This window comes from Polyodon spathula, chromosome 1 (assembly GCF_017654505.1).
Source record: "Polyodon spathula isolate WHYD16114869_AA chromosome 1, ASM1765450v1, whole genome shotgun sequence".
NCBI classification, from domain to species: Eukaryota; Metazoa; Chordata; class Actinopteri; order Acipenseriformes; family Polyodontidae; genus Polyodon; species Polyodon spathula.
In genome coordinates this window covers 92,115,599-92,238,086 of record NC_054534.1, presented here as the reverse complement: position 1 = coordinate 92,238,086, position 122,488 = coordinate 92,115,599, and the positions used below count along the sequence as shown (strand labels likewise).

The 122,488-nt window shown below is 37.7% G+C and overlaps 4 protein-coding genes and 1 pseudogene across 5 annotated transcripts; 2 read left to right on the top strand and 3 right to left on the bottom strand.

Annotated features, from left to right (window-relative positions):
• Window positions 1-15,278: 15,278 nt before the first annotated feature.
• On the bottom strand, window positions 15,279-22,980 carry LOC121301051 (leucine-rich repeat LGI family member 2-like). Its single transcript, XM_041230189.1, has 8 exons — window positions 22,752-22,980; window positions 21,943-22,014; window positions 20,328-20,399; window positions 19,878-19,949; window positions 19,700-19,771; window positions 19,275-19,444; window positions 17,417-17,581; window positions 15,279-16,355 (listed from the first exon to the last, which is right to left on the bottom strand). The coding sequence occupies exons 1-8, from the start codon at window positions 22,928-22,930 to the stop codon at window positions 15,532-15,534; spliced, it is 1,626 nt and encodes a 541-aa protein (XP_041086123.1). The 5' UTR covers window positions 22,931-22,980; the 3' UTR covers window positions 15,279-15,531.
• Window positions 22,981-27,334: 4,354 nt separating this feature from the next.
• On the bottom strand, window positions 27,335-53,501 carry LOC121327290 (annotated as a pseudogene).
• A 3,553-nt stretch (window positions 53,502-57,054) lies between these two features.
• LOC121324273 (phosphatidylinositol 4-kinase type 2-beta-like) lies at window positions 57,055-78,573 on the top strand. The gene is made up of 10 exons (XM_041265988.1): window positions 57,055-57,503; window positions 64,776-64,933; window positions 65,699-65,899; window positions 67,447-67,578; window positions 69,253-69,406; window positions 71,188-71,255; window positions 73,670-73,769; window positions 73,910-74,043; window positions 76,252-76,311; window positions 77,882-78,573. The coding sequence occupies exons 1-10, from the start codon at window positions 57,206-57,208 to the stop codon at window positions 78,053-78,055; spliced, it is 1,479 nt and encodes a 492-aa protein (XP_041121922.1). The 5' UTR covers window positions 57,055-57,205; the 3' UTR covers window positions 78,056-78,573.
• Window positions 78,574-81,550: 2,977 nt separating this feature from the next.
• zcchc4 (zinc finger, CCHC domain containing 4) lies at window positions 81,551-106,664 on the top strand. The gene is made up of 13 exons (XM_041271154.1): window positions 81,551-81,740; window positions 82,401-82,519; window positions 82,976-83,058; window positions 83,633-83,908; window positions 84,864-84,946; window positions 92,542-92,682; window positions 98,674-98,862; window positions 99,304-99,404; window positions 101,282-101,403; window positions 101,613-101,688; window positions 105,026-105,077; window positions 105,369-105,513; window positions 105,940-106,664. Exons 1-13 carry the CDS (start codon window positions 81,662-81,664, stop codon window positions 106,052-106,054), a joined length of 1,581 nt encoding a protein of 526 aa, XP_041127088.1. The 5' UTR covers window positions 81,551-81,661; the 3' UTR covers window positions 106,055-106,664.
• On the bottom strand, window positions 93,282-97,505 carry LOC121324265. Of its 2 annotated transcripts, XR_005951230.1 has the most exons (4): window positions 94,746-94,886; window positions 94,048-94,281; window positions 93,748-93,767; window positions 93,282-93,404 (listed from the first exon to the last, which is right to left on the bottom strand). XR_005951230.1 is itself a non-coding variant. In XM_041265970.1 (3 exons), the coding sequence occupies exons 1-3, from the start codon at window positions 96,897-96,899 to the stop codon at window positions 93,937-93,939; spliced, it is 645 nt and encodes a 214-aa protein (XP_041121904.1). In that variant the 5' UTR covers window positions 96,900-97,505; the 3' UTR covers window positions 93,777-93,936. The 2 variants fall into 2 exon arrangements, 1 of the variants encoding a protein (XP_041121904.1); XM_041265970.1 differs by lacking the exons at window positions 93,282-93,404; window positions 93,748-93,767 and adding an exon at window positions 96,696-97,505 and having other exon boundaries at window positions 93,777-94,281; window positions 94,746-94,841.
• Window positions 106,665-122,488: the final 15,824 nt, after the last annotated feature.

The following is a 122,488-nucleotide window of genomic DNA, read 5'->3' as shown; positions in this document are numbered from 1 at the left end:
GCTTATACTTAATTCTATGTCATCCTTATTGCTTATAATAATAATCAGAAGATTTGCTGAGTTAATTTTATTTCTTTCTAAAAGTTTGATGTGAAAGATGAATTTTAGAAGCGCATATGCATATATGTGCAATACAAAATGAAAAGAATTGTGAGGCCTGAGTCACTGAATATTACTTAAATTTCTATGTAGATTGCAATTAGATGAAAAAACCATTTAATGTAATATATACCTTATATATATATATATATAATATATATATATATATATATATATAATATATATATATATATATATATATAACAAACCTTGTATTTTAAGTTTGCTTGTTGTAATAATTTTAATTGTGTAGGTCATTAATGTTAATGCCCCAAATGGTTTTACTGATATGAGAATGATCAGTAAATACAGGACCACATTTGTTAACATATTTCCATATTCATTTTTTGTTTTGTAGGCATCTAAAGCGAAAACAACCTTCTATTCAAGCTGAGTATGGGACGTTCTCGAAGCTAAGTGCAGCTTCCGCTTCTAGCTCACAGCCATCTGTTGCAGTAAATGTTTTTATACACCTTTTCAGGGTGTGTATTCCTAAGTGAACTGACTGGAAATTTAAAAAGTCAATAGAACACATTTTTCAGTGGTTACATTTGTTGTGTTTATTTTGTTTATTAAAAAAACTTTTTGTCGAAAGTTTTTTCTTTATTATATATATAATATATATATATTTTGGCTACAAATGTATTGTAGCGTGCACGGGAGGGAGACAGCAGTGGGGTGGTAAGTGACGTAATCAAAGACATAAGCCTGATATACCCTTCTTGCAAAGGAGCCGGCTCTTTTGTACGGCAGTATCGGCACTGTTCTTGGTGCGAGAGGTCCCGGGGTTGCGCCCGCCCTCCGCCTATGTGTGGATTGCCTCGCCCTGCTTGATGCGCCGCCCTGCGGGAGCCGGGATCACTACAGTCTGTTCAATAGTTTAAACAACATTGAATCGACCTTTGTTTGACTGTGTTACAATAATCTATTAGTGAGATTTCTTTCATACTTATTAAATATTATGTTTTTCATTATTTTTGAAAATGTATGAACATTTGTCGCTCCTTTTATTCCAGTGGTTCTAAATCTCTCTGAGTGAAGAATGTCACTGCTTGAAACAGGGAAACTACTTAAGAACATAACATAAGAACATAAGAAAGTTTACATTCGGCCCATCTTGCTCGTTTGGTTGTTAGTAGCTTATTGATCACAGAATCTCATCTTATACAAGTTAAACGTCTGACTGCAAGATAAGTGTCTGATAGCTTGACCAGCATGTCAAAACTGGCTGATGGCTTTCGAAACTGGCTGATAGCTGGACCGCAGTGGAATAAGTGAATAAAATGTAACAATGTCGCGAAAATAGATGCTTAGATTTGATCCTAACTTTTGAGTCTGGAGGTTGTGAATTCACATCACAGGTTAATCACCGATAATAATAATAATAATAATAATAATAATAATAATAATAAATTAATAATAATAAATAATAATAATAATACCACGCCTACCTCTAAAAAAAAAAAAAAAAAAAAAAAAAATCACATTTCATTTTACTGTAGAACTTAATATGGTGTAAATGTCCACTTTCACTTCAATTTATTTAACATATTTTGATTTTGTGACATGATTTGTCCGACTTCAATTTTTTTTTTTTATTTATTTTTTAAAAAATTTTTATGAGACCAATCAGGATGCACACATTTCGAGACTGCGTTTTTAAATTTGCACAAGTTCATACCCTAGTCTCATTAAAAAACCAGTACAAGCACAATGCAGCAGGACACCTGAATACACACAAGTGACAAATTACATTTTCAATCTTATTCCTGTCGAGATGGTACAATGCGTTTTACACAGCTCTACTCTTGTCCTAACCCACGCGCACACACAGAGCCTCCAGGAGAGGTGATCGATCTGTTGCTGCGTACTCACTTCACCCACCAGCCCTTACCATTCGCTCTCGCTCCTTTTGAAATTTACAATATAAAATATTCTTAAGAAAATGTATTTCAAAACCTTGCTTCCTATATCATCCAAGGCACTCCACCTTACTTAGCAGGTCTGCCCTGCAAGTTTTGTCCACCTCCAAACTTGCTAAGCATCTGAAAGTAAGATAAGGCTATGAGGTGGCATGGCTTCACACAGCCAACTTGACCTTCATTTAATTTGTAAACAAACATGCTAACAAAGCATTGCTGTTGTTGCCTCCAGATAAAAGTTAAGTATTGTAACCACAGTATACTGTAAATCAAGCACATTGCACAGTTCCTGTCCAACTGGGTAGGGCACTACCATGGATTCACTACTGTCTTGTTAAGACCTATTTTTTAACAAACATCTTTTACATAAGAAAAAAAAAAAGAAAAGCTTTTTGTTTGGTATACAGAGTGGTTGTCACATCCTGTCCTGGTAGCATATAAAGTAGTTCTCATCATTCAGCTGTAACTGTGATATACCAGGTTGTATTTATGTATCATATTGTTTACTTTTCCAATGTTTTTTTTTTTTTTTGTCTTCCCACAGTGGGGCAGATATTACAGTTGCACACCCAAATGTTAACACCTCTCTTCAAAAATAGCACCTTTTATATAAATAGCAGTCTTTTTGGAGGCAAAGTGCATCATATTAAAAATGATTGATAAATAAATGATTTTGTGTCCTGATTGAACTGGTACAATTATGTCAATCAATGGCAACTATAGTAGACAATTACAGATACTGTATGTGCAGAACTGTATTTATTTTTCATAAACATAAGATGACGCTACTTATCTCACCACTGTCACTGTGTGAGGTAATATGCGTCAGTTTGAAGCTCTACTTTGAAGAACTCAACCTACATAAAAGCCAAGATGATGGATTACAGTCCTGTGCATGCAATGAGTCTAACTTTATACCCAAGAGCACCATCTAGTGCTCAAGCATCACAAATACAAATGATTGAAGACACCTTCTGAAATAGTTCCACAGTTAAGCTAAAAGTGATATATATATATATATATATATATATATATATATATATATATATATATATATATATATATATATATAGCCTTTTAATATACAAACACTGCTGTATTATCTACATTTTACAATATCCAAATATTGCATGTATTTGGGAATCTATCGGATTGAAGTAGTTGTATCTTTTCTTGACTAATCTTGCCATTTTTTTACACTTTTGTCTGGTTTCACAGACTGATAAACACTAATATTGGACTTTACCTTACCTAAAAAGCATTAGATATTCCAAGATTAGTGCTACTCAAGGTGTGCTAAACCAGCCGTCAATCAAGGGGTGGGCCTCACTTCAAGTACACATGTAATGTATGACCTGATAGGGGGAAATAGGGTTCATTAATTAGAACCAATTTAAAGTTTAATAATATCATTTATAATGTAATAATGATTTGGACAGATTTCAGCAATAATTACACATATATTTCTTAATTTGTGGCATTTATATTACAGAAATTACACATTATACCATGTACTATTTGTTTATTTAATCTGTGTAAGAAATAGGACCAGGACTAATCAGATTGTGGAATTGTAGTGTGTAATCAATAAAGCAATCGAAGCTGCCTTTACAAACAAGTATTCCATCTGAAGCTAAACTGTCTAAACTGGTTCCACCAGTTTAAAAAGCCAAACTAAATTAAAGGATTTCGGCAAAACTGTTTTTGTCATGTCATATTCCAAACTATATATATGGAAATGATTAACCTTAGTTGTAACGTAGTTCAATTCAACTAATTTAATAAAATATCCCAGTTACTTTCTCCGTATGGAAGAAAATGGACAATAAAATATTCTTCATTGTTTTTAGCTATAGCATGGACTCCAAAATGATTAGTACATTTTGCAATTGTATTGAAATGTTATGTCTGTAAGGAACAGTAGAAAGTTATTTTACTCTTGGAAACAATGGAATGGATTTTAAAGCCTTTAAATAGACAATTCACACAGTAGTTGAATCCTTTGATTCTAGTTAGACCCGCTTTCCTCCCCAGCAAGGAAGTGGAGTAGTGAGCACTGCACCTGCACAGAGCAATATACAATGCAGCCAACAAGGGACCGTCTGCAAATTTCAAGTATGCTTGTAAAACTGTGACAGGGTGCAAACCCTGTTACATTGCTTTTCTTCCAATTGAGTAATTAACAGTCAATTAAGCCCAGCCACAGGTGTATATAAGAAGCAGCCTATCCAGTTGTGGGGAGATGGGCCCAGGGCAAGGAGCAGAGCATGGCAGTCAAATGAAGGACTAGTGCGCTTGTTTATTTCCTGGACTGAAAGCAGGTAACTATCTCCAGAACACCCAGAGAAGATTATCTGCCAGCCCAGCATCTACAACTGTATCTGAAAACAAGGACACCACTAGTGTGCCTGGGCTCCATTGTGCAAATATGTAAAGATGCAGCACCCTTTATTTTGATGAACATTTATTTTGTTTTTTTGTTTGTAACTAAATATGCACAAGAGTGCTTAAACTGCCTCCTTTCGCCTCTGCCTGCTATTTTTAGAGCCGTTAAAGGCTGCACCACAATTCTGGTCTAGAGCTTGCACGTCCAGAGGGTCCTGAGCCTGCATGTCCAGAGCCTGCATTTCCAGAGTTTGCCTGTTTATTGTTTTTACAACCATTTTCAATAGAACTACATGGCACTCACTATTTTAATGCTCTTCCAAAAGCTACCCAAATGTTGCCACCATACTGGATCAGCAGTGAGATATTCTTAAGATATGATGAATAATAGAGCAGAAGCTGTCTTTACAGTTACACAGATTACAGAATTAGCTAGTAACCTGGGACACACTGAAAATAAGCACCTGTTTTGAGCAACCTCAGATGTTCAAAAATTCAAAAGGCATAATAATAGGAGCATGCTATAGACCGCCAGATTCAGACGGTGAGCACAATAATCTGTTATACAATGACATTAGAAATGTGTGTAGCAAAGGAGAAGCCATACTAATGGGGGATTTCAACTTCCCCCAAATAAAATGGGAAAACCCGGTGGGTAGCGCGAAGGATGAAATAGAAATGGTGGAAATGACAAATGACTGCTTCCTAACACAATTTGTGAAGGCACCCACTAGAGGGGAGGCATACCTTGATTTAGTCTTTTCAAATAACGAAGATAGAGTAACTAAAACAGAGGTCAGAGAACCACTGGCAAACTCAGACCACAACATGGTCTCATTTGAAGTGTTTTTTAAATCCCCAAAAGAAATGACTAAAGCTAAGGTTTACAATTTTAGAAAAGCAAACTATGAAGGTATGAAACAGAGACTAACAGAAGTAGATTGGAGTAAAATAGAGAAAACACCCACAGAAGAAGGATGGTTGTTCTTCAAAAATGTAGTACTAGAGGCACAAAACAATTATATCCCTAAAGTAGACAAATCTAAATGTAAAACTAAATTGCCAAAATGGTTTAATAGATCAATTAAAAAAATATTCAGTGAAAAAAGGCACTTTACAGAGCATTAAAAAAGGACCAAAAAGAAAGTACGCAGAAAGAGTACACAGAACTGCAAACGCAAGTCAAAAAGGAAGTTAGAAAGGCCAAGAGAGAAATAGAAATGAACATTGCTAAGGGAGCTAAAACCAATTCCAAAATGTTTTTCCAATATTACAACAGCAAGAGAACATTCAAAGAGAAGATTAAATGTTTAAGAGATACAAATGGCAAAATAGTAGATGAAGAAAAAAAAATAGCAAATATGTTAAATGATTACTTTTCACAAGTTTTTACAAAGGAAGATACTGGCAACATGCTCCACATGTCATCCAGTTCCTGTCCAGTTTTAAATAACTTTAGCATAACTGAGGCAGAAGTGTTAAAGGGACTAGGAGCTCTTAAAATAAACAAATCCCCTGGGCTGGATGAGATCCTCCCAGTAGTACTCAAAGAAATGAAAGAAGTAATTTACAAACCGCTAACCAAGATCATGCAGCAGTCTCTTGACACAGGGGTGGTACCGACAGACTGGAAAATTGCAAACGTAATACCGATCCACAAAAAGGGAAACAAAACTGAACCAGGTAACTACAGACCAGTAAGCCTGACTTCTATTATATGCAAACTTATGGAAACTATAATAAGATCCAAAATGGAAAATTACCTATATGGTAACAGGGTACTGGGAGACAGTCAACATGGTTTTAGGAAAGGGAGATCGTGCCTAACTAACTTGCTTGATTTTTTTGAGGATGCAACATCGATAATGGATAATTGCAAAGCATATGACATGGTTTATTTAGATTTCCAGAAAGCTTTTGACAAAGTCCCGCACAAAAGATTAATTCTCAAACTGAACGCAGTTGGGATTCAAGGAAACACATGTACATGGATTAGGGAGTGGTTAACATGTAGAAAACAGAAAGTACTGATTAGAGGAAAAACCTCAGAATGGAGTGTGGTAACCAGCGGTGTACCACAGGGATCAGTATTAGGTCCTCTGCTATTCCTAATCTACATTAATGATTTAGATTCTGGTATAGTAAGCAAACTTGTTAAATTTGCAGACGACACAAAAATAGGAGGAGTGGCAAACACTGTTGCAGCAGCAAAGGTCATTCAAAATGATCTAGACAAGATTCAGAACTGGGCAGACACATGGCAAATGACATTTAATAGAGAAAAGTGTAAGGTACTGCACGCAGGAAATAAAAATGTACATTATAAATATCATATGGGAGATATTGAAATTGGAGAAGGAATCTATGAAAAAGACCTAGGAGTTTTTGTTGACTCAGAAATGTCTTCATCTAGGCAATGTGGGGAAGCTATAAAAAAGGCTAACAAGATGCTCGGATACATTGTGAAAAGTGTTGAATTTAAATCAAGGGAAGTAATGTTAAAACTGTACAATGCACTAGTAAGACCTCATCTTGAATATTGTGTTCAGTTCTGGTCACCTCGCTATAAAAAAGATATTGCTGCTCTAGAAAGAGTGCAAAGAAGAGCGACCAGAATTATTCCGGGCTTAAAAGGCATGTCATATGCAGACAGGCTAAAAGAATTGAATCTGTCCGGTCTTGAACAAAGAAGACTACGTGGCGACCTAATTCAAGCATTGAAAATTCTAAAAGGTATTGACAGTGTCGACCCAAGGGACTTTTTCAGCCTGAAAAAAGAAACAAGGACCAGAGGTCAAAAATGGAGTTTAGAAAAAGGGGCATTCAGAACAGAAAATAGGAGACACTTTTTTACACAGAGAATTGTGAGGGTCTGGAATCAACTCCCCAGTAATGTTGTTGAAGCTGAGCCCCTGGGATCCTTCAAGAAGCTGCTTGATGAGATTTTGGGTTCAATAAGCTACTAACAACCAAACGAGCAAGATGGGCCGAATGGCCTCCTCTCGTTTGTAAACTTTCTTATGTTCTTATGTTCTTATGTTCCATCTTCCTTTGGTAACTGGTCATTAGTGCCTAGCAGAAAAAAAAAAAATCAATTGGTTATGAATTGCCACATAGAAGTTATTAAGCAATATGCTGCAAGCACCTAGTTATTCTCTGTAATCATTGTGTAAATACCCATGGCTACCTTTGTAGAACTTAATTAAGACAAATTCAGATATGGTCATCACCCTTCTGGTCACACCAGTAGTCACCCTTTTTTCCGCCTTCAGGCCCTGTTTCATGTTCATATGCAAAAACCGAGAAGAGAGCCCATAAATCAAGATTCTCTCTGTATCCCTGCAAAATAATCAGCTGCCGATACTGCTTTGCAGGTTTTCAGCTGAAAAATTACTGATTTGGCATACTGCAGGTGTAAATCTTTTTCTTAAATTTCCTGCCTAGTAGTGGTAACAGGACACTTGTGACTCAATTGATCATACCTCACATTGATTTGGTTTCTGATTCCAATTTCACCCACAGAACAAATTTAATTCTACTGCATGTTTTCAAACACACACTCCCTTGAGGAATGTATGCTAAGACTACAAGCAGTAAAATGATCTGAAGCATTTTACTTTGGTTTTGAGTTTTTTTTTATTTTATTTCATATTAATAGATTATTTTACAAATAAACATCTTGGATAAATCAGTTAGCAACGATTTTCTGATTTCATTATTGCAGCAAAATGTATATAGTGTATTGTATTAGATTGCAATATATTATTTGGCTAAACAAGTTAGCAGTGATTTTGTGATACCTTAAACAAAATGCAGCTTAGTAAAGACTGTTCTGTTATATATATATAGGTTCTATATATATATATATATATATATATATATATATATATATATATATATATATATATATATATATATATATATATATATATATATATAGTAGCATATGTCTTTTTTAAGAGCATTATTATAATTTTTTTTATCATTTTATCATTTCTTCCAAAATTGTATATCCACACCAAATTATTTTCCACCGATTACTTTTCACGGGAGGGTGGGGAATTGGAATTGGTAAGTTCCGAATGTTCCTCATATGTAATGAGTCAAAGGGATTTCGGTCTGCAAATCAGCCTCCCGACAGCAGAAGGTATCAAATCAACTCATGTCTTTCCTCATCCAGATCTCATGACTTGACGCAAGTCACCTTCACGGGGGGCGTCATCTTGGTAAGGGACGGAAGCACAAATATGTAAATCCCCGCCTCTTGGGTCATGTGAAGGTTAAGGTCATGTTAAGGTTCCACTGGCTACTGGGGCGGGGCTTGGCATACAAAGGATGTGCTGCTGTGCTCAGGGTTGATCCTTGAAACACAAGGGGACTTTCTGAATCCTGAGTGATGAAGGATTATTTTTTGTGTGTAAGTCCTAACTGTTTTGTCTGTTTTTGCTTCCTGTTTCTTGTTTTACTTTGGCCTTTCCTGACACAACTGAAGAGTAAAGAGTGACAGTGAGTGTGCCGTCAGCCCGACTGAAATGGCACATGAAGAAAAAAAAACAACCATGCTATTTTTTTAAATATTTTTAATCTCTCTCAGCAATCCCTTCATTGTTTCCATGTTTTTGTTTTGTAAATAAACTTTTTTTTTCACTTTGTTATTTACACCCTCCTTCATACCACACTTGGTTACAAAAACATTATGCTATTAAGAGTAAATCCCTTGTATATAATTTTTTTATTATTATTTTGACATTAAATACATTTTCCTTGGAAAAAAAATGTACATAGCCTGGTTAAGTGAAGATTATTAACTTCTTCTCAAGGTTCCACTGCAACCCCATTGGTTTAATTATTTATAGCTTAACGTCAAGCAATGCATTGTTCATGAACATCAATGTCCTCCACAATTTCTGTAGCAATTTCACTTCCTAAAAATAACTTTTCTATCCCACCTACCTCTCATTTTTAGAGCATTGACAAATGACAGAAAGGACACAGCAAGCTCCCAGCCCCCCCTTCATCGTCTCCTCTCTGCTTCCTTTAAAAACTTGTCCTTTTCAGAAAAAAGAGCCTTTGCAAGCTTTGTTGTCACAGCCAAGGACTGCGTCTCTGCAATGCAGCGTGCTCTTACTTTAACACAAATTCTAATGAATAACGTACTGAAAAACAGAGGGATGAGTATTTTCTTTTCTTTTCATGTCCTCTGTTAACCTGACACAAGGTCCTGATTTGAAAAACACGCTAATTTCATTTTGAGTGAATGTACTCACTTTTACCTATTTTAAAAGTATAGATCTGTTTTGCTTTTGTTTTTCAAGTTTATTTGTTCCATTTGCTGAGTGAGGTTTTGTTGTTAATAAGCAAAAATTGATTTGCTTTTTTTTGGTCCTGATATTATTAGCTTTAATCAGCAAAAGTTACCAGGCTTTGGAAATTAGACTTTAGGTGACATAAAAACCCCTAACAAAGTAATTTAAATCATGTTAATCTCTAAATATACATGTAATGGAAACTACACACATTGACAGGCGTAATTCACACTTGGCTAATATAATATTTTGGAAAGCTGCCAGATACTTTGCATAATGATCTAGCTAAAATGTGAATTTGTTCTTTAATTTCTGAAATTAGATAGCTATTGTGCAAAGCAACTAACAGAAGTCATTCCTAAAAATGCTTTAGTTTAGGAGCGCAAGGTCCCGGACTGGTAACACATTAGTAAACGTTTTGCTGATCTTCAGGCAATCGGTAGTGACCATGTTTGCCTCTTTGTTCACAAGATAGAGCTAAAAAACAATGTGTGTGTGTGTGTGTGTGTGTGTGTGTGTGTGTGTATATATATATATATATATATATATATATATATATATATATATATATATATATATATATATATATTATATATGGGGGTAATTAAGGGGTGTTGGAAAATGTGTATATTAGCTATAGAGTATCTCTGACTTTAGAAAAAGGACTTAGATAGATTGCAAATATAGAAATTAAATTTTTATCTAAACTTTATTGCTAGTATCATTTAGTTCTAATGGTTCCAGAACATATTCCTGCATTTGTGTCCCATTTGTTTTAGTTGAGATACAGCAGTTTGTCTGTTTTCAAACTGAGGAGCAAATTTCCATTTCTCACATGCACCAGATTGCTTATTGCTACTGTTTTGAATAAGGAGGTTCATATTTCTCCATGAAACAGAAATAATTTATCCCTGTGATATTCATCATGTTTGAAAAAGCCAACGGGGGGACTGGGTGATGAATGGGCTTGGAACCTTCTTATGCACTCTGTACAATGCTGTCAGCAGAATCCAGCTCTGCTTTCATCGTTTGGTGGACAAACTGCAATCATGCAAGATCATTTCATGGTCATGGACCTTGTTTGTCAAAGTTTTTTTTTTTTTTTTTTTTTTTTTTTTTTTTTTTTTTTACAGTTGATCAGATATTATTTATAACTGTAATCATAAAGATATTCTCTCATGCCTTTGTGCATAATTTAATGACAATAAGCAGTTGCCCAAACTAAGGGTGTTGTATAAAAACTTGACAACCAACATTTTAATTTTCTTTATAAAACATATTATGCAAACATGGACTGGAGTTGTGGTGTATAGTGGGAAAGTTATTGTCTGACAAGGGATTGTTTTGTCCCCTGGAGGACACATTAGCAACACAAGGGGGACAATCGTTTTCCAAACATCTCGTTCATATATATTTTATTAAACATTGAAAGACAGCTTTACCTACTCAAGAAGCCACAATGTTTGAAATTCGAGAGAATTCGAGAAAAAACACATATTAGTTTGATGTGCATAGATTCTGACTAATGTGCATTATTAAGCGATAGTGCCCGTCGATTATGACTCTGCGGTGTGATAGTTGACCGCAACGGTCGATAACAAAAGTCATTGTCAACTATGACACGGTAAGTCTTCATCGAGAGGGTACTATCGCTATTATAAAACTATTTTTACCATTGTTTTCTTTTCAAAAATCACTTTAAAACCTAGATTTACATTGTACTTGTACTGCTTCGTCATGTACCTTTCCGCTGAATAAAGATGCTCGAAGAAAATACTACCAAACATTTTTTTTTTAATAAAACACAAGGATGACATACATATAAGAGAAAAGCAATTAGTTATTATTAGTAAATCAAGGGTTTAAAACCTCTATTTATAATCTGGACATTGCCTGAGGAATAAACAGAGCAATTACTGAACAGTCCGTGTACGATGGAATCTGAACTACCAATACAATCTCTCATTAAATACTACTCTAAAATAACTCCTAACCCACTATGATTTACCTTCAGCTAAAGCCTTTCTCTCCTGAATCTATAGATGAATGGAGCATTTATTGAACTGTCCGTGTCTCTCTTTATTGTTGTTGAAAGATGCTGCGTCTGTGCTGTTCAGCTGACCATTCTGTGATTGGCTCTCGGCAGTTGCATTAAATTGAATACAATTTTAAATCAATCCGCGCATAGATAACTGATTTTTCCCTTAACACTCTAATCTACAACTAATCTGATCATTTATGCCCCGTTCACACTAGCATTTTTATACCGGTATCGTTGCGGAATCGTACCGAAACAGTACCGAAACCTCTGTCTACACTGGAGTTCTTATCGGTGTCGTACCGATACAACTGTATCTGTACAAATCTCAAAAAATAGCAGGTTTTGCATCAGTTGTGTTTCGAAACGACTCAGAACAGTTTAAGTGTGGACAGGTAAACCGACACGGTATTGTTAAATCAATATTCTGAAGCATGCGCAAAAATGACAAAATAAATGACAAAATAATCTCCACAAAATTAGTGATGATGTCTATGAGGTAAAGCATACTGAAGAGCAGTGCCGCTCTAAATGTCACAAAGCAAAAAATAAATAAATAAATAAAACATGCATTCCCAAAGCCGTGATGCAAGCCCGCTGTCTTTGCAACCTGTTTTTAAAGACGGCTAATTGTTTTCGCCTTTTTGTTCGTCACATTCTTTCACGTTCTGCCCATCTCTTAATAATGAATGAACACCAAAATAAAATACTGTACATGGTCAGGATGGCAAAATATGCTGTATTATATAACAGTGGATCCAATTCTAACAGATGTGACAGCGGTCGTCATGGAAACGAGTTCAGAACCAAACACTGTCGATTTAAACATACATGAACATGGATAGGTATATCGCAACTGTATCGGTACTGTACCAGTATTGAAAAGTCAGTTAGGACAGAAAGTGGTTTCGTACGGGTATATTCTTTACAGAAATAAACTGTACTAGTATCGTACCGATACAAGTGTAAACATGGCTATAAAAAGCTACTTAAACATACTTTCTGACGCTGGTCTAGAGATAAGGGAAATCAAGTCTGTGACAGGACACTGTAATAAAGGCTCAATTCACAACTACTGGACAGCAAATCAACAGGAAAGACACGATTGGTCCACAATTCTGTCATCAGCTGGATTTATTTATTGATTTATCTATTTATTTATTTACATTTTTATAGCGCCTTTAACCAAGACTTTACAAATTTAGACAAAATGGTACAATCAAGAATACCGGATGATAAGAGAATGCAGGTTATTGGGCTAGGATGGAGAGATACAGTTGCTAGTATGAATGCAGAGGGCCAGAGGCTAGGTCAGGGTCAGGCAAGCAGGGTCATAGCAGCAGGTCAGGGGCCAGGAGTATTAGTAGGATGGGCTAGGGATGAGTTTTGAGGGAGGATTGGAAACTACGCAGTGTGAGTGACTGTTTTATGTTCAGTGGAAGTCTAGGCGTTCCATAGGCATGGGGCTATTATTTGCAAAAAATCTTTGACATATGAGACTCTACAATGGGTCTGAAACTATCAACAAGAAACTTTTCAGCTTCAACATTGTTAAACAAGGTATTTACCAAATAAACATTCTTCTCCTTTTATTTTCTTAGTTTTAATTTATGATTGCATGCTCTTTTCTATTTCTATGCTATGAGCAATGAGTAAAACAGCAATCAGTAAAACAGCAATCTTTCTGAAATAATTGACTGGACTGACAAACTTGCAGTTCTGCTACTGTATATAATGTCTGCTGTATGAAGCCAGAGAAGTATAGATTTACTTTCTGTCTCCAACTAATTTTTTTTTGCCTTGCCCAGGGGTGGCTGTCACTGAGAGAACACTAAGGTGAAACTCAGGTAGTCAAACATTTCAGCCGAAGCTGTCATCAAAGATCAATTGATTGTTTTACCTCAAGATTGACAAACAACATAATCTACCTACCTTCCCGAAGAAAAGAAATTTGAAAAAAAAAAAAACTTATTTATTGTGTATGTATGATAATTTCAACAGGTTAGAGTAGACACTTCAGACAGCAAGAACAAAACTGTTGTTTGTCATCAGCATTTTATTCTCTATTTCAATTGTATCTACAAGACTAACATTCAATACGATTATTATATATACAAAAAATCTACATCTCATACAACTTGCATATTTGATTTAGCGGTACTGTTAGTTATAGTACGGTAGTATAATTAAATATTGGTAGTAGTAGGGTTATTGCAGATTATTCAAAGGTTTACAACTGTACCAAACAGCAGTGTACTATACAAACAATGCTGAAATGAAACACAGCACATTCATCTGGACTGTGTGAAACATTTCACTGGCATCAGAACTGACACGGAAAGCAACACAGATCAATAGTCTGTGTGCCTGAACATTATATTAAAGTTTAAAATATGCTGAGAAAATTCTCATAACCTACAAGCCAAAGTCTGCTGAATATATGGTACAGATCCATGCGAGAATAATGTACATAGAGGAGAATCAGTTTACTTTACTGTACAAATATTACTGAAGTGTGGGATGACTATCTTTTAGGAGATACCAATACATGCATTAAGCAAGGGAACAGATTTTCTTTAAATGGCCAATAAATGTTATACTACTATCAGTTCTAGAAAATTACACTACACCTCAGCACCAAACTAATACATGCGTTCCATGTTTTGGTAGGCCAGTGTATACACTGCTTAATTAGTATTGGGTTGGCTTTCCATCACTGTTGTTTACTTCGAGAAGGGCAAGGAATCAAAAGAGCTTGTGTCAATACAGTAAAAATATGTCATCAAACTGGGGTGTTGGAATTATTCTCATAATAAGACATGTACTTCCTATACACTGCTGTTATTTGTTTTGCATAGTTTCTGTTTTTTCCCTCTTTGAGGCCTGTTGTATGTGTGGTCTCTTCTAATGAAGTGCTTGTCAGGCACCTGCTCTTCTGAAGCAATACCAACAGCAGTGCAGCAAAGAAGGACTTGGCATGATATCTTCATGGGCAATTAGTCTAAACTGATGCCACAGAGAATTAAACACACAACCCTTTTAGACATAAGGCAATAAAATATCAGAATTTCTCCCCCAGTTAGTTGGAATGGAGATCACTAGCTTCACATGCTTCATGCGGTCATTGAGAAGCCGCTAAGAAACCTTGTAGCAACATCGTAACTCAATTTAAACAATCCAGCAACTTTGTTAAAATGTTGTGTGTCTGTGGGACCTAACTGACAGTGACCTTATAACAAAATTACATTGTATTGTACACCCTCAAGTATAAAACAAAAGTATTATTACAGTCTTTTTACTGCATTGGTTAACACGGTATGCAAAACATTGGAAAATGAACAAGCAGAAGTATGACTTTGTATTTAAAAACTGAATTAGATCTACCATTGTTAATAATAATAATAATAATAATAATAATAATAATAATAATAATAATAATAATAATAATAATAATAATAACAAACTTCTAAAATGTTTTTAAAAAGTAAAAGCAATATTTACAATATTTGCCAGCAGACCTGGCACGTATTGACGCGGGATTATTTGAGACCCGGCAATTATTTGAAGTTTTACAATAAATATTTTTTCATTCCAAATAAAAATGTAACTCCTCCCAGCCTATGTTCCTCTTTAGGCAGGTGTTTGTTCTCCTTGAAAACCATTAAAAGTCAGAAAAATTGTAAGATGGAATGGAGTTAACCTTTTTATTCAGACGTGTCGGCTTCATACTCCACGCTACAGAAGACATTTGCTTTCTTAGCTATTACAGTACATCTTGTATTCACAAGCTTAAATCAACAATGGTGTGCTCAAATATCTGAGTGTTTCCCTTGAAGCTAGAGGTGAATATGAAATCCCTTCTGTCTGTGGACACTGCTGTGAAGGAACGGGGAGCCTGAATATAGATCTCTTTAAATTTGACGAAAAGCTTTTTCTCCTCGTCCCAGATGTAGATATGCGAGAAGGTGTAATCGCTTCCCAGAGCGAGGTAGTGGCGTTCTTTGAAGGAGAAGGGCTGCATGATCATAGAGCCCCGAGAGGGCACAGACTGGATATCCACAAACTCCTTGTTACTTGAGGACCACTTGAGGACCTTGGAGTCACCAATGAACCTGGTTAAGGCCAAGTAGAGTTCGTTCTTGATCTGGAAACTCTTCACCGCAATAACATCCTCCATGTTGGGGATTTCGCTTTGCTGAGTGAACTTCTTAGAGCTCTTGATCCACTGGAAGATCACTGGGACCTGGGACCTGCTGGCCAGTATTAAGTGTGGTTTTCCATCCAAGTCAACATACTCTGAGTCTGTATCCCTAAACCACTCATGCAATGACTGGTAGGAATAGAATCCTTTAGTGTTCCACTTGTAAAGTGTAGACAGCCCAACTTTGGAGCTGTCTGCTATGACAAAGAACCATTCTTTGTCAATCTGGAAGGCCTCAATATCGTTAGGTTTGGAGATTTTGGAATCTTCAATGTCCTGAAACTTTATGAACTTGGTCTGACTTTCATCATACTTATAGATGTGGGAGCCCCCAAAAAGCTGTGCTACTATAATAAAGATCTGGTCTTCGATCAGTATGGCTTTGCATCCAACTATTGACTGTCCTTAATAAAAAAGAAGGAACATCCAGTAAGCCCCACTGCTTTTATAATTGATCTCCTACTTGCCAATTAGAATATTAAATTGCACAAATGCAATATCAGTGGAGGAGATAGCTCAGTATAAAGCACATAAGTAAAAGGCTTTTCTTGTATTGATTGGCATAAAACAGGTATGAATTAAAACCTTAAGCAGTAGTAATATTAAATTATCAATGTTAAGCTTAGGAAATGTTTTGTATCAATCACAGTTACAGTAGGTAATGAGGACAGAGGAAGCATGCATAAACCTAGCATACACAATTAGAGAGAATTGCTTGTGATGTTATATACTTAATACTTTAAATACAATTTGTCCAACACTGCTTTTTAAGATGCTAGTTGTCCCAATTCTCCCATCTTCACTATACAAATGTTTGGCCTTGCTAATATATAAAATGATAGCTGACTCATCATAAACCACACTGTAGTATCACAGACCCTTTGCAATTGCATTATCTTACTTTTCATATGAAGAATAAAGTTATGGGTAAGATAAACTGTAAGTTTCATACTGTAGGTACCGTAGTTCATTCATAACTCAATCATAAGACATACAGTAGTGATAAGTGATAAAATCAGAAATATGTTTCACATTGATTGTAAGGGCAGCACAAGATATAAGATATATTGCAGTAAAATTGTGATTCATATGATGACTCCAATCTGGCCTACTTTAATATCTGCATTGCAAAAGTCAGAAAAAGACAGCTGAATAGTAATTTCCCTACTGAGATACTGACTATGAGAACAGAAACTAATTACAGTGAAGCAGGGCTGAGCATGGTGTGCAACACAATCCTCATAGGTAGCTAGGCTATACATGCTGATACGGTGCAAAATTCTGTGTAAAATCATTATCAAAGTGTTAGGTTTGCAGTTTACCATGTACTTTCCAGATTTATGCAATGCATTATTTAATGTGCTTTTGGATGTCACTTTACCTTCATTCTCTGTGCTTGATCTTGCTTTCACTATAAAGCTTTACCGCAGTATGTATACAGATTTGTTTAAAAAATTCTGATTACCTGTAATGTTATCATAACTTCTGAAGTTCATCTCAATGTGATCCCACTCCAGCACCATGCAGTTTTCCATGTTCGGCTGTGCAATGGCTACATATACATCATTTTTATAATCAAAGGTGTCTACTGACAAGGACTGGAAAGGCAGAGTCTGGTGAAGGATAAAGTCTGCAAAATTAATAAATTAGTAAATAACATGAAGAATAGTGCCGACCCAAATAAACGTTATAAGCAGAATCTCGGAATAAAGTCCAGTACACCCAACATATACTGTAAGGCATCTTTGCTTTTATCATTGACTGGTGTTAAAGAGAAAGTAGTGGGGTTTTGAAAAATATAGCATTACATGTCCCCACATGTTGCTACAACTGATTCAATAACTCACCTGTAACTTTTCTTTTCATTGCTAACACCCTGACAACTTTTTAAACTTACAATCAAAGTTTTTTTTTTTAAGCTGTTGTTAAAATGTCCACTTTAGTGCATTAATAGTTTAAGGATTATTGCCCACATTGTCAAAGAGGTAACACACCAATAATGATCCATGATGTGGTACAGAACAGAAAAATCAGAGCACTTGTTATTTTTATTTATTTATTTTTTTAATCTCTCTTTTTACAGATCTCAAACTCCAGTGCACTAGAGTGGACATTTTGAAAAGAGCTTTGAAACAGACTTTAAAGTTATCAGTGTAAAAGGTTTTCAGGATGTTAATGAAAAGAAAAATGACAGGCACGTTATTTAAACAGTTGCAGCAGCATGTGGGGACATGCAACGCTAGATTTTTCAGAACTCTGCTACTTGCTCTTTAAACTGAGTTACAAGATTTCAAGACAACGTATAGAAAATAATGTAAAGGAAAAACACATTTAAAAGTAAAAAACATGTATTTTTCATGAAAGCAACAGTACAATAGCACGGTTCACTGCGAGATTTGTTGGTTGGTCTGTCTCGTCCTTTTTATTTTGAACTCTTACCATTTTACATTTCAGTATCCTGCATACCGCTAAAATGCTGAGTTGGTGTTTTGCAGTCAGCTACTAGGTTTAACATTCATTTTGGAAGTCACTGAGAATGGCCTCCAGTTGAAACATTTGCCATTTGTTTCTTCTAGTATTACCACATATACCATCACTATGTTTATAGTGTTCTGGATGAATCACTACCGCGCTTCTCAAGATTAGACTCTGTCTAGAATATAATCCATACCTTTTAACACTAAATGCTAAATGTAGAAAGTGAAATCTGAGACAAACATTATAACGAGAAGTCTTTATCAATGGATTCATGTTTCTTTTTGGTCCTAGAAGCTTTGAAATATACAATCATATGTGTCTAAAATATAAATCAAACATTTCACATTCAAAGAGCACATAAATAGATATACATTGGACTTGAATAAACATCAGAACTGCATAGACCTCCTTCACATCATCAAGAATCATTTCCATTCAATGTGGTTATCAGTATATATTGTTCTAACTGCAATTCACAAAACTTTAATGGAAAAATGTTATACTTTTTAGAAATACAATGAAGTTTGATCTTCATGAAACTGTTCCAGATGGTTCTTAAAGAAACTGAAAACAATTTTGAACAGATTAGAACTGTATTTAATTCATGAAAAAAGTATGACAAAAACCATATTATTTAAATAGCATACAAGTTCAATAGTTTCCAGTTTTGTATCTATATTTATTATAAGAATATAAGAACACTGGAATTGTATGCTAACACCTATTTTTACCCTCACTTCTAATGGAATTTCTGCATAGCAAACAGTGCAACCGGGAGATAAAATGTTGCAAAAACATTAAAGAACAGTGAAATCTGAAATTGCAAGGCATTCTGTCTGAGTTACCTGTAGATGTGCACTTGTGATTTAAAGATTGAAGGTCATTGAGCTTCTTGTCCTTCAGTTCTGCTGGACCAGCACAGGACACATCAGATACTGTAGCGTTGGTAGTCTTCAGCCAGGTTAAAAGCCACTTGGATTTGCAGTCACATTCTATAGAGTTGCCTCTCAAGTCTCTAAATTTGATTTCAGAGTGAAAAAAAATAACATTCAAGAGCTGAGTATTTTAATGAAAAAAAGTTTGCTTAGGGCATTCATTCCTCACCACAAATTATTGCTAGCAATAACATGAAAACATGCACTCCTGTAAATGGACAGATACCTCCTTATAGCTCCCAGATTCCAATACACTCTCAACAACATGTGCTATAGAGTTAATGTAAAAATACACGTAGAGCACATGATCTAAACAAATATATCTAAAAACTCACAATTCAATTAATGAGTCCAAATCATTGAAGACTTCCCTTGGCAAACATTTGATATTGTTGTTAGCCAAGGACCTAAAAAGAAAGCCAACAAAACAGATGAACACATAAACTGTTGCCGAAATATTACTGTTCACTTTAAAAAAAACAAATACCTTTGTAAAAAAAAAGATGCACTTACAGATGTGTTAAATCCCAAAGTCCTCTGAACGAATGTTTAGATATAGTCTCTATTTTGTTGTTTTCAATGAATCTGTCCAAATAAAACAACACATTTAAAAACAGATCATGGCATTTGTGTATTCTAATAATAATAAAGTATGATGTTATCTCTAAATATAATTATACTATAATTCCACATGTGGTTACAAGTAATCTATATTTATCATGACGTGCTTTGCTGCTAACTGAAACATACAACAACTAACATGAGCCCTGACATAGAAAATATTCCAACACTAGATGGTGAACAGTGCCATCTAGTGATAAAATTGAGTTTATCTTAGAATATCCATATAAATGCTTACTGTATATACTTCCAAAATGTGACAATCCTCTCATTAACTGAAAACAGCTATCCTCCCTCTACTTTACAACTTTATAGTGTTGAAATATTTAATTGATGACTTACAGATACTCCAGGTGCAGAAGCCCAGAAAAGGCATCATCTTTTATGGTAGAAAATGCATTTGAATTCAGAAGCCTGCAAAATAAAATACAGAACAAAAGTATTTCAGGTACACCCCCTGATAATTCATTAAAAGATTGTTCAGTTCATTTTTTTAAACTATACAACTTCACGTTTGACTTGTAATAATAAAAAAAAGTATTCAAGGAGGCCCTGGTGTCTACATAGTTGGTAGCAAGCTGTTTCTAGAGCTACACGTTTAACAAAACTGAACCCAATGTGACATTTAGCATGCATATCTTACTGAACTGTTGAATCCAACTAACACCATCAATATAAAGGGGTAATTTATGTTTAAACTGAGAACAATCACTGCGCTAAATGGCTATCCAGAGACACTGCCCCTGCTACCACATTTCAAGGGTAAGTAGCGGGATTCTGAAAAATACAACGTCACACGTCCCCACATGTGGCTACAACTGTTTAAATAACATACTTGGAATTTTTCTTTTCATTGTTAACATCCTGACCATTTTTTACACTTACAACTTCAAAGTCTGTTTCAAAGCTCTTTTCAAAAGGTCAGCTCTAGTGCACCTATAGTGTAAGGATTATTGCTCACATTGTCAAACGTAACACAACAGTAACGATCCCTGATGTGGTACAGAACAGAAACGCCAGAGCACTTAGGGGTAGGTGTACTAAGATGGGCCAGTCGCAGTGCAAACACACGGCAATTTGCGTTTCCGTTCCGACACTTAGCAAAGTAAATATTTTGTCATATGCACTACATGTTAATGAAGAGAGCCGCAATATACTCATTTAAATATTTGTTGATGATTTCTACCATTATACATTGCGACAGTAGTGCGGCATTGTTCAAATAAATAGCGGGAATTGAGTTGTGGTTTGCTGCAGCACAGGTTGTCTGAAGGATAACGTCATATATATATATATATATATATATATATATATATATATATATATATATATATATATATATATATATATATATATATATATAATCCCATCAGATTCCATAGTGGGGCCCCCACCTTCACCCCCAAAAAGCTTTTCATAATCATACAGTAGCCCCTTGCTAAACCGAACATTTTTGTCTGACATAAGCCAAGGAGGCGTCAGGTTACAGGTTAATAATGAAAATAAAATTTGCAGGTACATTATTTAAACAATTGTAGCATCACGCGGGAACACACACACACACACACACACACACACACACACACACACATTACAATCCAGCTTCTTACTCTTTAAAGTAACCACGGCCTGTTTATTTATTTTCACTGGAATGACTCCTATTAAAATATTCCCTCTCATATTCTTTCTACAACACACAAGGACTGAAACCTTGAATGAAAAATAATAATAATAATAAAAACGCATGCATGTTAATTACGCATTACTGAAATACCAATTGAAATAAAGTACATTAAGCCTATTGGTGATTTCAGTCCAGGCTTCATATTTTAAATAATATCCATTCCAGGAGGTACCGATACATGATCTACTTCATAAACAAAGACTGCTATGCATACTTGTTTTTGTTTTTCTGTTGACAACATACATTTGGGTTTGCACTGAAGCTGGCACTTACAACAACTGCAGAGAAGGCATGTGGGAAAACATCCCCTCCTTGATTTCGATGAAGGTTCCATTTACAACGCTCCTGAAAAATATTATAACAAGCGCTGATTCTGCTTAAAATGTGTGTGTGTGTGTGTGTGTGTGTGTGTGTGTGTGTGTGTGTGTGTGTGTGTGTGTGTGAGTCTATATATAATATATATATATAATATATATGATATATCATATATATATAGTATATATATATATCATATTATATATATATAATAACTATATATATATATATGCATTACCCCCAATACATGATAAACACAGAAGAATATATTGATTTCTTAAATATCACATTCCAGGTGATAATCATTTTTGAACAATTAATACAAAATAAAAACAAGGGCTGAGTAATATGTGGTTTGATAATACGCCATTCATTATACATATGTTAAAAATGTATAATAAAATAGCACTAGAACTAGAAGAATAAAAAAAAAAAAAAAAAAACATAACGCTAAATCAGTACACTATATCAACTCAGGAAAAGCTGTAGGTCAACTTGTTATCCTAAATCAACTTTTTATTTTTGAGAGGTAATCATTTCTATATATCTATATGACACTCTCGTGTTATATCTTTTATTTAGATGAAATATTCATAAACAGAAAGAATGTGCTTCTCAAGCAAGGACATTTACAGAATCCCAATTATCTTTGACTGTTTTTCTAAATAAAGAAATCTGTGAGCAAACAAAGACGTCCACGGACTATTAAAACAAAAATAACCTCAGAGCAAACCTGTATCAATTGATAAGGATTGTAAAGTACTTACAGAGAATTGATATCGTTTGGAATAATCCGCGGGACGCTGGAAGATCCGACGCAAATAATAGACTCCTTTGTGCAAGTGCATGCAGAAGGACATCTAAAAATCTTTTTAGGGTGAACTCTGGAGACTAGGACGAGAAACAACACAGAGAACAGCAAAAAACCCTTAATGAGAGACAGCATCTTGCCTCCCGACACAGCCGTGTATGTGGTCACAAAAATGCAGCTATAACAGTCCCATACTCTCTGCACCATGTAATGCTACACAGAACTCCTGGCATCAGCATTTTAACCACAGCCCTTGTGTCGAATGAATTATTTATCGAATACTCTATTTGGGAGGGTTTAAAAGAATTCTCAAACAGCCCGTGTTGCACTCTTCTTTACTATCCCATTACTTAATATTGTAGAGACCACCTTGAACCTTGTAAAGGGGTGTATAAGGTTGACCCTGGTCGGTTTTGGAATAGAATAGACTATGGTAAGCCAGAGTTGTATATTTAAAAGTAAATTGTTAAGATAAAATTATGTGTAGTTTTAAAATATTTTTACAACAAATTGCATATATTTAGAATTATTAATATTCTGCTTTCATGTCATCTGCATTATAACTGTACATACAGTACTATGTAAATACACAGAAGCGGTTGAGTGATAGTACAGGCATTTGAAAAGGGACTATTAAGTGTCCATTCCATCGTAAAACGCTGTTTTTGGCAGATATTTAGAATCAGCACCTTGGACAAGGGCAGTACGTTCAACTTTAAGACAGCCATGTGCAAGCAAATGGTTCTAAGAGTATTAAAGATAAATCAAAATTCTGAATTCTGTTTTTAGGCACAATTAATGCATTCTGTAAAAAATAAAATAAATAACTGTTTTGAAATGTAAAATTTTGAAAGTTTCAGGTGCACATATATGGGCATGTGAACCTTTATTGACAACAATTTACACAAAATAAAATTACATTGTTTAATGGATCTGTCTTTATTGCAGTATTTTTTATGAAAATTAGAGATGTATATAAGATGGCACTTTATTAAGGGTTCATTTGGATTTGAAAACTCACACTCTGGACAATGCTTAGACAAATCTTGCAATTATGCAATAGTTTGGATTTTGCCAGCAACATATCTAGGTTAAATTTATATATGAATTGCTTCACCTTTAAAAGAAAGACAAGCATAACAGGACATGTGCAGATCTTTGATGCCACCCAGCTAAGAAAAGCAACCGTAACATTCATTCTTGGTTTCAGTCTTTCTACATAGTAAAGAGAGAACAGTATTGTTTTGAATATGTGTAGGTCTTCTAGGCAATTTCTATTGGTTTTATGATTTTCTTATAGCAAAATACATTAATACACAAATAAATAAATACAATTCTGCATTTTAAGTAAACTATGAACTTGCTGACTTCTCCAATGTAGAAAAAAATATATATAATCTTAATGGTTCAAATTATCTTAAATTGTCCCAATGCACTATTCTCTTGCTGTGAGACTCACAATTAAAACAGTCCAATAAGTTGACAACTACGGTTAAAAGAAATGCTTGTGCTGTAAAGGCACATAACAGTCTGCACAAGCTGTGCTGGCCACTGGGCACAGACATGAGCCCTGTAGAACATGATAACATCATCTTTTTTAGTGACTTTATCAAAGGAGTCCATCTGCATGTAATGAAAGGGTGTGCTATTGGAGATCAGGACAAACCTGAATCATTGTGTGAGACAGACCAGTGGAGGTGGAGGGCTAAACCTTTACAGACCCTCACTGACTCTCTGCCAGGCGCCTTCAGGGTTTGCAAGGACAGTGATTGAGGGCTAGGCCGATATAGTACTGAACAGTGCCTAATGATGTCCATTTTATAATTCTGCTCCAGCAACAGAGGCTTTGATAAAAATATATTCTCTGAGGGAGGGGGGGGGGGGTACTTTACTCTGGCAGAGACCTGTAAAAGCATTCTTATGTTACTGACTTCGCAATTTACCAGTGGCTGGAATATTAGCTAATGCCATCCGTTCAAGAAATCAATTTAAGTGGCTGAACTGGGTTTTCTTAGCTTACAACATTCTCCAGATGCAGCCAGCTAATAAGTTTTCATATAGATTGATAAAATGTCATTTGAAAAATTAACATGCAGTAATTAAATTATAATTTAAAAAAGGGTTAAGACTTTCAAACAAAAGATAATGGAACGTAGACAGCTCTTTCTCTTTCTTATCATACCCATAAACCAAACTGGTGCAAACCATTTATAGGCTGAAAATTCTGCCCACCTAGTACATGTACTTACGATCAATAACACACTTTTAGAAAAGCAAACCTTCAGCATTCCACTATGATGCACTGTTAGCAATAAGCTGCACATGGATAAAGTAAAAATGAAAAAAATATGCTTTATCAGCATATTTCAAGAACAACAATATACAACGTACACTGGTGCAGAACTGTGGGGGCTCCTAAATGGCGCATCCGGTAAAGGCACAGCACATGGAGTGCAGGATGCACACTATAGCCTGGAGATTGCCAGTTCAAGTCCAGGCTAATCCACTGCGGGTGATGAACAAGAGTTCCCAGGGGCTGGAGCACAACTGGCCAAGCACTGCCCAGGTAGGGAGGGCTTAGGTCGGTCAATGTGTACCAGCGACCCCCTGTAGACTGGCCAGGCACCGACAGGCCTGCCGATAATTTGCCCAGAGCTGCGTGGTCCTCCGAAGCTGTAGCTCTGAAATGGATGCATGTCGGGCCTGCAAAGTGAAAAGAAGCAGACAGCTGATGGCACACGTTTCAGAGGACGCGTGTCCGTCTTTGTCTCTCCCAAGTCAGCACGGGTGCAGCAGTGGTGATGGTTACATTTTGTACTTGAAAATGTTAAACAGTGTTTAATATATGCCTAGATTATAATCTATTTACCTTAGCTAAAATTGCATATGAACTTGCCCTTTATCATAATGTAATGTTTTTTGTTTCTTCATTTATGGATATTTCCCATTCACCAATATAGTATATTTTATTGTTGGTGCACTCAAATTTCTGTAATTTGGCTACTGTGAAAGTGACCTCTGGGGGTGCACCAGTAATTCTACCTTGCTCAGGCAGGGAGAAATTAGGGAGACCTAAAAAACTACTGAACAATTTTCTGCACAAAGGGGTATTCAAGTCTCACAGCATATTCTGTAATTCAATCTCACAAGAAAATGATAACAAAGACCTCGGACAAATGAAAGATATTAATTTTCCCCTCAATGTGATATTCACAGCTTCCATGTCATAAACTGCTTAGCTAGCATGCTGCTTTTGCTGGGTAGTCTGTTATTGCCTTTCTGTGCTATGCACAAGAGATTTCCACCATCTGTACAGAATTAGTGTACTGAGAGTTATGTGTTTTCCAACCCCTATAGTTCAAAATGAGATCCAGCAAGTCTGTTAAAACAAAATGGGAAATAATTTTAAAGTTTTTTTTATTTTTTATACATTTTTATACATGGAATACATTTGTCAGGTTAATTTAATTAACTACCAGGTTACCAGGCTACCAGGTCCACCAGGTCCAGGTTACCATGGCTACCAGGTCCAGTAGAGATAACAACAGGATTGTGTGTGTGTGTGTGTCTATCTATCTATCTATCTATATATATATATATATATATATATATATATATATATATATATATATTGGTGGGCGGGCTTATAACTTCCTTATTTTCATGATCCTGCCTTTCAAATGCCGTCTGGGTATCTAATTAGGAAAAGTCAAAAAAAGATGACCACGTAACTTTCAGACACGCAGAGTAATTTAAATTTGAAAACCTCAACCTGTCAAAATGACTGCCGTGGCTAGTGTTAAGGTGGTATACGTGAATAAAATATTGTAATGACCCCTGGTCTTGAGGCTCAAAGCAGGAGATGGGATTCAGGCACTAACAAAACTAACAAACTAACAACTAACTAACAAAATGTCTCGTTTTCAATCTCTCGACAACACCCACCATGCAGAAATGTTCTTTAATGGTCAAAAAAATGAGAATACTTAAAAAAAAAAAAAGATGTAAATTTGGTACCTTCGTATCTCAGAGAAACGGATAACGACATAGAACGTCTGTACAGCACTGAAATACTAAAAAAAAAAAAAAATTCTTTGATATTAGCCTCACAAGGGTATAAATGTATTATACAAATAATAAATGGGCCTCTTCAGTGAGTTATAGGAAAACAATTCCATCTCAGGTTTCTGTGACAGTTTATAAATTACTTGACCTTCTGTCTCATAATTTATGACGCCACAGAAACCCTAGATGGAATTATTTTCCTGTAACTCACGGAAGTCCATCAATTACTCTCATAGATAGATAGATAGATAGATAGATAGATAGATAGATAGATAGATAGATAGATAGATAGATAGATAGATAGATAGATAGATAGATAGATAGATAGATAGATAGATAGATAGATAGATAGATAGATAGATAGATACAGATCATAACTTCTTCAGTCCAAGGTATGCTCCCTCTCTGCTAACACACTGATGACTTCCTCACTGGCTGCAGCTGCATTCCCAGACTCAGGTTCCAGTTCATCGCTCAGGCCACCCTTATTTCTCTCTTGAAGGTCATAAGGCACTTGTCCAGTCTTTTGATGCACAGGTCCACATCCTATTTGGTGATTCCGATGTTGATTCCAGCATTGAGGTAAGGATATGGGTACTCATTAATGTAAGACATAAAGCCTTTGAAAGTGTAACCACTCACAGTTTGTTCAGTTCCAAGTGGAACCACCCTGAAACACAAAGCCAGCTTGTAATATTTATAGAGCAGTACCTACTCAAATCACAAAGGAACTTGTTTAGGACATTCTATGCGATATTAAGAAAGAATGTCAGGTTAAATGGAGGCATCTGTTCTGTAAACCATTTCTGTTAGTTTGAAACCCTCTATTACCCCCAACATACCAAATCCAATGTTTATATTTTTGTCAAATCAAGCATTTATTACCCATAACTACAGCAAGACTATAAAAAGCAGAGTGTAAGGGATATTGTATATGTCTTGGCAACTGTGTAGGCCTTTGGAAATTGCTGTCTGATTATGTTATCCACTGGCACATCACACAGTCATGCAGAAATCAAGCGAGGACAAGCTATCATCTGCTTTCTATTTGTATTAAGCCTATTAGGCAATAAACAGCAAATGTATTAAAGCTGTTGATACGACCCCCATTTATCCCCAGTGATGACTGTTGCTTAAGTATATCTATCTATCTATCTATCTATATCTATATCTATATCTACTATATATATATATATATATATATATATATATATATATATATATATATATATATATCTATATTATATATATATATATATATATATATATATATATATATATATATATATATATATATATATATATGCATGTTGGGAATCTACTAAGTGTATTGCAACAGACTAAATCAGAAATTCAAATATGTGTTAATATTGGTAACAAACATACATGAAAGCTTCATTAAACCTGATTTTGGGGGAACCTCATTCACAATATGTACTTTTCCATCCATCTGTCTGTCACACTCCACATTGTGATAACAGTAAAAGTACCTGTTTATAAGATGAACCTTTATACTGCAGAACCAGCTACCACATAAGACAACATAGTCGTGACACCCATTTCCCTCAGAATGCCATTAGACTAGTATAGTACTTTTATCCTTGTTTTAAGTCAGAACACAAATAGTACAGTCTTGTAACTGTGGTATAAAGGGGAGCACTGTAACTAGGAACAAAGGGATTGACCTACCGCTGGTATTGATTCTAATACAGTAATTGACCCAAATGACATCATTATTGATAACAGGCCATTGCTCTTCTCACTGCCTGTGCTCTTGTCAGCACTGAAGCTTACCTCGCTGCTGACACTTGTCTGGTAAACAGCATGGATCCCAGCTGTATCACAGCTTTGTTGTTGTGCTTCTCAAGGTTACCTAGAGACATGGCTGAAAACAATGAACAATATATTCTATGTCATGCAAAAGAATCTTGTACATTGTTTCATGTTTGCATTGTAAGCTCTGTGAAAGTGCAATAGTCATTTGGATGGCCGTGTCGTTAGGGGTGTGGGCTGGTGGTAATATGAACAGGCTATAGTACATGTGAGGCTACATTTGTACTTACTATATTGTAGTACTGTATAGAAATATGTTTTAAAGGGTGAACAAAGTTAAACAGACAGGTATAAATTGATGGGCAAATAAAAGGTCAAAGAAAATGTGGGGAGAAGTGGATTTTGTCATCCTTGGAGCAGAGGGTGGCTAAACAGTGTTCAGATGAACAGGCATTTATAAGATGACAGATTAAAGGTGAGACAATGAAATGAGTACAGTAGTAGTGTAATAAAGCTCATAAAAGGCTGGGAAAACCCTACAGGTTACTACTCATTTTCAGCACTTTTTAAAAGTGTCAGGCATAGATAGTCACTTCCTGGCCTTTTGTTTGCAACTAAATAGTGGTGTTTTTAATACTGTATAGTCAATATAAAACATTTCTTGATTAATCTGAAGCTTACTGCTTACGCCAGAACAGCCGGTGGATAAAAAGAAATTCAATTTCTCTCTACATTTTGACACTGTTTAGTCTTAGCTCAACAGTGTAACAACTTGCCCAAAGATATTGGATTGTGAGATGTTTCCAACAGCCTTTCTCCGAGAGCTTCTGCTAGTTTCTTCACTTTTTCAGCCAGGTTGGTATACATTTCCTAGAAACAAAACATTGATTTTCTAAAATATACAGTAGCACTACAGTAATTTTCTTTCCAAAATGCAGTGCTATGAAGACATTTCAAATTACACAGCTCTACCCTTCTGGGTTATTTCCATTTCAGGCACAAAGTTAAAGTTGCAAATAATTCAGTTCATCAAATGGTATGAATTTGTCCTATTCATTTAAACATGATACGATGATGTGAAAATTAGAACTGGCTAAGAATTTTCTACCAGAAACATACATATAAACATACAGATGAAAAAATGAATTTAACTGCTCTATCTGACAACTAAATTGTTTTTCAACAGTGTTATTCTGTTATAACGGTTTAATCCTCCCAGAAAGTTTGCCCTGTCATTTCACATGTTTTGCTCTTGGGCTATAACCCTACTACTGGAGGCAAAAGGCAAAACAGATGATTAGATAAAGTGTAAATAAGTGCATGCGCTATTCAGAGACAATTTTAAAGATGTTGATGCAGTAAAAAAAAACAAAAAACAAAAAAAAAACAGAAGGGGTGGTCAGCAGACCATTTTCTATTTTAAATGTAATTTAAATAGAAAATGCTTCAAACATAGTGTAGATGCTGTATGGTTTTAAAACGAAATAATGCTTGTACACCTAAGAATGCAGTGCCACAAGCAGGTTGGTAGTCAAAGTTTAAAATCCGAAACACTTTCTACTGCCCATCTCTCAACTTACACAGAGAGATTATTAATATACCAGTGAAATATATCTAGATTTTGACATAATATTTTAAGCATACAGTAAGTACTAGATTTGAGTTCTTTATTAAAAAAAAAAATAATAATAATAAGTACATCTCCTTTAAAGAGTAAGTAGCAGGGTTCTGAGAAATATAATGTTGTTTAAATAATGTACCTTTATTTTTTATTTGCATTGTTAACATCCTGACAACTTTTTACACTTTTACACAGCTCTTTTCAAAATGTTTGCTCTAGTGCACTGACAGTGTAAGGATCATTGCCCACATTGTGCGGTACGCAACAGAAAAGCCAGAGCACTAGCTATGTTTCTTTCTTTCTTTAAATTGCTTCTCCTGCAGTGATCTAGAGCAGTGGTTTTCAGCCTTTTCATCTCCAGTACCAGTGTTTCCAGCAAGGACCACCAGGTGTACCAGTAACTATGTTCAATCTTAAACTACTGTTGTAAAATTGAGACCTACCCCATTACAATCAGATTTGTTGTCTATAAGCATTTGTTTCTTGCCTCATTCTGCTGAATGGTTAATTTATGCAGCTGATGACTGCAATGAACTCAGCATGTTTATATTTTAAATATTTTGCATATTTAAAGTGTTGTGTAGGGATTAGGTGATGGCACCTTTAATTGTGTACAACTGTAATATGGGAAACAATATGTTGCAGCTTGCATGCTCAGTGTTAGTGAAGTACTGATCTGACACCATGTAATCCAGACATCTCTTATGATTACATGTTACCATTTATTTTTTAGTAAAAAACAAGTTTAAATTGCAGTGAGTTCGTTCTGCTATATTTACGACATTAAATACGCCACAGCATTGTCATGTATTTTAGATATTTTCATTAGCACAATCTGAAATCTAAATTTAGTGATTTTAAATACAGTATAATTGTAAATCTCGAAAAACTACTCACTTCTAAATCTTTTGTAGTCATTTTTGTATTACTTTAGTATAAATACATGTTAATTTGGATTCATATGTTGTTTTTTTCTGACTTTATGTGAACGAAAAGACACACATTTGCCCGTTTTCCCATTGGAAATAGTGATATTTTGAAACATCACTGTCCTGGTCACAAAAGCAAAGTTTGTGGGGAATAATAGCCATTTTCTATACTTTTGAGGCATAAGCAATTAGGAAATAACACTTACTACCCAAAAAAAAAAAAAAAAAAATTGATACACGGTGTTATTTGTTAAACCGGCAAGTTTGGAACAGGCAAAAAAATTGTTTGTTTTTTTATGAAACATGTTACAGTTTTACAATGTCGAAAATTCCTGACAAAAATTTTGTTTTGTACAAAGGTATTCCTACATGTACATCCACCAAACCGTCATTTGACCGAAAGAGTCCTGGCTTTTATCAGGACCACAAATAATGCAAAAAAAATACAAGCATTTTCGTAAAAATAAAGCCATTGTTACCAATGGCAACGTGACGTCAGTAATCTTGAACATGTGATATGTACATAATATATATATATATATATATATATATATTATATATATATATATATATATATATATAGACCAACGTCCTGCCGCATTCACAAATTCTGACACATGCTTTTAAAGGGAGAGGCAGCATTTTTGTGCCTAACCCCCAAAAAACAGTTGTCACAACTTTTTTGTTGTCACATTTGCAACCACTTTAGTCGCAGTCTGGAGCCCTGCATCATCATTTCTTTGTGATTCAATGGTACAAACTAGTAATGGGGGAACGATATGAAAATGTCATATTGATGTTATGCATGTACTTTGATATCGGTATCGATAATATTGAAGTCTTCCAAAACAAGAAAAATGTAATCACACAGTGTAAAAAGTACATCTCGTTTATCATACCGAAAGTTTACATTTAAACCAGTGATGAATAAATTAATAATAATGTAAGTATTCACATGGACAAAATTCAATGAAACGCCGGCGCATGCGCATATCATGAAATAATGTAAACTTCAGCTCAACACTTTCTGGACGGCCAATTGTGCCAAACTTAATGCAGCATTCAAATGGCATTTGGTACCTAAATGACAATCAATGGAATAAAATGATTCAGTAATACTGGTGCATGGTGTTTCTTTGCCTGCGAGACTTACAATGATTGGTATGTATAGGGTTTATTGTATCTCAATATAAAATAAACTTGATTATACAGTGTTTGTATTTTTGGCAGTATCCGCGAGCATACAAGAATTATGTTTTTTTAAATCCCACAATATCGCTATATGGAAAATATTAGCGATATCGAACAATATCATATAAAAATATCGATATTGGTGCCCATCACTAGTACAAACAGATTGATATATTACTATGGTGCGACAGATTTCAAACCCCAGTGCACTAGAGTGGACATATTGAAAGAGCTTTGAAACAGACTATAAAGTTAAAAGTGTACAAAGTTGTAAGGATGTTAACAATGAAAAGAAAAAAATACAGGTACGTTAATTAAACAGTTGTAGCAGCATGTGGGGGTGTGAAATGTTAAATTTTTTGGATCCCTGCTCCTTACTCTTTAAGTACAGGAAGGACTGAAAATGAATAGTGCACCATTAAGATCACTAAAAGTACTTACTGATACACTTGGGTATAAGGCTGCACACAGAATACTGTAGAAAAATATTAGATTAATATTTTTCATTATAAATGTCTAATTTTTTTCAACATTTTAAGGTTATATTGTATGTACAATTAGTGGAAGCATGTGTATAGCTATGTCACACTACATTTTTTCAACTAGGTTATCTACAAAATCCATTGACCACTTGTGATGAAACTTGCTAATGACATTTATTTGCAGTTTATTGATTGTATTTGAATATGGGGGGTAATAGACAGTGTCTGTTGATCGGACATACTGTGTTCGCCACTCTTACCTTTTTTACATAGATCTCTGGAGAACCACTTGTTGAAATGCTCAAGTTATACATACAGGAAGAAGTTAACATACTCTGGGGTGCATGGAGGCTGTCTTTTCAGTCCAGTTACATGTCTGTTTGTCCATATGTCACACTCATTGTATTCAAATCTAGAAAAGCATTTATTTAATTGTGATGAAACTTGGTTTGGACATGGTTTTTGAGAATATTAGACAGTATGTCAATGTGACAGGGTAGCCAAAGTGAGGAAACTCAGAGACGGAAAGTGCAGCAAATAAAATACTTTTAATTAAATAATGATTACCAAACAAAACAAAAGGGCACGGTGGCCAAATAAAGACACAAAACAGTCTAAGCAAGAGCTAATAAACAACTGGCAAAAACACGCCTAGCCTAGCCTAGCCTAGCCTAGCCTAGCCTAGCCTAGCCTAGCCTAGCCTAGCCTAGCCTAGCCTCTCATTCTCACAAACACTCACCAACTATCACTCCCAACCACTCCCTTTTATACAGGTGCTGCAGCTAATTGGACAATTCGCACCTCATCAGCTGCAGCACCTTTCACACATTCCTCACACAAACTCATTCACTCAGATCCACACAGCAGACTCACATCCACTCTAAACACCACAAAAACACAAAGATAGGCTGCACCCTGTCACAGTCAACTTTATATTTTAACATGTGCACAGTGTATGTAGGTCATGGTGATCAATTTATTATGTTACTGATATCTCGAATGTTGATTTTACGGTGGTGGCAGGATGAATTTCACTGCCTGTTTTTTTGTAAAAAATACTTAAAGACTAACAGAATGTTGTTTAGATGCAATCTGACAGTGGGGCACCAGGGGCATTAATTTCCCATAGCAGCAAACAGGTTACAAAGTACCATAATCAAATGTCTTCACTACTGTATAGCGTGCGCCTCCAAACTCTGCTAAAATATACATTACTATTTCTCTGTTTCATTATAAAGCACAAATGATTCACTGATGGCTAGTTCTAATCTCATAACACACAGATTTCTACCCGATCGGACTCCAGCTTCCTGCAACAATCGCCTCAACTATTACCACTAGGACACCACTCTCTATGCAGCCCATTAACTCCACTGGAGCTCATTAAATTACACTGCTGTACAGGTTAAAGGGACAGGCATCAACTTTCAAACTTTCCTACCTCTGAATTACTACAGGCCCACTTTGAGGGATAACAATGTCTCTAGCTTCACAAATCGATAATAACTGACTCAGAGTCCCTGGAGATGATTCCAATTTCACTACCTGCTTATTGAGTTTCAAAGACAGAAATGCACAACATTTCCTAGAAATACAAGTTTTATATAACTAAAATTGAATCTGTCTATGCTTTTAATGCAAAGTGATCCAAGTACTGTACTGTGCAGATTTGTCAAAGTGGGATAATATTGTATTTTACTAGTGTACGTTTGCAGGGTAATTTTGCAGATGACTGTGTTTTTAACATGTACAGTATTGTCATGCTGTTTTAAAATGCTTTACCAGAAGTTATTACCATGCCCACTTGCTCTTTGTCATGGTTCCTCTGTGCTTTTACAATGCTTCACTACACTTGGCTATGCTTTTACCATGGCGTACTGCAATATACCCGAAAAACGTGTACACCTGTAACACCCTGAGGAACATATATCTTTGTATCCAGTCATTTCAAGGCAGTATATTTTTAAGTGTGAGATTAGGAAGTTGGTATGGGCTTGACTATCACATGCCTTATCCATTTCTGCATCAGGAACTCAATTGACTCAACTGATTTGATATCAGTTCTGTCAATTTCCATCAAAATAAAATGTAAATATGTTTTTTTAAAACTGAAGGGATGCAGAAACCAATTTGTCTACACCTCTTCCCACCTATTAGCATCTAATGACATTAATGTTCCATGGCTTTCTTCTCTCCAGTACAAGGCTTAACTGTGCCAGTGCTGTAAAGCATTTCCATGTCATTGTGTTGTCCCCGTGACAGCAAATGCTGCATACCAGTAGCCTTTTTCACAAATTCATAAGGTACACTTTTGCATCTTTACAATACAATGCCATTGCAGAGGGAGAATGGCTTAATTTTTACACCCACATTTGAGTGCCATCCCTTTTTTTCCCTCTTTACAATATTGTGCCAGGATGCCCTCACACCAGGACACAGCTGCTGCTGAAACCCAGACATGTGTTTTTGTGACCTTATGGTTAGGTTACTATAATGCCTTGCTTGCCAGGCTAACAAAGACCATGCTATCCTTGTGCAAGTGTTCCAAAGCAAATACATTTTCCTCGTAAGAAAAACTTTACACCACAAACTTCTAGCCAGCACAGCAAACTGAATCAACACATTACAGAGTGACACTTAGTGTCATTGATACCAGAGCTGGAGTATTAAGGGTGTGCTTTCAAACTACTGTTATGTTAGGTCAATTTGCATTACATATAGACATTGGATTGACCTCCAGACTACAAATGGAACCAGGGAGTCCTTATCTTCCCGTACGTAAATGTAATCTGTCTCTTGCTGATGCTGCTATTTCTTTCAAGAGCTCTTTAGAATGAGACAATGCTGTCAATGCAATTCAGGGACAGAGCTGCATTTTTAATTGCCAGTATTGATTTAAATACAACAAATTTTAATTACGATAAATGTTCCACCCATGTTCAGCTCATCCTGGCAAGTACTGAAAGGCAACAGAGGTGAAAGGTCACTGCCCCTTGACCTACAAATGGTAGTTACTTAATCCTCTTGTCAGCCCAATTATTTTCATGCCATTACCATTTGTTCCTTTAGAAGCTGCTTGTAGCCATTTCTCCCACGGAGAGAAGTGTGATGAGAACATCCAGCGAGGGGAAAGCTGATGCTCGACCTAAAGATAACAAAATCAATGTAAATCTCTGCTTTACAGGCTTGTTTTGTTTTACTGCAAGAAGTACCTGACGGCTTAGATTTTGCATTTGCATTACATTTATTTACATTACCGTGCAAGTATAGAGTGGCAATATATTCATTATAATAACATGCTCCACTTTTAGTATGCTTAAATATGGGTAGTGTTACTCATAGAAGTAAAGTAAGAGGACATTAAATGCATGTACACCTTTACAACGCTTGACTTTCTTAGAATGTAGCAATGTTGTTATAGAACTTATTGTTTCTGTATTCTAGTTTCTCCAAGTTAGTGAAAATAAGACTAAATTGTCATAGTGAGACTAAATTGCCATATTCTGGTGAATTTTATTATTATTATTATTATTATTATTATTATTATTATTATTATTATTATTATTATTATTATTATTATTATTCTGTGAAAAATAATTATTGAAAACACCATGCTATACCCCATACTCAGGAACCTATAGTTCCGTTTGCAGCAAGAGATTAATTTAACTTAATTAGCCTACTAACAAGTTAACAATTTATTATGGTTGGTTAATGATTCTGAGTCGATCATTTCAGTTTCAATTTGTTTAAGAGCATTTTAAAGATAACAATACCTTTGTACTTCTAAGCTTGTTGTTAAGTCAAAAAAAAAAAAAAAAAAAAGGAACCAGTAAAATAAATTTGTGAAATGTCTTGCCTAATATAAGACTATGCCCTTACCTGGGTACATCCTGCTGATTTCCTGTATGAAGGATTAATTAAAACCAGCAATAATGGCGCCACCTACTGGAACCATGAAGCTTTTGTCGAGGCTTTGGATGAATGCATCTATTCCTCCAACCCGAACACCCTAAAGGAACAGAGAATTGTTTCCTAGTTATTTTCCTAGAATAAAAACCTCTACTGGAATTGACCAAACATAACTTCAAGCAGCAGCTATCAAAATGGGTTAAAAAGTTATTGTTTTTCAAAGATTCACAAAATCGTAAGTTATAGGCTACAATAAGGTTTAATTTAAATACACAAAACAAACCCATTTGCTTTTACTGTTCTTTATATAGAAAATGAAGATAAAGAGGTGAATCAGTTGATTTAAATCAGTTTCTCATAAACCCTAACACTTACAGTATCTCAAACCACTAACTTTCTGAATTTTGGTCCACTTCATATAAAATGTTTCTAATACCACAGGCATGCATTTGCAATATAAATACAGATCTGTTTAGAAAAAGGTAACAATAATAACCTAGACTGTAACAGCAGATTATGGGTTTTGATGGGGTGTACATACTGCTCGATTTACAGAGTAAAACTCACAGCACAAACAACTACACTCTTGTGATTTGTACAAAGTTACCCATTAGCACTTAACATTTTGGCCTGAGGTCATAATAAGTATGGTTACTTTCAGTGACAGGGGTAAGATGAGGCTCAGTAATTTGTGTTGAAGTCTGTGATGGGCCTCATAATGTTGAATTGTCCTTTATGCTGTCACAGAATCTTCTTTTTAAAAGACTGTCAAGGTACTGCATGTACATTACTTAATCTACCAACAGATGATTCTACCTGCGGGTTTATCCAACCTGCACTGTTCAATGCTATGTGTGGAATGCATGCATACATCCTATCAGAAGGTTTGGTAGTCCTCACATTGTAAAGAGACTTTGTGAGTATTAGAAACTGACATCTCTGCACACTTCAGTTGTTAAGCTGATAGCTTTAGGTTTTTTGGATGAGAAGCTTAAGATAGACAATTAAAGTACTGTACAGCTGTGGACTTTCTGTAAAAGACATTTACCTTTTTCTTTTTTTCAACTAATTTATCTTTTATTATTTTTGCTCCTAATAAAATCACATAAAAGACTATTCTTAGTCTGTTATATTCGCGTTTTATATATCAGAACATATATTGTGTCCGAGCTTGTACATTTGTGATTGAAATAGTAGACAATCACACCTTAATTGGGACTTAGATACTTGCCCTTTTGTTCCTACAAAACATATTATGTAATACAGTACAATAGTATAAACTACAATACCCAGAATTCAAAATGTTCAAAAACAATTCTAAGGTAAAATTATGAAAAAGTCAAATAACCAAACATTTCAGCTAGCACCCTCTTTGTTTAACTGAGCATTTTCATTTAAGATCCCTAGTATAACAAGCACCCCTGTACTGTACAATACACACACCCTCATACAACACACACACTGTACTGTAAAATACACATACCCTCATATAACATTGTGGCAAAGTGGTTGGTAAGGGGAACAGATGTCGCAGTGATGCAGTGCAGGAGTGATGAACAGACAACAGTGATTCAGTGAATAAGTGCTTTATTGCTCTTTTCCAGGTCTGGCGACCGTCAAAAATAATAAATCCCCGGCAATACACAACAATGTGTAAAGCACGGGGATAATGAAAACAAGGGCACAGTCCTGAACAAAAACAACGGTACGGTCACCAGTCCTGGGTGATCGAAAACGTGCAGGTGCTCAGTGCAGTGGTGCTCCGGATAGTGCTCTCCTTTCGACAGCTCCGGAGATGTGCGTTAACTGTCTAGTGCTGAATACAAAAACAGACAGTTACACGGACAGACACAACAATACAAAACACGAACACAATCCACTCTGAGAGCTCCTCTCTCAGTCCTTCTCTCTCTCCACTCGTTTAACCCAAACGAAGGAGAAGATCAGTGTTACCCTGGCCCCTATATGTAATCCCGCATGATATCGAGATAAACGGTTGCAGCTGCCTTATTACTTGCAGCTGCCTCTCGTTTACCTTTCAAATCAATACGGTCTTACAACAGAGTCGCGCTTCCCTCCAGGCTGACCCACTTCCCTGACCCGGAAACGAACTGTCAGGCCAGCCCTTCCAGATACTTCTCCTCCCGTTCTTTAGCGCCCTCACAGGTCGGGAGGAAGATTCATCACCAGAACTCGTCTTTCCGTCACATATCCCACCGCTCAGAGTGGAGCCGAAGGAACACTCGGCTAAATCTACCTTCCCCTTTACTCCCCCGCTCCCGGGAAAAATAATCCGTATTTTGGTGGTTTTTCCCCGCACGGTGTACCATGTGGTACATGAAGGGCTGCAATGCCAGATACCACCGAGTTATCCGGGCATTGCTGTCCTTCATTGTGCTTAACCACTTGAGTGGGGCGTGGTCTGTGACCAGATCAAATGAGTGTCCCAGCAGGTAGTATCGTAAAGAGTGAGTAGCCCATTTAATGGCCAAACACTCTTTTTCGACTACGGAGTAGTTGCGTTCCCGAGGTAACATTTTTTTACTGAGGTATAATATCGGGTGTTCTACTCCAGCTACTTTTTGGGACAAGACTGCACCCAAACCTACATCCGATGCGTCGGTGTGGAGGATGAATCTCTTGGTGAAATCCGGTGTGATAAGAGTGGGGGCCTGGCAAAGTGTACGCTTAATAGTATCAAACGCTCCCTGACACTCAGCTGACCATTTAATTAAATTTGGAGCACTCTTTTTGGTGAGGTCGACTAACGGGTTAACCACTGTGGCGTACTCGGGGATGAAGCGGCGGTAATAACCGGCTAAGCCCAGTAGTGACCTCACCTGAGTCTTGGTTTTGGGGATCGCTGCATCAACCAAAGCCTGGATTTTGGTGACTACAGGTCTCACCCTTCCATTCCCCATTAAAAATCCCAAATATTGAGTCTCTGTTTTGGCAAACGCACATTTCCTCAAGTTAGCTGTCAGCCGGGCTGCCCTTAGAGACTGAAGAACGGCTGCAACCCTAGCCAAATGCTCTCGCCAGGTGGAGCTGTATATCACCACGTCATCAATATACGCTGCTGCATATTCATGATGTGGGCGTAAAACCTGGTCCATCAGTCTCTGAAAGGCAGCGGGCGCACCATGTAGCCCAAACGGCATGGTTTTAAAGTGGAACAGCCCTTCTGGTGTTGAAAATGCGGTTTTCTCTCTGGAGCTGCGGGTTAAAGGGATTTGCCAGTATCCCTTCGTCAGGTCCAGAGTGGAAATAAACCTCGCTTTTCCCAGTCTGTCTAAAAGTTTGTCGACCCGAGGCATGGGGTATGCATCGAACTTAGCAATAGCGTTCACCTTTCTGAAATCCACACAGAAGCGGTTGGTGCCGTCTTTCTTAGCCACTATGACGATCGGACTGCACCACTCGCTCCTGGAAGGCTCAATCACCCCAAGCTCGAGCATATCCCATACCTCTTTGCGAACGCCACTTCGTCGACTTTCCGGGATCCGGTACGGTCTCTCTCGCACTGTGACACCTGGTGGAGAGATAATGTCATATTCAACTAAGTTTGTCCTGCCGGGCACGTCAGAAAAAACATCGCTGAACTCCTCAATAAGCTTACGCAGCTCTCTTTGCTGATCCGGAACCAATTGTTCCCCCATAGAAATCGCTCTTGTGCTCGGGGTCTCTGGACAGGGACCTAAATCATCCTCCATATTGCCTGGGGCTATAAATAAGACCTCCCTTGCCTGCCAGGGCTTTAACAAATTGACATGATAAATTTCACGTTCATTTCGGCGATCGGGCTGTCTAATTTCATAATTCACTTTCCCTATAGCCCGAATCACCTCATACGGCCCCTGCCATTTAGCACACAGTTTCGATTCAGATGAGGGAAGTAGCAGCATTACCTTGTCCCCTGGTCGAAAGGTTCGAATCCGTGCATTTTTGTTGTAATGCTGCTGTTGTCGGTGCTGAGCCGATCTGAGGTTGTCTTGGGCCAAACGACCGACCAAATCCAGGCGATCTCTTAGTAGGAGCACATACTTCACTACATTTTTAGACGAGCCTTTGTGCTCCTCCCACCCCTCCCTCAGCAGGTCGAGAATGCCGCGAGGCTGCCGGCCGTACAGGAGCTCAAAGGGGGAGAACCCCGTTGAACTCTGCGGCACTTCTCTCACCGCAAAAAGGAGGTAGGGAAGAAGCGATGCCCAATGTTTCTGCTCCTGTGTTACAAATCGCCTCAGCATCGACTTTAAGGTCTGATTAAAACGTTCAACCAAACCGTCCGATTGTGGATGATAAACGGACGTCCTGATGGGACGTATTTTTAATATTTTGTACACCTGCTGTAACGTATTGGACAAAAAATTGGTTCCGTGATCAGTCAAAATCTCCTTGGGGATCCCTACTCTAGCCATAATCTGCGCTAACTCGGTGGCTATTGCAGCTGCACTAGTGGACCTCAATGGAACTGCCTCTGGGTATCGCGTTGCATAATCCACCACTACTAATATATGCGTATACCCAGAGTCAGAAGGTAGCAAAGGGCCCATTATGTCCATTGCAATGCGCTCGAAAGGAGTGGAAATAATCGGCAGTGGGACCAAAGGAGCGGGGCGCACTCGACCTGGCGCTACTCGCTGGCAGTCTGGGCATGTGGCTACATATTTCGACACATCAGTATGAAGACCGAGCCAATAGAATCGAGCCAATATTCGCTCCCTCGTCTTCTCGGCTCCGAGGTGCCCCGCAAAAGGGATATCATGCGCCAGCCTCATGACCTCGGTCCGACAAGACGGGGGAACCAATAATTGTGTTACAGGCTGTCCTGTGCCCGCGGCTAGGTTTACCCTATATAGTAATTGCCCCTTTATACTGAAATGTGGATATACTAGCGGCCCAGCGCCATCAACATCCTTACCTTCAATGGACCGGACCTGCCCCCAAGCGTGCACCAGTGACGGGTCGTTCTTTTGGCCCCACACTAGGTCCGCGCTTGAGTACCACGGGTCCGGTATATTGAGAGGGGCTGGAATAACCTCTGCCCTAGTCGGCCCAGTAACCTCGCTCTCTCGGTCACACTGCGTTCCCACTCCCTTCGACTGGCGTTTGTTACCATTACAGCACTCTCCCACCAGACCCCAGCCTTGTCTCAAAGACGCTACCTCCCATTTCGCGGTCCGTCTCTCCTTATTTGTTTTTCTAGGATGGAACAGAGGGGAAAACATTTCAGTATGAAAAGGAAACACATCACCAATCCATTCCTTTTTCCCTTTTTCTGCCACGTTTACATGTGTGGCTGAGACTGCCATTATTTGCACCAATTCTTTGAATTTTGGCCAGTCTCGGCCCAGAATAACTGGGTGCGGCAACCTTTCCGCCACCCCGACTACAAGGTGACGTTTTATCGGTCCTACCGATAAATATACTTTTAGGGTGGGGTATGCCGCCGTGTCTCCATGGATACAGGAGATGGCCACCTGACCTTGTGGCCGCCACGACATACCGCCCAAGAGAGCTGTCCTGATCAAGGTTTGCTCACACCCTGTGTCCACTAACGCGTGGGTTTTCACATTCCCTAAAACCACGTCAATCAGACAGGGCCCCTCCCAACCGTTGCATGCAGCCAGTTGCATGCAGCCAGTTGCATGCAGCCACGTCACACTCCATAGCAGCGGGGCATGACCTGGCCCTATGTCCTGGCTGGTTACACCTAAAACAGAGTGGAGGGACAGAGGGGGCATAGGTTAAATATCTGTCCCGCTGCTGGTAGGGCAACGGGGCAGAGGCAACACCTCTACCCCAGCTGGGGGCCATCCTCGGTCTCCATGGGGGGGAGGCAAGGGGGCCCAACGGGGTCGGCGGTCTGGGAGGTCTGGGTGCCGGGACCGAGGGTGATGGTGGTGGTGTTGGAGGAGAGGGAGGGAGAGGTTGGTTCCTGAGCAGGGCAGGGGCTGACAGGATCCCGACCCGGGCTGACATCAGAGTCTTCAAAATCTTCGGCCAATTTGACCGCCTCCTCCAGGGTGTCAGGGTTGTGGCGCCGTACCCACGCCTGAGTTTCGGCGCCGACCACATGGCAGAATTGTTCCACCACAATGGCTTCCCCCATTTGTTGAGCGGTCTTCTTCTCTGGGGTCAGCCAATGGACCATGTGGTCGCACAACCGCTGTGCCACCACCCTGGGGCGTGTCTCCGGGGCTCTCCGGTATTCGTGGAACCGCGTCCGGTGGGTCTCCGCGGTGATGTTGAGACGACGGAGGATAGCCTGCTTGACTAGGTCATAGTCAGTGGCGTACTGGTCGCTCAGGGCTTGGTATGCTGCCTGCGCTTCCCCGACCAGGCAAGGTCCCAGCTGGCTTGCCCAGAACTCCCGAGGCCATCCCGCCGCGGTTGCCAGCCGCTCGAACGCCACCAAAAATGCCTCCGGATCATCCTCCACCGTCATTTTCATGGCCCGTGCCTTCGGGGCCGACATCAATGATGTTCCGGTAGGGGTCGCTCCTGCAGCAACGATCAGCCCTACCCGTTCAATGAGCGCCGTATAGCGCGCCTCCCTCCGTCTCTCCTCTGCATCCCGTCTGATCTCCAGTGCCTGCAGCAGCTCCGCCAGTGCGTTGCGGTCCATCCCGGATCTGACACCACGTGTGGCAAAGTGGTTGGTAAGGGGAACAGATGTCGCGGTGATGCGGTGCAGGAGTGATGAACAGACAACAGTGATTCAGTGAATAAGTGCTTTATTGCTCTTTTCCAGGTCTGGCGACCGTCAAAAATAATAAATCCCCGGCAATACACAACAATGTGTAAAGCACGGGGATAATGAAAACAAGGGCACAGTCCTGAATAAAAACAACGGTACGGTCACCAGTCCTGGGTGATCGAAAACGTGCAGGTGCTCAGTGCAGTGGTGCTCCGGATAGTGCTCTCCTTTCGACAGCTCCGGAGATGTGCGTTAACTGTCTAGTGCTGAATACAAAAACAGACAGTTACACGGACAGACACAACAATACAAAACACTAACACAATCCACTCTGAGAGCTCCTCTCTCAGTCCTTCTCTCTCTCCACTCGTTTAACCCAAACGAAGGAGAAGATCAGCGTTACCCTGGCCCCTATATGTAATCCCGCATGATATCGAGATAAACGGTTGCAGCTGCCTTATTACTTGCAGCTGCCTCTCGTTTACCTTTCAAATCAATACGGTCTTACAACAGAGTCGCGCTTCCCTCCAGGCTGACCTACTTCCCTGACCTGGAAACGAACTGTCAGGCCAGCCCTTCCAGATACTTCTCCTCCCGTTCTTTAGCGCCCTCACAGGTCGGGAGGAAGATTCATCACCAGAACTCATCTTTCCGTCACAAACATACACACAGCCTGTACTGTATAATACACGCACCCCATATAAAATGTGCACTTCTAGCAAAACGCCCCCCCCCCTTGTAAAACACACTCATTTGTTATGCTTAAATAAGAGGGGTACTGCAAAGAACAATACTTATTAGGAGCAATCACACTTTAAAATGTGTTTATACTGTATATACTACATTCATGTTTTAGTATAAAATGCACGCTTGTTATAGTCAGGCAATCCTAATATAAAATTGCATAAAATGCACATCCTGTTTATAGCGTGCCTCAATGCTTTGTAAAAGGGTGTGTGTAGTATTCTGAAAATACATTTAAACACAATTTTCTAACTTCAAAATGGTATATTCTATATGCCATATTTTCAAAAGCATTGACTCCAGTCTCCTATTTTTACTAAATAAAAAACACAATACCTTCAGAGTGCTTAACAGAACTTGGAATATACTGTAGTTAGTTGCTTGATTTTAGTTTTTGTTAAATATGTTAATTAAATAGTGGAGCAAACCCTTTGAAAATATGGCCCATTGTATCATAACAGTACATGCTGAACAGGTTAGGACTTGATCAGTCTGGCTTCACACTTGGAATTGGTCTTGATAGAACCAGACAAGTTTTTCTCTGAAATATTTACATAAATTACGGGGGAAAAAATACAGATTTTTGCTGAATTAAGTGCATGCATTTAGAGGACTGAACTCCACAGGAATTGTTGACGATGTAAAACTGCTGAACAAGACAAGGGCTATGATATAACTGTGTTGATCTATTGTACTACTACTATATATCTACCACCGTGTCATGACCATAAATATAAAATGAAAGCTGTCATTAGCATGAAGAAGTAGACCAATGCACTGCAAATAAAATGAAAAGCAGAACTGGAAGTGTGACAATATTATAGCCAGCTTTACACCACAGACCAAATGCTTACTCAATAGTTTGGCATTCCTGGATCATTTTAATAAGCAAGACCCCAAAAGCTTTCCATTGTCTGCCAATGGAAAAAGACTGGGTGGGATATGATTTGTATTTTTTATTTTAACCAAAAAAAATGGCACTGGTGACTGCTAAGACAGGTACAGTGAGTCTGGTAAAATAGGCTACAGATCAATGGATAACATGGATAGCACTGCTCCTGTGAGAAGGCCTGCTTAATAAAATAATTTCACATATACTGTATAGCTGAAGAAATTAGTGGTTCTCTATAGCTTACTGTGACAAAGCGCCCGCCCCTGTGTGTATTTTCTGTTATGTTTTGTGTTTAATGTTGGTGTATAGTCATTGGTACACGGGATATAAACGGGTCTGTAACACAAGTGTTTAAAATGTATATTTGTACTTAGGCACGGGATTGTACATCACTTCACGTACATTTAAAGTAGTTAATATGTGAGCACGAGGTTGCACATAATTAATTCACGTGCTGGGATTCAAGTGAATAATTAATTAGTAATTGAATCCCAGCAAAACAGTATATATAGATGCACATTTTCACATACTGGGGGTTGGGTGTTTGGTGAGTGGAGAACGGGAGAGAGAGTAGGAGAGTTAAAATATCAATTGCTGGTGGGACCAGCACAATAATTGTATTTATCTGCTCACCGTGTTTGTTAGTGTGTCTGTCCGTGCACCGTGTTTTGTTAAGTATAGTCCGTTTTTGTTTGTCTATTTATTTTGGCGTAAAGTGCCGTGCCCTGTTTCTGTTTGTTTGTTTAAACCTTTTATTTACAATAAAACGGCGCAAGCAGGCGCCATCATCATTTCATTTCATCCTGTCTGTTGTGTATTCCATTCCTTCCTCGTTCTGACGCCGCCCACTTCGGCCGTCTCTGTGACACTTACACACAAGTAAAGACAGACAGATATGCACCTCCTGATATCCTGAATTGTGAATTGTCACAACATTTCACAGTACCTAGTATATATTATATATATATATATAATATATATAGATATATATAGATATCTAATATATATATATATATATATATATATAGATGACCTATAGATCTAGAGATATATATGATGACCTATAGATAGGTCACACCCTGTGTCAAATTCTATTTTCTGATTATTAATCTTAATACCTAACAGCAGTATTGATATGGTACAAAATCTTCACCAGGAAATGGACCTCTTGCTCTCACTAAAGACACAGCTAAGTTAAGGGAATTGTGGCAGAGCACAGCTCTGCTCTTTAGAAATTGGCAGGGATGGGGTTAAATTCCCCTACCTGCCTGGGTTCATTGTGTTCAGGTGGCTGGGGTTGATTAGATGATTAGTTTAATTAACAATCAATCAGCACCCAGCCACCTGACATAAAAGGAGGCCTCTGCTTCCCATTAAGAAGGAGGGAGCTGAGGAAGCAGGTTGGTTTTTTTGGTTGTTTGGTTTTTTTGAATAGTTTGAATCCAGTGAAGGCATTGCCCAGCCATTTTTGTGTTTATTTTTATTTTTTTTTTTTGTTTTTTTTGTAAGTTTTGCTTTTTGTCTTTCTTTTTGTGTTTAACATTGCTTTGTTTTGGCCCTTGTGCCGGCCAGCCTCTTTTGTGTTTATTTATAGCGCCATTTTTTTTAGTTTTGCCCAGATGTGCTACAGACTTGGGCCTCTATTGCCACATTTGGTGTCAGGGTGGGATAGCGCCACCTAGACCACCTCAGAGCAGTATTTTTTTTTTACCCTGAGGCATTTTTTGAATTTTTGGGATCAACACGCTGTTTTTTTTTTTTTTTTTAACATGGGAAAGAAGAGCAGACAGCGGCAAAGGCAGGACAAGCAGCAGCTGAAGAAATGTAAGCTGCTGCAGCCACTGCTGGAGGACCCGGCCAGCCTCTTCCCCTGGTGTTCCTGCCAGGGAAGGAGAGACCATCGTTGGCGGTCCTGCCCAGATGTGCCACCGGCAAACTGGTGTGGCCGGTGTGAGGAGGACGGCCACAGAGCCGTCCTTCCCAGTCAGTCCGCCCTCTCCTCCAGAGGCGAGGCGGCCGCCTCTTCCCAGAGCCAGAGAGGGAGTAGGAGCCCTGTAGCCAGCGAGCGAGGGTGAGCTGGCTCGGTCCCGCAGAGCCCTCTGCCGACTCCGTCCCGATAGGGAGGAGAGCTTCCCTCGTCCGAAGAACTAGGGAGGAGGAGGGAGCCGCCGTCAGAGCCGAGAGGGAGGAGGAGGCTGCCGTCGTCCCGTCGAGCCCGAGAGGGAGGAGCTGCCGAGAATCCTGGAGAGTTAGAGCTGAGGAGCCCGCTCGAGCCCTCTCCCTCCGTCCTCCTCGCTGTCGCTCCCAGAGCCCGAGAGGGAGGAGGAGGAGCCGCCGCTCCCAGAGCCCGAGAGGGAGGAGGAGGAGGAGCGCCGTCCCAGAGCCAGAGGAGGAGGGGAGGAGGAGCTGCCGCCGCTCCCAGAGCAAGAGAGGGAGGAGGAGGCTCTCCCCTCCTCCCAGAGCCCGACGAGGGCTGCTGAGGAGAAGGAGGAGGAGGAGGAGGAGGAGGAGCCGCCGCTCCCAAGCCCGATAGGGAGGAGGAGTAGGAGCCGCCCGCTCCCAGAGCCCCGAGGGAGGAGGAGTGCGGATGAGGAAGCCGCCGCTCCAAGAGACCCGAGAGCGGACGGAGGAGGATGAGCCTTCCTCCTCCTTCGAGATGGGGAGGAGTCTCGGGCCTCCTCCCAGAGCCCGAGAGGAGGTGCCGCCGCTCAGAGCCCGATAGGTAGGTCTCGGCTCCTCCCTTCCTCCCTCCTTCCGATGGGAGGAGGAGCCTCCGGTCCTGAGCCGGGAGTGAGGAGCCTCCTCTCCTCAGGCGTGGCGAGGGAGGAGGAGGAGGGCCGCGCTCCCAGCAGTGAGGAGGAGGAGGAGGAGGAGGCGCCGTCCCCCAGAGAGAGAGGAGGAGGAGGAGCCGCCGCTCCCAGAGCCCGAGAGGGAGGAGGAGGAGCCGGAGAGAGGAGGGGAGGAGGAGGAGGCTCCGAGGATCCTCACATCCGTCCTCTACTCCTCCCGGCGCGAGAAGAAAGCTCCCAGAGCCCGAGAGGGAGGAGGAGGAGGCGCCGCTCCCAGAGCCCGAGAGGGAGGAGGAGGGCGGAGGGTCTAGGAAGAGCCCCTCGCTAAGCTGTTGAGAGGTAGGGAGGAGGAGGAGGAGGAGGAGGAGGAGGAGGAGCCGCCGCTCCCAGAGCCCGAGAGGGAGGAGGAGGAGCCGCCGCTCCCAGAGCCCAGAGAGGAGGAGGAGGAGGAGGAGGAGAGGCAGCCGCTCCCAGAGCCAGAGAGGGAGGAGGAGGAGCCGCCGCTCCCAGAGCTCGAGAGGGAGGAGGAGGAGGAGCCGCCGCTCCCAGAGCCCAGAGAGGGAGGAGGAGGAGGAGCCGCCGCTCCCAGAGCCCGAGAGGGGGAGGGGAGGAGCCGCCGCTCCCAGAGCCAGAGAGGGAGGAGCCACAGAGAGGGGGGGAGCCGCCGCTCCCAGAGCCCGAGAGGGAGGAGGAGGAGCCTTGCTCCCAGAGGGGAGGAGCTATGGCCCAAGGATGCCTGATTGGGCTCAGGGATGACGCATCCGCATTGCCTGGGGTCGCCTGCTGCTCCGCATCGCCTGGGGCTGCCTGCTGCTCCGCATCGCGGTGCTGGTAGATCACCCCGAGGATCCAGAGGAAAATCAAAATCCGGAGGGCTCCCAGGCGACGGCGGCAGCTCGGCCACGAGAGGGAGCCGCGGCCCGGAGGTACACAGCGGGGACCTGTCTGGGGGGGGGGGGGGGGGGGGGGGGGGGGAGGGTTGGCTGATTGCGGCCGGTGTACATTGTACATGGGGGGAGGTTTGTGGCAGAGCACAGCTCTGCTCTTTATAAATTGGCAGGGATGGGGTTAAATTCCCCTACCTGCCTGGGTTCATTGTGTTCAGGTGGCTGGGGTTGAATGATTAGTTTAACGATCAATCAGCACCCAGCCAACTGACATAAAAGGAGGCCTCTGCTTCCCATTAAGGAAGCAGGTTGGTTTTTTGGTTGTTTGGAAAGTTTGAATCCAGTGAAGGCATTGCCCAGCCTGGAAACTGTTATTTTTGTAAGTTTTGCTTTTTGTCTTTTTGTGTTTAAATTGCTTTGTTCTGGCCCTTGTGCCCTTTCATTTTTGTGTTTTATTTATAATAAATTAGTTTTTTTTTAACTGCAGACTGTTTCTGGGCCTCTATCCACTCGCCAGCCTGCCATAGGAATCTTATCTCATAGTACCTGTCAGGGACCCTGAGAGAGAAGCAGGAGGTGGTGGAGTGAACACACAGAATGTTCTCCGGGCCTAGCTCCTTTGTCTTGCTCTCCACAGTCTGCAGATCTGTCCGCAGCTCATCTCCTTCCAGCAGGTTCTCCACAATCACTGGTACAAACCCTGAAAAAATATAGACACCCCGTTCTTATGCCCTACTACATGAGCTACACTCCCATTTATATATTTGACATTTATATGTTTTGCTAGACTGAGTAGGATTTCTCCCATTATTTCTAAGATAATAAAACATGCACTTCAGCACAACACAAAAAAACCCAGCAGGGGGCTGAGTATGAAAAATGTCCACTTCCCAAGTTTGTGCAGATAGAAACTGATTTTTAAGATCTGTTTCTGCTTGGATCAGGGCATTTAACTGCACGCAAACTTGCAACTATTCTAGCTAACTGTAATCAACTATGTTTGACAGTAAGGTTTATCAACATTTTACTTACTATTTTATGGAAATTATGTGCGCAAGGTCCGTGCACAGTGTAACATACTGTTTGTTTCATTTCTTTGTGAAAGCTTGTGAGGCTTATAATTTGTAAATGGCTTGCTGATTTGATCTGAAATTAATCTGTTTGTATACGGTTTCATAATGGTGGGAGAATGAAGCAAGCACAGTCACAGCAAATATCAAACCACCAAAACAATAATGCGGTAGATCTATGAACATGAGCACGTGTTGCTGTGGTTTGCTGTGTTAGGTAAACACCTCAAATTCATGGGTGTTTTTACTTGTTAAAACTCATGGCAAAAAGCTTATGGTACCAGTTAAACACAATATTTAAAGAATTATATGTCAAGTTGAGCGTTTGATTCATAGAATCAACAAAATAAAATATAAATATTTTAATACTTTGCCCTTACATTACAAAGGAGGGTGTAAAGATTTTATTAAGATGCTTTGTAAGACTACCTAGCACTACCTTACCTGCAGTTATCATAGATTTAAAACATGACTTCTGGTTAATCCTGGGCCAGAGTAAGTACTTTGCTTTTGGTCTTCTATGTCTTACTGTTAGGAAGCAAAGTGTTAGACTCATTCCAGTGGCCATTGGAACCACAAAGCAGCTGGAAACAGAACGGACACCGTGAAAACAACTTCACCAACCTCCTGTTTTAGTCTTAGTAATTTCAGTTTATATGTGGAGAAAAATACATAAACCAGCCCTTTTTTTAATTTGTCATTTATATATTTTTTATTTAAAAATAAAATAAAATAAACCAAGCCTTTCTGGTCACTAATTCGGTTGCTTTCATCGGATATATATATATATATATATATATATATATATATAGCTCTGGAAAAAATTAAGAGACCACTGCAAAATTATCAGTTTCTCTGGTTTTACTATTTATAGGTATGTGTTTGGGTAAAATGAACATTTTTGTTTTATTCTATAAACTACTGACAACATTTCTCCCAAATTCCAAATAAAAATATTGTCATTTAGAGCATTTATTTGCAGAAAATGACAACCGATCAAAATAACAAAAAAGATGCAGTGTTGTCAGACCTCGAATAATGGAAAGAAAATAAGTTCAAATTCATTTTTAAACAACACAATACTAATGTTTTAACTTAGGAAGAGTTCAGAAATCAATATTTGGTGGAATAACCCTGATTTTCAAGCACAGCTTTCATGCGTCTTGGCATGCTCTCCACCAGTCTTTCACATTGATGTTGGGTGACTTTATGCCACTCCTGGCGCAAAAATTCAAGCAGCTCGGCTTTGTTTGATGGCTTGTGACCATCCATCTTCCTCTTGATCACATTCCAGAGGTATTCAATGGGGTTCAGGTCTGGAGATTGGGCTGGCCATGACAGGGGCTTGATCTGGTGGTCCTCCATCCACACCTTGATTGACCTGGCTGTGTGGCATGGAGCATTGTCCTTCTGGATAAACCAATCCTCAGAGTTGGGGAACATTGTCAGAGCAGAAGGAAGCAAGTTTTCTTCCAGGACAACCTTGTACTTGGCTTGATTCATGCCAAAGCTGCCCGATTCCAGCCTTGCTGAAGCACCCCCAGATCATCACCGATCCTCCACCACATTTCACAGTGGGTGCGAGACACTGTGGCTTGTATGCCTCTCCAGGTCTCTGTCTAACCGTTAGACGACCAGGTGTTGGGCAAAGCTGAAAATTGGACTCATCTGGGGGTGCTTCAGCAAGGCTGGAATCGGGCAGATTTGTCTTTGTGAAGGGCGCATGAATCAAGCCAAGTACAAGGTTGTCCTGGAAGAAAACTTGCTTCCTTCTGCTCTGACAATGTTCCCCAACTTGTTTTTTCCAGCAGGACAATGCTCCACGCCACACAGCCAGGTCAATCAAGGTGTGGATGGAGGACCACCAAATCAAGACCCTGTCATGGCCAGCCCAATCTCCAGACGTGAACCCCGTTGAAAACCTCTGGAATGTGATCAAGAGGAAGATGGATGGTCACAAGCCATCAAACAAAGCCGAGCTGCTTGAATTTTTGCGCCAGGAGTGGCATAAAGTCACCCAACATCAATGTGAAAGACTGGTGGAGAGCATGCCAAGATGCATGAAAGCTGTACTTGAAAATCAGGGTTATTCCACCAAATATTGATTTCTGAACTCTTCCTAAGTTAAAACATTAGTATTGTGTTGTTTAAAAATGAATCTGAACTTATTTTCTTTGCATTATTCGAGGTCTGACAACACTGCATCTTTTTTTATTATTTTGACCAGTTGTCATTTTCTGCAAATAAATGCTCTAAATGACAATATTTTTATTTGGAATTTGGGAGAAATATTGTCAGTAGTTTATAGAATAAAACAAAAATGTTCATTTTACCCAAACACATACCTATAAATAGTAAAACCAGAGAAACTGATAATTTTGCAGTGGTCTCTTAATTTTTTTCAGAGCTATATATATATATATATATATATATATATATAAAGGAAAGTCTGGGTAATGATATATATATATATTTATATACTCTGAAAAAAATTAAGATAATATATAGGAATATATAAAGATATATAACATATATATATATATATATATATATATATATATATTAATATATATATATATATTTATATCATATATATCAGTAGAAAATATAGTATATATATATATATATTATATATATATATATATATATGTATATATATTATATATATAGTATATAATATATATATATATAATATATGCTATCTATATAGATTAGATATAATACCTAATCATATTTATATATATATATATATATATATATATTATACCTTTACAACACTTCTTAAAAACTGCACCAACAAATGAGCTCCTATGAAATGCATAGCTAACAGCACACAGACTACAGAATCCTGCAGAGCCACCATAAGCTGGAAGTGAAGAGTAATGATTGTTAGGTTGTCAAAAGTACCATTATGGTTTGTAAAATGGGAGCATCACAAATCACAAACCAAGGGAGCAGGTTTTAATTTGCCTTCTGGACAGTATACTAAAGATCTGGTTTTATTATTGTGTGCGTTCAATTAAAAACCACACTTTCATGTCAGCCACTTAGCTTCTACCTGCTGCCTTTAAAATGTCGAGCACTACTGCATTGGTGAGATTGCTGAGCCGGCTGCACCCAGCAGCTTTAGGCTGATCCACAGCGATATTGCCTGACCGTCCAATTCCATGAATAAGTCTGAAATTAAAAATAAAGAAATATAAATAAAAGGCACTAGTTCAATCTCTGCCGAAATCAATACAAAAAACAATACAGAACTAGAAATATACCGCATGAACTACAATGTCAATTGATAACAAAATATATATATATATACAGACGCGTAAGTGTTTTTGTTTTTCACCGTTCACTTATTCCATTCATTGTTTCAGCTATTTTAATGAATGGACAAAAAGCAGTAATTATCTGGGCTTTTATTTCTTTTTTGACACAGCATCATCTGTAAAGTGAATTTATTGTGAAAAACATTGCCAATTACACCACACTTTATCCTTCTATGATACTACATAAGTGGTAAAACAAATGCAATGCTTTCCAATCTCAGAACACTCAAAATCAAAGTTGCTATTTAAGAATGGTGGCTGGATAATAATAATTTGATACTCTTGTATACAAAAATGCCCCGTACTTTTACCTGCTGTCTCTTAACATCATAGCGAATTTGACTTCACAGTCATGACAGTATGTCTGCCTTACAGCCTTTTGGCTGATGATCTCCAATGGGCCAGTGCAATATACTGACCAGTGCACTGTACTGAAAAAAGGATATAGAGACAATCTGGAACTTTTCCTCAAAACCTGCTTGTGTCCTTTAACATCTCCATATAACTTCCAAGAAAGCAGCAATACACCATCATCCATCCACGCCCACAGACTATACACCATCTTCTAGCATGTCCTCTCCAAAACCATGTTTATCACTTTTGTAATGCACTGATGCTTGCTGAGAGAGATCATGGGCCACTGTCTAAAAGTAGATATACATGGGACGCACTGAATACTGGGCTCTCTACTGTATATGTGCTGTGTGCTTTCGGACACTGTACTTTCAGAGCCATTTCTACCTGAAGAAAGTAATTTGATAGCTCGACTGCAATCCTACCCCCGCCCTCAGAAACAGACTTAAAGAGGATGTTTACAATGAAAAGAAAAAATGACAGGTACGTTATTTAAACAGTTGTAACAGCACTTGGGGACGTGAAACGCTATATTTAAACAACTGCAGCAGTACGTGGAGGCGTGAATTAAAATATAAAGTGCACACGCAAATTGCGTATTATCAGTATTAAGCTGCATGTAATAAAAATATTCGCTCTTTAGAATAAACTCAATCAACTGGTCGAATAAAATACATTTGAGGATTGTGATGTTGTCGTTAAATCGTATTAGAAAGAACAAACTCCACCTTACTGTTCCAATAACACTCCGATTCAAGTTCTGGTAGTAGTTCTTCGTAGTTCCTATATTTTATTTACAACTCCTCAAACACTGAACTTTGCAATCAGTGTTGTAAATTGACACTGGAAAATGTAACGGTCCCCCTGGTGGCTAAATTGTAGCAATTCAGATCTGACTCCGCAGTTTATTGTGTGGCTCGAGAAATACTGCTTGCGCAGCGTATCCCACCCATTCTGGAACAAGGGTTGTGTGTATTTAAGTGTAAATTTGTTGTGAGTGAGAGAGATGGAAAGTGTTTTTTTGTCCCGTGGAAATCTGTTTATTCAGCCTGTTTCTTTGTTGGTGCTGTGGAAAAATACACACAGTTTACTTAAAATGAGTTCATTGAAGGTTACTGGTTTGACATTAGTTACGTGTCAGTTGGTTATTTAGAAGTCTGTATAACATTTTCTGAACAGCATGCCTGGATACAAATATTTCAAGACTGAAGAATCCACATTAGCTGTGTTTTCCACGCGTGTTTTCTTTCATGTGTAATTTGCATGTCATTACCAATTCAAATGTGCAGGAATTGAAAGGGTTGCTGGAAAGACTTGACAGAGGGCTGGACCAACTTATGCGCTTTATTCATTCATGTATTTATTTATTTTAAATAAGGACCAGGGCACCAGGCATTAAACAATTGTTCCCACTTCCGACTATTACAACAGCAAACAAACAAACAAACAAAACAAAGCCATTAAAATGCATTTTATTTTGTATTGCTGTTTTTTTTTTATGTTTTTTTTTTGTCCTATTTGAATGATTTGTTTATTTTTTGCTATTTGCCTTGTCTTGACAGGACACTGAATATCTCAAGGGTTGTGTCCCGTTTAAGTGAAAAAAAATTGAATAGTTTCTGAAGGTACATGAATGACAAAAATCATTCAACTATTTTGTTATCACATTTGTTACAATAATTGTGTTCACACAGGGAAGGGACTTCACAAATAATGTCTCAAAAATGGTTTAATTTGTTTTGCTGCTTGGCATGAGACACTTTATACTGACTCATCCTCCATAGAGTTGGAATGGGAAAAAGGAAACATATTCCATACGGTAGCCAGTGCTGTGAGTACTGGACGTGAGAGTGTCTGGTAATGGCCAGCCATTTTAATTGCTGGTAAATCAAACAAAAAAAAAAAATCTCATGGTAGTAATCCATATATTGTTAAGAACTGTAATAATTCACTTTCACAGAACCGTCTTCCCAGTTCAGGTCAATACACCTTATTATCGTCTGTCATATGACAGTTCCTACTAGCTAAGCTGGGGAGACAGCTACAACTTAAGCGATGGTGCCCATCGATGAAGGATCTACCGTGTGGTAGTTGACCACAACTGGTTTTATGTGTCCCGAGCCTTGGTCGACAGGTACTATCGCTATTAGAAAACGATTTTCTCATAAATAAATAAATAAATAAATAAAAACACTTTAAAACCTTGAGCTTGCAATGATTTGTTCAGTACCCTTCCGCTATGAAGTTTTAGGAAAATAGTCCCTTTCACAAAGGAACACATACATGATTAGATCACATGTCAGATATTGAATGGAACAATATTACAGTTTTTGCAAGTCTCGGTTTGTTGTTGTTGAAAAGATGCTGTCTAAAATCCAGTCAAGTTGACAAACTGGGATTAGATAGCTCGACAATTGCGGCTTCACGTTTAATTGCATTCGTCAGTGCAAAGCATTGATTGGCTGGTTTTGCTAGATCATAAAATTAATTTGGATCAATTGTGTATTTGTTTAGTATTTGCTGTTCAATAGATGAACTGAGCTTTCAGTACAACAAGTCAACATGAAAAAGCTCGATACTCTCCATACTCTGCCCCAAACCGCTGTATTGTATTTTAGCAAACTCCAGCACAGTCCTTTATACATTGATATCTTTGTCAACAGTATCCATGAGGACAATGAAACTGAAGCAAGAGTTTTGGAAATGAACATTGTTTATGCTTCATACAGTAGGCCCTGATAACTTGGGGGCACATCAGCTTGTCTGCTTATCTTAAACAGCGCACATTCTATACAGGTCAAAGCTGATAGACTGGCGCGACTACAAACAATCTGAGACAATCATGTAAGTGGCAATAATACAAATCTGTATTTCATAAAAACAGCTTTTTAGGGGACATTTAAAAAAAAAAAAAAACTTTTCACCCCCCCCCCCCCCCCCCCCCTCTCTCTCTCTCTCTCTCTCTCTCTCTCTCTCTCTCTCTCTCCCTCTCTCTCATTAAGCGTTTCAAGTCATACTGACCGCACGTGGTGACTCAACGCCCTATTAAGTGACTTTACATTGGTGTTTCCGTTTTTTTGTCATTGCCTGTACATGTGCAATGGTAAGATTTGGATTTTACATGGAACATTTTATAATTACTAGCTATATGACTCACACAGGATCACAAAACAGAAAAAATGCATAGTTTTTTTAGGTTTTGTATATACATGTGTCTCCTTTGTTGTGCTTTCAAATCCCCATCCAACTCAAATAATCGCTTAATGAGTTGATTAAATGGTCAAGGTGTGGTATCCGAAGCATAATCAACAAGTACAGAGAAACATCACCTGTAATTGACAAACCCAGGACTGGATGGATGGATAGATAGATAGATAGATAGATAGATAGATAGATAGATAGATAGATAGATAGATAGATAGATAGATAGATAAGGTGTTGCAATAATCATGTACTGTCTCTTTAAATTTCTGTCAGGTACGACGGTATATCTAGAGCACGCAGGCTCAGTTTGAAGAGGGAGCGGTTACTGGGTGATGTGGATGTGTGTGCGCTCCAGAATTCAAGTTGCCAGAAGCGGGGGGGATAGATAAGAAGACGCAGAGAAACAATGGAAACGTGAGCTTCAGAGAATAAATAAGCTTATAAATTCATCAGCAATTCAGACAAAGAGTCGCAATGGCGGAGTATGATCCCAGCGAGCGCACCCCTCTGAACAGTCCTGTATCCCAAGAGAGGGACAATCCGGAGGCGTCGGTGAACTATGATCGGACTAGGCATACGATTAAAGTGAATCCGGGAGGGGCGGTGAGGGTCCCGGTGACAGGAGAGAACGCTCTCACCGAGCTGGATTTACAGGGGTCCGGGGAGAAGGAGCTGTTGCTGGCGGGACCTGTGGGGTCCTCCACGAAGAGGGCGAGAAGGACCAGGCTCAGTTCATTGTCAATGACAGATAAAGAAAACTTCTTTACCGCAGGTGAGAGGGCTGGAAAAGCAGATCAAGTTTCACAGCAATAGAACAGTATATCGTAACCTAGTTGTGTTGCGCAAAACCTGATTATTTGTGTATTTGTGTTTGCTGTATTCTGCCTGAAGAATCCTGTGCAGAATATCTTGAAATAGAATCATTCTTTGTTAGAATTGCATTACACTGAACACCTAGCGTCAGTGTTTATACAACGATCCAGTTTTACTTACAATGTGTTTATTTTATATTTACTTTTAAGCAGGGCTTGAAATACGGCGCTTCAGGCAAGCACATATACGTACGGCACTACAATATTGACAGTGTCCAGAAAAAAAAAAAAACTTGTCTTACTTGTTTAAATATATAACCTATGCATAGGCGCCTGGTTTGTAACCTTTTTGGTGGCGATTAGGGGACAGATTTCCCAATAGTTGTGGTTAGGAAAAAAAGCTAACTGTAATTTCAGTAAAGCCACTATCTATTGAATCTATAGTGGGTCTATTGGATAAAACGACTACCTCATGTAAAATTGTCGTCACTGTGTAGTTACAAATACAATATCTCATTTTTGTGTCTATAGCAGTGGTCCTCAATTATTTTCCATAGAGGGCCACTTTAGTGCACATAAAGCCAAGGGCCAGGACTGAGGTGGTTGGGGAATCCATCATTACCCAAACACAAATTTGATTACTCTGGGGATTGTTATGATTAAAATGTTACTATAAAATATTACATACTAGTGTTTTGTACTATTACAACAACCTTGACTTGCATAAAGAAGGAAAAACATTGAGTGAAAAAGCTTGCATTACTTGATTTAAGGTGTGGTATCTGAAGCATAATCAACAAGTACAGAGAAACATCACCTGTAATTGACAAACCCAGGACTGGAAGACCCAGAAAGGTGTCTAACAAGGATGAGCAGTACTTGAAGATAATATCCTTAAGGAATAAAAAGACAACAAGCATTATATTGACAATAGAACTGGCTCCTGATTTCAAGTGTGACCATCGTACTGTTGATTGATGGACAACGACACCAGTGCCTTCTTCCATCAATCAATAGTACGATGGTCACACTTGAAATCAGGACTTAAAGGACGTGTTGCAGTAAGAATACCTCCATTAAGAAAGGGGAACAAGACTAATGGCTAAAATATGCACAAGAACACAGAAATTGAACTACGGAGCAATGATCATAAGTGCTTTGTACTGTTGATGGATGGACAACGACACCTGTGCCTTCTGCCAACTCTTGTCAATATAACGCTTGTTGTCTTTTTACTCCTTAAGGATATTATCTTCAAGTACTGCTCATCCTTGTTAGACACCTTTCTGGGACTGTTTCTGATTAAACTGGCTGCTCGCACCCCAGGTTGAAATTTGCAGTCAATTGATCTGCACTTGCTCTCCTGTTTTTGCCTTGCACTTTGAATTAATGCACAGATATCACGATCCTAGATTATGCGCTTCCACCCACTGTTGCCCCCTTTGCTGATGATGTCTTTCCCTCGGAGTTCCATGCCGACATCACCTTAGACATTGTTGTTTGTAAAACATTGAAAGTTACTTTGAATTTGTTCAAGACAGATTGGAGATTGCAAAGGAAAGGTACCATTAAAATTACCATGTTTTGTCTCGAAGTACCTCCGTATGTTCGCAACTCTGTAGACTGCAACTGTTTACATGCATGTTAAACAGATTGGTTTTGCATTCTCATGGTCTGCATAATAAACAGTCTTTTGTCCACTCAGTATTAAACTGCTGATTTGTCAACTTTACGCCGTTTGAAAGCCATTTCTATAAAGGTACGTTTTTATTTTGCATAACTGCTGTTTAAATTAACTGCTCTGCAACCATATTATTATCTCGCTTTCCTCAACAAGCTGCCCAATTACCATAAATAAAACCGAAGAATAAAATTGATAAATAACAAAAACATGCATACATTCCATGATTGACTGCACAGTTGAAGTAAGACTTTCAGTCATGTTTTGTAGCTTGGATTATACACTGAATCACTTCCCTAACTAAGGCTATTGGGTGGGGGGAGAGTCATAACCTATTGCTATTGTGTATGTCATGTGGACAGGACATAGTGCGTACAGCTGAACTTCTACACCTAAAACTAGCAAACCAGGAGAAAATGAAAACTAAGTAATTGGTGCATAATCAAGCATTTATACTAGTCAACTTAATGATACATTCACATTTATACAAAGATTGAAATCATTGCTGATTAGTGCATAGACTACTTGCCTCTAGAGCAAAAACATTTCTATGCTGTTCAGTTTTACAAAATGAAGTTGTTAAGGAGATTTTGTGTATTTCATAAATAAATGTACTTTGGAACGTGTAGAACTGCCAATTGATTCAGTCGTTCTTGCCTTGCGTAGTGATTCGCAAGTATTGTTCTTGTTTTGGTAGGCAGACTAACACTACCATAATATTGAATACAAAAATAAAATACCCCAACATAATATTGAATGTAGAAGTGGATCCATGCATCTGATCCTTACCGGTTTTGTGAGAGAGGGTGTTCTGTGAGATGTGAAAAGCTTGTGCGAATGACTAGGGCTCAGAAGAAACTGATTTCTCTGTTAAACTAATCTTATGTGAAGTGTTATTTGATAGGTATCACATATTTTACAATTAAGGTGCATAAAACTATTGTTTCCATCAAAAGATATGTAAAATTATTATATGTAAGCTCAAACATTGGTGGTGCTGGCTTCCATAATACTGGTGAAGTACTTGCCCATATGACCAGACCTGGAAAGCAGCTATAGTGATGCCTTTTGTCACTTATAACTATGTGAGGAAATGTTTTGGAATGATTTCCCATAACTGCTTCACTTTCAGAAGCAGAACATTTGTGCATTTCTTTGTTACATTCTTATTGACTTTATTTAAAAAAAAAAAAAAAAAAAAAATACCCCTGACCATTCTTACTGCTGTGATTTAAAATAATTTGTTTTTATATATTGAATAAATATAATTTTAACTTGTACTCTGTTCCCTAGGGGTAGTTTTACAGAAACCAATTTGCATAACAAAGATTGCAGCACTGTGAAAATGTGTAGTGTCAATTTTTTTTTGCCTGCTTTCATCCTTGAAGGCACAATGTTCTAAATTGTTATCGTCTGTGCCTTTTCTTGTACTCTGACTGTGCACACAATAGATTTTTCCAAAATGTAAATCTGCTTTTATTTTACATTATATTTGAGGTACGGTAATTTGTACCTCAAATATACCAGAACACTTCTGTGGCAGCAGAACATTATATCATTTTTTGTAAGTTCTAGATGGCATGGCACTAGCTATCTACTTGTTGCAGTTTCCCTGCAAAGTATGGATTCATTCATCACAAAAATCTGGAGATGTTTTCAGTAGTTGGTGGATTGAAGGCAATGGAGTATTGTGAGTTTCTGTCTGCATGTTCTTCTGATCTTGAGAGTTTTTAAAACTTATTTCTTCCAGTTTCCACAAATTCCATGTTGTGGCATTTCAACATTGCTGGTCCCTCTTGATTGCATTCTGGAACTGCGTACTGTTTGGAGACATGCACAGATGTATGGCCTGCATGACTTTAAACGGTTGCCTTTTGCAGGTTCAACAAAACTGCCACTAAATCGCAGCCACAGATGTAAAACCATGGGGTGTAGGTTTGGATCATGTCTGACATTCAGATTGCTGTATCTTGGGATCATTTGAGCAAGATTAGATTTTTGTGTAATTTCTTGGAAAAGAAATGTACATGTGACTTGCTGCCTATGCAAACACCACATGCAGTGCATTCACTAACTGGTTTTGAAAATAAATACTAGTACTTGTGTAGTGTTAGTTAAGGGCAATTCCACGGTGTCGGACGTACATTTCGGACACTGTAAATACCTGTAGCCTCTTGCTTGTTGCAACTTGCTGGGTTTCTTTTATGGTATGATGGATGCCCCTGTTAGTATCAGCATTGTTAAACACTAAATATCCAATCTAGGGTGTGCTTAAAACCATACATACTCTGAGCACAAGAACAGAAAAACTCGGATCTCTCTGAATTAGGAGGACACTGATACTTAACTCTATGTTGATTTTTCGGGTAAGAATTCAGGTAATGAATTGCAGATTAAGTATTTCAAATTCTATGTATTGGGTCTGAAATGGGCATGCTTTGGTCAAATGCTGTGAATTTTTTGTGTATTTGAAATTGCCATGGTGCCTTCCCAGTGAAATCAAAGAAGTCCCAATCTTTTCAGATGGGGCTAGCTCCCAATTCAAACAGCGGTTCCTCTTCTCAGACCTGTATTTGTGGGAGGAGAAGTTCAGCTTCAAAGTTAGAGCGGTTTCTCTCCTCTTCATTTGCTCTATATTGAGATATACCGGAAATGTATTCCTGGATTTCCCTCCTTAGCTGCTCTGTAGAAGGCAAATGGTGGTGGTGTTGGACCTTTTCCACTATGAATGTACCACCATACTGATCTCTTCACTATTCTGCCATCCTGTCAACAACCTATTTGTCATGATGTTGCGAAAGTGTTAACTTTGAAGCTGAACTTCTCCCACAAATACAGGTTTAAGAGGAACCGCTGTTTGAATTGGGAGCTAGTGCCATCGGAAAAGATCTTGACTACTTTGATTGCAGGGTATTTGCTCTTCAATGATATGGGTCATGAAGGTGTACATGCTAAGAGATCAGTTACAGAAAGCCTCAGATACTGGAGTGTGTAACTCAATTTTGCAATGCTATTTTGGGGCTACTAGTATGAGTCATGTCTTTGCTCCATCTGTTTTTGTTTACATGCTGCTTTTATGATCAATATGATTGGTATAATGTAGGCTGTACTAAGCCTTTCTGAATGATATCAAAAACATTTTCCTATCAATGATTGTCTAGCCTTACTGTGTCATGTATTCTTGGACAAATAAGGATTATCACACCACCTGTTCAACCATGTGTTCATTTGTGAACACAAGATGGCATCCCAGGAAGTTACAAGTGCACTCTCATTGCACTTGAACAGTAGGTGGCTGTATTTAACACTTAGAATGTGGTGTTGGATGTATAAGAACATGGATGTCCAACACTAGCATTTCTCCAAAATTAGAGATTGAGGTGAGCAATCAATATTGTAAGTATGTTGAGGGTACCATTTGTGCTTTTGAACCTATAGCATGAAATCAATTTCAAAACCTAAAGCAGGAGCAAACTAAACGGATATGAAATTTCAGTGTTGGATGTACTGGGAGTCAGTGCTGTTGTAAACACTGTCAATTTCACAAAATGATGAAATTAGCTGCTTGCCCTTATTAACCTCACACAGAATCCTTTAGAATGAATTATCAGGATTCATGTATTACTCTTTAACAAGTATAAACTCAAATTACTCTGTCCATTTCCCACCAGGTTTTGTAACCAGCGAATAGACTCCTACAAAATAGTTTTCACCTGTAATCTAGAATTATTTGGCAATGCCTTACAAATCCTGTAAGTAGACAACATTTCCTGCAAAATGGTTGCATGATTCTGAAAAAATTACCCCTTGGGTTGACCTTCCCGTGGAATTGCCCATAAACTTATCTTTTATAGAGATGTTCACCAGTCTCTTCAGTGTTGACATGCCAAATGTTACTTCAGAACAGCAAAATAAAGTACGGGCAGCAAAATAACCTGGCACTGTAGATGCTTTACTGCACATAGTGCTGGGTTGACATGCCATCTGTGCCTATCATGTTGGGTCATTTTGCAGCCTGGAGGTTCAATGATTATTTCATTTTAAATCTTGTTTGTGTGTCGAGATGGAGTCCAGAAATGTATTGACCAGTCTAAACTTTGTTTTTCTTAAAAAAAAGAAAAAAAAAAGTGATAAGTAGTTTGAAGTTGAGTGGTACAATAATATGATTTCCATTGCATGAGAGTAGGTGTTAAAACTTCATGCTGATTTGAACTCTGCTCTCACCAAGATAAGCACCAACTAAGATGTAACTTTACAGTAAACTAATGTGATCCATCTGCACCTCCATCCATTTGAGTTTCTTTCCAACTGTTGATGTAGATATCCTTCTGCCTGGTGTTGATGGCTGAAGTGTAATGCTGGCTCCAGGGATCAGCTTATTTTGCCTCCCCAGCGCATCAGCACACAAAACGGCTGCATACATGCAATACATTAACATCCTGCACTTTCAAGAGAGCTAGAATATTAGGATTGGTTATGCAAGTGTCTAATTTCTCCTGTTTTAATGATTTTTGTAGAAATACTGTTGGAAAAACAGTGGTACCCGGAAGTTTAGGATTTCATTTCTTTCAAAAGTGAAAGATTTAGTTTCAACTAAAGTCGGTGCAAAAAACTAAGAAGCTAATTTGCGATGCAGTATACCGTAAGGCAGCGTCTAACAGATTTGATTTATGATGGCTTCAAAGTATTGCAAACTACTGCAAGACGATTGTGCATTCACAAGTAGCAGACACTACAAGTATACTTTCTTTACACATTTGTAAGTTAATAATTGTTGTTGCCTAGCTACTGTATAGGTTGGAACCAGCCTATTTCCTCCCTGTATTGTTTGTTGTACTGAAAGTGAAAACACTAGCTGTCTGGGCAGTTATGCAGATTTTAGGAGACCCTGAAGGTAATGGGTAGGTCACAGTTAGTGGATTCAATTTGGATATATTTGGATTTAAAAATATATATATATCTATATATATATATCTTATATATCTATATATCTATAATCTAGATATAAATATATAGATATATATAAATTATATCCATATGGGCATTATAAAAATACTTAATTTATCATAGATGTAACCAGTAATATCCCAAGTATGCTCCTGGGTTTTTTTTACTGTAATGAAACACTTGAGTCCAAGAGAAGTATTTATCAATCTTAATCGGCCTACTGTCCCTGCGTGGCTTTGTGCTGGTGACGAGAACTGTGAGCTATGCTTTTCATCCTTCATTTAAATAACTGGCAAAAAAACAAAGGATATTAACTTGTTTTGGAATTGTTTCTTCTGTGGAAAGTTGGAGGGTTAATACCTGTACATTCTGTTTTTATCATTTTGCAGCAACCTCCTAATACATATGAACACAAGAGGAAAAACATGCTGGGGGGGAAAAAAAAAAAAAAACATCCTCACAAATGCACCATGTGTCCTGAAAGCTGTTTGTTAGCTTTTGGGCTGCATTACTTTCATTCATCTGGACTCACTTTTAGGAGCAATAGCTGCTCCACTCTTTCTCTTAATGTGATTCTGTGTCATATTCTGTTTACTCCATGCAGGTAGCATTGGTGGCACTGGAGAGCTCAACTCCTTTCCAGAGGACCCTGAGTTTTCTGAGATCATCCAGAAAGCCGAGCAGGCTATTGAGAGTGGGCTTTTCCCTGAGAGGATTTCCCACGGTTCGAGCGGCAGCTACTTTGTTAAGGATTCCAAAGGGGTGAGTGTGGTGCATAATCAGGTACTGCACCGTGTGGATAGCATGTCTTATTACATTGAGTTATATGATTGCGCTTTATTTTCTTTGCTGGCAGCACCTGGCCTTTTTAACATGGCAAAAAGCCGTACAAAAACATTGAGTTATTTTAAGAAAAATAACAGGCATACATTACACAATATTTGGAAAACCCATGAAAAGGATGAAAAGTGCCATGTTTGATCACATCTGTTGCCAGCGCAAATGATATTTAGGTTAAGTGGAAGCATTGCACAACAATCCAGGCTGTAGGAGAGTTACAGTAAAGCTCTGTTTTTTTTTTTTTCCCCATGTGGAATGACCTTGATAGTTGCTGTGTTTTGTTCTGTGGGCACTTTTGTAGTGGTATGTATATTTATTCAAATGTGATATGACCAGGTGATTGACCTGTGATTTTATAATCTGCGGTAATGCTTTTACAAAGTATATAATGTACATATATGTGTGTGTAAACATGGAGAACTCCGGCTAACAACCTTCATGTAAAAGCACATGTCCTTCTCCAGTTTTTTTTCTGTTTGTTGTGCTGGCAGGAGTTTTTTTTTTTTTTTGGCTGCTCAGTTTGTTTGTCCAGTTAAATGATGTTTGGGAATTGGTGTACAAGTGCTTTGTCTGCATCTTTTGTACAGTGCAGCAGCAGGTGTTAGGATGTGAATCCTGTTCATCTCTTGTATGTATGGGCGTGTGTTATTGCTGGTTGCTAATTTTGCTTTTGTTTGTTTTCATAAGAATATTATTGGAGTATTCAAACCAAAATCTGAAGAGCCTTATGGACATCTGAACCCAAAATGGACCAAATACTTCCACAAGACCTGCTGCCCCTGTTGCTTTGGAAGGGGATGTCTGGTTCCTAACCAAGGCTACCTGTCGGAAGCGGCTGCCTCCCTTGTAGACCAAAAGCTGGGTCTGGGAATTGTACCCAAAACTAAGGTGAGGAAATAAATACATACTAAAGACAGGGAAAGAAATCTGAATAGGAAAATTGAATTTGGTATCCATTTAAAAAAAAAAAAAAAATAATCTACCACTAGTCTGCTGTGCTTGCTTCATATTAATCAAGAACAATACTTAAAGGTTTTATACTGTTGTTGCTCTTGAAATGTTCAAACTGTGTTCAAATATTTGATTTTAAATCCATGACTCTAATATAGTAACTGTTATCCAACACATTTTTGTGTTGCTGCCCACTCGGAACTAAATTCTTGTGTATTCTTTTTCAATTACAAACAATTTTATCTTACAAACGTTTCCATGCTGTGTTTTGACATTCTCTCCAAAATGGGGAAAATGAGAGATGTCCTGTTTGTAATAAACATTTGCTAATTAAAGAGGGGTGTTTTAAGATCATTATCGAAATAGGGATAATAGAAAAGGGATAAATATAGGCAAAATAAAATATGAATGATAATGTACGCACATATGCTAATCCAAGCAACAGTTATTCTACTGTTGTAGCCCTAATAATATTAACGATACACATTTATATAATATTAATAACTGAAATGCAAATGCTCCTGCAAAGTGAGACCCACAGTATTCCGGGAAGGTAGTATTAATGATGCCCTGTGGTATAGTGCATTTAGCAAATACTTGCCCATTAAACGAGTGGCTTTTATCCCAACATCAAGTACAGCTAAATATCTGTTGACAATGGGAAGCAGGAAAGCAAAACTCACAAGAGGGAAATATTGAAATGGAATGCATCTGCACTGGTATGCAATGACGAGAAGTACATCTGATCTATTAAAAGGAATGTACTATTTTTTTCAAATGCACCGTTATTGGAAAAAGAAAAGTGAAATGCTATCCTGTTATTTTTTGCTGCCACAATTTACAAAGATACATTTTAGGGACATTATCAGAGTTGGATATTTCAGACGTGTTTGTAAGTCTTTATTTTTTATTTTTACAATAGTGTTACTTAAATTAATAAGTTGCCTATGCAAAATTCCGGAAATGTCAGTTTGCAATGACAAGGCTTCTGGTTAGGAAGAGATGACAACCGAACACCAGAGTGGTCTTGGTACAGTATTTCGTTTAATGTATACAGTCGCCATTGCAGTAGGCAGGCAGACGATATTGTAGCAACCCGAGCAGCTACTGTCTATAAAAGTTAGCTTGGGGGAGGAAACCTTCAGTGAGAAATAAGTACATTTACTGATGGAGTGCACCTGACTGGAAACTCCTGGACCGCAGGCAGAAATAAAAACAATACTGCAAAGTTTTGGGATAAGAGTTGCCCGAAGCAGTTCATAATACCTAAAGAGTACTGATCGTTATGTCAAGTGATCTGGGAAGATGGGGAAATAGCTTAGCAAGGTCTAATACATCTTGCAGCTTTTGCCCTTTTGAAAATGGCAAATGGATGTGTATGCAACAATTATTGTGCACCATTATTTATGTATGTATTTTTTTGACAATTTTGCATTGCCTTTTAAAATATTAGACACAATCGTTTCTTTTATTTGAGTTTTTAGGAGGTATTCCTGGTTAGTGAAACATTTCACTACAGTGCAATAGATCGTGCAAAATCAAGAGGGAAAAAGTATGCTTTGGAAAAAGTGCCCCAGGTTGGTCGAAGATTTCATCGGGTTGGATTGCCTCCTAAGGTATAGTGCTATGCAAACTATAAGAATGTTTCATATTAAAATACATATTTGGTTTTTATTAAAATAATCAAGTCAATTAATAGATTATATTTATCAATTAACAAAATGCAAAGTGAGTGAACAGAAGAAAAATCTACATCAAATCAATATTTGGTGTGACCACCCTTTGCCTTCGAAACAGCATCAATTCTTTTAGGTACACTTGCACACAGTTTTTGAAGGAACTCTGCAGGTAGGCTGGCCCAAACATCTCGGAGAATTAACCACAGTTCTTGTGTGGATTTAGGCAGCCTCAGTTGCTTCTCTCTCCATGTAATCCCAGATAGACTCTATGATGTTGAGATCAGGGCTGTGTGGGGGCCATACCATCACTTCCAGGACTCCTTGTTCTTTACGCTGAAGATAGTTCTTAATGACTTTCACTCTATGTTTGGGGTTGTTATAATGCTGCAGAATAAATTTGGGGCCAATCAGATGCCTCCGTGATGGTATTGCATGATGGATAAGTATCTGCCTGTACTTCTCAGCACTGAGGAGATCGTTAATTCTGACCAAATGCCCAACTCCATTTGCAGAAATGCAGCCCCAAACTTGCAAGGAACTTCCACCATGCTTCACTGTTGCCTGCAGACACTCATTCGTGTACCGCTCTCCAGCCCTTCGGTGAACAAACTGCCTTCCGCTACAGCCAAATATTTCTAATTTTGACTCGTCAATCCAGAGCACCTGCTGCCATTTTTCTGCACCCCAGTTCCTGTGTTTTCGTGCATAGTTGAGTCGCTTGGCTTTGTTTCCACGTCGGAGGTATGGCTCTTTGGCCACAAGTCTTCCATGAAGGCCACTTCTGACCAGACTTCTCTGGACAGTAGATGGGTGTACCAGGGTCCCACTATTTTCTGCCAATTCTGAGCTGATGGCATTGCTGGACATCTTCCGATTGCGAAGGGAAGTAAGCATGATGTGTCTTTCATCTGCTGCAGTAAGCTTCCTTGGCCGACCACTGCGTCTACGGTCCTCAACGTTGTCCGTTTCTTTGTGCTTCTTCAAAAGAGCTTGGACAGCACATCTGGAAACCCCTGTCTGCCTTGAAATTTCTGCCTGGGAGAGACCTTGCTGATGCAGTATAACTACCTTGTGTCTTGTTGCTGTGCTCAGTCTTGCCATGATGTATGACTTTTGACAGTAAACTGTCTTCAGCAACCTCACCTTGTTAGCTGAGTTTGGCTGTTCCTCACCCAGTTTTCTTCCTCCTACACAGCTGTTTCAGTTAATGATTGTGTTTCAACCTACTTATTGAATTGATGATCATTAGCACCTGTTTGGTATAATTGTTTAATCATACACCTGACTATATGCCTACAAAATCCCTGACTTTGTGCAAGTGTACCTAGAAGAACTGATGCTGTTTTGAAGGCAAAGGGTGGTCACACCAAATATGAATTTGATTTAGATTTTTCTTCTGTTAACTCACTTTGCAATTTGTTACTTGATAAATATAATCTATTAATAGGTCTATTTTTGAAAGCATTCTTACTTTACAGCATTTTTTTACACCTGCCTAAAAACTTTGCACAGTACTGTAGGTCGTGATGGGAGTTCTGAGCAAAATAACTAAAATGTTTTAGTGTCCTGCATGCGTTTTAATAATTGTTTACTGTGCCCATATGGCTGTAGGTTGGCTCTTTCCAGCTGTTTGTTGAAGGCTACAAGGAAGCAGATTTCTGGTTAAGGAAGTTTGAGACTGAACCCCTACCAGAGAACACCAGGAAACAACTACAGTCTCAGTTTGAGAGACTGGTGGTCTTGGATTATGTCATTCGGAACACTGGTAAGCTTAATTTTCTAAATAAGCATATCCTTTATTTGTTAGGCTGGCACTGACAAGCTATAGGGATTTTTTTTTTTTTGCTTAAAACTGCTGTTTTTGTATTGGTAAGTATATTGATTTTTAAAATTTTCTCCCTGGCTGACAGTATTTGCAATTGTAAGTAAAGTATTTTTCTTAGCAAGGTACCGTAAAACAGTTGTATAAGTCACCCCCCTTTTTGAGGTGTTATAGAAATAAAATAATGACTTGGATCGCATTATTGAGGAGTTTGGTAAGTGATCAGAAGAATGCACGACTATGAAGAGGTATGTGAAAAATACAGCAAACAAGGGGTGGGGCTTGGCTGGAGATGCAGTACTGAGTGTTATTTGTTGTGCAGTGCCCTTTAAACCTGTTTTACACTTAAATCTTTTAAACGGTGCGTGTAAAATAAACCGTGCGTGTGAAAATAAATTGGACCTGACAAGCGCTGAATAAGTGGAACGTTAAACACCTTGTAAAATATCACCTGTGTAAAAGTCGCTCCCCCCATTTTAGGACCCCCCCTAAATACCCAGAAATTCTACAATGTTTTTTTACAGTAATTTAAGAAAAAACAGGACGGAGTACAGGGTAGTATTTACAAGGGTGTCTTGGAATGACAAACAAAGTGTTTTTAAATATTTCTCTATTTCTTCAATCTACTTTCACCTGATTTAGAGACCTATGTGGTGTTGAAAGCTTGTATATTTTTCTAAGGCTGTCAAGCAATTAAATTAATTGATTTAATCTTGAAATTTAAAACACAAAATGAATCTTGGTTTTAATAACAAATTAAATTGGTACAACTGCATCCATCATTTAAGTTTGGTTGTCGTCATTATCAATTTGTTAAATTATTTTGAACAAACTGCTAAATCACAATCACAACTGGATCAGTACAACTGACTTTTTTTTTTTATTATTTAAGTTCTTCTCATATATAAGACTTTTCATATCTGCCATACGAAGACTCCAATTGCATAGCAGTTTGCCCCATTCCTGGTTTTACTAGGAGTTTAATAAGACACATCTGTGCTTGTTACCTTTTAGATTGTGGCTAATCAAGCTCGTAGTAAAACCTGGAAAGGGTGAAACTGCTACAGTATGCAGTAGGAGTCTTATTTCCATCCGTGCTGTTGCTGATAATGACAACTATGGCTGCTGAAGGAAAGAGCCTGTTGCTATGGTTACCGTTATGAAGTCAAAAATAGACTTGTTAATGTAGTCAGTGTTATAATTTTGCAGTTACTTAAAACATTTAAAGGAATACTATACCCCCTGAATTTTGCATGTTTTTTAGTTCATTATCCAATGGTCCCTGTTCTTAATTCAAGTTTATTACTGTTTCTGTTCTAAATATTTGGCAGTTATTTTACAGACTGTATAGATTGGCAACAGTCCAAAAGGGGAAAAAAGAGTTTGGGATACAGTACATGTAGCCTATATTTTGAAACTCCCATTTGATCTGGCAAGTATGCAAACTACACAAAGAATTCAAGAATAACATTTGAAGTTTTTACTAAGGTTTTAGATTTTTAAATGTAAACTCTTATTTCTAGTTTTATTTTGTATTAATCTGGGCCCATCAACTTCATGCATTTTGCTCTACTTGTCATGGAATGAGCCATGTTGCTCTATATTCATAAAATAACTACCTTACAGTTTTTATGTTTCTTTCATGTTGCTGGCGTTATTTGTCTTTATGGCGTGATTATTTTTGTTTTCAAATGTAAAATAACTTCCTGTTTGTATTTTTCTAGACAGAGGCAGTGACAACTGGTTAGTGAAGTACGAGAAACCAGAGGACACACCCAAAGCCTCTGAAAAGGTAAATGGTAAAAACAGGTTAATTTTGTAACAAGATATCTTTAACGCAATTATTAAAGATTTTATTCAGAATTAGTTTTTTTTTACACATTAAACCTACTGTGTGCCATGCAATATCGTTCCAATTGCATAACACCAAAACGGAAAACTATTACTGTATCACAAATTCCTTCACAGTATGAGGGGTTAAATTGGTTCTGTAGATGTCTGTAAAACTCTAAATTGACTTGCCTATGACCGTTTCCACTAGGTACTATACAGCTTGGATATACAGTTTTTGTGCTGTATAATATAGGCTGCTGAGGATCTTTCAGCCTATCAGGGGCACACTTTTTGCCTGCTGTTTGCCACTGCACATTACAAAGAACCAATTCATGATATGAATAATGAACTGTACACCATAGTTTTTACCATGCATCTACCTATTCCCTGTAGCTGTAGTTATTTAGTTTAGCAGGTATATTAACCAAAAAAACAGTATACTGTGCCTATAGAAAGTCTACACCCCCTTTCAAAATGTCCACCTTTTTGTTGCCTTATGGCCTGGAATTAAAATGCATTAAAATAGTGTTTTTTTGTTTGTTTTTCATTTATCTACACATCCTACCCGACAAATTCCAAGTGAAATATTTTTGAAATTTTGTAGAAAACAAATTAAATAAAAACTAAAATAGCTTGGTTGGATAAGTGTCCATCCCCCTTGTAATAGCAATCCTAAATTAGCTCAGGTGTAACCAATCGTCTTCAAAGTCACACACCAAGTTAAGTGGCCTCCAACTGTGTTCAACTGTAGTGATTCACAATTTCAGGATAAATTCAGCAATTTCTGTAGGTTCCTTCTGCTGGGTAGTGCATTTCAAAGCAAAGACTCAACCATGAGCACCAAGGCGCTTTCAGAAGAACTCCTGGACAAAGTTGTTGAAAGGCACAGATCAGGGGATGGGTATAAAAAAAAAAAAAAAAAAAAAAAAATATCAAAGCCCTTGAATATCAATTTTATGAGGATTTCAAATATTTAATCAGAATTGAAGTTGCTTGTACAGTTGCTGTGCTACATAGGTTTTGTAATGTAAAATGCATGAAAGAGCCAAAATGGCAGATGTAGAACTGAAAGTGAAACTGAAGAAACCTAGAAATATAATACAAACCCCTTTTGTGGTTAAAGTTCCTTATTGAACTGTAGAGGTCTCAATATGTATGCTACACAAGTTGTTGAGTTTGTTGTTTTTATTTTTTTATTTAAGAAGAAACTTGTGAATCCTGTATAGGTTAAAAAAAAAAAATCCAATAATAAACAGATAAATAATAAAAGTAACGACTACAGCAAAATTCTTATCCATGGTTTAGACACACAAAGTACTCTAATAGTAAACAAAATAATGATAAAACAACACTGACACGGTAAATATACTAAGTTAGCTAGTTAGAGATCAGACAGATGTCATATTTACTTTTGCCTCCATCCAGAAAAACATTTTCAAAACAGGACACAAAATAAAATAAAAACTTATATAATTAAAACTAACAGTAAAATATTTGTAAAATGGCTATCTTAGATGTCTTTTCAGTAATTACTTGTTTGTCTCAGTTGGCATCTGATGTGCCCTGGCTGCAGCTGCAAGCATACGCACACAGCGGGGCGAAACTTCCGGAATGTTTAATTTTTTTTTTTGTGTGTGTGTTTAATGTGTATATATATATATATATATATATATATTTATAATTAATATATATATATATATATATATATATATATATATATATATATAATGTGAATTTTTAATAACATGAAAAAATAAAAAAGCGACTAGTTAGTCCCAGTTCTTAGCCTTCGGTGAGTTTTATAGATCAGCGCTTTTGGGATTGTAGAACGGGAGATATACAGGTTTTCAAACAGGTGAGTATCAATAAAATTCTCAATTGACGCCAGAAAATGGCGGAGTCAAATGAAACACAAATAAAGCCACACCTACCGCAACCCTAAACCAATTACTTGGGGATATTCACATGGCTATGGTCCCCCCCCCCCCCCCCCCCTCCCCCCCCCCCCAAAAAAAAAAAAAGCAAGATAGTTGATTCGACGGCTGACATATCATGTTTCATCATCGTAACAAAAGTTATGAAATTAGAGCACTTCGGCAGCAAAGGGTTAAAATGTTTATGATCAGTGTAAGAAGTTCCTGATATTTTACAACAATTTTACAATCAAGATACACTTTATTGGATGCATGACTTGTGTGTTTACCATGTGCTCAGAATTAGTGTAATTAATTATTTTAATTGTTGGTAAATATAGTAACTATTTAACCATTTGAATGCTGTGCGGAGGGTATTACCAAGCTGAAGGTGAGGCGTCGCCATTTGATCAAATGCCAGGGTAATGCCCGGTTTTAATCAGGATTTTTTTTTTTTTAGGACACAGAGTGGGCAGTGAACAAAGACCCTGCCATCAAAATAGCTGCTATAGACAATGGACTGGCATTTCCCTTTAAGCATCCAGATGAGTGGAGGGCCTGTAAGTAGTATTGCACTACACACAAGTGACATGATTTACATTGGATAATAATGTAAATATTATAGTAATCCAGAGTTCAGTAGAGTACATGGCAATTTTTGGGGATGGAAGTAAAAAATGAATTGTATTTGTTCCTCCAGATCCGTTTCACTGGGCATCGCTTCCACAGGCTAAAGCTCCTTTTTCTCAGGAAACCAGAGATTTGGTTCTGTCCCGAATCTCGGACTTGAATTTTGTGCAGGACCTTAGCGAGGACCTATATGAGATGTTTAAGGTTAGTTGCTGGAGTTAACTTATAATGATAAATAAACAAAGTACATGTTTAACTGAGATGTACCTATCACTCTGGAACAAAAGGGATCTACGTGTTTTGATGTTTTTCATGTCCATTAATAAGTACTACATTGGCTGTCAAAGGTATTCACCCCCCTTGGACTTTTCCACGTTTTATTGTGTTACAACATGGAATCAAAATGGATTTAATTAGGAGTTTTTGCCACTGATCAACACGTCCATCATGTCAAAGTGAAAAATAAAATCTACACATTGTTCTAAATTAATCACAAATACAAAACAGAAAATAATTGATTGCAGAAGTATTCACCCCCTTGAGTCAGTATTTGGTAGAGGCACCTTTTGGCAGCAATTACAGCCATGAGTCTATTTGGATAAGTCTCTACCAGCATTGCACACCTGGACACCGCAATTTTTGCCCTTTCTTCTTTGCAAAATTGCTCAAGCTCCAAGTTGCTGTTCACCAAAGGTTACCATCCAATTGTCAACTCTTTCCACATTCTCAATTGGACTGAGGTCTGAGCTTTGACTGGGCCACTCCAGGACATTGACCTTTTTGCTTTTAAGCGACTCCAATGTGGCTTTGGCTCTATGTTTGGGGTCATTGTCCCATTGTTGCAAGTCCCAGGTCTCTTGCAGACTTCAGTAGGATTTCTCTGTACTTTGCTGCATCCATTTTGCCCTCTGTCTTCGAGCTTTCCAGGCCCTGACTCTGAGAAGCATCCCCATAGCATGATGCTACCACCTCCATGCGTCACGGTAGGGATGGTGTTTTCAGGATGATGTGCGGTGTTAGGCTTGTGCCAAACATACTGTTTAGCGTTGAGGCCAAAAAGCCCATTTTGGTCTCATCAGTCCATAGTATCTTCTTCCACTTGGTCTCAGTCTCCCACATTCCTTCTGGCAAACTCTAGCCGAGATTTGATGTCAGTTTTTTTCAACAATGGCTTTCTTTTTGCCACTCTCCCTTTTAAAGGCCGGTTTTATGAAGCGTCCGGGCTATTGTTGCCGTATGCACGTTGTCTCCCAGCTCAGCCGTGGAAGACTGTAACTCCTTTAGAGTTGCCATAGGCCTGTTGGTGGCCTCCCTGACTAGTGCCATTCTCGCCAGGATACACAGTTTTTGAGCATGGCCTGTTCTAGACAGATTCAAAGTTGTGCCATATTATCTCCATTTCTTAATAATGGACTTTACTGTGCTCCTGGAGATATTCAATGCCTTGGAAATGTTCTTATATCCTACCCCTGATTGGTGCTTTTGAAGAACCTTATTCTGGTTTTGCTTTGAATGTTCCTTTGTCTTCATGATGTAGTTTTTGTTAGGAAATGTACTAAGCAACTGTGGGACCTCCCAGAGACAGGTGTATTTAACCTGAAATCACATAAAACACCTTAATTGCACACAGGTGGACTCCATTCACCTAATTGTGTGACTTCTAAAGACAATTGGTTGTACCAGAGCTTATTTAGGTGTGTCATAGCAAAGGGGGTGAATACTTATGTAATCAATTATTTTCTGTTTTATATTTGTAATTAATTTAGAACAATTTTGTAGATTTTATTTTTCACTTTGACATTATGGACTTTTTTGTATTGATCAGGGGCAAAAACTCCTAATTTAAATCCATTTTGATTCCATGTTGTAACACAATAAAATGTGGAAAAGTCCAAGGGGGGGGGGGGGTGAATACTTTTGAGAGCCACTGTATAGTCTGCATAACTATCTGAAACTTCGTATGGATCATCCAGTGGGAGTACTCCTGTATAAAGTGTTCCTGCCCACAGTTATATTTAAATTAACTTTGTCACCAGCCCGGTTGCTTGGTTAAACCTATTAACAAGAGAACAAAATACTGCTAGATTTAAGTTGTTAAACAAGGTACTTCACCTGTGCTCACCTAATACTAGATGATACACTGATGTCATGATATGATACATACCACCATATGCAGATTTATGATATGTATCATGACTTTTCTGATGGGCTACACTGACGCTGCCCATCCAGCTATACATGCTGGATAAGAGGAGTGTGTGCCACATTACACTTTTTCATGGTACTGAGGCCTGTTTTTGTGGCCTTTTATGCTAGGGAGGGGTTATGTACTTTGTTGCCAACAAACCTTGTTTTTGTGTTGGTAAATGTATACAGTACAAATTATGTAATAAAAATGTTATTTATTTTCAGGCAGACAAAGGGTTTGACAAAGCTACATTTGAAAAACAGATGTCTGTAATGAGAGGACAGGTAAGTCTGTGTTGCCCATTAAAAGTTTTAGAGTAAGCCATTACCTATATTTAACCTGGCCCCTCTTCTGAAGATCTATTTTATTTTTTCTTTTCTTTTAGTTTTTACTTTTGCAGATGCACTCAAATTCCACACCATAGAATGAAGTCGCTGCTGCTTTCTGGTACTTACTGAAATTGGTAGTGGATTCAGAATCTCTCCAATGGTCTAGCTAGTTCTTGCCATGAAAATGTCTTGATGTGTCAATGCATGTGGTTGGTTTGGTTTGTGTTGAGGAGGGGCTTGTTTTCTTCCCCAATGACTGCAAATGGCACTAGATTGACCAATTGCAATACAATACAAACCATTTCTAATGTGGAGGGACAACTGGGGAGTACACAGGGATAAGAACTGATTTCTAAATGACTAAATTAAACATTTTAAATGCTGTCTTCAGGCCAGGCTTTCTACCATCCTCTGTCAAGTTTCATTAAGTGTTGTACATTTTTTTGTTATCTATGCATATTAATACAGACACATGATGCAGCATCTTTACTTTTGGTACATGGCTGTATTGTATAATTCTCTTGACCATGCTTCATAATTACTTGTCCAATACAAAATAACATCCAGCCATATTAAACATCTTAGTTTGGATTTCATAGTTACAATTAAATACATGCGTTGTTGAATTTGACTCATAGCCTTGTACAGCTACCACATTCTGTCGCATGACTCTTCTGATTCCAGGTCCAGATGTTTATACCACACATTTGGAAATATGTCTTAAACTTGGTTCTCAGCTGTATTCTGTGATTTTGTTTTGGTCAGGTTTGATTGAAAATCATTCAGTCCATTTTGTAGGGACAATTCACATTAATCTTGGGATATTGTCTGGTATACAGCTGTCTTATAAAGATTCTCTGTCACCTTTGATAATACATCGTACATAAATTTAATACTTTATTTACATAGCACCCTTTGAATACAAAAAGTATCAAAGCGCTGTACAGGACAAAACTGAAGAATCAAAATACAATTAATGTGTATAGAAATTAAAGAGAAACAGTTTAGAATTCAGTTTTTTTTAAAAAAAGCTATTTTTATCTTGAAGCAGATTCCTCTCTAGTAAACAGTATGCTCTGTTTTATTTATTTATTTGTATGTTTTCTCTATCATTCTCCTATTTCTGTTTAGGTGAATATTCATCCTGCTTCTAATGATTCCAAACTTTCAGCCACTTCAGAAAAGAAAGTGTTTCTGCAGTATGGTGTTTTGAAAAATGACCACTAGGGGCATGCAGCTGTAACCAATTTAAGATTTTCAGTTGTCACAGTTGCAGAGGTGGGGTGTAAATTACAGATGCTGAAATTGCTTAAGCATGATAAATAATGATGTGCAAAAAGCAATGAGAGAATGGAGAACACACACAATTGTGTTAAACAAGATTCTCTAGATGTGAAAATGCAAGGGTGAGCTGCAGACAGATAGCCCCCATATCTCCAGATTATGATGCTATCAATAACTTGTTGTGATGAATGTCTCCATTTTTTTTTTTTTTTTTTTTAATCTTTTTTTTTTGTAAATCTAGATTTTAAATCTCACTCAAGCTTTAAAAGATGCAAAGAGTCCCCTGCAGCTGGTTCAGATGCCCCGTGTGGTAGTGGAGAGGAGCCGCAGCGGAAGCCAAGGCCGTATTGTCAATCTGGGCAGTGTCTTCACACAGACTTTCCACTGCAAGAGACCCTTCTTCTCTTCTTGGTAGACCTCCCTAGATAAACTTCCAGGAACTCTGCCAGGACAGCAGGGACAAGCCTATTTGCTGGACCGGCATTGAGATTGAAGCCGAATGGATTAGGAGAAGAGAATCTTTGCGTTTTCTACAGACGGTAAAAGCAAACTACATCCAAAATAATACTAAAGCAAATGTCAACTTGAATATTCGCAAAGGTGTTTTTGAATGTAACTGCAAGTTTACAGACATTTTTCTCTCAAATAAAATAAAAAAATAATTAAATGATATATCATGTGTCCATTGGAGCACTGCAACTGTTAAAGTATTTTTATACAATACATGTAGTCTGATATATATAATTTAAATATTAGATTCTTACTATGGGTGTTTTTCCTGTCATTTTATACATGATCACCCATTTTGCCAACTTTGGTTCTCTGTATATTTTGAAGTGTAAATGATTTTGCAGAAATCTTTTGATTGTAAAACCTGTTGGGGTAATTTTCAGATGTAACTAAAAAAATGAAAGAAATAAATCAATATAAGAAGTCTGCTTCAAGTGATTATTGGCTATAGGGCGCTTGCACATCTTTACTAACGTTGCTTTAACAGTAAAACTGGGGTTTTTTGTTTTGTTTTGTTTAAGCTACCAACACCAATTTATTTCATTAGCTGGCTCCATAACATTTTAAAATACCACTTCATATATTTAATCTCTTGAAAACGTATACCCATGTTACTGGTGACTTACTACTGAAAGGATGATTTTTGCAAGACATATTTCAGGTGTTAATACTTAAAGTAATTGCCACCGTTTTAATAAGATGGCTACAAGGAAAAAGGGCATTCAATACCATAAGAACCTCATCTGTACCTGTTGTTTTTATATCTATATATCGTGTGTGTTTTAAACTGCAGTATATAACTATGTCCCTTGGTTTGATGTGGTTCTGAATGTGATCCTCAAGTGTTTGGTCTTTTGAATAGATTTAGTAACTTGTACTTGTTTTCTGTCTATGTTTGGCCCTGTCCATACTACATAAGCAATCTTGAGAGCTGTGGTCAAAACTGTTCTAATTAGTCCAGCTCAAAGTACCCACACTTAAGTACAGTTTCATGTTTATTCTGGCTTAATGCATACAAACACATTAAAATAGTTTGGTTACAGTTCCTAGCAGCGCAATGAACAGTGGAAATTAATACAATAGTATCCCACCATGCACTGTATTTTATTTTAAAATAATGTGTTATGCCCCATATTAATAGAGGTCTATATTGCTAAAAAGAAATAAAACCAGTATTTTGGAAAAAGTAAATGTGCACACACAGTAGGGCTCGAAGTTTTCAGGGTTTATTTTTAATCGGGTGCCATCCCTTTAAACAAATTGAGCTGATTCTGTTCATAATTAAACTAAGAAGAAAGTTATTTACAAAACAATATTTGCTTTTACCTTCATATCTTGTCTGAACCCAGGGTTGGTTTAAATCACTTGATTATTTTTATATTTTAAATCCTTGATTTAAATTATTTTTTCATTTACTACCTATTTTCTATAGTTTATCGAGGAAAAGACATGAAAATGTATGTTTTTAAAAAACTTTTATTAACACAAACATCTTTTAAACTCTTACTGTCTATAAACTAAAACTCTTAGGGCTGTATTCCGATCACAGCACAAATGCGAGTCCAAATGTGACCGGCTTTGTAGACGGGACTGGGAAAGCGGGACAAGATCTGGTCCCTTTTTAGTTGAAAAGACCCTTTTGTTTTGAGTGTTGTTAACATAGGGTTTATCACACGCAGCGAAAGACCAGTTCTCACAAACAAGATAACAAACTGGTTTATTTTATGGCATAGAGAGCTGTTGTTACCTGGGGTTGATGACCCCTGACTGTGTATGAACTGCTTAGCTAATTAAAATACTGATTATGATCACAAGTCTCAAGCCTTGGCCGACTTGATCATCAAAGACTTCAGCTGGGTGACTCGAAGGAGGGGGGCTGGTTTTGCCTTTTATTTAAACCTATGTACTTTCATCAAACTCACCTGACGATGCTGAAGGGTCCTGCAGTGTCAAACCTGCAGTACTGTTTTGATTGAAGATTTGTCCATGGAGTGCGTGTGTGGTTACGTTCTGTACTGTGTATCATTGGTTTTTCCTCTGTTCCGGAATTAAACTTTTTTTTTTTTTTTTTTTTTTTTTTAATTGAAAATCACATCAAGAGGACTCGAATTATTATTTTTGAGAAATAAACAAACCTATTAAATCTTACAACTTTAACAACTGAACACACTATAAAAAGCAAAGTAGTCCTAAATAACATCTGAGTGTTTGGACCGACACAGAAAGAGGAAATCCAAGAAAGAAAAGTAAACGAGGGATGACGTGATGAGGGGGTTTTTTCTCTGACCAACTCCACTGGATGAGGTAACGATGTAAGAACATGACAGTTGTAAATATGATGCCGCAATTACTGAAATATTTTACTTTATGTATCAAATTTTACTATTGATTAATTTAGTTTTGGTATGTAAGTGTTTGTTTTCCACAAAACACATTTCCAACATCGTTAAACCTACATGTTTGGAGGTTACTGTCGAGAGCTACAACGATATGATAATATCATATAATATATAATAATATCTATAATATATATATATGGCTATATATATCTAATAATCTGCTGGGTGAATCTGTCCTGACCCCATTCACCCGCTTCTTTCCAGTCAATAAGTAACATGCTTTGATTTAGAAGACAGTGTGGAGATGAAATGACCAAATCAGTGCACTTATAATTTATTTTCTGTAAAAATAAAAAAAACCCAGAGGAAATTGAAACATTTAACCTGAAGTAGGACCGGTTCCAGAAAGCAAACACACTGCATTTTTTCTATAACACATTTTAGTTACAATCACTTCAAGGAAAGGGGAAAACATACATTTACAAGTTTGATGTACAAGAGATAGACGGCAGGATGGAAAGTGATATCCACTCACCTAACCTCTTGATACCGAATGAGGCTAATGGATTCCTTGGCAAAATGTTACACTTCAGTATAGGTATGATTTCTACCTATTGCCTATTCAGTATAACTGAATAGCTTGTGGCTGTGGCCATGCCCTTATTACTATATCATGCAAAAAGCAAAACACTGTATCAAAACAAAGATGTTATAAATTGTGTGCAAAACTATACGAGTTTAAATATGTTTCATTCCCAACTAATTGTTATAAATGCAATACGGGATACTGTAAATGAACACTAACCACACATAAATCAAACTGCAATAAAAAAAAGTACAAAGTAGTTGGCCAATACTATTTTTTTCAAGGAAAAAAAAGTGCTAAAAGTAAGTAAAGGTCTTCTAGAAACACCGCTCGAAGCTCCAGTTGTTATCCTGTTCTGTACACTCTAGGTGGCGCCAGAGTGTTATTTCAAAGAATACAGTGTATCATCATATTCGATTGAGACTAGCTCTCTATGCGTCTCATTGATTGTGCAAAGGGATATGGGATACAGGTGGTAAAATGGCGGCGACCTGTAAATTCGTGTTTTTATAATTCTGTGTCTAGTTTGCCTTTTTAAAATATATATTATTAATATACCTATTGACATAGTTTAATTAGTAAAACGATGTCAGAGGAAGAAACTCCAGGTATAGAAGTTATACTAAACAAAGAGGGGCTGGAAAAAGCACCGTCGTGTCCTCATGGTATGTATTTACCAGTAATAACTGGTAGGGTTGTGTTGCTTCAGGTGCATGCATGTTAATGGGTACTGTACTATGTATGCCCAGGGAGAGAACAACTGAGATTTTTATTTTTCTTCAATTCACTGACGCCGTAGCAACTCTGAATCTGTTAAAATAGCAGTGTATGATAACACCATCGCAATTTAAAAATTAAACATCGGGTGTATTTATTGCAGTTCATACAACTCATTGTTTTTTTTTTTTGTTTTTTTTATTGTCATCTAATCAAAACATGTTGCATGTACAAAAAGCCAGATTAGAAGAAATTGATCACAGCTACTACCATTTATTTTAGTTTCCAATGGATCTAACACTGCCTAATATTACTAATAATAAACTAGACTTGCTGAGCACACTGATGCAGTTTACTTAAAAAATATAATAAGTGAATACAGTAGCAAAACCGAGACAGTTTAACAATTTTACAGTTTTAAGACAATAACAGTTTTCCTGCGCCTTTTTATTTTACATTTTTTTAGTTAGTTTCTTTAATATATGTATCTAACATTTCAATTCAGTGTCATAAAGGCTAGTGATGCATCTGCTTCACATGAGGGTATGTAATCAACTTGGAAGTAGATGGCAATTGACTACCAGTGCTTTCGTGTTTTCATATTTAAGGGCCTACTCTGTTGTTTGTAAAGTCCAGTAAAGGAATGGAACGGGGAAGAAGGTTTTACGCTTGTTCAGCCTGCAGAGATAGAAGGGACTGTAACTTTTTCCAGTGGGAAGACGAGAAGGTGAGGAATCAGCTGTCAAAAACATTTTTTATATTTTCTGCACTGTACCACATTTTATTATGGATTTTCTTTTTTTTTTCAACCTAGGAAACCCTTTCAGATGTATCTAGGTTTCAGAGAGACAGTACAAGCCGTGAGCCCCAGTTCCCTTGTGTCTTAAAGGGTTATGCGTACCGTACACAGAAGGGTGAACATTTTAAAAGGGATTCTTACAATTTCAGCAGACGTTAATGAACAATCACGCCTGCTTGTTAATAAATGGTTTTTTTGTTGTTGTTGTTGTTGTTGTTGCCTGTTTAAAAACTGTGGTTTTGGTTTCAAAAGTAACACTAATATTATATAATGTCTGTGCCATTATCAACTTTTTTCAGTCTGATGCAGCTGCTACAGTTAGATAAAGTAATGGTTGGACTTAAAAAAAAAAAAAAAAAAAAAAGTCTTAAATGTCATTTTCAGGTGTCAGAAGTTAGACTTTTGGCCAGAGAAGAAAACAACAAAATAAAACAACCTCCATATACTCACCAAGAGTACCTCTCAAGGTAAAACAACTTTTTTTTAACCAGTACTCTTCTCTCCAATATATACAGTGTTCCAGATAAACTGTGTGATGGGTGTTTTATGTGTTGAAAAAAAATATGAATTACGCATGATATTTAAAATGAATGCATAAAAAACAGGCATAGCAGTTTTGATACACAGCTTGAGTTTGCATGTTATCAGGATTTCTTGTCACTGTCTTAGTCCCCCTCAACCTAACTTACCAATTTACCTATCTGAAAACAAAACAAAACTGACAGCCTTATACTAGTGGGAGAAGCCTTGATGAGCGTAGTAGCTAATTGCATTGAGAGTAGCAACTTCTCCGACTATAGTAGTATTGTTAATATTATTAAGGCAGGACTAAGTGGCTGCGAAAAAGACATTGTTAGATTTTATTCAGGTGGAAAGTAAGGAAAGGGAAGTACAGTAGTTCAATATAACATTACAGCTGTAGTTAAGGCATACCCCATAAGTTAGGACTTATTATGAACCAATCCCCCCCCCCCAATAAAACAGGTCCACATGGCACCCATTGAATAATACAAGTTGAATTTACTTTTCTGTCTCCCCAAGATACAGGCAGTTCATATCACTACCACTGGCTCAGAAGAGATTTTGTCGGGACTGTCAGTTGCTGTTACTCCCTGATGAATGGACCATGCACACTGCACACCAGGTTCTGGCTGATGTTTCTCTGGCGCAGCTGAGAAGGCCAAGTCAATTGCTGCATCCACTGGAAAATAAAAAGACTAATGCACAGTACTTGTTTGCTGACCGGAGCTGCCATTTCTTGTTAGATCTGTTTGCTACCCTTGGATTTGTAAAGGTGCTCTGTGTTGGAACACCAAGGTATGTACCTTGCAGCTTGTTATCAAGCCTCTCTGTTATTCCTTGACAGCTCATATCTTAAACACCATGTTTCTGATGGTGCCTTCAGACTTTGTCTTACAAAAATTTCTTGGGCAAAATAAATGGTACCCTTCACTTTTACCTGTGACCTAAAATGGGTGCAGTCATTAGATTTTTGGTTGCCTTGATAGACTTATCGTTTTGAGATATTGACCTCTTACTTGGTTCTCAACTGTATCCTGTGATTCTCTTAGTCAAGTTCAATTCTGAGTGTCTTACAAAACAAACTACTTTGTCAGTGTAATTGTACGAAGGGGCTTCCACCACCTAAATTGCAGCAACCATTGAGTTACTGGGGCTCTTATTGATCTGTTTATTGAAAGATAGGGACTATGCTAGCAAGGTGTAATACTGCATAGTTTAGTTACTTACTGTATGCATGTCTGGCCTTTTGTGGTTTTGCTTAAGGTAGCTACATACTTTAGTCAACACCTAATCTTTTTTCAGCTACATATTTTGTCAGTGTTTTAAACATACATTTGCAGTTAACAGCTCTCTGAGTGATCATTATAATTGTAAAGCATGTAGAAATGATAGATAACCTCTAGATTATTTCACATTGATATGACATATTCATTGCCATTTAGTGTTGAAAATGAAGATGGTTAAATTTATATAGGTAGGTTCAGATTTATTGTATAACAGGAATACCTTATGTACAGTGTTGGCTAACAGTTATTAGGGCTTTGCTTGTTGTGTGGCAAGAACTATTGTATCAGTAACACTTTATATGACATCTGACAACCCAATCAAGGTGAATTCTAAGCCTAGTCAAATCTAAGTCAGATATCCAAAGGGATATGAAGATACTTGTCCTACTTTTCTTTTTGAGTTCATTTGTACCCTGTTAGGATTGTATACTAATGAATTGCATTATATTGTGGACTTGTTTCAGGCTCCATGAACTGATTAAAACGAGGAACTCAACAGGAAATAATCAAGTTATGAAGAGCCTGTTACTGGACATTGATTTCAGGTAAAACAGAATAGCATAAATACATAAAATTTCCATTTTCAAAAATACATTATGGATTTTATTTATGTGTTTAAATTAGTTAAAGCTCTAAATGATATTCTAAATAAAAGAAAACTGCAACAAATCCCTCTGTTTATTCTATAACAGTACAATAAATGAAGCATTCTTTTTATTGATCATTTTTTAAATTATTTTTATAACATATATTATTATAGTTCAGCGGTGGTTCCTGGTTTAATTTTGTGACTTACTGTGTGTAAATAAAGCAGAACATCGAATGATAAAGACTACAGGGCATACCGTTTCTATTCAGTATTTACCTGCTATTTCTATGCTTAATTCCATTGTTTCTTTTTTACCTAACTGCCAATTTGTGGTTTCCACTAACATTTGGTGTTTTTGACTGACATTTCCCCTTAAGGTAGTAATTTTCAGTTCTTAAACATGCCTGTCATGAGTCACACCCAATCACAATATACAAAGCTTGTAGACCAATACACTAGGCAGCAACTGCTTAACTCAAGCGAATTGTATTAGGATCACATTAATCTAAGCTTTAAGAATTCTTTAACAGGTTAGCTTCTAGGAGACTAAAAATGAGTATTCATTAGATACAAATTGTCTGCAGTTTGTTCTAATAGCAAGTACCATAGATAAGAAAGGCAGGGTCATTGTATTGTTTTGTTCTTGTGTAGTTTAAAGACTACAGACTTTGGCACAAAAAGGTGGTTATGCAATGTCTCTGGAGGACGAATAGTTTAAGTCAATAATGACAATATACTCTTGTTATTAAACCAGGGTCATTCCGTGTCAAATCAACCAAAAATGTCACTATAGTACAAAAAAAGTTTAAAAAAAAAAAAGTTAACAAATTTTTTTTATCACAAGTCACATATCAAGTGCAAAAAAGATCTTTTTTTTTTTGTGTAAGAAAAACGGTCCGTCGTCCAATGCATCTTCAATCTCTCTCTCTCTCTCTCTCTCTCTCTCTCTCTCTCTCTCTCTCCTCCCCTTGAACTTTTTTTACATTTGGTTGTGTCAGGGGGAGTGAATACTTACCTAACCAAGACATTTCAGTTTTTTTTTTTTTTTTTCATTAATTGTTGTTTCACAATAAAAATTCTCTTGCCTCTTCAAATTGTTGAGTAGGTTGTGCAAATCAAAGGAAAAAAAATCAAATTTAAATGCATCAAGATTTTAGTTGCAACACAACAAACTGTGAAAACGTCCAGCGGGGGTGAATACTTACTATAGGCACTTGTATATAGAAGTCACCAGCGATGACAAAGTTTCTGTTTTCTTTCTGCAATCTACTGTAGCAGGAATGTACCCTCTATATTAACGCAGGAGTTACATTTATTGTCCTTTTAGTGCTTTTATAATTCATAAACTAGCAGTATTAGAACTTTTTGTTAATCCTTCCACTATTGATTACACCATGTAACAATTATTTATTTATTTTTTTGTTCCTGGGTAGTAAGTGTTATTTCCTAATTGCTTATGCCTCAAAAGTATAGAAAATGGCTATTATTCCCCACAGACTTTGCTTTTGAGACCAGGACAGTGATATTGCAAAATATCACTATTTCCAATGGGAAAACGGGCAAATGTGTGTCTTCGCTCACATAAAGTCAGAAAAAACGACACGACACTTGCTGGAAACTAGGTTTTTTTTCATGATTGACAATTTTTACGTCGTATACATTTCTGTAAATACTTGAAAATGAAAACACATTACAATATACAAAACAAAACATAAGGAGCATCAAAGCAATGTTCAAGAAAATTGAAAATTGTCTCAGTCTTGGATTCCTCAAAATAGACACCCTTTGCCTTAATAACAGCCTCACAAGCACGAGGCATTCGGTTAACAAGTTTCAGCATGATATCGCCCGACATGCTTCCCAGCTCTTCAGCAGCAGTTCCCGGAGATGTAGGGCACTTGTGGGTAGCTTTGCTTTGACTCTTCTGTCCAGTTCCTCCCATACAAGTTCTATGGGATTGAGGTCTGGAGATTGGGCAGGCCAGGTCATTAGATTGAGTTGTCCTTCACTTTCCTTCTTCGCCAGATAGTTCTTGCCCAACTTTGAGGAGTGTTTTGGGTCATTATCTTGCTGAAGAATGAAGGACTGCCCAACTAGCCGTAATCCTGATGGAATGGCATGCCGCTGAAGTTTGCTATGATAGCCAGTAAAGATCACCAACTCTGTCACCAGCAAAGCAACCCCAGACCATGACACTGCCTCCTCCATGCTTGACAGTGGGAACCACACATGCAGAACTCATGCGCTCACCCTCTCTGCATCTTACAAATACTCGGGGGTTGGACCCAAATATTTCAAATTTTGACTCATCAGTCCATAAGATCGACTTCCACTCCTCAAATGTCCAGTTTCTGTGTTTTTTGTCCCAGGCAAGTCTGTTCCTCCTATTCTGCACTCTTAACAATGGTTTCTTTGCAGCAATTCTTCCAGTTAGGCTAACTTCATGCAATCTCCTCTGAATAGTTGATATTGAAACATCTGTACTTCCAGTAGCATTTAGCTGAGCTTGTATTTCAGGGGCAGTTAATCGCCGGTTTCGTAGACCTGTGACTCGAATGAACTTGTTCTTTGATTCTGAGGTCACCCTTGGCCTGCCTGACCTTGTTCGGTCCTTGTTGGAGCATATTTTGCCATTTTCTGCTCCCTTACATTCATTAATGACAAACTTGTGCCTTTGCTACCTATATTTGTAGTAATCATGGACCCTCACCTGTTAACAATAATTGGTGACAAAAGGTTAATTTGGTAACATGCTAGTTAAATCAGAGAACATCTAACAAAGATACTTTTATACTTAGGCCAGTTTTCTAACACTGTGTTATACACATTTCAGACTTTTAACTGACTTGGGCTTCAGACTGAAATCCCCTTGCTTTGGGTGACCATTTCATTGAAATTGACAAGATTTACATTTTCATTTAGAAATTAAATTTTTGAATGCAATTCACTTATGATTATCAGCTATCGGGAAACATAGCATAATGAAATATTAAGTGTTTATAGACAAGTTTATACAGTTAAAAGCATAGATAATAATGAAAAAACTGGTTTGAAGCAGGTGTACTCAAACGTTTGACTTACTGTATATCAAAAGGAAGGTGTGATTGAAACGCGAAAAATGCAAAGAGTAGAAACATGCAAAAGTGTCTAAAACTTTGGATAAGTGTAATTGTTAATGTACATGTTTTTGCATAAATGTGAAATAACATAGTAAGCATCTTTATTGTCCTATCTTCAACTGCACAATAATTGGTGTGAAGTAAAGATGATATTGAAGTTAAAGAGCAGATAAATACATTTTATAAACCTTTTTGAATTGTTACCATTTTTTTTTTGGGGGGGGGGGGGGGGGGGGGTAGGGTGTGTGTGTGAGTGAGTGAGTGAGTTTGTCTTGGTTCAAGATTCATAGGAGTGGGACCTAGCACTATTTAACTCTTAAATCATAAGAAATATTTAAAACAATCAAAGTCGTATGATATAAACAATCTGTCAGAAGACAAAAGACTATGTTTTCAAGCTTTTTTTTTTTTTTTTTTTTTTTTTATCAAGCTATTGCTTACTTTCCCTTAATTGAAATAGCATATGTACTGCAAAGGTAATTCTGCCTAGCAAAAAAGGTGTGTGTGTGTGTGTGTCTGTCTATCTATCTCTCTCTCTCTCTCTCTCTCTCTCTCTCTCTCTCTCTCTCTCTCTCTCTATTCCTCTATATATATATATATATATATATATATATATATATATATATATATATATATATATATATACATACATACATACATACATACATACACACACATATAGGGTCATTCTTCATATCTCGGGAGTAAAGACAGATCCCAGAAATTTTTTTTTTTTTTTTTTTTTTAACAAAGTTAGACCCCTATCAGGACTCCCCTGTGTGAAAATCTCGACTTGGTGCCGCATCTTCATTTGTGCACATCTGTGGACCTACCTCACTGCTGGAAAAAAAAATAAAGATGACCTATGGACCTCAATTTAGCCATGAAATGTATAACTTGGACAGTTTCTGATATGTATTTTTTGGAGTCTATGGCTAAAAATAAAATACTGAAAATTGTGTAGCCCTATCATAAATATTTTAAAAGTTACTCGCTTTTTACCTCCAATTTTTTTCACATCTGGGAGGCAAAAGCGATGTGGAAAACCCCAAGTTATGATATGCCATATCTTGGAAACTATTTGGAGTTGAGAGCTAAAGCTTTAGATTTTTTCATAACTTAGCCATATATAACTGTGTTTCATAAAAATCCAAGCGGATTGACATGGCTGTTTGAATTGGCACAGAATGACCCACGCCTGTATTATCTTAATTATGGGAAGTATTAACAATTAAATACATTTACAATACCCAATCAAGAGTAACTAGCTGATATGTGTAATGGTTTTAATTACTTCCAACCAAGCTCAAGATCTGGAAAATTAAACATAGTCAAACAATAACAACACAACACGGTTATATAGTTTGTACATTTTATCAAAGTGAGTTCAGTAATACTGCACAGAAGTGAGAAAGTTAGTGTCAAAATAATCGGTACATTAAATTTAGAAATGGATAATATTGAGTTAATGTTTCAACTTTGATGTTACATGTCAATTATAAGTAAACACAAGCATTCATCAGCATTTTTATTTTTTATTCTGTAATAGCTGGGTTCAGCAGTTTTCTACTGCAGTAACCCATAAAACACGTAAAAGTTTATACTAAAAAAGTTATATATATATATATATATATATATATATATATATATATATATATATATATATATATATATATATATATATATATATATATAGATATATAGAGTACATGCTTGAAACCAGGTTTTACATGCTTATCTATGCTTTTAACTGTATAAACTTGTCTATAAACACTTAACATTTCATTATATGATACATGTACTTATATAAGCTTATAATCATAAGTGAATTGCATTCAAAAATGTAATTTTTGTCAATTTCAATTTCAATGGTCACCCAAAGCAAGGGGATTTCAGTCTGAAGTCCAAGTCAGTTAAAAGTCTGAAATGTGTATAACCCGGTGTTAGAACACTGGCCTAAGTATAAAAGTGTCTTTGTTAGATGTTCTGTAGTATGTTACCTAATTAACCTTTTGTCACCAATTATTTTTAACAGGTGAGGGTCCATGTTTTCTATAAATATAGGTAGCATTGGCACAAGTTTGTCATTCCTGAATGCAAGAGATCTAAAAATGGCAAAATACGCTCAGTTAACAAAAAAAAAAAGTCAGTCTGTAATTACTTTAAGAAATGAAGGTTAATCTTTAAGACAAATCGCAAGAACTTTGCAAGTGTCTGTAATTGCTGTAGACAAGACCATCAAACGATTTGAAGAAACTGGCACTCATGAGGACCGAACAAGGTCAGGCAGGCCAAGGGTGACCTCAGAATCAGAGAACAAGTTAATTCGAGTCACAAGTCTGCGATTAACTGCCCCTGAAATACAAGCTCAGCTAAATGCTACTAGAAGTACAGATGTTTCAACATCAGATGTTCAGAGGAGATTATGCACTGTTAGGCATGAGACGCAGTCGAGCATAGCCCATGCCCTCGTGCCTATTGCTTTTATAAAACACAAATATTTTATGAAAAAAGAAAGGAGAACTCTATATAGTTTCTAAAGATGTATTAACATTTTCAGGTGTAACCTTCCACTACAGAAAATAGTCCCTATAAACTAAAATAATCAAGCAAAACATTTTTTTTCAGTACAAGCAATATATATATATATATATATATATATATATATATATATATATATATATATATATATATATATATAAAGGCTTTAAATAACTATAAAAGCCTTGCTTAGATGTGTTTCAGTTCATTCTTCTGCCTTGAATTAACTATCAAAAAAACTTGCTTATTATATCTGTGATCCCTTACTGCATATTCTACATAACATTGTTGCTAGGTAATTCACGCCCATTGGCTCTCGCGTATACCAGACAGTGCCAGAGTTTAAGGTGCTTTGTTAAGATGAAGATTATTAAGTAATTTAATGTTAAATTGTTGTTGTGTTTTGTTTTTTAGAAAGCAAGTCATTTAAGCATTTAACAGCCCAATTGATACATGGTTAAGCACAGGTGCAGCGATTTGCCTTTGTTCCTAAGTAGTTCCTAATTGTGACATTGTGCTGGATATTGTAACTGCTTGGAACACTGAAGGACCAATCAGCATGCATCATTCTAACAATCCGTTTTATAGTTGTTATTCATTCTGTATTTATTCCAGCACCGATTTCAATTACTGGAAAGTAGTGCGCTTCAATTATTTTCATTGACTGATTGACTGTTAAATTGTTTTCCCCAGTGAGTTCATTAATTTATTGGTTCAACGTTTGCTGACCTTTCCTCTTTTCCGGTGGCAATCCTGTTGGTATTATTTTCTTTCCATCCTTTTTGTATTATTTAAGTTCCTTTAAGTTTAAGTTCGCAATGTTGATCAAATTCTGTGATGTTCCTTTTGAATATTGCAAGAGCTAATCGTTTAGGCTGTTGTCCGCTGCTTTTTCCTTCCTCTGACTGACTGTATAATTCACTGAAACAAAGACCAACTTCTCTCTTAATTAGAACTATGTCTTTTTGCAACAACCAACCTTGAGAACCAGGTGCATCCATGCTTGCTGTCTCTTACTGATTCAGAGGCTTATTCCAGGCTTCTGGAATTTGGGAGAGTATGTCTCAGATGTTACTATGGTGCCCTAGGTCCTATTTCTTTCAAAGCTACACTGTTACAAACTCCTCAACTTTATTTCTGGTACTAGATTAGAATCTTTATTTCTATCTTTATTTCTGGTGCTAGATCAGCAAAGTTTAACCCTTTAAATACTCTTATGGTCCTACAGAATATATATATATATATATATATATATATATATATATATATATATATATATATATATATATATATATATATATATATATATTCTGTAGGACATATATGTGTATAGTATAAAAAATAAGCACACAATTGCAGCATTACTGGCTGTTAGATGTACTTAGTTCTACATGCACTAGCACTGTTACACATGTCTGTCTTGTATTCTTCTATAAGAGACAGAAGTTAGGGCTTAGCAGGCAGATGTATTGGAAATGAAAATAATTTGTTTATGTGATAAAAGGGCACCCAAATACTGTGAACTAAATGTCCGGGGTGCAGATTTCAATATGGTCAGGTGTGGATGGTTTGGAATGGGAGGGGAAAAGTCGGAAAGCAGGAAAGACTGGCTCGGTGAAGTGGTGGCGCATTCTGTCAAAAACGGTGCCTGTTGCGCAAGAAAACTCCTGTATGGGCTTCATGGTAGTGGCATTGTAAAATGCTAGGAGGCCCTTTTCGTAATCCACAAACACACCGACTCGATGTAAAGTAGGATGCCTTATCCCACAGCTGACTTGGAGATCATTATGCCAGGCTGAAAGCTGATTATCCCTGAGCTCGATACACCAGGAGTGCCTGTTTCTTCCCAGCTTGGCAGTTTTCAGTTTTCCTTTGCGCTCAATTGTCCTGTAGGCAATTCCGACACTCCAATCAGAGGAGCACTTGACGTCCACCTCCCAGTAGTGCCTTCCTGTGAGCCAACTTGTTGTGCCAAGGGCACTGCAGACCTTATCAAACTGAAGAGGGTTGTCGGCCGCTGGCTGTGGTTCACTGGTAAAGCACATGCTGGTTTGACCCTTAGACACCATCAGGTTTTTGTGTGTCGTATTCTGGTCAATGGTGACTGTAGAATAGTCTGAGATAAAACAAAGTAATGTAAGATAACTTTTAATTACATAGCTTTTCAGAAGTGTAAAAAGGGTTACTGCAATAGAAAACTGTTGAAAGTTGATTGTAAATGGTTTTGAAAAATTAATTGGTGAGATATAGACTTTAATGTTATTTGATTTGGTAGAACAGAGATTTTTGTATCAATTTTGAGTAAACAAGGAGTAAGGCGTATTGGGGCAGGTAAAACAATAAGTTTGTCAGGTATAAATAGGTAATACAGTTTTCTTACAGAAATAGTTTCCTTCCAAATGAAATCTTTTTTTGTTTACTATGCATTTTACTTAGCTAGAGTATTATTTTTTTTCTACTTATTTCTACGGAACACGTCATAATTCAGCATTACATTTTTATATGAATACATCTTTTAAAATGTGTGTGTGAGTGTGTGTGTATATATATATATATATATATATATATATATTATCTATATATTAGTATCTATATATATATAATATAATATATATTTAAATGGGTCGAAGAATGGTTTTCGTTTCATTTGAGCTTCAAGATCTTTTGAAATATTTTGCAAGATTTTCAACAGTCTTTGAAATCTTGATGCATTCATTTGTATCCCCTGCTCCGCAATCTCAGTTTTCTTCTGATAGCTGGAAAGGTGTACAACATGGTCTTGTTGAACAACACTATCAAACATTAGTAAGAAGTACAGTAAATAGAACTGAAAGGGTATCATTCCTCTAAACCCAATGTGATTATCAATGGCTGAAAACTATAATTTATAACATTCAAGTATATTGCTAAATACCTTGATCTCGTTGAAACATTTGTCAAGACAATTTATAACTTTTTATTATTACTTTTAGTATTACTTCAATAGTTTATTTTCAGTACTAGCATACTGTACATTTAATGTAATGGATACAAAAAAGCTATTTTTTTTTGTTTGTTTTTGGTAGATAATAGATTCAAAAATAGTAAAGATAGTGTTACCTGAACTCAACACTGATGTCCTGTTTATATATAAAAAAATAAAAACAATCAACAATGTTATAAGACATTATTCAATGAACAGTTATATTAATAAACAGCACTATATTTGGTGCAGTTCCTGTGTATAGAAAATGTAAGTAAAAACTGATAAATCTGCAGAACAGCACGGATACCCAGGGATTTGAGTCATCAGTTAAACTTCCTTTTTTTAATCTGTATTTTAAATAAATGAGTGTACTTGGTAATACCAAAACAAACCCTGAAATGAATGCGCATTAAAAACCCAGAAACGCCACTGACCTGCGGTGCACAGCCGGCTCTGATCTGTTCCAGGGATTTTTGTATGTTTTTGAATTCCTTTTGAACCTGTGCCAGATGCTCACTCCATCCCTTGATGACTTTGTTTAGCCTACCACTGGTCACTCTGTTGTCTTCTTCTATAGTTTCTAAAGTAGCTTGCTCATCTCTGTGCAGTGCTTTTCTTATTGTATCGTATCTTTCAGAGAGCTCTTGTTTCATCAGATCTGCAGTACCCTACAAAGTAATAAAGTTAAACATAGATTGCAGTTGGTAATTTGTTTTGTATCAAACTATCAAGCATTTATATTGTGTATGCATTAATTATGTTTTTTATTTTAATGATGGTAACCCATTTCTAGCATTGCCCAAGTGCTTTGTTTGGACTATGCATCAGTACTGGTGTTACAGTTATTATAATGTACTGTACACGATACAAATCCTGTCTGTGCTGCCACTGTATTTTGATTTCAGCAGTTAGAATGTCTCAGCATGTCTAAATGAAATACTTGTATTTGGGCAATTCTGTTCTCTGTGATGGCCATCAAAAAAGTAATACAATTAAGTATTGATACATTCTGAGAATAGCTGATATAAATATACAGAAGCAAAGATAATGTTTTGTGTGCTTCATCTAATATGCAAACAAGAAAGCTATCAGCTGTGTTTTATAAATACATTACAAATGGAAAATGACTTACTCTTAGGTCAAGGCTTCTTTTCTTTAAAGACCGGATGTGAGCTTCAGTTTTTGCTTTTTCAGCACTGAGTTCTTCAAGGTGATGGGTCAGCCTTGCCTAAAAGTCATACATCACACACACACACACATACACACACACACACACACACACACACACACACACACACACACACACACACACACACACACACACATATATATAAGTGGTTTAACAAAGCCATGCAGGGATTTGAAGACTGATATACTGCATAGTACTTGTTGTCATGTCTTTCATAGCCAGCCTTCTTTTTTTTCTTATCTAGTAAGGATTTGTTTTTATCTAAATACCCATTTAAATCTTATACAATATACAATGCACTGTAATTTTTTGAATATAATGTGCACATAACTAAGCAGTTTCATTTGAAGTCCCATGTAAAAAGCACTCCTCTGGTACGCTAAAAGTAGGGGGGTAAAGCAAATTATAATGCTTAGTAGAATTAATCATACTGTAAACTGAGTTTATATATACTATATTATCAATTAAGCATAAACTGTTATACAGTCGGACAATCCTAACATAAAGGCTTTACACTAACGTCACTTTTTGATGACAGCTTCAAGAAATGTGGGTTAGTATTCATTTAGGATGTGACTTGGGAGTACGATACACATGTAAACTGCATGCCTTGCATCCTGTCTATAGCACAGAATGTGTAAAAGGGTGTGCATTCAATTTTAAAACTTTAAATACATACAGTAGCACAGTGGATACCCAACCTGTGGTCTGTGGGTAAATTCCAGGTGGTCTGCAAACAACGCAAGTCTTGCAAAAAACAATTTCTACACAGTCACACGTTTTGCTACCAATATTACTAAGCATCACAACAAATAGCTTTAACCACGTGGTATGTAACTATAAGGTATGTATGTAGTCTGCATTCTTTTTTGTCTTTATCTGTTTTCTTTTATTAAGAGTGTGTTTATAAATTAATATATATTACCGCTCCCTTTGATGCAATAGCAAGCATCCCCTTCAAAGCCACCATTAACTGAAACGGCTTTCTAATTTGAAAAAAATACTAAAATAACTTACACATTATGAAGCACAATTGTCTCGTCAAAATCCTTTTTTAAACCAGCATTATTTTTTAAAAAACAAATCTAAATCTAAGATTCACATAAATGCACAGCTTTCTAATCTGTGCTCATTCTACTGCTTGTGTTCATTGAACTTCAGCAAAAAAATAAATGAAAAAAAAAAAAATTTATCTGTCCCAGCCTTTTTGCTCAGCATAAAAGTAGAGCACAGCATTGAATATTCCTAACTCTATTTTGAATAGCAAAATAAAAATAGTAAATAAATAAAACCTTAAAACCACAGTTTTAGTACTTTTCATTTACAACAATATATGTGCTACAGTCTTGCAGGGGTATAGGAATACAGTATACCATTATTTAAAGATGTTTTTAGAGAGGTTAGCTGCATATAGTATTAGTAACAGAAGTTAATGTGAAACAAAAAGAGGCTATGTAGCTTGATTTATTGTGAACGATCGATTTTAGCTCCATGTTATTGTATGGGTTTATTCAGCCAGGTTTAATATCTCACAAGACTATATGCCGAAAGGAAATTCTATTAACACTACTTCTGGAAATAATGTGTACAGTCTGTTCTTGACTCTCATATTTAACCAAAATGCTATAAATGCTATCGACTGTGCCACCAATCCTGTTTCAGCCCAACAGAAGTGGCAAGTAACATCTTACAAGACTTAACTGAGGACCAGCACTGGTATTTGCATTTACTTGATCCTCCGAGGATAACCCAAGCCCCAATGCACTGTTTGTCAGGAGGTTTTGTGAAAAAAAACTCTTAAACCTGCAAAATTCAGACGCTATTTATCTTTTGACTTCACTCAGAAGTAGTTCATTAGATTTATGGGTTTTCTGGTTTTTATAGGTATTGTACCTCTAAGTTTCTCCCTGTTGCTGCTCTTCCCAGTTTTGGAGATCGGGGGAATGGATGATTACATTCACTGCTCTGTTGAGGTTGCAGACTGAAGTCGTGAATCCTGTTACTGGCTTGGGCACTGTTATCACTTGTAGTGTTGGAGACACCACACTGCTGTTCCGGGTCCTTGTCCACAGGCTTTTCTTGCTCCTTTTCTGCCATTGTCACTGTAGCTGACAGAAAAAATAGAGGTCCAGTGGATGATTGCACACCTTGGCATTTATTGAATTGATTTTAATACAGCAACCATTTAAATATTAAAAATAGAAACACATCTGGCATTTTTTCACAATTTATTTAGATCCCACACCGTTTTGTGCTGAGTAAGTAAAACAGTTACGTGTTGCTGCAACATTTAGTATGTTGTGCATCTGGCTACAGAAGTTGTTTCTTCCCATTTAATCCCCCTTTTGCATCTGCTTTATTAAGAAAATAAGCTACAGTTTTTATAATCTGCATTATACATCCTTTTACAGGTGACAACAGGCACTACTTCTGGTCTTTTGTAGTTGTCTGCATCTAGAACCGGTATCAATAAGAAATTTGAATTTAGGTGCATTGTCTGTGTTCTTAAATGCAGAAGGGTAGTCGTCCCAGAAACATTGCGTTTGGCAACAATATTACCAGCAGCACAATTCCTTTTACTCCTTTTGTTTTATAGCATTCCATGCACAAATAAAAGTAGCTACAGAATGTGTATCAAATAGAAAGAATACATAGGAAAAAAGCTTTATAGCTACATGTTTTCATGTTTCCTTTTCTTAAATAGTTTTACTTACTTTGTTAGGGTGGGTTCTGTGCTGGCTCCTGGAAGGAATTTTGTCTGTCAGAGTTAGGAATTTGGTTGGAAGGTGGGGTTATAAGCAAGTAGCAGCATATCCTAGACTGTTTTGGATATTGTATGTTTGTTCAGACTTATACCAGAAGGGTCTAAAAAGTCAAGTTGAAACTGCTCTTTCGAATATGTTCACCCTGGAAATGAATCCTGAGTGTTTTCTGCATTCTTCCTTAGTTTACTCATCTGTGCAATCAACCAGACCGCGGTGCCCTCCCAGTTTTATATTGACATGTAGAGACACAATATTCTTTCTAAATGTGGTTTGAAGGCACAGACTGGGGTGCATTCATAGTGGTGGTGCATAGATGCTTCTGACGATGCATGCTCAACTGCACTGCTTTGATTTGATAATGAAAAGGGTATACTCTATTGTAGTAATCATTTTTCTCTGACTGGCTAATTCCTCTTCTAAATCCATAATTCCAAAATAGTTCTCCCCCAAAACGGTGATTTTGTACAAATTTGGTACCAAAAAAAAGCCGCGGAAAGGTAAGCTCTTTAAAAAAAAAAAAAAAAAAATGTATTCAGGCCTGTGAACATTTCATACGTATTCATTCTTCCTCTGAAAAGAAAGTTAAATGTGTGTCACTACAGAGTATATTTTAAGGCTTCCAGTCCATAGTAGTTTGAGCCATTCTAGTGTTTACTGTGAGCTTGATTAGACACCTGATCTGTTGGATTTTGCAGTCCTTGTAAGAGCAAGTTTCTAAGGTTGCGTTTTTGATGCCTTTAAAATGAAGTCTCTGCATCGGCGTGAACGGATCAGCTTCCCTAACCCTAAGTCAGCAGAGATTATGTTTTATCTCCTAGCAATACTTCTTCCTCCACTATTAGAAACAAGCCCACCAGCAAGATCACACCAGTCAGTCTCTCCCTGCTCCAATAGTGAAGAGCCCAATCGCAAACCAATGACAAGCCCTTCCACTTACAATACAGGATCACCTTAAGTCACTGTACCCATCCAAGTTGGTAAATGATCAGCATTTATTTATTTATTTTAAATTAATGTGCCTGTCACTGGAGAAAGGAAGAGATCCAGTCTACAGATATGTTTTTATAAATCTCGCTAGGCCGTTTACCTGTTACACAGTAAGTGATTTACATTTGCAGTATTTTGTAATACAGTATCTTTTCAGTCAGCAGAAGATGTTTTCAGAACCTTCCTGCTTGAAGAAAATGGAGAGCGGGTTGTCATGGTAACAGACCCACCTTTTGGAGGCCTAGTTAAGCCTTTGGCCCACAGTTTTAATAAAATTGGTGCAGAGTGGAGAATCCAAGAGAAATCAGGTCTGTACTGCAATTGATTTTAAAATTTTGATATATATATATATATATATCAATCAATCAATCAAACCAAGGAGTTGCAGAGATCATAACAGGTGTCAGCAGAGTTCTTGATAAATTATATCTGAGTTGGGAAATGTGCTTCTAGGATTGTACTGGGAAATTAGCCCAACACTTTGTTTGCAGTTTATAGAAAGCTCATAGTTCATGGTTTTATCAATTTACTGAAAATAGAAATAATGAAATGTACTTCGTATTGAACTGCCTTTAAGTTTAAAAAAAAAAAAAAAGTTATTACACAGAGTTAGATATTGTTGTTTTTCTTACAGACAAATCAATTTTTCAGTTCAAGTATGACCTACAGGCATATTTAAAGGTATTATATTTTAGTCAGTACCCCCCCCCCCCCCCCCCCCTTTAAAGATATCATCTTCCTTTACCTAGAACACTGTATCCAGGAGATGCCTATGTTTTGGATATTCCCATATTTCTTTGAGTCTCGCATCAAGGAGTGTTTCCCAACATTCACTATGCTGGATTACCAGGTATTGTACATTATTTTGATTCTTCTGTGAGGTGTCTGTCTGCCAGATATCATCCAGTAGATGCATTTTCTCAAAACTATACATATTGATAAAATATAGCTGATTAAAAATACAGCCAAACTTTTAGATTAAAAGGTGAAATAGGAAATGTATATTTACTATTTCCCTATCTGTAAACACTATTTAAATCCAACTGTATTGCTATACAATAAGTTCGTACATTTTAAAGAAAGAAAACGACAGTGTCCTTCATCAACCACTAGATGGCAGTAACTTGTAACGTATTGCAGGAAGTTCATTTGCCTAAGCTGTTCAAACACACCGTTATGCAAACTATGTTACAGATAAACACACATTTTTGCACCGAATGGCACACATGCACTAACTAGCCAAACAATTTACTCTGCATTGTACACACATTTATGTACATTGAGTTGGAGCTGGTCAGTCAGTTTATGATCCTTTGACAGAGCTGGTTATCGTTTACTCCTTTTATTTCTTTTATGACCTCTGTAGATCACACTAGTACTGATATAGAAAACCAAACAGTCCAGCTCAAGCTAAAAAGTGACACAAAACTGCATTCAAAGCCATCTTTCATTTTGCAGTCAGTGTAAACTGTCCTTTTTTTTTTTTTTTTGGAAATATGTAACAACAAAACAGAAACAAAGCATTATTCACACAATGAATAAAGTAAAAACATAGGCAGTGTTTCAGTATATCATCTGTATGGACAATATAGATGGTGTGGCAGCAGCATGCAAACTACTTCAAGGAATGATTAGCTCATGTGCTACAGAATACATTCCTTTGATTTATAACCCATAACCTTTCACGTTCCTTGGGGCTATCCCAGATGTTTTCAGACACAACTCTTAGGTAACGCAAGTTGTACAAAATGTCAATTTGGTTACTGAAAGGTTTATAGTTCACTTTCATACCTGTTCAACAGCATACACAACAGACCAACCCAGCAACTACACAAATATTCGTCTGTTTTCTTATTTTTTTTTTATTTCATGCTATCATTCTTTTCTGTTTTGTTACTTATTTCTGAGCACACTTCCTCATAGACAGCAGTGCCTGGAGATATGTGTGTGGTTTGGGTTCCTGTTTTCAGAAACAGGAAATCCTACATTTGTAGGATGTTGTGTGAGTAACAAAAAGTACACTTTTTCTGAGACGGATTGTTTGTTGTAATTTTATAGACGGTCATACCCATTTGGTAACTCTTACTGATTTGTCATTTTTTATAAAAAAAAAAAAACAGAATACAACACAATCATTATAGTGTTTATAAATCTGTCAAAATCATCAAAGAGAGAGAGAATGCAAGATGCATAGTAGCAGATCAAGGCAGGGAAGGAATAATGTGTGCATGTTGTGGCAGGCAATATAATTGCTTGTATAGTTTTCTCCAGTTTAAAGGTTTGTGTAAGATGTGAGGGTGGGGCTATGCTATACACGTACTATATACAGTTGGTGGGAATAACATCTTTTTTCCACTCCAGTTGTCAAATTCAAGCATTAAATGGAAGCTAATTTTTATTCAAATTGATGTTCCAGGCGATGTTGTCAAAATGAAAAAGGTGGTGCTTAAATTAGAAACGTCATGATGTAGATGTTTCCAGGGCAGTTACTTTTTCTTGTTCTTCTTCTTGTTCTTGTTCTTCGTGTTCTTGTTCTTCTAGTTTCAGCAAAAAGCTACCCATTTATAATAACTCCCAATGGGAGATGTTTTCAGATTTGTCAATTTGGATGTGTGTAACAGATGTGCAAATCCAGTATTTTATCTTTGATTCTAAAGGTAATTCATATTAAGTAATTCATATCATGAATTGTCACCGGATAGATGATCATTTTAATTGTGCTTTCAGGTTGACTATGAAAATCACGCACTTTACAAACACGGGAAGACTGGCCGCAGACAGTCTCCAGTTCGGATATTCACTAACCTGTCACCTGGAGACATTGTCCTTCCTGTGGTGGAGGGTTACCGGTAAGAATCTCAGCACACATTTCACTACACTTTATAAAAGCTTTTTAATCCAGATCAGCCCTGAGCGTCAATCATCATTCTGGCACTGGTAGTAACATTCTCCTCTAGGGAACAAAATTGTGGCTGGTATTTGACAAAGCCACTTCAAATAACATCAGGCTGTTCATCTGCCCTCCCATTGTTAATCTGACTGCATGTACTGTTTTCAGATTCTGTTCCCTTTGCCAGAGATATGTCTCATCAGAAAACAAACACTGTGATATCTGCAGTGCCTGTACATCCAAGGTATGTAGTCATGTATTCATCTTGTGGACTGCAAAGGTTATTACTATTGTACGTTTGAAACATTTGTGAGAATATATTAAGTGTTTAATTTTTTTTTTTTTTTATTATTTTTTTTTTTTTTAATGGCTTTGAATAGTATAATTTGAATCAAATATATAATCACCACTGTTGTAAGGATTACCAATTTTGTACAAATTGAATTAAGAACCCAGGAGTTTTCCAGTTAAAAAAAAAACAAAACAAAAACCAAAAAAAAAACTATATATATATATATATATATATATACACACATACAGTACCATTCAAAAGTTAGAGTACACCTGCTTGAAACCAGGTTTTTCATGATTATCTATGCTTTTAACTGTATAAACTTGTATATTAACACTTAATATTTCATTATATGCTACATGTACTTATATAAGCTGATAACCATAAGTGAATTGCATTCAAAAATTTTATTTCTAAATGAAAATGTAAATCTTGTCAATTTCAATGACATGGTCACCCAAAGCAAGGGGATTTCAGTCTGAAGCCCAAGTCAGTTAAATGTCTGAAATGTGTATAACACAGTGTTAGAACACTGGCCTAAATATAAAAGTGTCTTTGTTAGATGTTGTCTGAGTTAACTAGCATGTTACCTAATTAACCTTTTGTCACTAATTATTTTTAACAGATGAGGGTCCATGATTACTATAAACATAGGTAGCATAGGCAAAAGTTTGCCATTCCTGAATGTAAGGGAGCAGAAAATGGCAAAATACGCTCAGTTAAGCAAGAAAAAAGACAGTCTGTAATTACTTTAAGAAATGAAGGTCAATCTTTAAGACAAATCTCAAGAACTTTGCAAGTGTCGGTAACTGGTGTGGCCAAGACCATCAAACGATTTGAAGAAACTGGCACTCATGAGGACCAAACAAGGTCAGGCAGGCCAAGGGTGACCTCAGAATCAGAGAAGTTAATTCGAGCCACAACTCTGCAAAACCGGTGATTAACTGTCCCTGAAATACAAGCTCAGCTAAATTCTACTAGAAGTACAGATGTTTCACCATTAACTGTTCAGAGGAGATTGCGTGAAGCTGGCCTAACTGGAAGAATTGCTGCAAAGAAACCATTGTTAAGAGTGCAGAATAAGAGGAAGAGACTTGCCTTGGCCAAAAAACACAGAAACTGGACGTTTGAGGATGGAAGTTGGTCTTATGGACCGAGAAGTCAAAATTTGAAAGATTTGGGCCCAACCGCCGAGTATTTGTAAGATGCAGAGAGGGTGAGCGCATGATTTCTGCATGTGTGGTTCCCAATTTCAAGCATGGAGGAGGCAGTGTCATGGTCTGGGGTTGCTTTGCTGGCGACAGAGTTGGTGATCTTTACCAAGTCCATGGCAAGCTCAACCAGCATGGCTATCATAGCATACTTTAGAGACATGCCATTCCATCAGGATTACGGTTAGTTGGGCAGTCCGGTATTCTTCAGCAAGATAATGACCCGAAACACACCTCACGATGTAAAACATTGTCAATTACGAAAAAAAATCATAGTTTCCAGCAATTGTACTCAAACTTTTGACTGTGTGTGTGTGTGTGTGTGTATGTATATAGTACTGTGCAAAAATTTTAGGCAGGTGTGAAAAAATGCTGTAAAGTAAGAATGCTTTCAAAAATAGACATGTTAATAGAATAGATTATTCAATTAACTAAATGCAAAGTGAGTGAACAGAAGAAAAATCTACATCAAATCAATATTTGGTGTGACCACCCTTTGCCTTCAAAACAGCATCAATTCTTCTAGGTACACTTGCACACAGTTTTTGAAGGAACTCAGTAGGTAGGTTGGCCCAAACATCTTGAAGAACTAACCACAGTTCTTCTGTGGATTTAGGCAGCCTCAGTTGCTTCTCTGTCTTCATGTAATCCCAGACCGACTCGATGATGTTGAGATCAGGGCTCTGTGGGGGGCATACCATCACTTCCAGGACTCCTTGTTCTTCTTTACGCTGAAGATAGTTCTTAATGACTTTCGCTCTATGTTTGGGGTTGTTGTCATGCTGCAGAATAAATTTGGGGCCAATCAGATGCCTCCCTGATGGTATTGCATGATGGATAAGTATCTGCCTGTACTTCTCAGCATTGAGGAGACCATTAATTCTGACCAAATCCCCAACTCCATTTGTAGAAATGCAGCCCCAAACTTGCAAGGAACCTCCACCATGCTTCACTGTTGCCTGCAGACACTCATTCGTGTACCACTCTCCAGCCCTTCGGTGAACAAACTGCCTTCCGCTACAGCCAAATATTTCAAATTTTGACTCATCAGTCCAGAGCACCTGCTGCCATTTTTCTGCACCCCAGTTCCTGTGTTTTCGTGCATAGTTGAGTTGCTTGGCCTTTTCTCCACGTCGGAGGTATGGTTTTTTGGCCACAAGTCTTCCATGAAGGCCACTTCTGACCAGACTTCTCCGGACAGTAGATGGGTGTACCAGGGTCCCACTATTTTCTGCCAATTCTGAGCTGATGGCATTGCTGGACATCTTCCGATTGCGAAGGGAAGTAAGCATGATGTGTCTTTCATCTGCTGCAGTAAGTTTCCTTGGCCAACCACTGCCTCTACAGTCCTCAACATTGCCAGTTTCTTTGTGCTTCTTCAAAAGAGCTTGGACAGCACGTCTGGAAACCCCTGTCTGCCTTGAAATTTCTGCCTGGGAGAGACCTTGCTGATACAGTATAACTACCTTGTATTTTGCTGCTGTGCTTAGTCTTGCCATGATGTATGACTTTTGACAGTAAACTGTCTTCAGCAACCTCACCTTGTTAGCTGAGTTTGGCTGTTCCTCACCCAGTTTTATTCGTCCTACACAGCTGTTTCTGTTTCAGTTAATGATTGTGTTTCAACCTACATATTGAATTGATGATCATTAGCACCTGTTTGGTATAATTGTTTAATCATACACCTGACTATATGCCTACAAAATCCCTGACTTTGTGCAAGTGTACTTAGAAGAATTGATGCTGTTTTGAAGGCTAAGAGTGGTCACACCAAATATGGATTTGATTTAGATTTTTCTTTTGCTCACTCACTTTGCATTTTGTTAATTGATAAATATAATCTATTAACATGTCTATTTTTGAAAGCATTCTTTACAGCATTTTTTCACACCTGCCTAAAACTTTCACAGTACTATCTATCTATCTATCACTAGTATCTATCTATCTATCTATCTATCTATCTATCTATCTATCTATCTATCTATCTATCTATCTATATATATATATAATATATATAAATTAATTAATTAATTTCAGGCTGATTTACCAGAAATTAATCCTGCTGTTATTTTTTTCAGGATGGCAGAGGGTGGAAACACTGCTCATTGTGCAACACCTGTGTAAAGCCATGTAAGTCAATCAATATTATAACAATGTATCTTTATGTGGCAATGTAAACTGTGTCAGGTGGCAGAGGCACTGTTGTGCTGGGCCATATTATTAAAAAAAAAAAAAAAACATGTGGTTTGCTATCCTGACCCATCATTTCAACCACTACACAAAGTATATACATTGTTTGGTGTCTTATGAAGCCTCAGGCTGGCCTAGTTACCATCCGTTTTATATTTTGAGATGTTAGGTCTACGTTGCTTTTTGTATTTTTCTATTCAAACATTAATCTAATACATGTTTGCCTCCCAGCCTGGGTTCACTGTAGCGCTTGTAATCGCTGTGCTCTGAGGGATCATTCCTGTGGGAGGCTTCCAGCTGGCTGCTTTATCTGTGGCAGCGTAGACCACAAGCGCAGTGCATGCCCAAACACGTCTGTGCCACAAGAAAACAAGCAGTGAGTACCATTTTATTTTAAAATTCAAATACCATTTTGGTACCAGGGTGATTTTCTCAAGAACTGAAGTCAGGGTTAGCAAAATACTAATTTGAAAGAAACAATGCTAATGTGGTATTTCTTGATTGTGACGTCATCTGCGCAGAGCGCACACTCTTTTATCAGCTTTAAACATCAGACCTATATGAGGTGGTTTAATGCTGTGGTTTTGTTTTGTGGTCTCTTCTTTGAGTTCTGTTTATTTTTTAATACTGGTATATATAACTGTGAGCTGCTCTGAGAGTGTTAATATTGTATGTATTGCAAGGGGAATTAATATTGCTTTATCGTGCCTTATCTGAATAAATAGCCTCTGAATATGTATCTTATGGACTGTTGAGAAAATGACTATTTCTGCCTAACTGGGATGTTCAATTTGACCTACAGAAGGAAAAGGAAAAACCAGAATGGACGGCAGGAGAAAGCCATGGCACAAAAATGTACTGTCGTACATACATCAAGAAGAAAGAAGTGCAAGCTGAAGAAAAAGACAAGCAAATAATCTCTCCGTAGATTTACAATGTGTGTGTATGTAATTATCTATACACACTAATGAGAAAGTATTCTTGGTTAATGATTTTGTTCTCTATGCAAGCTTTGCAAAATATATATCTTTTTGTCGTGTTATAGCACCCCAGGTACTAAAAGGGACAACAGCCATTTGAAAATGTAAGCCCCGAGGATCCACGTTAGATGTCCTCACCTCAATTTACGGATTAAAAAACCCAGCAGGTTTGGATGAATCATTCTAGAATTGAACCTCAGGGTTTTAGCTTTCAAGTGACATGTGCTGTCTGTAGAATTTGGGGTGCATTGTCATTCTGATAAGGGGGTCCTTGCTGCTCTCCTAAAACAACAGGGGATACACCATACATCCAGAGCCAGACTGAGAAATTGTGTAAGTCTATTTGTGATGTGACATGTGTTTCTAAGGCTGTGATATGTACTACATTATTTATTTTGAATGTGAGAACATTTGATCAAGAACTTCAAAGAAGATGTGGTGTAATTTATTTCACTTGGGTTGTAAATTATTGTAACTTTTTTAAATTACACAGGGATATTACTAATAGTAAACACTGTTTAATAAATAAAATGGTAAATACAGTAAACTTTTTTTAGTTATTTAGTTTAATGTTATGGATGAAGGTTATTGTCTGTATTACTTAAGTCTCTATAAACAAAAAAGTTAGTACATGTCAAAAATAACAATGTCAAGACAACATTAATGCAGTCAGTTTGTATTAATTTAACACATCACAAAAGCAGCAACACAACAGTAGTTACAGTATGTCAGTCAACAAGATTCATGTTCATCTTTGCGTATGAAGCAGTTTTATGACTTATGTTGTATCAGGTCGCAACTGGACACAAACTAGGTGCTTTGTAGTGATATTAAGCTAAGCACACAGCACACAAAAGCTGTGTTGTTACCAAGCCACATTGTTAATGCTGGATCATTGCAATCTGTTAAGAACATACTAAATGAGATCAGTCAGCTGCTAGGAACTGGGCGAGCGTTATCGATGGGCCAAAGGCCTCTCGTTCTTAATTTCTTAACATGTTTATAAACAGTTCAGACTGTATGGGGGAGTGTACAACATGAGAGAACACAACACTAATAATAAAAAAAAAAAACTAGAGAACTCTAAAACAACTGGCTTTGTTTATAATGGTTCCTCCACACTTCTGATGCAAACTGACAAACCATGGAAAAACAGTAGCTAGTCCAACAGCTGTATAACATGTAGTTCCACAGACTGCGATAAACATGATAAAGAACACAGCTTTTACAGTTAGCTATTATATGATAATAAAACATTGACAAAGACTTGATTTCAGGTCTACATTTATAATCATTTTACTAGGATGTATTTATGTTCTAGCATGACAATGTAAATCATAGGACTTGTATCACTTGTAAGCAATGTGCTTATCCAGGGCCACAGTTATGTTCCTTATTATTCATACTACAGGAAGTAAAGTGTTGTGCTGCTATTTTCCAACTCAATGGAAGGTTTAATTTCTTACTGCTTTATAGAATAATGTTATTGTTCATCATTTTATAATACTGGTAATCATTTACTAAAATCCAAATATGCAAATATTTCAAATTTAACTCTATAGATAAACTGCTGCATCCTGGTACTTCTGCCGATGGCTAAATGTTCAGATTGCAGTGAGACTAGAGGAGTAAGATTCAATTGCAGCACGTGAAGTGATCAGGTAACAGGAAGGAGCAACCAATCCATCGTTTTTTTGTGGGGTTTTTTGCATATGCAAAACTGAGCTAAATATTAATGTGGTTAATTTCTAAATCTTATAACTTTCACAAAATTGGTACAGTAGTGAAGCAGGTTCAAGGACTCCAGTAAAGTAGTATGTTATAGGCTTCTGAAATTACTGGTTTCCAGGTGGTATGTTTGAAAAGGTGGAGTAGATGAAGCCGTTGCAGATTACACACATCACTATTTAAAGCAATTTTGCCAAGAAACATTACAGTAAATATTTCACATGTTGAACTATAGTATAGGTTTTAAACCGAGAAACAGGGTAGGGTATGACACAAACTGAACACATGTCCCTTCTACCAGGCATAGGTGTTTTTGCCTGCCATAATTTGTGCCATGTTTGGTTAAAATCTTACTCACTTCAAGGTGACAGTATTGTCTGAGGAGCCACAGGGAGCACGTTGTTGACCAATGAGTCCAGTTTGGGACTTCCCAGACTATATATTTCACACTTTGCATACATAAGGCCACTTAATTAGCACATTAGGAGATACAGTAAAATGATGAGACCCCTTTGAAAAAGGCTAAACCTCATTTACATGGTATGATGGACTTGGAGTCCATAATCATTTAGTCTGCTTCTTTTGGAATTGTTATGCAAGTCCCAGTATTAACTAACCCTTAATAAACAATGAAGCACATTTGTGAAGTATTTTGCAATACCTATTAAAATAGTTTGTACTTCCCATTACATTTCTGTTTTGTGTCAAGGAGTGTGCGCTGGTCCGGATATTGGTCTTGTCGATACATACTATTTCGTTTTTAATTAACTTCTATTTGAAAGGACAAAGAACTGTATTTAAAGCTTGGAATATTGCTCAGTGTGGATTATTGCTGTATTAAGTGTATTATTGTCTTGACATAATACAGTGGTGTCGTTGTATTTACAATATAATTAGTTAACCCTTTAAACTCTGGAGGCAGCAATTTATAATACTACCTGTAATATAACTCCGTCCCCCCAAAGTATATTATCATTTGTCTAAAGCTTGGTGCAGCAGGTGACGTTATTTGTTTGTTAACTAGCTGCTTATTTAGAGAAACTGTTAAAAATGGGGGAGATTACACAAGGCACAGAAAATGCTTTGTGTTAAATATTGTGATGAGAAGTTATGTTCACGATTCCATTCAAACTGGCAAATGTCTAGGACAGTGTAGGAAGAATAATTGTGAACAACAAAGCAGACCAGGAAATTGTTCCCAGTTTTGGGTATTGTGCTATAAAATTTCTGTCTTACTAATTTGCATGTGATTGAATTACTATTGCTATAGTAGGTTTGTCATTTTGTAAAGTTAGTGTTGAAAGTATTAAAGTGTTGTTGAGTAGTTTGTATCGAATGAAGGTTTGTTTACATACTGTACGTAAGGCCAGGGAGCAAGTCAAATTCAATGGAGTGATCTATGTCTGCAGCTGACTGAAACTGACTGCAGGAAAGCCTCAAGAATGTCTTCTCTTTCTTTCAACCGATGTGGGTTTCAGAAATGCTTTCAATATGTTTACTAGAAATTGCCAAATACCTTGCAAACGTTCATGAGAATATGTGTATTAGTCAAGACATGAACAGAACTAGCTTTTTCTGGAAATGATACAGTATTAAAGGAAATACAGTCCTGCTCCTCAATCTTTATCCCACGTTCCCAGGGATAGAAATTGGAGACATCAATACATTTTAAATGTGCACACAGCGGTTTATGGCCCAGAACTGTGACCTCACAGTTTATCATGAGACATGAACATTTTTAAGAATTAAAATTAAATAAGGAAAGCTTTAATGGCATTTTTAAATCCAGTGTTTAATCCTGCTCTAGTGTTTCTGGAAGACTCATGACGCATGAATGATATGAGTATTACTATTTTTGTAAATTTTCACAGTACATTATTAAAGCTAAGTTTAAAGACATTATTGTTTTCTACAGAGATTACAACAAAGTGCCATGAGGAGGTGCTGTTTTTTGTTTAGTTTTACATAGGGCACCCTGCAAAATGTAAGGATCTACAGTATAAGGATTTAGAAGGAGTAGTTGACAACCTGCTATTTTACATGGTGGATCTGTAAAAAAAATAATAACATAAATTTATTCAGAATAATCTGGTGATAAAGGATACTGACAACATATTGTATTGTACCGATATGGTGGTGTAGAGCTGGCTGGTTACAGTAAATTAATATTTTTGCTGTTTTGGGAAGTATTAAAAAAGAAAATGAATCAGCACTTTCACATTTCACTTGTGGGTTCCAAAAATGTAAGAGATGAAGTTTGCTTTTTCTTAGAAAAAAAAAAGGGATCTTAGATCTATTGACTTCTTCATGAGAAAATACCTACACCTTAGGATTCCCTAAAATGGTGCATAGAATGAATACTAGCAAGGCAAACTGTTCTCGGTGTTCCTAGTAGTGGTGTGCTTATCTAAAACTGTCAAGTTAACAGATAAGGATTTGGAATCTGAATGGGCCAGTTAACATGTTGGTTTGTTTCACGTGAATGGACAATGCCTGTGAAACTTGGCTGGGAAAGCACGTGAAAATGTCCCAAAAAACAGTCTCAGTATTTTACCATGAAACTCTCAATTTCTTGTGAGATTCCATGAAAAGGTTGTGAAATCAATGCCCAATTATACAGGTAAACACGAGTTTGTCATGAAAATGTTAATTAGCTTGTTCAAGTCCTTTCCTAAAGCTGCTATTATTTGCAGTATTTCTCTTATCAGATTGATGTTGCAGATAACCTCACTTTTTTCTCTGTCTTCCCTAGAACTTTGCATAATGCTAATCATAGACATATCTAACTGTGTTTGTAAAGTATCATTCAGATTGTATTTGCCAAGTTTCTGTTTAAACTTTAACTAAAAATGTTTGATAAACTACATCATGGGCTTGTGAATTCAGGTGGTTACAGCTACTGTACAGTACTTCAGAATACACTAGCAACTAGCTTTCCAAACATCTGTCAAAACATCTTTATTGTAAAGTACTACTAAGTATTATGTTGAAATGTGTATAACTATACTCCAATGCAATTTCTCCTAGCTACTTATGTCTGAGCAAAACCTGTGTCCATCCTCCACTTACATCCATTGGAGCGATGAAGAGTGCTTGAAACAATGCACACAAATATTGTTGCACAGACTAATAATTTGGGGAATAAGCTCGTGGTTCACTTCAGTATGCTTCAGTAGTATCCGCCCCCTCCCTTGCAGTAGCCAAACACCTGTTCAACCACCATTCGGATTTGGACCCCGTCCATCAGCAAATCAGATCTGTAATAACTGTTTAGTTCACATGAGGACACGTGAAACTGTGATTCTTTCTCGTGAAACTGTTCTCTGTTCATGCAAACAGTATTTTGGGGACTTTCGCGGTTAACAGCATGAGAATCTAAGTGGGCCCATCAGCATGAATAAAAAGTAAGCGTTCCAAAGGAAAATGAGAGGCTTTACATGTAAACACAAAATGGCACCATGTCCACGAGAAACATGTCGTGAGAAAAGTCAAACACTCATGTAAGGTGGCCTAATGAAAGTTAATGACAGAGATTTCACTAGAACATTTTAATTTACAAATGAGAGGAGGCCATTGGACCCATGAATACTTCTCCTCTCGATAATTGACCCCAAGACTTCATTAAGACTTAGCTTGTTAACCCATTCCATGCCTCAACTGGCTAGGATTTCCCTTTTCAACTACTTTTAAGATTAAAAAAATTCAAACATGTTGTGACTAACTCTTCTTCTAGACTAAATAGATTCAGTTCCCTCAACCTTCATAACTCATTCCTTTAAACTAGAAGATTATTCTGGTTGTTCTTGGCTAGACTGTCCAAACCCACAATGTTCTTTTTGTATTTCAGGAATAAAAAAGGGTTTGTACAGTATTCAGTAATTCTTGATTCTTGATTTTAAGCATATACAATAGAACTGTCTCAGAGGCTAAAGTTAACAGCAGCCTCAGGGACCAATCCCAATGTTTTGCACACATGTGTTGCAAGAAAATGTGTTGTTTTATAATGTTTTTCTATGTTACTATTCTTTGTCTATGCATTTTCTTTTATTCTAAGTTTGTAAATTCTCAATGTAAAGGCAAGCTTGTGGAAAGTTACTGATAAGAAAACTATACATTCAATATTTGGGTATGATATATGGAGGTTGTCTGTGTCTTGTAATCTGTTGTAATCTCTTGTAGTAACATATCAGGAAAACAGTTACAAAAGAAAGAATTGTTACAGAATTTGTCTCCGAAATTGGTAATTATGCGTATGGTATGCCTTTTTCGTATTGCATACTGATTTTGAAGTCTAATAAGTATTAAACTGTCTAATTGTTGTATTGCACAAAGCATTCAGAGTCGCACCAGTTAGTACATGTATAACATACAGGTTAGTTAAACCACAATGTACAGTATTGGTTTGATTGCTTTTTCCTGATGTCATTTATAGCTTGTCCTGTAAATGTCGTCATGGTAGTTTTCCTCCATTTTTTTCTAACTTGTCTGGAGTGACAAGCATGACTCCCAGTTGAATTAATCGAACTTAAATGATTAAAGTGTTGCCAAGTAAAAAAAATCACAGTATGTGTACATCCGTATTATGAAACCATGACGTTTATGACCATGACATATATCAATAGTATGTACAGAATAGAATTAAAATGACCAATGAATTGTTTAATCATAATTTGATTAGAGATTCTTCAGATATATTCCAAAATGTGTGCCAGATGGATGAACGGATAAACAGACACCTCCATTAATCCCCATCTTTATACTCTTTAACAAAAATGTAATTAATGTTATAAATAATGTTAATACCAAGTTCCATGACAATTGGATAAGCTCCAGATATATGCAAAAATCTAAGTGGGAAATAAAGACGAATGTATGGGCAGCCAGACACTCCGTTATATCTCCAGAATCTGGTACTCTTCATAACCCATACTAAATGTTCATACCAAGTTTCCTTTCAAGTATGAAATGTAACCATGACAGAATGGGTATTAAGCTCTTTAAGACCCACAACCTGAATAAGATATAAGAAAGGTGCTCAGCCAAGCCTCTGTGACGCAGTCATGCCCGTCCCCCAGGGTATAAAGTACGTCACGCAGAGAACTCATCATCATTTTTCCTTTGAAGAACTGACCTGACAGAATCCTATTAAGATAAAGACTTGTTACTTTTTCTGTTCTAAATGTTCACATTTATTATGTTTTACACAAATTATATGTGATATTACAAAGAACTGCTGCATTGTTTTTCCTAATTGCATGTGTTTGTGAACGACAGCCTATTGTTTGTTACATCCTGCTGCGGCCTTGTGCCCGACGTGAAACTGACGGCTTGAGTTGCCCCTTCCCAGGGATCAAGCAACGTAAGTCAGCTGACTTTGTTTTCTCTCCCCAGGCTCCAATAGCTCCGGCTGGAGTTATTTTATTCCCATTTTGGCTTCAGCCAATATTACAAGATGGTTTATATAATTAAAGTAATTGTATTATTTTATGAGAGAAATATTTCTTTTCTCATTATGTTTGTTTATTTTCAGAGACTACGCACAGGCTTGTCTGCATTGCATGCTGTTGAATACGTGCAGTGAGAGCAGCTGCTGGGCTCAGCTGTGCTGCGCAGGACCAGGAGGTAGCTTCGGGAATCCCTCCCACGGCATCTTGATGTCGTTTTAGTGACAGCTTTTGCATCACCATTATGAAGGCTTTTAGTTTACTAACAAACAGATTTCCCTCAGTCTCATGTGCGTACTGATTGAGTGGTTTTGCCAGTAGCTTGCACAGGTGGGCATCCCTGTAAAATGCTACCCACGGTAACTGCAAACCGAGTGGACCCATACTGTACCAGTGCCGAAGTCACCTGCTCCATTCCTGTACCATACTGACTCAGTGCTAAAGTCAGCAAAACGGTACCGAACCGACCTGGTACCATCCTGGTAGCATCCCAATTCTGACCCATTACAGACCAGGGCTTACATACCCTGTCTGGTACCAAGCCAATCTTGTTCAGGTCTTGAACAGCCCCATTACTGTACTTTAAACAGTTGAGGCAGCACCCCTACAGTATTACTGTACACTGCATTGTTACCTGTATAATGCCTGGGTTTTATCCCTGCGAGACATGCAGACCCAAGGGGGCTACAAGTGCAGATTAGCAGCAGGATGTCGTGCTCTTCCTCACCGCCTCTGAGGAGGTAGACGAACAGGAGCTGGCATCCCGTCTGAGGACGTGGAGTCAGACAGCACATCTCCTGCGTCAAGCTCTCCCTGTCAGCAGAGCTTATGCCACAGATCCAGAGGGCAGTTTTGCAAGTGCTCTGGCTTATCGAAGATGAGACAAGGCTGTCCATTTTTGAGGACGGGCCTACCACCTCTCCATGTTCTGTCCACCCCCCACCCCACCCCCCAGATTTTCTTTTTGAGATCCAGTCATTGTGTGTCACCCGGCTACAAATCCCGGTACAGGCGCCTAATTTAACGAGCACCTGTTCAGCCAGTGCATTTGCCGTACAGCTGGGTAACTTTAATAGCATTCTAATAGTCTAATAGTCCTATTTGCTGAGGTCCCTCTCTGATTGTCACAGGCCCTCATCACAACAGCTGGACGAGTTGTGCCTGGTTAATAAGAACCTGCTCTGTTTGTCAAAACTGAATGGGCAGGCTGTAGGTAGAAACCTGGTTGCACTGGTAGCCGCACTGAGGCTGCTTTGGCTTATAGTGCATCATTGTTGGATGCCCCAGTCACACTGGGACATGAAGCCTCAGGCGAAGCCACAAGCTGGGCAGCACCCCTAGGTATTTGCTACCACAGGCCCAGGGCCTCTTTTCAGGGAGCCATCTGGAGTATTGGCATCAGTGAACCACGGACATCTGGGTGCTTACTACCATTCAGACCATCCACTCACTGCAGTTCAAGCACGGTCCCCCTCTCTTTCAAGGCATGACTGTAACTTCAGTCACAGACCCACAGGATGCCATGGTGGTGTCTCAGGAGGTAGCAGCTCTACTGTAAAAACGGGCTATTCGTATGATAGACCCCTTCCAGGCTTCTAGGGTTCTACTCCAGGTACTTCCTAGTGCCCAAGTGGGATGGTGGCATTAGACTAATCCTCAGACAGGTCAACCTGTATATGAGCTGAAATAGGTTCAGAATTTTGACAATGTTGCAGCCAATCAGGCCAAGCGAATGGTTCACCACGGTGGACCTCAAAGATCTATTTTCACATTCCCATAAAACCAGTGCACAGGAAGTACCTGCGGTTTGCATTTCAGGAAACAGCATACCAGTTCTGTGTCTTGCCATTTGTCCTCTCTCTAGCTTCCTGAGCCTTTTCGAAGTGCATAGAAGATATCCTGGCCCCATTGAGATGCTAGGTTTGGGTCTGTCCGATAGGGTTATTGACATCTGTGACAAAGACGGCTGTAGTGGGGACGTCAGACCAGAAGAAACATACAGTACTGCGAGATGAAATGATAAATTGATGCGCTGCTGCGTGATTTATTATTATAAAATAAAACAAAACAAAACGGACTAACACTTAAATCAACAATGCACTAATAGACAAACACGGTGAGTCAAAGCAACAGTTATATATTTACATTTAGTTATCGTTTTACTTTCTCCTTTTCCACACTCGTTCTCCACTCACCAAACACACAACCCAGAGTGAGTGAAAACATGCTGCTTTTATGCAGCTGTACCGGGACTCGATTGCTAATCAATCATTCAATTGGAGTAGCGGTACAACTGCACGTGAATTAATAAAGTGCAATTCCCCGTGCTCACATATTATTACATTTTACTTGCACGTGAAGTGCTGTGCAATCCTTGTGCCTAAATACAAATATTCATTTTAAACACTTGTGTTACACAGACCCGTTTATATCCAGTGTCCAATTACTATACATTAACACACAACATACAACACAAAATACACACAGGGGCGGGGCACTTTGCCACACACCTTACAAAATGCCATACCTTACAAAGTGTTCACACATTTCCAGTACGGGTACTAATGGGGCATCTTTCAGACATGCTGTCTGCCTCATGGGTTTGAACCCTTGATTTGTCCCATGGCAGTAATGACCTGTTTGATGAGGGGAAATCTCCCTCTGTATTAAAGGTCTAACTAGTAGCCATTCAACTTGCCATGTTAAGATTGACTAGGTCTCCGGAGGAGCTCAGCTTCCTGGTGGGGCAATTTTAAAAGGGTTAGGCAGATTCGGCCACCTATGAAGGACTTTGTTCTTTGCTGGAGGTTAAACGTGGTGAACCCATGCATTCAGCTGAACTGAAATATTTATCGTTCAGGCGACTGTTGCTTTCTATCACCTTGGCAAGAGCCTGCTTAATTTTTACAGATGCCAGGACAAGGGTTACGCTCTGTACCCATCCTGCCTTTTGCCAAAGACTATCTTAGCATTCCATGTCAACCGGTCTGTGGAATTGGAGGCTTCCTTCCACCTCCTTTCTAGTCTGACAGGCCCTGGCATATTACGTTGACAAGATTGAAGTTGGAGTTGGTCTGAACAATATTTTGTCTGCTCTAGAATGAAGTCCCATTGTCAAGCTTTGTCTAAGCAGAGGCTATCCAAATGGATAGCAGAAACAATCAGGGCTGTTTATGAGCTGGTCAACTTGCCCCCTCCAGAAAACTCTGCCTATTCCTTCAGGTGCATGGCAACTTAGTGGGCTTTATTCCAAAGTGCATCTGTCAAGGACATTTGCAATTCAACAATGTGTGCTACTCCCCATGCCTTTACTAGGTTCAACAGATTGTGGATCATCAAAACCCTGGCTTTGGATCTGGAGTGTTAAGGGCGGCTTTTCAGTCAACCCTTACAACACACAGGCATAGAGATGGGTTTCTCCCTCAATCTTTTAGCCCTAGCTACTTGTTACTGGGGCTCTGAATGGTAATGCACAAGGCAGTCTCAGCTTAACCTTGCAGCATTCTGGTCGAGCAGCAATTTTGCCCTTGCGACGGCTTGGGTATACTGGCCCCTTCGGTGTTGATTACATTCCATAGTTGAAAGGGAATGTTAGGTTATTATAATCCTGGTTCCCGAAATAGAAATGAAACCATTAACCTTCAAAGTCGCTGCGTCCATGATTGCAGTAGGCTTGAAGGAAAAATTGATGCTGAGTTATTTGCGCGCAGTCCTTTATACCCTCAGGGGTGGGCATGGCTGCGTCACAGAGGCTAAGCAGCTTTGTTATATCTTATTCCGTTTTCGTCTCTAAAAGAGGTTAATACTCATTGAGTAATGGTTACATTTCTATTTCAGGGGATCAGGGTTATGATGATAACCTAGCTTTTCTTAACAATTGGATAAGCACTTCTCCAGATGCTGGTTGATGCAGCAGAGCAATGTGAGCATGCACATACAATTGATTTAATATTGTTTTTCACAGTGATAATCCATTGTGGCAAAGTGCCCCGCCCCTGTGTGTATTTTGAGTTGTATGTTGTGTGTTAATGTTGGTGTATAATCATTGGTACATATAAAAGGTCTGTGTAACACAAGTGTTTAAAATGTATATTTGTATTTAGGCACGAGGATTGCACAGCACTTCACGTGCAAGTAAAATGTAATAATATGTGAGCACGGGGAATTGCACTTTATTAATTCACGTGCAGTTGTACCGCGACTCCAATTGATTGACTCCGATTAGCAATCGAGTCTCAGTACAGCTGCATAAAAGCAGCATGTTTTCACTCACTGTGGGTTGTGTGTTCGGTGAGCGGAGAACAGGATTGGAGACGGAGGTAATAATAATAAATAATAATAATAATAATAATAATAATAATAATAATAATAATAATAATAATAATAGTTAATAGTTAGAACTGTCTTGACTCACCGTGTTTGTTTGTCTATTAGTCCATTGTTTGCGTAGTGTTAGTCTGTTTTGTCTCTTTGTTTTGGCTCCAGTGCCGTGTCCTGTGTTTTGTTTGTCTAGCAACCTTTTATTTTCTATTTATTGATTAAACTGCGCAACAGCGCAATTCACATTTCACCTGACAGTACTGAGTGTTTCTTCCGAGTCTGACATCACCATACACGCCATTCTGTTACATCCATACATTTGCGATGTGAAGTATCAGAAACCAAAACCTCTCATACTGTACACTAAATATACTCAGTATACAACAGCAACTCTCAGTAACCATTCAATTGTCTTGCATCAGTGAAGCAGTGACTGTCACGTCAGAGCTTGTGACATCAGGAATCTCAAGAAAGTTTGCTTGTTTTGGACATTTGGTGCCAGACAATGTGAAAGCAGTTGCAGATATGTAACATAGTGAAACTAATATACTTCAAGTATTAATATCCCACTGAGGATAATATCCCCTGGGATGGGAATATATGTGTCTACACATACATATGTGACGCTTCACATTTTTACATCTATCTGGAGAAACGCTTATCCAGTTGTCATGAAACCCGATATTAACATTATTAAATTGATTGAGAAGATACTAGGGTGTCTGTCTGTACATCGAATTTTAAATTCACAGCAATGGCAGGCAATGTGAGGTACTTGTTTAGTTGGCAACACTTTAATTTAAGTTCTATACAATTGGGAGTCACATGTTGTCACGCCAGTCAACTACCTTTGCAGGCCCGTACTTTATGGGAAATCTAGGTTTCTTGCTCTAATTTTGAACTCACAGCCATGTCAAGGAATGTATGTTACAGTGTGTGTTGTTTACTAGATAGTATTTGCCTACTATACTACTGCAGGTGTTAGAATCTAGGACTTTTGTGGCTTTTTTTTTTACAACTTCTCGGAATTATCAGACTGCTAAAATTAAACTGTAAAGCCAACCGTGAAATCAAACTAACTCATGTGCACACATCTGATCTTTTGTTTGACCGCATCCTGATGTGACTCTTATCTTATTAATTCATAACTGCTTCTAGCGCTAGGGGTTTTGGCCTTGTCAAGCTTCAGTACACACATGTGTGCTTCTATATAAATGTAAAGAAAGTGATTATGGCAAATGTTATATTTATTTGTTGTTTTCCTGTTAATACAACACAGTCAAGGTTTCTAGGGTAAATACAGATGGATGTATTTTAAATTAATCTAGAATTACTAAACAATGCAGACCTTTTTTTGTTTCTTTAGCAAAAGTGCTTTGCAATCTCTAGTAATTACTTACATGGTGTCACTAAAGATAAGTGAATTTTATTTGTGGCTTTTTTATTTTTGATGGATTTGGGGTTTTGTTTTCTTCTTGGCTGGGGGAAAGTACAAAAACTTTTTGTTCCTTTGTGCTGCTTTGGGGTTTTATTTCCTGCATCTGGTTAAGAGTTCTCATAATGTTTAAACATTATTACAGACCAGATTTCAGCTTGCATGTTCACCTGTGGTTGACATACAGTACACAATAATAACTTGAATCATTTGTATCTTTCAGTAATGTACTGTAACTGAATGAAGGTAAGGAAGGAGCTGTTGCTCTTGCCCCTGAACCTCCCACGTGGTTACAATTGTCTCTTTTGTAAAGAATCTCATGATTGCATCCTTGGAAAAATAATAGACATTTCACTATTATGTTTAACTTAAACAAAATGTACTAGTTTGTATGAACGTTATTTACAAAACTTTAAGCAACTGTTTTTTGAAGAGTGTATTGTAGCGATCCATCTAATTGTGTTTTTGTACTGTATTCCTGCTGTTTCTACTGTGTTTGTGTACTGTAATGTCTCTGTATTTCCTGCCGCTGTTTGTTGTGTGTCCTTATTGGCTGTTGTTTGTCTGTGCCCATTGGTCCTATTGTGCAGCTGAAGACCAATGGCGCCAGAAGTGGGATCAAGGATTAAAACCCACGAGCATCAAGCAGGAGCAGTTAGGAGATGGGAGATGGATCAGTGGATCCGCTGCAACCCCAGCCCGTCCCAGACTTGGTGGGATGGCAGATTGGTAGACCGCCTCGGTGGCCTGGAGGATCAAGGCTGGTGCCTTGCCTGCGGGGAGTTCAGGCACAAGGTGGTACGCTGCCCCTTCCAGGAGGAAGAGGAGGTACTGCCTGCCCTGAAGCAATGAGGAGGGGCAGACAATCTTGTAGGCAAGCCAGGGGACCAGTGCCTTCTCCAGTGTTGAGAGGTATTGCCTTACCGAGAGCTAGAGAGAGCAGCCCGAGTGCCGGAGAGTGAGAGGGACCAGCTGAGCTGCTGGAACCCCGACCTGTCCCGGATCTGGTGAGATGGTGAATGGGAGGACCTCTTTGGAGACCTTAAGGACTGATGTTGATGCCATGTCTGTGGGGAGTTCAGGCACAAAGTGGGGTGCTGCCGCTTCCAGGAGAAAAACTAAAGTGGAGGAGGGGCTGCCTTTCAAGGGCTCCTGCAAAGAGCATGAGCAGCTCACCAGTGGGGAGTGGGAGTGTCGACTGCCACCAGTACCACCCCCTGAACCTTGGAAACAGCCAGCACCGCCACAGCCTAATTATCTATATGTAGTTACGTGCTGTGTGTTTGTTCCTTCTCGATCTGTATTTACTGCTGCTGTTTGTTTACCTCTTGTCTTTAACTATTTAACTATAGCCTGCCCATTGTGCCTTTTGTGTCTCCCCTCTGATTGGCTGTTGTTTGTATGTGCCCTTTGGGCCTATTGTATGGTTGAGGTCTGGTACCTTATTTGAATAAAGAGGTAGAGCTAAAGTTATAAGAAGGTACTGTACCACCATTTTATGTTGTTGTGGTCTCTTGTCATTGTTCTGGTTCCTGTGTTCCTGAGTTTCTGTGTGAGAGAAAGTTGTACGCTGTGAAGCGGACAGAGCAGTTGACTCTGGTGGTTGCTGAGATACTGTCTGGGAGTTTGAAGCCTGTGTTGCTGTGACAGTCGTGACTCTGGCTTAGGTGCTGAGGGAGCAACCAGAGAAGAGATATTAGAACAAGGAACAAGCATGTCTTCTCCTTGTCTGCCTCCTGTTAAAACGCTACAGTACATAAAGCATCTTTTAAGCAGAGCTCTGAAAATGAGAGTTAAATCTTAACTGTAACTAAAACAGTTAAAGTGTTTCATGGACTGCAAACTTGATTCAATCAAAATTGACTTCAGAAAAAAACGTCCTTTAACAAAAGAATCATCAAAACAGTCCTTAAACTATTGTGAATTGCAGTATCTCTAATAGATAACATTATGTAACACAATTTTTGATCCTGGGTAGTAAGTGTTATTTCCTAATTGCTTATGCCTCAAAAGTATAGAAAATGGCTATTATTCCCCACAAACTTTGCTTTTGTGACCAGGACAGTGATATTTCAAAATATCACTATTTCCAATGGGAAAACGGGCAAATGTGTGTCTTTTTGTTCACATAAGGTCAGAAAAAAACAACATATGAATCCAAATTAACATGCATTTATACTAAAGTAATATAAAAATGACTGCAAAAGATTTAGAAGTGAGTAGTTTTTTGAGATTTACGATTATACTGTAAAAAATTTGTTACATGGTGTAATATGCCTGTGTTAATTACTTTCTCTCATTTGTTTGCTTCGTCATGCTGTCAAGATTTTCCATGGTGATTTGTTCAGATACAGACAAAGCTATACACTTGGTACAATAGACAAATGGTTTTGTTTGAAGATCCTCAATAAAATTAATTACCAGGGCTACTGTACAACTGACGTGGATTTTATTCAGCACTTTGGCACAAAATGTGGTTGCAATAGAAAATGAGTCAGAGCTCCTCATACTTCTACCTAGATATATAGATACATATATGTAGATCAATATGATATATACTGGATATAAAACACAAGTGACTTCAATCTGCTATTAAGTAGAATTTTAATCAGGAGTTCTGTTTTGATTGCATTAGAAATCACAGTCACCACCCACGTATGCTATATTGACTGAGAGGAGAAAAAAAAATCTCTTTCCTTTATATATAATTTGTGTTACAAACAAAGGCTATGATTGCCAATTTCAGTATCTGAGCAGAGGTGAATAACACGGCCAGCTCTTACACTGCTGAATGGTGGGACCTTGACTTATGTTGCCAACGTGCCTAAATAAACACTGAAAGAACATTTTAAAGAGGTGGGATAGTAACAGGCTTTCCCTGTCTTGGTTTGTCACAAATGACTTTTTACTTGTTACAATTGTCCTTTAACTGAGCAGCCTGATTCCCAGTGGAGTGTTAAAAGTCCAAAGTTCCACGCAAATGTGCTTTTTATATCATCTTGCTAGAAAATGCATCAGAGGAAGCAATGAGTGGGTGCGATAGCTGTATCTTCAAAGAATATTTCAAGCTGCCTGCAGCCTGACAAAACCGAAAAAAAAACCCCAAACAAAACTGATGTGAAATGTAAACTGTGACTGAGAATTACTTATTTGTAACTGTTACAATTTCGTTTAACTTGTAATGGTAACAGATTACTTTTTAGAAGTCCCAAAAAACAAACTTTTTTGAACAATTATTGTGTGTGTACATGGTTATATGGTTATATATATATATATATATATATATATATATATATATATATATATATAATTACATTTTTAACTATTTATGGGTCTATTAGATTAACCTAGAAAAATGACATAAAGGTTTGAAATGCAATATATACTGTTCTCATATAGTGTGTTACCACTGGTTACAAAAATGCAATAGATTTATTGAACATA

Excerpts from the sequence above, each read along its gene's own strand:
- zcchc4 (XM_041271154.1), top strand. The coding sequence starts at position 81,662 with ATGTCAGAGGAAGAAACTCCAGGTATAGAAGTTATACTAAACAAAGAG. Across the intron at positions 81,741-82,400 it reads AGCACCGTCGTGTCCTCATG|GGCCTACTCTGTTGTTTGTA; the intron begins GTATGTATTTAC and ends TTCATATTTAAG. Across the intron at positions 105,078-105,368 it reads CAACACCTGTGTAAAGCCAT|CCTGGGTTCACTGTAGCGCT; the intron begins GTAAGTCAATCA and ends TTTGCCTCCCAG.
- LOC121324265 (XM_041265970.1), bottom strand. The coding sequence starts at position 96,899 with ATGGCAGAAAAGGAGCAAGAAAAGCCTGTGGACAAGGACCCGGAACAG. Across the intron at positions 94,842-96,695 it reads CAACAGGGAGAAACTTAGAG|GCAAGGCTGACCCATCACCT; the intron begins GTACAATACCTA and ends TATGACTTTTAG. Across the intron at positions 94,282-94,745 it reads AAAGAAGCCTTGACCTAAGA|GGTACTGCAGATCTGATGAA; the intron begins GTAAGTCATTTT and ends ATTACTTTGTAG.
- LOC121324273 (XM_041265988.1), top strand. The coding sequence starts at position 57,206 with ATGGCGGAGTATGATCCCAGCGAGCGCACCCCTCTGAACAGTCCTGTA. Across the intron at positions 65,900-67,446 it reads GAATTGTACCCAAAACTAAG|GAGGTATTCCTGGTTAGTGA; the intron begins GTGAGGAAATAA and ends TTGAGTTTTTAG. Across the intron at positions 67,579-69,252 it reads GGGTTGGATTGCCTCCTAAG|GTTGGCTCTTTCCAGCTGTT; the intron begins GTATAGTGCTAT and ends ATATGGCTGTAG.
- LOC121301051 (XM_041230189.1), bottom strand. The coding sequence starts at position 22,930 with ATGCTGTCTCTCATTAAGGGTTTTTTGCTGTTCTCTGTGTTGTTTCTC. Across the intron at positions 17,582-19,274 it reads TCACAAGTGCACATCTACAG|ACTTTATCCTTCACCAGACT; the intron begins GTAACTCAGACA and ends TTAATTTTGCAG. Across the intron at positions 16,356-17,416 it reads AAGTTATGATAACATTACAG|GACAGTCAATAGTTGGATGC; the intron begins GTAATCAGAATT and ends TTTTTTATTAAG.